The 144,179-nt window shown below is 45.4% G+C and overlaps 1 long non-coding RNA gene across 1 annotated transcript; it reads left to right on the plus strand.

Moving 5' to 3' along the window:
- Nucleotides 1-67,702: 67,702 nt before the first annotated feature.
- Nucleotides 67,703-68,614, plus strand: LOC144785485 (uncharacterized). The gene is made up of 4 exons (XR_013601921.1): nt 67,703-67,784; nt 67,871-67,968; nt 68,232-68,313; nt 68,398-68,614. It is a non-coding gene; the product is annotated as an uncharacterized LOC144785485 (long non-coding RNA).
- The last annotated feature ends 75,565 nt before the right edge of the window (nt 68,615-144,179 follow it).

A 144,179-nucleotide genomic window follows, 5' to 3' on the forward strand; every position in this document is an offset into this window, starting at 1 on the left:
TAGCTCTGCCTACATCTAGGGTAACCTAGCAAACCTATACATTTTTGAAAACTAGACACCCACAGAAATCAAGGATAGGGTGACTTGTCTGTCTCTCACCAGGTTCTGTTACCCAGAATTCCTTGCAAACCTCAAAATTTATAAAAATAAAACCACATTTTCCTCACATTTCTGTGCTGGAAAGTTCTGGAATCTGCATGGATCCACAAAATTCCACCCGCCCCGCATTCCCCAAAGTCTTCCGAGAACAATGGTACCTCACTTGTGTGGGTAGGCCTAGTGCCGGCAACAGGAAATGGCCCAAAACGCAACATGTACACACCACATTTCCACAGTGAAAACGGACCCTTTTTTTGAAAAGTGCCTAGCTGTAGATTTGAACCAGTTCATCAGAGCACTGGCTAGGTAGTTTGGCGGGTTTCTAGGTAAAGGTTCCAAGCAGTGGATGGTCTCTCCACTTGTCAGGCGGTCCAGCTCGAGGGAGGGGAGGGGGTGTAGGGTTGGGGGAGTCAACTCGAGCCAACACGGTCGCTCCCCCACGCCTCCAGACCTCCTAGCATAGCGCCTACTCTCGAAGCGCTTCCCCTGCTTTCAGCCACTGCAAGATCTGAGATCGAGACCAGACGCTTGGTATCGTTACATTCTATCGATTTGATTTATCATTGTGAGCCCCCTCTGCCGGTTTCAACAATTTACTCCGCAATATCACATTTAACTGAGCAGTTTGTCAGCGCGACTTCTGTTTACCATTTAGAAAGCCTGCGCTTGCCGTGATTGTTTATTTTGCATCTCTGTTATCAGCCCAGCCTAAGTTTCGTTTTTGGGTGCCCCGACCACCATCTTGTGTTGTGCTTCCCTGACCCCGCCTACCCGCCCCACTACCGCCTCCCAGCTGACCTCCCACCCACGGATACAGCGCTCACCTCCTCCTGTGCCGCTGTGACCGCCTGGACTCGAGCCAACACGGTCGCTCCCCCACGCCTCCAGACCTCCTAGCATAGCACCTACTCTCGAAGCGCTTCCCCTGCTTTCAGCCACTGCAAGATCTGACATCGAGACCAGACGCTTGGTATCATTACATTCTATCGATTTGATTTATCATTGTGAGCCCCCTCTGCCGGTTTCAACAAATTACTCCGCAATATCACATTTAACTGAGCAGTTTGTCAGCGCGACTTCTGTTTACCATTTAGAAAGCCTGCGCTTGCCGTGATTGTTTATTTTGCATCTCTGTTATCAGCCCAGCCTAAGTTTCGTTTTTGGGTGCCCCGACCACCATCTTGTGTTGTGCTTCCCTGACCCCGCCTACCCGCCCCGCTACCGCCTCCCAGCTGACCTCCCACCCACGGATACAGCGCTCACCTCCTCCTGAACCGCTGTGACCGCCTGGACTCGAGCCAACACGGTCGCTCCCCCACGCCTCCAGACCTCCTAGCATAGCGCCTACTCTCGAAGCGCTTCCCCTGCTTTCAGCCACTGCAAGATCTGAGATCGAGACCAGACGCTTGGTATCGTTACATTCTATCGATTTGATTTATCATTGTGAGCCCCCTCTGCCGGTTTCAACAAATTACTCCGCAATATCACATTTAACTGAGCAGTTTGTCAGCGCGACTTCTGTTTACCATTTAGAAAGCCTGCGCTTGCCGTGATTGTTTATTTTGCATCTCTGTTATCAGCCTAGCCTAAGTTTCGTTTTTGGGTGCCCGACCACCATCTTGTGTTGTGCTTCCCTGACCCCGCCTACCCGCCCCGCTACCGCCTCCCAGCTGACCTCCCACCCACGGATACAGCGCTCACCTCCTCCTGCGCCGCTGTGACCGCCTGGACTCGAGCCAACACGGTCGCTCCCCCACGCCTCCAGACCTCCTAGCATAGCGCCTACTCTCGAAGCGCTTCCCCTGCTTTCAGCCACTGCAAGATCTGAGATCGAGACCAGACGCTTGGTATCGTTACATTCTATCGATTTGATTTATCATTGTGAGCCCCCTCTGCCGGTTTCAACAAATTACTCCGCAATATCACATTTAACTGAGCAGTTTGTCAGCGCGACTTCTGTTTACCATTTAGAAAGCCTGCGCTTGCCGTGATTGTTTATTTTGCATCTCTGTTATCAGCCCAGCCTAAGTTTCGTTTTTGGGTGCCCCGACCACCATCTTGTGTTGTGCTTCCCTGACCCCGCCTACCCGCCCCGCTACCGCCTCCCAGCTGACCTCCCACGCTCCGCCCCCTCCACTCACCATTTATGACAGCTGTCCCAACGTGCAGCGTCCACGCGCTGCGGCCGCGCCGAAGGTGCGCCAAAGGTAAGCCCGTCTACGCCCGTCCGCGCCTGGACCGCGCCCAGCGCCAGACTCCTGGTCCCCGCACCACCCACCCCTCCCGCATTACATACAACGCCTCCACACTCCTAGCACTAAACCCCGGCCGACTCCCCAACTGCGCCCAAGCCGCACCTGGACACACCCATGGACCCTTCACATGCAACTCCTGCAAGTATGACGGCACCAAGACCAACTCCACATCCACAAACACCAAACAGAGATCCAACCCTAACCACCTAAAATGCATCCTGCTCAACACCCGCTCGGTCCACAGACACGCCATCGACCTATGGAATCTACTAGACACCATTTCTCCGGACGTCGCCTTCCTAACAGAAACCTGGATGAACGCCTCTTCAGCTCCGGACATCACCATAGCCATCCCAGAAGGCTACAAGATCATACGAAAGGACCGCACCAACCAAACAGGAGGAGGCATCGCCATCGTCCATAGGAACTCCATCCGCATCTCAACCAGCTCTGACGACAACCTCGCTAGCGCCGAACACCTTCACTTCCAGATCCACACCGACCCCAAGACCACACTCAGAGGCACACTCCTCTACAGGCCACCTGGACCCCGTGCACAATTCAGTGAAGACATCACTGACTTCATCACCCCACACGCCCTCCCCTCCGAGGACAACATTCTACTGAGAGACCTCAATTTTCACCTGGAAAAGAGCAACGACAGCAACACCATCACTCTTCTGGACAATCTCGCCAACCTCGGACTCAAACAACTAGTTAACACCCCCACCCACAACGCAGGACACACACTCGACCCTATCTTCACCTCCAGCAAACACATCTCCTTCAGTCACACTTCAGTTCTCCATTGGACGGACCACAGCTGCGTTCACTTTGTCTACAAAAAGACCACACCCCACAACCATCCTAAACCTACTCTGCAAAGAAACTGGAACAAAATCACCATCGACCAGATCTCCTCATCGCTTCTTCAAAACCCCCCTGCCCACTCATCGAACGCCAACCAAGCAGCCATTAACCTCACTCAATGGCTAACCAACAGCGCCGACAACCTAGCACCTTTGAAAAAACGTCAAATCAAACTAGGCAGCAAAAACGCCCCCTGGTTCAACGATGATCTTAAGAAATCCAAGAAACTCTATCGCTCCCTTGAGAAAGCATGGAAAAAAGACCCAAACACCAGCACCAGAGACGCCTTCAAAAACGCCACCCGCATACACCACCAACTGATCCGAACTGCCAAGAAAGCTGCATTCAAAGACCGACTAGACAACAACGCCCACAACAGCAAGGAACTATTCAACATCGTCAAAGAATTTACCAACCCCACTGCCAACTCCAACGACATCACTCCCTCTCAAACCCTTTGCGACTCCCTAGCTTCGTTCTTCCACGACAAAATCGCAGACATCCACAACAGCTTCGACAACCAACCCGAAGACCAACCCACCCAACCTTCTACCGTACCTACACCCCCCTTGAACATCCTTAATGACTGGAACCCATTCTCCACTGAGGACACCATCCGCCTGATGAACTCCATCCACTCAGGATCCCCCACAGACCCATGTCCTCACCACATCTTCAACAAAGCAGACTCCATCATAGCACCCTATCTCCAAGACGTCATCAATTGCTCCTTCAAATCCGCCACCTTCCCGGAAAGCTGGAAACACGCCGAACTCAGAGCCCTCCTGAAAAAACCCACAGCTGATCCCACCGAACTCAAAAACTACCGCCCCATTTCGCTCCTACCATTCCCGGCCAAAGTCATCGAGAAAGCAGTCAACAACCAACTTGCCGCCTTCCTCGAAGCCAACAAATCCCTCGACTCATCACAGTCCGGCTTCCGAGCCAAACACAGCACTGAGACCGCCCTCATCGCAGCAACAGATGACATTCGAACACTACTGGACAATGGAGACACAGTCGCCCTCATCCTCCTTGACCTCTCCGCAGCCTTCGACACAGTCTGCCACAGCACCCTTTTACAACGCCTCAACAACATCGGAATCCAAGGAAAAGCACTGGACTGGATCACCTCGTTCCTCGCCGGAAGAACTCAGAGAGTCCGCCTTCCACCGTTCAAGTCGGAGGCCACCGAAGTCATCTGCGGCGTGCCACAAGGCTCTTCGCTCAGTCCCACCCTCTTCAACGTATACATGAGCCCCCTCGCGGCCATCGCACGCCAACACAACCTCAACATCATCTCCTACGCTGATGACACTCAGCTGATCCTCTCCCTCACCAAAGACCCAAACACCGCTAAAACCAACCTACATGAAGGAATGAAAGAAGTAGCCGAGTGGATGAAGCACAGCCGTCTTAAACTGAACTCAGACAAAACAGAAGTCCTCATCTTAGGTACTTCCCCTTCCGCCTGGGACGATTCTTGGTGGCCAGCTGCCCTAGGAAAAGCACCCATTCCAACGGACCGCGCACGGAACCTGGGCGTCATCCTGGACTCCTCCCTTTCGATGTCCAGACAAGTCAACGCAGTTCCTTCTTCTTGCTTCAACATCCTCCGCATGCTCAAAAAAACATTTCGCTGGATCCCCACCGAAACTAGAAAAACGGTCACCCACGCACTAGTTCCAAGCCGCCTGGACTACGGAAACACCCTATACGCCGGTGCCACCGCTAAACTTCAGAGAAAACTCCAACGCATCCAAAACGCATCAGCCAGACTCATACTAGACATCCCGCGTAAAGACCACATTTCCGGTCACCTAAAAGACCTCCACTGGCTCCCTGTCAATAAGAGGATAACGTTCCGCCTCCTCACTCATGCACACAAAGCACTCTACGTACTTGGACCAGAATGCCTCAACACGCGATTATTCTTCTACTCCCCCTCCCGCCAGCTACGTTCCTCCAACCAAGCCCTCGCTGCGATTCCACGCATCAACAAATCCACCATGGGGGGACGATCCTTCTCCTACCTAGCGGCTAAAACATGGAACTCCCTTCCCATTCACCTCCGCCTCACTCAAAAGCACCCAGCCTTCAGAAAGCAGCTTAAAACCTGGATTTTCGACAAATAATTCCCCACCCTTCCTCAAGCGCCTTGAGACCCTCTGGGTATGTAGTGCGCTATATAAATTATTTGACTTGACTTGACTTGACTTTATTAAAGCTGCATTTTTCACACTAAAGATGATGTAGTTCTTTGACTAGCGCTGTTTAGCCTGAGTGACCTTCAAGTGACCAGACCAAACCACAGATCTTAATGGTGAAGTTTCACTCATCCATCTTGGAGAACTACCTGTAGGAGGGTGGATACCTGACTATGGTTACCCCAGATTTTTTGCATTATGTTTAGCTGGTTTTCGACTTAGTTGGCCTGGGATCCTGCTAATCAGGAACCCTGGCTATCTGCTCTCTCTTTAAAATGGACTCCATGTATCCTAGGTGCATAACTAATTGGGATTGGATCACCTTATGAGCCCCTGTACAGTGTACTATAGGTACCCAGGGCATAGGTGCATCAAAGGCCTACCAGGGGCTGCAGCATATATTTTGCCACCCCTGGCTGCCCATCCAAACTGACACAACTGGCTGATCACTCAGCTGGGGCAAGGTCGTGTAATCACCCCTTGCTTAGATATAGTATACCTATGTCTAAACCCATATCTGGACACATATACACCTATAAGTCACTCCTATGGCAGGCCTTAACAATCCTGGAGGCAGAGTGCTTGGTTTTATGGGAGATGGTGCTCTTGCATGAGCTAAGCCTGTCTGCAGCTTTCGGAATCATGTCCTTATAGCTGTTCCAGGGTATTGCCATACCATATACTCTTAAGTGCATTATAATCCTCGTGGTTAGATGCTATCTTTGGTTTGGCTTTATCAAAACATGTCGTGTAAGATGTCATACGCTTTGGAATACTACCCCCTTGCCAATTCTGGCGATGGGGGTAGCATTCCACCCTTCTAGAGGGAGAAGACATGTTACTTTCCTTAAACACGGTTAACACTAACCAGAGCCTCCGCATCACAAAAGGGATGCTGCTGCCACAGACACAAGTCTGGCCTCCTGCTGCTGACCAAAACTCCGGCAGGGGAGGCCTGGACAAAAGGTTTCCTGTCACAGGGAGGTGTTACACCACCCCAGACAGGAGATAGTGGATTGAGGCAGGCAGGGCGAGTGAAACTAGACACTGCCTGGGGCACACAAGGTGTCCCATGCATAGCCCAGTTCAAACCTGTGCTGGGGCACTCCAGCCCCAGCTCTGGTGCGAAACTGGATAAAGGGTCCCACAGGAGGGAGCTAGCAGGTAATCCAGCCCCTTGGTTTGGAATAAAGGTAGGAGCTGTGTCCATAGACTTTAGATAATCCTGACTGAAACTTTGAAACGAAACTCTGGACCCTTTGACATCCCACTCGACATGGAAGACTGAAGAATCTCCCTTGTGGTCAAGGAGTGACCACCCTGTGCAAGCAGGCACCATCCAGCGCCCAACAGTTTGCTTTGTTGCAGCTCCCGCCGGAGCTCGAGCAACAGAGATCAACAAGAACCAAATTCTCAGACATCCAACAGCCCGATCCACAGCCACAGCAAAGCTGAGACCCGTGGAGGTGACGTGAGATGTGGGACCGGCCATCTTGGAAAGACTGCGAAGTGCTTCCCGTGCAGCTCCCGAGGAATCCTTGAAGCTGTGCATTGGGGACTGAGAAGCCCCAGCCCCGAGCAGCTTTTGCACTGAAGATCACCCCTCCACACTCACCGAGTGCTGCGTGGGGCCCTTTTGCATTTTCCTGCTTGACACATCTATCCGGTCACTTGCCTGTTGGCTAGTGGCCTCTGTGACGACGAACCTTCAAATTTACTCTGCTGGTCTGGTTGCTTCAGACTGGCCCTCGCTCTCCTGAAAAGGAGCAGCCTCTCAGACCTTGCTGGTCCGAGTGAGAAGCAATCTTCAAATCCTGTGTGGGTTGCATTTGCCAAGGCCTGTTCATGCCAATCCGGAAGCCGACACCGCCGACAGCGAGAGCTTTTGTGGGACAGTCCGTGTTCCACTCCTGGTCATCGTCGATGCCCCCGAGTCCATGTGGCAGCGGAGACAAGCTTCATGACAACCCCCTGATTGCGCCCGACATCGCCTGGTTCCTTCCTGGTTCCATCCTGGTCACTGGCTAGTGACCCAGACTCTGTTGCCTCTGCTTTAAGGTACTCTACATCTTCGATCCACCCTTGGATCCAACCGGACTCTTCTCTCCTGGCCGCCTGCAGCATCTTCATCTCCAGGCTCCATAGAACTCCACGACGAAACCTGACGCACTTTGATACCTATGCACCCGCTTCCTGTGGGTGAGGTAACGAGAGTACTCCGGTCCTCCTGTAGTGGTTTACACCTCTAGTATCCTAGTTTAAAGTGGTTAAGTTCTAGTCCAGTCGGAAGACTTCCAAAACAGTAACTTTGCAACTTTTATGCGCCATTGACTTTGCATTGGTGCATGCGTGTGCTTTAGGCACTGCACCCGTATCCTGTGGGCCTCTCCCGTCCTAACTGCTGTTAGTCCAGTGTAGCCCCAGTGATTCACAAGGCCCTAGGCCTTACCATTGTGCGAGACGTGGTACTTATACCACTATTTTAGTATATGGTTTTAGGGTCCACCGGGCCTATCCATAATTGTGCAACTTTTGTATGTTTAACTGTGCTTTTGTTTAAACGCTTGTGCCTCTGGCCTCATAAAGAGTACAGAGGATTATTCTAGTAATAAATACATATATTTTTATAATATATAACTTGTGTGGTGTCCTTTCATTTGATATTAAAGGATTGCATATGGTAAAACAGCTGGCTTCACATGCCCTCTTGAGTTAAGCCTAAGACTGCTTATGTCCATGCTACCACTAGGATAGCTTGTCTATAAGGTTGACTTTACAACCACCACCATAAGGGTTGTTTGGACTGATACAAGGTGCCCACTAGAATAGTGAACATCATATATCAGGCCAACTTCTCACACTACCATTCAAGAAAGCACGTCCCAATATATGTGCAAAGGTGTGGTCATTACACTTAATTCAGTTAGCTGTTCAAAAGCCAGCATCAGACCAGCGCTGGAAACTTTGCTAGTTCCCAGAACCAGAGATGCTTAAAGTCGGTCAAGATAACCAAAGTGCTGAACAAGCTGAGGAAAGAAAGGCGCTACTCTAATGTGCCAGCTGAATGGATGAAATGCCAGTTCCTAAAATAATTAACACTTCTCTTTAGGCTCTGAAATGATGCTTGCACTAATCTTTTTATTTCAGTTTTCTTTGTTCTGGTATTAGCCAATACCTATGATGTTACCGATATTATTTGTATAATATGTTTATGTATTGGGGCTTTCAGCCATTCCTCTTCATTCATTGATCTGTCACTGTGTCATTCACATGTTGGTTATGCCTATTCAGCACAGAGCATGAGGCAGCTCACGCCAGCAATTGGGTAACTTTGCCGTGAGTGGCTGCATCTTGCCCTTTCACAAGTAGCACACCCAGACACAATGTAGTTTCCTTTAGTGCCAGGGCCTACATTGCTTATTGAGACCAAAAATATATTTGTGCTTTTAGCTAGGGCTTTCTTTAAATTGAGAAGCATGGTCATTTTCTGGAGAACTAAGGTTTTTCAAAAACATGACAACACAAAATAAAACAAGCACTGACACATTTACATTCTAATCTAGGTCTTTCTCCATGTCATTCCTTTCATCATATGTCAAGAGTCTCACTATCAAAGGAAAATGAGATCTAGTGAGGTAGGACATATTGTTTTAACATACTAGTCCTATGTGAGAGTTGGTCAGGCTGAACAGAAACAACTCAACACAAGCAGCGTCATCTAATGTTTACTGTTCAAGACTTAAAGGAGAGAAGGACAAAGAGCAGTATCCTCTGGAGGATCATGACAAAATACTTGGACTTTGCTAGACCAACCACTTGATTTCTCCTGCTAGAAAGGACTTGTCCACGACTGTAATCAGACTGTCCCAGAGGGAAACACAGACATCTAACGCTGTCTGGAACATGATTTTGACTACTGAGAGACTTTTTGCGCCCCTGGAAGCTGCACATGGAGGTGGCTACAAATAGCTACACCTCTGGATGCCCAATTAACTGGCAGTACTAGATTGGGACTATGCCCAGTGGGTACCCTGTTATGTGGCGTGCACTGGTTTAGTGTGGCACACCCTCACGACTTTTACTGAGAGTAGACTGGCTCTACGGGGAACTGTCCAGGAGATTCCTGAAAGAAGAAATGTAAAATAGGTGTGACGTCAGCACCGAGAACCAGTCTGAGTGAAGACCGCTGGTTTAGCCCCAGGGTGATAACCTTTCCGTTGAAAATTCTTGATGAACTGGTGGCCTCTAGTGGCCAATTATGGTAAAATAATTTTGGTACTGACAGTTGGCATTCTTACCATCTCAATAAAGGGTAGGACATTCTTATCACAAAAAAAGCGTTTTAGCTTGGCTTCTGAACAATTTTGCTTAGTAATTAACCAGTTTTAAGCGAGATGAGTTAAAGGATATTTACTATATTGTTTTTCTTTATTTATTTCCACACTCGCTTCTTTTTGTCTACAGTAAGTGCACCCCTAAGGGAGGTCCTTGAAAGAGAGGAAAAGGGCACCCTGCAGCTGGGTGAAGTCACTCACTGCTCCGGCGTGAAGGAGGATCTCTGACTGTCCCCCTTTCAAATGCAGGCCAGGTGTCCCCCTGCACAGTGAGAGGCGGAAAGCAGCTTCATACAGCCAGTCCACATTTTAGTAATGCTCAATTTCTAGTGCAGAAATGGAAGGGAATGGCCAATCTGCAATTATTCTGAGCCAGTCTGCGTCAGGTGCACACACTCTAGAGTGAGCCTAGGTGCCAAGTGGGACAGTGTGCTGTACCTATAGTGCGACCCCAGGTGATGTATGGTTTCGAAAACTGCTGAGAGATTTAAGTATACCAATTGAAGACAATAGTCATCAAACAATTCACAGCAGAGATTGTCCAGAGTGGCTCCCACTACTGATGCTGTGCTGCGTCCTGAACAGCTCTTCACCTGCAGACAGACAGTATAAGATGTTATTCGACTGTAAGTTCTGCAGCTGTTTGTAGACTTATCTCTTCAAAGGATCTCTGGTTAATGTAGCTGAGTGAAGGTGCACATCAAGCTCATAATTATATTTCCTCTAATGGGCAGAAACAGGTTTATTTCTTAAAGAGGGATTTTGTTAGGCTTGTGCATGGCCAGAGAGAATGTAGAGAAATTATTGTCTGATTTATTGAATGGCTACAGTTATATTGTGCACTGTGTCTCTGAAGGATGTCAGTGGCAGCTCATGTGATTCCAACACCTTATGCTTCAAGCAGCCGCTGCGTCAGTTCCCTAAGACTATAGAGGGAGCGATTATCGTGAATAAAGTTTAGTAAGGCATTTCAGTCAAATATTTTGATTATGATTTGGAACTCAGAGGTCCACATAAATACAGAAAAGGTTTTATAAAAGACAATTCATACAGTTTAAATTATACATAAATATAAAATGCAAAGGAAAGCCATTAAGTGTACATCCCTACTCTACTTTAAATAAAAGACCCCACATTCAGAAAAAGTGCAAATGCACAATTGAATCAATTAGACGTTGTAATACAATTCTTAAGGAATGCAAAAAGTATACAAGCTTAATACAAAATAGCAAATAAGTGGTGCAAAGTGCTTTACAGTGCAACACTTAATTCAGTTCTTCAATTTATACAATACATGCAGTCTTACAGAACATTACTGATATAGTACTTCTATTTATACTGTACAACATCTTTTTCGCCTAAAATGCCATATGCCACAAGTACAAAGCAGAATACAGCTAGTAGAGACTTACAACACACAGACATATCTAAATCATCATCATTTCATCTTTATTTCGACAAAGAGGATGTCATAGAAGAATACAGAATAAAATACATCGTATGCCATTACAATTGTTAAAAGGAGAGCAAGTTCCATTAGTGTTAGAATTATTATTAAAAAAATTATCCAACAACAAATCATAAGGCAATCTAAAACAGTTAAGAAATGTTTAAAAAATGTAAATATTCTTTAACAAACTATTTCTGATGGAGGTGCAAAGAGACATTTCCAAGCAATTGCGGTCACAAAGAGTGTAGGAGAGGACAAACAAATATCAAATGATATAAATCTTTGACACATTTTCAACAAAGATCACAAAGCCTCTCCCCCTAGATAATCATTCCCAGAATCCAGTGATAATTTGTAACGGAAGCATGTTCCACCTTAATAACAAAATAGTTCTGTGCACACCAAGGGGAAGGCTCCATAGAACACATGGTTGTGTTTTATTTTACAAAGTCTACTATCCACCACTATTTTATTCCGGGCATGCTGAGCACAAAGTGGGATGTCCCTTTTCTGGCTTACTTCATAGATAGTTTTTTTAATCAGATATTTCAAAATAAGCTTTGGGAGGGGTGCCACCTTGCTCTGACCAATTTCAAACGTATCCTGAGCGTTCATATAATCTGAGAAGACTGCACTTCTTTCCTTGAAACTATAATAGAATTCATATTTTAATGCAGCCCGGATAGAACCCAATTCATTATTCAGTATGTTATTCCCCCTCTTTCGAACAGCTGCCATGGCAAACAAATTCATAGAGAAGAGCCTAATTCAGGCCGGAGGGCCGAAGGTGGAGGGGGAAATTACAGGTTTGGCTCCAAATACGCCCTTCAACCTTCTCAGGAAAGGAGCAATACTGCTCTTCCATTACTTCACAGGCATAGCTCAGTGAAGGTGGAATTTTAATCTTATAAACTGTCAAAACATGGGCAATAAGCCTTTGCCCACAACCCATATAATCTGCAAATAGCTGAAGCTTGAGATAATGCCTTACTTCTACACTGACTAATATGATCCTTATTTAAGCAATTACTGGAAAAGATTCTTCCAAGAAATGGATACAACTTCACCACTTCCAATTTATTCTTCCCCAGGAACCAGTGCAAATCCTTCCTAACTCAGCACCCCGGAAACCTAAAAACCATAACTTTAATCTTAGAGATGGTTATTTTAAAAAAGTTTTTATCAGCATAGTTTCCAAACTTGGAAAGACGCCTCTTCAGTCCTATCTGGGTAAAATCCAGCAAAACAACGGCATCTGCATAGAGTAAACATCCAACACTCATCACTCCTTGTTTAGGTGGGTCCCCTCTAGGCTGTCCAACTCTGTGTGGTACGTCATGGTTGTAAAGGGAGAAAAGGAGGGGTGCAGGTAAGCACCCCTGCTTCAGACCATTATATGTCTCGTTTGCTAGGCAAACCCTGGTTCCCTCCCATGAGAACCTGAGTCCAAGTTGAAGTGTGCAGAGCGCTGAGCAACGTTAGCAGGTGTGCAGGAATATCCAGTGCAACCAACTCCCTCCACAGCATTCAATGGTCAACCCTATTGTATGCTGTGAAGAAATCGATGAAGGTAGAATATAAAGTCATACCCTTAACCACAGTATACTTTTCAATCAGTGTTTAAAGGGCCATGATATTATCTAAGGTTCTTATGAAAGGCAGTCTGCTCAACTGGACCAAAACTGTGACCAAATGCCCAATCCTGCAGGTGAGGAAGAATACCCTTGGCGAACAATTTCCAAATCGCATCCAGTAATGGAATCTGCCTGAAACTTGCACAAGAGGTTTTAGTATATAAAGTCACAAAACCCTTCCTTTTCAGGACACCGGTATAACCCCATTCAGATAACAGTATTGAAACACCAGATACAGAAAAAGAGCCCATGCTGACACTTCTTGTTCGACAAGAGATATTGATAGTTCATCCGGGCTCATCACCCTGGAGTACCTTGCACCCTTAAGAAAACTCTCTATCTCCACACAAGAAGGCGAGCCAATTATATTCAATAAGGGAGACTCATCATTCAACTCCAACAAAATCCTAACAACAGGAATTGGTGACATATAACTGAGAAATATATTGGGTCCACTCTACGTCAGATACAGGAATAGCCTTGGCCTTAATTCTGGAGTCATAGTATTCAGCTATTAAAGACCAATATTTATGAGAGTTACCAGAAAAAGCAACCTCTCTCAACGTAATCAATTTTAGGTCTTCTTCCCTCCTTTGTTCAGACACCTTTAATCAAGTACTCACCCGTTTTCACCGATTGATTTCCCTTTGCCTCAATAACGAAGGCTGACTAAACTGTTTCCTTACTAGGCAATTTAAATCCCGGTTTACCTTATTTACTCCCCAAGAGATAATCACTGAAGGATTAACACTAGTAATTCTATTTTTACTTCCACATGATCGAAACAAGGACAACTGCTTTTCATACCAATAGGGTTCTCTAGTGAAGTGGCAAAAGGGCCTAAACTAGTTGTTTAGACATAAGCGCACAAATTCATCATATTATTATTTGACCAAACACCTTAGGATTCCAGTTTATACTGCTACTGAGTAAGATAGCTATAGCTCCACTGGAATTCAAATCAGAAAATAACCAGGGGCCATATGTAGGTAGCTGAATACCGGTCGCTAACGGCCAAAACTTGGTAAATTAGCCTTTACCGACCGGTATTTAGGCCTTCGAGATGTAGGTGGGTAAAAATAAGGATTTGGTAAATATGAATCGGTAAATACCGATTCATCATTACAGAATTTAAAATTACCGAATCAGTATTTACTGAATTCTTATTTACCGATTCGGTAAATAAGAAACGGTAAAAAAGAGAAAAGTTATGTAGGTAAAATCTGAAATACCGAATTTCATGAAATTCGGTATTTAAGAGTGGTAATTAACACTAACTGAAAGCAGGTGGTAATCAGCCACATGGTATATAAGCAATCCCAAAATGCAACAGTGTGATCACTATGGTGGCTTTCTACGTGATTGAAAGCCGGCTACGGCTACAGGCAGCAGGAGAGAGGATCTGGAGACGGAAGGAGCAAGTCTACAGACAGCGGATCACACTCTTCCAACTTACTGAGACAGAGATCCATGAAAGGTACAGGCTACACCCCCACACCATCCTAGACTTGATAAGGGACCTGCACCCACTCCTCGAGCACCCAACACCAAGGGCGCACGCCATACCACCACATGTGCAGGTGCTCTGTAGCCTACATCTCCTTGCATCTGGCAGTTACCAAGGGGTGATAGTTGCGGTAGGTGGGGTGTCCCAGAGCTGCCTGACCCGTTTCTTTAGAAAGTTCCTGGATGCCATGATGCAGAGAATGCACCACTACATCAGCTTCCCAAACACACAGGCGGAACTGCAGAAAACCAAGACAGACTTTTACCAGATAGCACAGTTCCAGCACGTCATAAGCTGTATTGATGGGACACACATTCCAATTTGCCCTCCTGCAGCCCCTGAGTGCATCTACAGGAATAAAAAGTCCACCCACTCAATAAATGTGCAGGTAATCTGCGACGCTGGCAACATAAATAATGACATTGTGGCCAATTTTCTGGGAGCACCCACGACTCGTACATCTTCCAGAACAGTGGGATCTACACACGCCTAGCTGCTGGAGAATTTGGGGAAGGATACCTGCTAGGTAAATCACTGTGATACACCCTGATAGATACTGCAGCTGAATGTGGTTTTTTGTATGTAACTAATGGCACTCTTTCCCACCTAGGCGATAGCGCTTATGCTGTGCGGTCCTTTATCCTCATTACCTATCTTAACCCATCAACCCGGAGTGAGAGACGTTACAATGTGGCACACAAGTCAACACGCAACGTTGTGGAGCGCACCTTTGGACTATTGAAAAGCAGGTTCCGCTGCCTCCACAAAAGCGGAGGTGCACGTCAGTACACACCCTTCATCTGCTGTAAAATCATTGCAACCTGTGCTATGCTGCACAACCTTGCCACAAAGAAAGGTACAGAAGTTGAAATAACTTATCATGAGGACAATGATGATGGACTTGCAGAGCCAGAGCCCTACGTAGCAGGAGTACCGCCAGAAACAGATGGGAGACTAAGACTGGCAGAGATCACACGCAACTATTTTTAAGTAAGTCTGGAGACACAGCCAGGCGTTGCATGTTCATGATGTAGTTTAATAACTGAGCACTACGACAATTGACAAATGGCACACCATGCCAGTCCAATTGCTGACAACCTTAATAGGTAGTTATGGGTTACTTCACCCTAAATATGTTAATAACGGTGTGGGCAGCATTAATGTCTGCGCCCATGCACAACAGTGCTGGATGCCTGCAGCTGGCTATCCTCACTGGCTGTTGAGCCAGGGCCCGCAGTATGCCGCCTGCTGCTCCTCCAGGTGTCTGGTACAGGGGGAATATTGCTGCTCCTGCTGGTGGTCTCTTCACTCTCCCCCACACCTAGAGCGCCAGCATTGGCTGATTGGGTGGTCAGCAGCACTTCCAGTGGGGATGTCACCTTCCCCATCCCCCTGGAGACATCAGTGCAGCAGTGCACAAGCCCCTCCTGCATTGTCACAGAGCGCCTGCAGTTGCCAGGCGGTTCACTGCCCTGGTGTGCTGCTCCATTTTGTGCTTCTCCCTGCGCCTTTGTGCCCTGTCCTCATCCAGTCTGTCACACAGCACCATCACAGACTGGGATGTGTCCCGCATGCCCTCAGCCATCTCTTTGATGCCCTCCGCCATAGAGCTGATGCCACTATTAATGTTGACCATGTTCTGGTTTAGGTGCCGCATTTGTCTTTGCACTGATTGAATCGCCTTCCCCTGCAGGCGCTGCACCTTAACCATACTGGCCTCCAGCCCTCCGAAGACCCCATCAGCCTGCTGAGTTGTGCTGTGCTCCCGGGCCCTGCGGCGTCTTGCACCTGTGTGCGCACCCTCGGAGGTGGACTGCAGCCCAGCAATTGTTTCATCCAGTGGACCAGTTGTTGTGTCACCCCCCCCCCGCCACCCTTGTGTCCTCAGAGGACCACTCCATGGCATGGAGAGTGGCTACAGCATGCCTCCTGGGCCTTAACGCTACAGGTGATGTTGCTGCTGGTGAGGCTGAGAGTTCTGGTGAGGTTTGCTGTGTTGGTAAGTCAATCAGCAGTGGCGATTCTGGATCTGGTGTTGTGGCTGGCTCTGTTGGTGAAGCTGCCTGGGGTGTTGATGCGGGTGGTGGTGGAGTGCTGGGACCTGCACGTGTGCTGGCATCATCTGTTCTACCCTTTCGGGGTGCCCTTCCCTCCTTCTCCTGCACAGTCCTGCACGATGACTCTCCTGTGGACAGAAATGGACATTAGCTCAGTGGTCCTGCTGCCCTGCATTTCAGAATTAAATTACATTCCTGTCACACTATCTCAATGTCCTCTGCTGCTTCTAACTGATGTGTGTGGCATGCCTTGTTGTTTAGTGTGATGACTGTCATGATAGGTGTTTCACTGACTACATCTCCCATAATGCATTGACGGTGTATACTAAAACCTGTACTGGAGTGTGAGTCACACAGCCACATTGGGGAATGGGGATAGGGAAGGGGGAGGATTGCTGTGCATGCTTCTTACCTTGCTTTGTGGCAGCTCTGGCTGAGCTGTCTGCATCCCCAGTTCCAGACACACTCTCGGGCTCCAGGGTTGACTCAACCAGCTGCTCCAGGTCAGTGAGGGCAGGTGCCCCGCTCCTTCCTCCCCCTGTGAGACTGGCCTGTTTCCTCTGTGCAGCCAGCTTCCTCTTGGTGATGAGCCGAAGGTCATACCACCTTTTCTTGAGGTCATTGATGTACCGTGGGCTCACCCCAATAGCATTAACCTGGCACTGGATTGCCAGCCAGATCTTCCTTTTGACTGCTTCTGCTACCTGCAGGGACTGCTTTCCAAAAAGCTTATTGTGGTGTTTCGCCACCTCCTCCACAAGGACCCGAAGCTCACTTGCACATTTTCCTTTTCCTTGCTGCTCCTTCCCTCTCAGATTCATTGGATGCCATCCTGCAGTTTTCCTCAGCAATGTTCAGCCAGTGACTCAGTTGCTCTCCACTCCACTCCCAGCACTCCAGAAGGTTATGATTGTCTGCACCTGCATGGGTGTGGCCACTTCCTGGTTGTGGGGTGGGGTGGATGCACAGGATTGGTTGATTCCTCAGTTGCCTGGTTGTGGGGTAGGGTGGATGCACAGGATTGATTGATTCCTCAATTGCTTGTTCTTTTAATCTCCGATTCGGTATTTACCGATTCGGTATTTACCGAATTGGTAAATACCGATTCAGTAAATACCGAATCTGTACACATTTTACGAATTTTTCCGATTCGGTAACATTTACCGATTTTTTACCTACATCTCATTTACCGAATCCTAAATACCAAATTGGTAAAATTCGGTATTTAGGAATCTGTAAATATAATTTACCTGCATATGGCCCCAGGTCTCCTGTAAGCAAATTATTAATGGACAAAAACGCATTAACATTTTAACTTAGAATTAGACTGTCCCAAACCCGTCATATTCCAAGAAAGGGTTTTACTGAAGTGACTACCTCTGCAACATTGGAAGTATTATGAAGCATTTAATGCACCTGACCCAACTCTATGGGGAAGACTCATCTATCTTCCTTGATTCCCTGGCCATCTGGTCCTCAAATCCCACTATATTGATCACTCTACTCCCCGTATCTCTACCGATTGATATTGTAATGTCCTTCAGATTTGCAACCCCTCTACTACTACATGAATCCCGAGGGGACTCCTGGGTGCTCAATCTAAGGCTATCAGTCTTGACTAGGGTGTCTTCAAATGGTAACACATCAATACCTTTTTTCTGAAATGGTCCACATTGGCCAGTATTAGCATTATCACATTCATTGAGCGAAATGTGACCCTAGAACTCGGAAGTGAACCAAGGGGATCCAAATACACACGATCATTATCTCTACTTGACACCATGCACAGGGCCCCAAATCCTAATATGAGCTGCAAGATATAACTTCTATTCAGTGGGCCCAATTCACTGTCAAACAAAGAAACAAAATTCAAGGTATTAGAGAGGTGGCCAAAACCAAGTCCTTAAACAGAATTATTATTATGCCTTGGCCCAGCCTCTGTAATAGGGGGCAATACGTAAAAAAGATTCCCCACGTTTGGGAACTGGGGAGGATCTTTTTGAGACCCACTCAGCCTCTTGGGGGACTCCACGACCTTCTTCACCGATGCTCACCAATTTGAAATTAACATCCCCAGCATCATCTTTCGCTATACCCACATTCGTTCCACCCCAATTATTATGGACAATTACTTCCCTATCCATTAGCCCCTTCTCCAGCTGATGGCAGTCAAGGATTGATACTTCTACTGTATTAGGAAAGTGAGGCATACTAAATAAGAGGGGTATTCTCAGTTACAATTACATTTAAACTTTGGCTACAAGACATCATTCTTCAGGTGAATAATTTAAAAAGAAATAACAGGGCATGCTATCAATCTGCTTAGTGACCTCACAATTACCATTGGACTGCCCAAAGGGAGTGCCCCCAAGCCCACCAAGCTAACCCGCCTGAATTCCAATTTCTGCTACCCCATTTTTAGTCACTGTATTAGCCTGAGAGGCCTGAGAATTCATTTCAATGCCCCTGTCTTCCTTCCTTGAGTGTTGCACCCCCATAATAATTGGGGACAACACCTCCAGCACATGATCAGAGTTAGCAATTGATCTATTCAGCAAAGCCACAATCGAGGATAGGACCCTCTGCACACATAATAGAATGTTGGAGCTGGCCCTTCCCCAAACTGCTTCCTCCCCCTCCAGATTAAATAATTGCACAGGTACTTAAGCTCCAAAGGACCCAGATAAATCAAATATCACGGAATTCATTGAGCCCATTAGAGGCACCCTTGAAGATCGGGTACTACTAGACAAAGTCGGTAATGATGGACAGCTAGGTAAACAATCCAGAGGCGGGCTCAAGACCAAAACTGAAGCAATAAGAGATTTTAAGTTGTCCTCCCTAATCCGATTCCTCTATATTAGAGATGCGATGTCCGTCAGGGAACAGTCCTCCAATACATCAGGGTCCCAGTTACACAAATCAACACAGAGTCCACCATGAGACGCTCGGGAAGTCTCCTTAGATAGCAACATTTACGACACAAAGGCATCATCTTGGCCACCCGATGGAGCCACAGTACTCTCAGGACCAGACTCGGACTCTACAACAGTGTTCGTCTTAAGAACAGTCTCTGTGTCCATTTCTTCCACTACTTCCACCGGACAACATGATTTGTTGGCCAGGCTTAGAGGAACAGCCAGAACTATGCTGAGGGCTAATTGAGTGACCTGACGTAAGATGGTGCCCTGGCACAGAGCCGTAACTGGACTTAAATCATCTTCTTTGTTTGCGCCTAAAGTAATCTTCGTATCCTTTCCTGCCCCACTCCACCTCTTTAAGAACAGGGACAGCACGGAGGTGTGAGACTTCAGGAGAGACAAATGGGACAAAGGTTTATTTTTCTTAATAGTTTTATGTTTTTTAAATGTTGTGACGAACTAATGGAAATAGCAGTTGGAACTGAAGTAGAGATTAGGCGACCAGAACACAGACACCTAGAAGACATCTTAAGAAAAATGCCTCAACCTTAGATGCCTGGGATGCCCCAGATGCCTGCTCTTCCACTCCGTTCCTTTCTTTTCCCCAGCAACTCCGCAACTAACATTGGCTCCTTTCTAGTTGTCTAGTTATCCTGGCAATGCCCAAATGTATGTATGCCTTAAAGTGCTTTAAAACACTTTGTGCGTGCTGCATCGCTGATGGTGATTCAGCGCTCGCAATATAATTTTTTTATTTATTTATATATTTATTTAATTAACTCCACCTCACCGCCTTGCAGCACTCCCACGAGGACCCGCCACTGTAGGCGTGACTTGCAGTCAGGCTTAATGTAGAAGACAGGTTTTGTAATATAGTAGGGCATTTTTGTTCTAGGCTGGCTGGCTTCAGTGCTGGTGGCGCCCTGTGAAATGCACTTTTTTGGTTCCCCCTCCTTCTCCACACATTCCCTCACTTCCATCTTCCAGCCGTACCCCTCACCTCTCCATAGTCTCCCTCTCACAAAAGAGCCCTTTTAAGCAATATTAGGGAAATGGAAGACTAGATAAAAATCATTACATTCTAACTTATACCATGCAGTTTACATGCATCTCTTTGATGACAGTTCATAGGTCACTGTGCTACATTATAAACTTCAAATAACAAAAGGATCTCTGTAACAAACGCACTAACCCACTGAGCTATCCCCATTAATACATTTCTGTGATCTGCATGGTCCACGTTCGTTGCAGCAGGCATATTAATCCTCTGTGCTAACTTATGATGAAGCAAAACTGCCAGCCTCTCCCCAGCTGAAATATTAATCACAAGAGCTATCTTGAATTTTTTATTGTTGCCTGAAAATTGAAGAAACTATCTCTCAAGCCAGAAAGTTTTTATGAGGCCTTTTGTTGTATGTCACTAGTCATAATAATTATGTACCCTTTTAATGGACAAGTGATGTATTCGCCAGGCCCTTTAACACCCGATGTGAACCTAATTTACTGCTGGCAACTTTTACTCATGCGTCCCTCATCACCAGCAACAAATTACATCTAGTGTTTTTTGGAACTGTATGCTTTAGAAACTTTTAAAAAGTACCCTTAAAAACTGAGCACCAGAGCCTAAGCATTTTAGAAGGTTCCTTTCCAGTCATCAAGTGAAGGTACTTACTACAAGCCCCTGTAATCAGGGACTTCCAACCGAGTGGCTCTCTTTTGTGGGGCAGAGGACATTCTTAGGACAGATTTGCACATCACTTGGGAAAATTCAGAAAGCTTGAAACTGCGCTGGATAGCTACTGGAAATTAGAGAGATGGGTACTTTTTTTTTTTAGGTCTGGCAGGGGTCAGCATGAGCTATTGTTACCAATTCTTTAAAATATGCATAGAGTGGACGATGGCTCTATCCAGAGGTGCATCTCTCTCACCCAGTGCTATTTATTTGGTGTATTATTACAAATTCCAGGGATTGCTTCGGTTGGGACTATTTATAGTTACCTTCAATTCTTTATCTCCTAAATGCGCTCGATACAGAAGGCAACTTTTTTGTGCTACTTTTTCACCCGCATTGCCAAAGCCAATCTGGCATGCGGTAACGTTTAAAACAATATTCGTGTTTACGCGTGCAGGCACATTAAATACATTAAAACCAGACCGTTTGGTTTTGTCAATGCTTGTTTGTTTCAATCTTCTTGGCTTTACTATTTGAACGGCTTCAGCATCCTCCAGGTGTTTGCGCACTACATCAAACTAATTAGTACGCGAGAGACCATTTCAATGTGTATTTCATCAAACACGGTCTGCACCCCATACTTTCCCATCTTGGGCGGCACCTGCCATGTCTCTGTCAAACTTGCTCGCGCTCTTCATAGTTCAGCTGATCACACAAGCCATCTGCATAACAAAGGCGGAAGCATCTGCTGTACGGCACGTGGTCTCTGGGGCAGATGTTCATATCCCAGCATCCGTGTCACTGGGCCCGGGCACATTATTTGAACAGATGCCCGCCATCTGAAAGGGTCGAGTCCCACAGTGGGGCTCCTCCGAGGAAGGTAAACGTATTTGCACCTGCATTTATGCTAATGATGTCAATGCTGCCGGGGTCTGGCGAAGCGAGATCTGAGAATGAAATAAACATTTACACTATTAACCGAAATTTCAGAGTTGCCTTTCCTCCTAAGGTTTTCGCTGATCTTCAAACGCAAAATGCCTTGTGCCTTGGATATGGGCTAGTGGCTTAGCTGATTGCCTAGTATCACAGAGGCCCTTTAATCGCATCTGCTGCATCCAGGGAACAATCGTGTGATTCCAGGCAAAAACATTATTTCTCTGAGCCTCAAATGAAAAAATATGTGAACTGTAATGAAGACATGAGTGCTGTAAATACTATTGGACAAAGGGATGTTTAGTAATGCTACAATTTTATGACCCCCCAACCCCAATAGCATTGTGTCTGTATTTAGGTCTCAATCAGACCGCCGATTCACAAAGAGTTTGCTACAAGTAGGTGTGACTTTCACACAGATTACTCTGGAAGTACTATTGGTTTACACCTTTAATCCAGGATGTTTGGAATTCCCCCTGCATGGTATACAGTTGTGTATCCTTGCTCTGAGTGCCTGACTGCATGTGAAACTGGCATCCTGTCTTTTTGCTTGGCTCTGGCGTGCCCTCACTATGGGCAGAGGACTATTGTCCATGCCCGGAGTGAGACACATAAAGCTGTGGTGCCAGTGTGCCGAGTCTCTTTAATCTTTCTTGTGATCAGACGATTTCTCTGTGTCAGAGAGTAAGGAGCTGCTGACTCCTTATGTGTAAAGTTCCACTGTCATGTGAACCTCGGTAGCTTGCACTGAGTCTCCATGTGTATGTCTAGTGCATTTGTGTGCAGTGAATCTGTAGCACATGTATGGTAGTAGAACTCTGTGTGTAATAAGTGTAGGAGTACTGGGGGTAGAGAGATTTATTTTGGATGCCCCTGGTTTAGTGCAGCACAAGATAGAGGATGAGGACAGCTTCCCCATACAATGGAAGTTTTTTGCCTTTGCCTACTACATTCATATTACTGGAGTATGAAGAGCCAGACACTGAAATGAAGGATGGTGGAGAAAGGACTTCCCTTAGAAATTGAACGAGGGCCTTGCTTGCAAAAAGATACGGATTAGTTCTTCCAGAGTACTTCCATTTGGTAGATGGCAGGAGTGAGGTGTGGGAACACAATTTCTGTTGTTTAAGGTGAGAAAGGTTTAGACAAGGCCTGCTATTTTACCTGCCACTGTTACTGCTGCAGAAAGACTGATATTCTGCTTGGACCCAGAGTCATTGATCCTTTCTGTGGGAGCTATCACTTCACACAAAGGTTGTGTCTGAGGAAGGGCAAGAAAATGGCATTGATAAGAGAACCTTATCAAACCGGTCCTGAAGCCCCTAGAAAGTGAATCCACATTCCCTTTTCAGTTCCAAGTTCTTTTTGATCATGAATAAAGGTAGTACTCTGTAGGGTAGAAGCCTGCCTGCTGATAGAGGGAAGGAGTCTGCTGAAGAACCCGGTGTGTTCACTGCATGGCAGAGCACCCAGAGAAAGGTGACCACCTCACAAGGGCCGGCTTTAGCGCTGGTGGTGCCCAGTGTGACAATCATTTTTGGCGTCCCCGCTCCCCATGACCACCTCCTCGGATTCTTTCACTTCCACAGGGCAAAAGTGCCCCGCATCTCTCCAATCATAAGCTATTGCTCAACACAGTCCCCCCTGAGGTCAGCGCCCCCTCTGCAGGTCAGCGCCCAGTGCGGCCGCACCAGCTGCACTGCCCTAAAGCCGGCCCTGCCACCACAAAGAGTGAAGCCAGGAGCGAAATATGCTGTTTTGGGGTCCCCCAGTCTCTCTCAGTGATTCCTGTGTTAACTGCACCAAGGCTTTTGAGAGTAAAGGCATCAATGTGTTGCTTGGAAATCTGTAGTTAGCTCAAGAGACTGGTGATGCAACTGTCAATGTCAGGAACAGGAGTCATGTTGCTGGCAAAGGAAATAAAGCCCTAGTTGGCCAGGAGGTTGCAACTGCTAAAGAAACACCATCACGGATGAATCAGCCCAGAGGCTGCAGCTGCCGAAGCTGAGCTTCTGCCTGCACTCAGCACAGGAGGCCTTCAACTCCATGGAGGCCACCCCTGTTGAGCACTGCTTCACATGCCTGCCATGATGATGTCATCCAGAATTCCTGTTGTCAGGCAAGGTCTCTGCTATTGATAAGCTGGCGCTGTAAGGGCAGGTACGCGAGCTGGACCTGCTGCAGCTTTGGAACTGCAATTCTATCCAGCCAGCCCTGGTGCATCCATTGGGGCGTAGGGGCGTAGCCCCACCAGCCCACATGGACCCGCATCGCGGCCGCCGGCAAAATTACTGACTTACAATGTACATAAAAACCAGTACATTAATTCAGGTAATCAGCTGCCGGGAATCCGGGACACACCCGGCGATTTCGGAGAGCGCAGGGGGGTGGCCTGCTGCAGCTTGAGTGACAGACAGTCACACACTCAGGCTGCAGCAGACCGTAGTGCGCAAGTGCGATTTGGTTTCCAACTAGCCAAAGCATGCGCACTGAAGTTCCCTAGCGGGACACAGGGGTACTTGTTCGCCTGCCACTCGCCTGCCACAGCCCGGGTTTACAAAGGGCGACAGGGCGAGCAGCAAATGTGCCCCCCTAGCCAATCCTGGCGCTGCATGCAGCGCCGGGATTGGCTGGTCCACCGCGCAGCATCCATCATTGGATGCTGCGCGTGGGGGTGGCACACACACTGCCTCTGCCACCGTGCCACAACTTAATGGCCAATCACTGCATGGCTTCACAGTGAAGCCATGCAGTGATTGGCCATTTCGCCGGGATGCGTGGGTTCCGTTTACTGCGCTGCTGTGACGTCGTGGTCCCTGGAGCTCAGCTCGTAACGACGCCACACACCTCGTGCGCAGGCAGCAGAGAGGCGACTGTGACTGTGTGTAATGGGTTCTACATGTCATCCAAATGGAAATGGCTACGCTTTCCAGGTGAACTCCCAGCCCCATCCTCCTGTCGTTCTCTTCTGTACATTAAATGAAAGCATTCTGATGCAAGGAGTATGGGGAAACTTTAAATATCTTGTGTGTGCTCTAAATTTTCTGCAAGCAGTCCCTTGGTCTCCATCTTGGTACTACTGCAAGACTAAAGTTTATCAAAGGGCTCAGTGCAGCTGACGGGTATATCCCATATCGAAGCGTGCTGTGGGCTCACGGCTGCACGAGGCACGTTTCAGAACTCACATGTGGCACTGACTCCTTCTGTCTGTTTGGTGCAGTTGTAACTTGGCTGTGCGCTGTATAATTTTGGAAAAACTATGCCACGCTACTTTAAGCGACTGTTGGGTGGTAACCATATGATGGCGAAATATCTGTTTTTAAATATTAATCTCAACCTATAGAGACTTCAAAATATTGACTTGCACTGTATTGTCGAGACAAGTGGAGTTACAGTAGCATCTCGACACTTCTCTATGCCTAACTTGGCGTTCCAGTGCAATTTGATATTGTCACAACCTGTTGGGTCTGGTAATGAACGCAAACACACTCGGCCTCAATGGACCTTTGTGAATGTGGCTGGCTGGGTCCACCCATGAGCTTCTCTTAATTACTTGCAAGGGCTTGTATGTCCTGGTGCATTAACATACTACTGTGCATGTGAGTCTTTTAGCCAAAAACCTAGGGTGCAAGCTGGCAACCAATTTTAGTACTTGCGCACTCTACTTTGCCTGAGTAGCAGTGTAAGACTTGTGCATTGGGTACTGTGTGGCCCTCACTATTAGATGTGCATCGTTCCTGTAGTGATCAGCAGGATGTGCATATGTATTGTATGGTCCTTACCAGAAGAGATGCGCAGCGTAGTTGCAGTGCGGTTATCAAAAAGTGGCCTTTGTGAGATACACTGCCTGCACCGTTAGATGTGCATGACAACTTTGTGCGTTTCTAAAGGCAGACTTATGGATAGTTCTGTATCTGATTGGGTGGCTTGTTGAGGGTTTTTGCTCCACTATAAGTTTAATGTATAGCTACTGTGCGCATGGTTAAGAGACCTGATTAGTTTGTGCATGCACCTATATGAATCCGGCTTGTGCATAGATTGTCTGTGTGCAACATCAGAGGGAGGGAGCTGGGGATGTGGAAATCTACTAGTGGACGGTAAAGAGACCTAAGCACATCTATCTTTTTATTCAGTTGAACATATCTGGGTACCACACACAGCATCACTGAAATGCCTCTAGTCACAGAGAGAAAATAGAGTAAGGAAACCAGGCCACGTAGTGAGGAGCAGCTTTTCCATACAGGTTTGTCTTTAAGGTCCTGCAACTGTATTAGTGTGCTTTGTTTTGAAAGAGGGATGTAGAGCCATTGACACGTTTGAAGGCGAGGCAGGTGGTTTTGAAACCTGTCTTTCAGCGATTATCAATAGACGCTTGTCACCTGGTGAGTGCTGTGTTCTTTATTCGGGTGATGGGCATGATAGACACTTGGCTTTTTTTGAGTCTCTTAAATGGTTAGTATTGGAAGCCAGGGTACAGTGTGTTACAGTTGTCTAGGGAGCCTGCTATGGTGGCGTGGTGAGGTTTGGGTCATGAAACTAGCGTGCTCTACAGCACGTTCAGTTATTAGAAGGCAGATTTAACCACAATTCCAGTTTGTGAGATAAAGCTGGGATCGCTTTCCAGCTGGTGCCCTGAGTTCTAGCACTTTTTTTGATTCTCACTGACACCCTCCTTCCCTCCACGTCATCTTTTGGTATGGTTACCGGATGCACATCATTGTGGACAAAGAGGGTGCACATGGTTAATGCGTGTGCATGGTTACTGTGAGCGCCCGAGACTTCTCTTTGGTTATTTGGTACATTACAAATGAGATGCTGAGGGCCCCTTCTGCCTTGTTCTGAATTTGTGACATCTTTTTCTTTCACTTTAATCCGCATCTACGTTTGTTTTTACACTAGCAATTTAATGATGAACTCCTTCTTTGTTTGAGTAGCAACCTTCTCCAAACATACAGAAAATGAATAGTGCTTAAGCCAGAACTGTTATGAAAGTTCTATAATGTGACCATGAGTATGATGAAAGTTGGATATTTGTATGCACCATTTCATCCAGCAGTTTGTGGTAAGTCACCAGTATATAAAGTCATAGAAGTTAAGCATGGTAAATGGGCATGGACCTCTGCCCTGAGTTAAGTCACTACAAGTCACTCTGGTATCCTAATTTTCGTTTGGTAGAGAAAAAAACAAATTCTTCATGTATGTGAGGCTCAGACACAAAATTGACCATGAGACCCAGAGCCTGTCTCTGAGTCCAAGAGGGGCACCTGCAGAGCGCACTCTAGTTAGCACACAAGCACAGCCTGTATCTCTGGGACATCTACTGTGAGCATTGGTGGCACCATAACCCACTATTCTTTTAATAGGGCTTTTAAACTGTTTTGAGCGCCTGCTTGCATAAAGTTCCTCTAGCATGTCACAGACACTGAAATGATGTCCCAGTCTGCAAGTCCATCTGCGTTGTACATATAGTGCCTGGTAGCATACTAGATGTTTGAGAATGTGTATGCTGTAGCCAGAGGGATCATTTTTTGGATTGCCCAGGTTGTCACGTGACACAAGATTTTGTGGTTCAGCCTCCCTAGACCGTGGTAGTGCACTGCCTAAATTTATGTGCTACAGGGTGTAGCTCGACACTGAAGTGTGGATGAATGGAGACTGCTACGTTTAGAAAATCTGTGACCTATTTAGCAAGGTATTGTGTAGTAGACCTTGCTCACCTTTTCTATTTGGTTGATGGTGGTGGTGTCACTAGCTGTCGTTGGAGGGAGAGAAGTTTCTAAGCAGGACCTGAGCCTTCTGTTATCTTTTGAGTGGCCCTTCTGGTTAAACTGACCGCAAGGTGTGGTGCTTCACACAAGTTGTGCTCATGTGACGGGTACTCCTGCTGGGAGCCAGCATAATCACTCCTGCTGCAAGAGCCGTCATCCTACACAAAATCAGCAGAATGAGAAGCAAGTTATGAAAAAGAAACACTTCAAATTGGTTCCTGAACTGTAGATGGTAGATCAACATTCCTTTTCAAGAAAAGATCTATCCGACTTGGTTCCGGTTCCAGGTTGCTGAGCTGCCCATCAAAAGCAGATCGCCAAGGAATTGTGTCCAGGTCTAATGTGCATGAACCTGAGAGAAGGCTTTCCAGCCCTACCAAAGACCAGATTCGACCATGGTTGACAATTCCAGTAGTCGCTACAGGGGAAGAAAGGGGACCTGTGGAGACTCTACTTGATGAGTCCTCAAGGGCCTCGCTCCAGCATCACGTTGCGGAGGAAATCATCCTCCCACCATGAGTGATGGAACGTCTGTCCAGAGCGACTTGACTGACCCACGGCGGTACTCACAAGCCTATCGCAGAGGGTGAAACTGAGCTGTCCCTACGAGCTCAGATGGCCGTGAGCATGGCTGTTCACCCCATGCAGACAAAAGCCGAACATTTCCGGAGTGTTTCCCACATCAGGTGAACGCTAATGTTTGAGGCATTGACTTAGTTGTTAAAGCAGATGTTGGTAGACTTTTAAAGATGACTGAAACCCACAAACAGGAACTGCAAAGTCAATTGACCCAAGTGTCACATAATACAGGAAAGCTGTTCCACTACACCATTTGAACATGCATCTGTGCTTAATTCTAATGTCTTCACCGTATATCGAACCCCTTAGGATGCATTCCTATAGTTCTTTTCAACATAGGCTGCAATATGTTTTCATGCGATTAAAAGAACTTCTTTTTTGTTTAAAAATGAAAGCACTGGTGTCTGTATTTACTCATTTAACCTATTGCTTGAGTTCTGAGTCTTTCCCCTCCTCGATACCTTCCTAAACAGCCTTGAACTGCTCCCCTTCCATCGCTGCTCTTGCTGTCCGGTGTTTTAAGGATTAACTTGGCCCAATATGCAGCGCTGTACTAGAAGGAATTCCAACTCACCAGAGAATAAGGCCCCATCAACCACATTTGATGTCCACTACCCTCTGCTTGCCCTGTGGCTTCTGGTAGAGTGGGGTGAATGCAGGCCTACAGCTGATGTCCCCTCCGTTGGGTCAGCGGCCATTGAGGGAAGTGGACGGATAGCCTCCTCTTTGCAGAGATGGTCCATGTTTCTGGCGGTGAACCCTCACAGAGCCGCAGTTATACGCGGCAAAAGCACGAATATTCTGGAGTGAGTAGAGGACAAGTGTGCAGCATCCTTCCTCACATTATGACAATAAAAAAGCATACCATATGCACAGGAATCAAATGTTCCAAAAAAGGTTGAAAGCGCACACATACCAAAATGGTAGTTTTAACTTGCGCAAACTTGGTTAGCATGAGTAATGAGACCTTAAGTGTGCTTTCTCTCAGTCCTACTTTGCCTTTTATTTGGCTAATGCGCCGCATGGTGCCATTTGATAGCTTTTTGGAGCATCGCCGTTTCTCTGCATCGAGACTGGTTGATGAGAGCATCTGTTAGTCGCTTTGGCGGTCTGCTATGAAATGTTACGCAAACTCTTTTATGTATTGAAAACAATAGGTCTGCCTTCAGCCAGCTAAAAGCCAAAACTTAAAAAGAAACTCCACAAAAGTAGAGTTGGCAGCAAAACCAACCTGAAACATTAAGTCTTGCTGGAACCATTTTCAATGTAACTAAGAAAATGCAAAATGTAAACCAGTAATCAGAGTCCTCGAGCCTGAAGTAACCTGTCAAGCAATGCAGGACTCAAGGCGTGACCCAGAGCAAATAGGTTTGTGGCTATGCCGGTCTTGGTAGTTACTGTGATGATGGAGCAGCAAGAGACGGCAGAAACAAAATCTCTCAAAAGCCAGTGCTTCTCTCAGACCCAGAGCATTTCTGCTGCAGATACATGGCGGTGAATGCATTAAAACCACATAATCTTAGGGTCTCCCCCAGATTTGTGCACTGGTTCTTCTGGAGAGCCGTCCAACTGTGTTCATGGCTCTGTAGCCAGCCCTTGTAGCTCTTCTACCCTCTCTAGGAGGGAGAGCAGCCTGAAGAATTCCTATCATCCTTCCTAAACAAGAGATTACATCTTGGAATAATGTTTTTACTGCTGGGTTGCTATTACATGCATATCTGATATTTTATTAATGTTACAGGTTTCTTTATCACTCTGTAAATTGTGCTAAGTCATTTTGCTTTTTTGCCCATGTATGTTTCCTATTCCTCCCCTGTTTTTTGTTATTTGACTAGTTCATTCATCCTCTTTTGTATGGTTTAAGGGAGGGGTAGTTCCACTTGTTTTGTTCTGCTTTAGAATATGCTGTAGAACCTTGCATGGTCATTCTGTGGTTATACTGAATAAGCAGCCACCTATGTTATGCCATCTATTAATGGAATAACTGCACTTTCACAATTGCTTTATTAACCTTCCTGCTTTCTCAAATTTGCTTGAAAATGCACGATTTTTCTTCTTTTTTTAAAAACATTTCTTGGGGGGGGGGTAACCCCCCAAACACCCCTTATGGGGTTCGGGCTCGCTCGCGGTGCTCGCTACGGTGCAGTATGCAAATCACTTTGCGCCCCACCACTTTAAAATGTCACCCACCGCCAAAGCAGGGCATATCCTGGAACCAGAACAGGAGCCTAGAATGTGTAGATGAGTCTGCTGCGTGGGTTTATGACTTTTTGCCAAGTAAACACAAGGAATAAGAACACATTGAACTGTCATTCTCGTTTAATCAGTGAGGTAATTGAAGCAGTTCTCATCTGTGCTTAATCAATGCCTATACTGGGGACTGCAGAGAGAATACTGAAAAGGAGGTGCAGCGTCTTACTAAAGATTGTAACTGAGATAATCGCACTGTATTTGCAATCCTATTGAACTGTGTAGTATTTAATTTTGTTGCAAGGTTAACGTGTTTTCTTGTAACTAAAGGAGAAGCACTGAGCTAGACATTATGTTATTGTGGCTCCTAGCTCCTAGCTACCTCTTCCCTTGAAGCATAATATATTTTTAAAGTAGAGAAAAAAAGAGAAAGAAAGAAGTTAATAGTCGCTCAGTGCTGTAGCTTTCCTGCGTTGCCACTTGCCGGTACACATTCAGCCAGCACACACATTCACTATACACGAGCTGCACAACACTATATCTACTGTACGCCTCACAGCTACACATACAGCCAGTGCATGCACTCACCATGAATGCACTGCACAGCACTATATCCTTTATGTACCGTATCCCTTGCAGGTACACATACCCTCATTACATGGACTCACCATGCACGTAATGCACAGCACTGCTCTATCACTGTATTGTACCTTTCCCAAGCACACATACACCCAGTGCAGAGTAACCTCTCCTGTACTGAGCGGCACTTTACATCTAACTGTTGTAGGCCAAAGGGCTAGTTAAGGACACATCAGCAGAACTTTAAATCCTGAGTGAGCCTGTAGGCCTCAGTCCAATGACACAAATTAAAAAGGGCCTGTTCACTCCTATTGATCACTGCATGGTATGCTGCCACCACCGTGCTGCCTAACTCCTGGTGAAGGTAGTAAACTTCCACTACTATGCGGGTAGTGCTTTGGGTGTCCGTCCTGGTCCAACAAGACCACAATCCGTGACACAGGCCAATCTCTTGGCACACACATGTGCTCTATATTTGCTTGTGACAACAAAAATCAGCATTAGGGATCCAGACAACAGTACAGTTAAGCACTCAGGGCAGGGGTACATGTCCATTACCATGCAGAGGACCTTTCCATCCCAACAGTGATAGGCATTTGTTACAAGGTGTAGTGTTACCAAAAACAGACTTTATTACCACAAGTTTTCTACACCGATTAATTACCAGTAATCTTTCTTACTCTAGTCCAACTCATCCTCGACCCAGTCAATTTACATATGAGGAATGTCACCCACTAGCAGGACAGGAAACAAAACAGGAAATTTCTCACCTGCCCCACCCACACTCAGCCTGGCCACTATTATGGAATAGTATTCCCTGGTACTTCCTGTAATCCAAAGCCTCTATCAAAGGCCTGGACCTCAGGAAGGGTGGGTGGAATATAACGACTGGGCCAAACACAGGTAAGGTTAAGAGTATTGATGTCTACTAGTTGGTAATCAGAGCATCACCTCTACGTCACTCCTTCTCGAACCACTGCAATACTCCTTCGCCAAAATTATTTTGACCTCCCCTGGAACCTGCAGTATTTCATTTAGGTGTGTTCCTAAGCACAAGAGACAGCAACTAGTATTGTCGAATGGCTCTGCAATCCAAGATGCTAGAAGAAGATTACAAGTCAAATAAGCAAGTCCAATAATCTCTTTAAACCACTGACTCAAGGTTATCTTGGATGCCTTCTTTCTTCTTCCAGGAAGACCAAAAGTAACAAAGAGTCCGTTTTTCTGAAATCACTGTCTCTGATAAGATAAATGGACAGAGTACTCATAATTAACATCAACAAGTTTAACATGGAGATGGAAAAGGAAGGAAAGCAGGAAGAAAACGTTCTTGAGAGGAAATAAATCTACAACTTATCTATCTTAGGCAGGAAAGCAGGATCCAATTTCAGCACCACCACATCATCCAAGAATGTTAAGTAGGGAGGACGGCAGAGTAAAGCAGGCAGCTCTTCAAACCTTCTAGCAGAGGTGATAGCAACTAAGAGGAAAACTTTAAAAGAGAGAAATTCTAAATCCACCATGTTTAAGGGTTCAAAGGGAGGCTCTTGGCAGGCTGCAGAGGCAAATCCCAAGAGCAACTGAAGAATGAGCAATATCTGGAAACCAAAAAACTCAAACATCAAAGACACCAAAATCTTTGCCTCTGATTATATTATCACTGTCATGAAAAGCTTTGATATCATACCACTGGGATCTCAAGGTAGACTGAGATAGGTTTTCTCAAAGCCATTTAAAAGAAACTGAAGCATAAATGTTATAGAACAGGACATAGGAGAGAGCTGTCATGCAGAACACTATGCATCAAAATCCCCCCAATGTTTAGAGTAAGTAGAAAGAGTAGAAGGTCTTCTAGATTTCAGAACCTGTCAGATTCAAAAGGATACACTGAAGGGGCACCCTCAGGAACAGAAGCTCTTACCCCATATCCCCCCCCGGGCCAACACCAGGGACAACCTAGAATTTGCTGTCCATAGGATTAACCTCACGGGGGAAAGGGGAAGTGGAAGACAAACAAAGAGAGACAGGCTTCGGACACTGGCTCCAACCTGGACTGGTCTGGAACTGCGCTGCAAGGCAAAATACTTATTAATCTCCTGACAAACTATATTATATATTTAATTGCGTTCTCTGTTTTAAACTTAGAGGGGTCTTACCAGTGTCTAACTAGAAGCTAGCTCCTCCCTAAATATGTTTGTCTGGAATGATGCGCAATCTGATTCACTGGAAGAACAAGCTGACACCTTAATGGAAACGGAATGCGGAGAGCATCAACAAGTCTCCTCCAAAGGTCTGCTGGTTCTATCAATATAAGTCTCTGAATTTCCTTGAAACGTTAGCTGACAAGAGGGGAAGTCAAATGGCCAAGTTCGTGAAAACAGGTATTCAATTGTCTCTAGAAGTACCCGTGCACTGTGAAAGCTCAGAAAGTCTCTGTTGAACCAAGGATCACATTTCTCTAAGATAAGCCAGTCTCATGAGGCTCGAGGATCCTCTGTTACTTCTGAACTTGAGTGATCCGAAGATTACATCACCTCAGTCATTGCCTCGAGACTCGAAAACATTGAACAAAATACTCTTACTTGTGAAGGTCGAGGTCTTCTCTTGACTGAAGACTCTCCCAGATACTCTGCTCCACTGCTCCAAACGAACGCTCTCCAAGAGCGACTCCAGAAACACTGCTAACACAAATTCTCTGAGGAGAAAAAATCAACTACTAACAGCTCTTTTAACTTGAGCGGAACATTCATTTCCTACTTCCCATATGAGTTGAGGAAAGAAGGCAGGAACGAAATTCTTCAGGAAAAAACTTCTTTTGTCAAAAATGACAGCGAGCGTTGAAAGCTCCTGTCAGACAAAGAACGCCGGTTGAAGTGCGCAGAGCGAGGGGCGCGCATGCGCATTACCAACAATTCTCGCCACTGCACAATCAACTAGACTGCTACATGCCGCATTGTTCTGTGGGACCGGACACTGCCTTCCCATTATGGCGGAGTACTGCAGTACATTAACAAACGCCGCAATGACGTTTTCCAACATGGGCTTCTTTTTGCGTGTCTCTTCTTGCGAGGCATGCAGGTCCTGACAGTACCTCCCACCAAGAATGCTCCTCCCCGTCTGGGTTTAGAAGGATTGGCCTTGTGAAACTCCTGAAGGAGTTTTGGAGCATGAATGTTTTCATAAGGCTCCCACGATCTCTCCTCCGGGCCAAAGTTCTTCCAGTTAATCAGATAGTACAGTGTGCCTCTCTTCACTTTAGAATCTAAGACTTTATGTACCTCAAACTCTTCATGTGTATCTACCTGAATTGGTTTAGGTGCTAAACGAACTCTCAGCTTTAGTGGGCTCTTTTTTAACAGGGAAACATGAAAGGTTGGATGGACCTTGAGATAAGAAGGCAATTGAAGTTTAACTGTAACAGGATTTAACATCTTCTCTACCTTGAATGGGCCTAAGAATCGGGGTTGAAATTTTCGATTTATCTTTAATTTTAAGTTCTTTGTGGATAGCCACACTCTATCTCCTGACTGAAAGACTGGATTTTCCCTTCTCTTTTTATCTGCGTTTTTTTTGTAAGATTCTTTTGCTTTCCCTAAATTTCTTTTGACTTGAAAAAGGGATTTCTGCATTTCGCTAACCTTTTTTTTCCACTGCCGGGACTGGACTTTCCTCTTTTTCCACAATTAAGGTGGGATGTCTACCACAGTTTACATAAAAGGGAGAATAACCAGTGGAAGAGTGAACTGCATTATTATAAGCAAACTCTGCTGCCCACACCAAATCAGACCAGTCCATCTTCTGATCCAAAAGGTAAAGACGTAGGTACTGCTCAAGCTCCTGGTTGACTCTTTCCGTCAGGCCATCCGTTTCTGGATGGTAACTAGTGGAAAAACGAGTGTCAATTCCTAATTTAGCAGTGAAGGCTTTCCAAAAGTGTGAAACAAACTGCGTGACCCTGTCCGAAACCAATACCTTGGGAATCCCATGAAGGCGCACAATGTGTTGGACAAAAAGCTGAGCTAAAAGGGGAGCATCAGGAGTTTTCTTCAAAGGGATAAAGTGTGCCATCTTCGAAAAGACGTCCACAAACACTAATACTGTGGTAAACCCATGACTTGGGGGTAATTCCACAATCAGATCCATGGACACTGTATGCCAAGGATGGGGCGGGATTGGTAAAGGTCTCAACTTGCCCTGAGGAGGTCTTTTATCTGACTTCCCCCTTAAACACCGTTCACAAGTGGTCACAAACTGTCGCACCTGAGATCTCATGCCTGGCCACCAGAAATTCCTTTCCACCAACTCTGTTGTCTTGCGAATTCCTTTATGTCCTGCTAACAAACTGTCATGACAGGATTCCATGGCCTTTTCTTGAAGCTCCGATGTTGGAAGAAACATACGATGATCCTGATAAGGAATTCCACTCTTAACTTCACGACCCTCCGCCTGTTTGAACCAATCCTTCATCTTGTGTGCAGTCATAGACTTCTGTAACTTGTCCATCATTTCCGAAGAATCAATGGCCAACACGATCTTTTCTTCAGGGATGATGTTCTGAGGCTCTTTTTCAGTGTCTGGAGAACCCGAATCAACCCGAGACAAGGCATCTGCTTTTGCATTACTTTTTCCTGGTCGAAAGGTAATTATGAAATCAAAATCAGCAAAAAATAAGGACCAACGTAACTGCCGAGCTGTCAGAGTTCGAGCAGATTTTAAGAATTGTAAATTTCTGTGGTCAGTAAAAACTGTTATCTTGTGTCTGGCTCCCATTAAATAATGACGCCACTCCTCAAACGCATTTTTAACCGCCAGCAACTCCTTGTCCGCAATAGAATAATTGCACTCTGGAGGACTTAACTTTCTGGAGTAATAAGCCACCGGATGCAGCTGTCCAGAAGTTGGATGCCGTTGTGACAAAATTCCTCCTATTGCTCCATCAGAGGCATCCGCTTCCACAAAAAAGGGGTCCTCCATTCGAGGGTGCAACAGAATAGGTGCTTGTGTAAACAAATCTTTAAGGAACTGAAAGGCGTTCTCTGCTTCAATGTTCCAAACAAATTTGACTCCCTTCTTCAGCAAACGAGTTATTGGAATCACCTTCTGGGAAAAGTCTGAAATGAATCTTCGGTAAAAATTTGAAAATCCCAAGAAACTCTGAACTTCCTTGACTGATTTCGGGGAGGGCCAATCCTGCACTGCCTTAACTTTGGTGGTGTCCATACTCACTCCATCAGGAGATAGCACAAAACCCAAAAATTCTACTCTGGTAACATGAAAAGCGCATTTTTCCAGCTTCACATAGAGGTGATTCTCTAGTAGTTTGGTCAAAATCGCTCTCACATGAGGGATGTGCTCTTCCTCACTATTCGAGAAAATTAGAATGTCATCTATGTAGACAACTGCAACTCTGTCCAGAAATTCTCCTAGCACATCATTTACGAAATGCTGAAAGGCAGCAGGAGCGTTACATAATCCATAGGGCATTACGCAATACTCAAAAAGCCCATTTCGCGTTCTGAACGCCGTTTTCCATTCATCTCCAGAGGCCACCCGAATCAGATGATAAGCCCCTCTGAGATCCAACTTAGTATAGATCTTGGCATCTTTGACTTGATCGAGTAACACAGAAATCAAGGGGAGAAGATACCGGTTCTTAACTGTCACTTGGTTAACAGCTCTATAGTCTATGCAAGCCCGAAGATCCCCATCTCGTTTTGGAATGAAAAACAGAGGAGATGATACTGGAGACTGTGATGGGCGTATGAATCTGTTTGCCAGATGTTTGTCCAGGTACTCTTTTAAATACCGATTTTCTTTTTCGGTGAGGGCATAGATTCTGCTACAGGGTAAGATGGCTCCAGGCTCAATTTCAATTTTACAGTCATATGGGCGATGGGGAGCTAATTGTTCTGCTCCTTTCTTGTCAAAAACCACTGCAATATCTTGATATTGCTCTGGAATTTCCTTAGTTTCCAAAGCACAGATTTGAGTAGAGTGGCCGGAGGCTAAAATCTTTACTGGAGATGACTCTTCCTTCTTATCTTGAATACCAAAACAATTTTCTCTGCAATACGAAGAATCCATTTCTATGGTTCTCTTACTCCAATTTATTCTTGGGTTGTGTTCGGTCAACCAAGGCAGACCAAGGATCAATTGAAACTGGGGCGCATCTATTAAGTTGAATGTTATCCACTCCGAATGTCCTTTCAACCCAGTCAACAACACCCTCTCCGTTTCATGGGTAATTGGACCCGACGACAAATTGGTGCCGTCTACTGCTCGAACTGCCTCCGGCACAAGTTTCTGGACTGGTCGGATTCCATTTTGCTTGGCATATTTGATGTCACAAAAGTTTCCCGTGGCCCCCGAATCAATCATTACAGACACCTCATGTATCTCATGGTCACGGAATTTTACTACAAAAACAGCTATCAAATGAGGAGCCGCAGACTGCAAGGTATTCATAATATGTTGCCTTCCTAGAGTCATCTTTGATAATGCTTCCACCCGTGCGACTCCATCTACGGGCGAAGCCGATCTTTTACTGGCAAGGAGGTCTTTGGTCTTTTTGAACACTCTTTAACAAAATGTCCTGCACCCCCACAATATAAACATAGTTGAGAACTTCTCCTCCTCTCCTTCTCTTCTTTTGTAAGAGGCCCACGCACGGAGCCAATTTGCATGGGTTCTTCTGAGGAAGCTGCTTCTGAACTTTTCGGAGGTTCACTTTTCACCCTGCCAAATCGTGGAGGTATGAAGCGAAAATCTTTCTTCTTTTCATTCCGACGCTCACTGAGCCGATGATCCAACTGCAACACCAAATCTATAAGTTCAGAAATTTCTGTAGGCCTTTGAGGAATTTGGGCTAAGGCATCCTTAAGATCATCTCGAAGGCCTCTGTAAAAGATTGCAGCTCTTTTTGTCTCTGGCCAATTGGTTTCCACCACTAACTTGTTGAAACTTGCTAAGTATCCAACCAAATCTCTATTTCCTTGATTGAGATCCAGCAACTCATTGTCTGTAGCCTGCGATGCTGACCGGCGATCAAATATTCGCTCAAACTCTACCTTAAAGTTGGCGTAGTTGGTTAGAATGGGATCGGTCCTGGTGACCAAGGACATGGACCATGGAGCCGCATCTCCTGTCAAATACGACAAAATGAAGGCCACTTTTGCTTGGTCGTCTGTAAAAATGACCGGACGACACAGGAAATGTAACGAACACTGTGTCAAGAAAATGTGCGCCTTCATAGGGTCCCCACCGTTCCTCTCAGGAGAAGCTAAAGGAATTACGGGGCAAATGGAATGGATCACCTGAGTGGAAATGCCCGTTGAGGACGAAGGTTGAGATGCAGGAATGTTACTTTTAAAAATTGACCCAGACGATTCTAGATCATCTAATCTTTGACGAGTTTGAGTGGACTCCTGCCTTGACCTCCTAACTTCTTCTCTCAAGGCCTTATTTTCTTCTAAGGTGCTATTAAGCTGTTCCTGCATATTATTCAACACATTAGTTAAAGCTTTTAGGTCAAAACTCTCCACCATTTTCTGCTCAGGAGGGGGCCTGAATCCTCAATTAAGAGGTAGGCACTTCAATCTGTCAGATTCAAAAGGATACACTAAAGCGGCCCCCTCAGGAATGGAAGCTCTTACCCCAAATCCCCCCCGGGCCAACACCAGGGTCAACCTAGAATTCGCTGTCCATAGGATTAACCTCGCGGGGGAAAGGGAAAGTGGAAGACAAACAAAGAGAGACAGGCTTCGGACACTGGCTCCAACCTGGACTGGTCTGGAACTGCGCTGCAAGGCAAAATACTTATTAATCTCCTGACAAACTATATTATATATTTAATTGCGTTCTCTGTTTTAAACTTAGAGGGGTCTTACCAGCGTCTAACTAGAAGCTAGCTCCTCCCTAAATATGTTTGTCTGGAATGATGCACAATCTGATTCACTGGAAGAACAAGCTGACACCTTAATGGAAACTGAATGCGGAGAGCATCAGCAAGTCTCCTCCAAAGGTCTGCTGGTTCTATCAATATAAGTCTCTGAATTTCCTTGAAACGTTAGCTGACAAGAGGGGAAGTAAAATGGCCAAGTTCGTGAAAACAGGTATTCAATTGTCTCTAGAAGTACCCGTGCACTGTGAAAGCTCAAAAAGTCTCTGTTGAACCAAGGCTCACATTTCTCTAAGATAAGCCAGTCTCATGAGGCTCGAGGATCCTCTCTTACTTCTGAACTTGAGTGATCCGAAGATTACATCACCTCAGTCATAGCCTCGAGACTCGAAAACATTGAACAAAATACTCATACTTGTGAAGGTCGAGGTCTTCTCTTGACTGAAGACTCTCCCAGATACTCTGCTCCACTGCTCCAAACGAACGCTCTCCAAGAGCGACTCTAGAAACACTGCTAACACGAATTCTCTGAGGAGAAAAAATCAATTACTAACAGCTCTTTTAACTTGAGCGGAACATTCATTTCCTACTTCCCATATGAGTTGAGGAAAGAAGGCAGGAACAAAATTCTTCAGGAAAAAACTTATTTTGTCAAAAATGACAGCGAGCGTTGAAAGCTCCTGTCAGACGAAGAAAGCCGGTTGAAGTGCGCAGAGCGAGGCGCGCGCATGCGCATTACCAACAATTCTCGCCACTGCACAATCAACTAGACTGCTACATGCCGCATTGTTCTGTGGGACCGGACACTGCCTTCCCAATATGGCGGAGTACTGCAGTACATTAACAAACGCCGCAATGACGTTTTCCAACATGGGCTTCTTTTTGCGAGTCTCTTCTTGCGAGGCATGCAGGTCCTGACAGAACCACATCAATTATATGCAGTGGCAAAACTTGCTTCTCAAGATTTAGTATTTCAACCTCCAAACCGAAAAGTTGAGTGAAGAGGAAGAACAGGGTTGCAAGATTTCAGAGGAGAGAGAGGCAGAGGCAGAATCCAAGGAAGTTGAAGGGCCAGCCTCATCAGAAGAAATAACTACGTTCTCCTGGGCCAAAATAGAGTAACCCCTGCTACAAGGGCCCTCCCCTGATGAATCTACCACAGCAACTTCCTTATTAAAGAGAAAGTAGGAAAGGCAAACAGAAATATTTTTGGCAACTTGAAGGTCAGCGCACCCACTCACCAAACTCCTTGCTCCAGAACCCTGGAGGTAGCAAACATTTCTATACATGAGTTCCCAAACCTCCGGCAAATCACTCTGAAGGTGGTCCAAGATAAGCGCAGCTTTTGAGAGAAGGGAAATATTCTACTCAAGAGTTCTGCCCCAGAATTGTCCAGACCTTTGATATGGACTGCTGCTAATGATAGTAGATAATTTTCTGCCCACAGTGACACAGAGCAAGGCATTCAATAGAATATTATAGTATGCAGCCAGCTGGTTCAGGGAGATGTCCCTAGCAGGATAATATGAAAATATCTGAAAAGGGAAACACATGAGGAGGGATGCAACAAGCAGGATAAAAAGAAAGTGGGTGGATCTTGGGAAAAAGCCAATGTATTAAAAATGAGCTAAGCGGTACCCCCCAAGTTCGATTCAAAGACTTGCTGAATGCCATTTATGTTGAACAATTTGAAAATAAACGTTTGATGGAAAGGGGACAGATGCTACACAGTGGGACAGCACCTTCATTTACTTCTACTCCACATCATCTGCCTGCTAATTCTCCTACGGTAGAGGACCCATTTCCTCCTTCTTGCCCGCCAATATGCTTCAAACCATACAATTCCCCCGTTCTGACAGTCCTTTCTCATTGCACTTTTCTGCCCAATAAAATATTACTTTCAGGATTCCTTTCTCAGTGCCTGTCTTGTCCTAAACTAGGGCATGGGTAAAGGACGGTCTCCACATAATACTCACACTCAATTCTTACATTTTCAAACTTTTTAAAAGGGGTTTGAAGTATTATAATTGAAAATTTGGTTGAAGGGGAGAAAACTAGGCATTTATTAGATGAGAAATATGTGAGACTTGGTTTGAGTAGAAAATGGCTGGAAGAAACTGTGAAACTTGATGTTTGCCACTGCTGCATGACTCCTCTAGCAACCTAGCACAGTGCACCTTTAGAAATTATATGTGCAATGCACTGAGCTGGTATCTTGGAGGCCTTTGTGCTCAGAGGCATACCTTGGGTATAATTTTCAAACGGACAACCCTCTTACTGATAAACATAAAACAGGATAATATCCTGAGATTTTTGAGCATTAGACATGCAAATAAATTTCACAGTTTTGCCCAGAAAGTCCAGATGTGACATGACTTTTGAAATCAAGACATCGAGAAAAAGTGACATTCTAGGGAGTTAAATAAGAGAAATATATTTAAATTAATGTTTTAATAATTCACACAAAACGTCACTACGTATGTAAACTATCTAAAGGCTCACAGAACAGATAATGGATGCAGCTGTCCAGAAAACATGTTAAAATATAACCCCATCATAAAAGCTGTCCCTAATGCACCTATGTGCTTTCCTATGAAGAGGAATTCCTTGTATGTCTCCTCTCTATGACTTATCCTTTTTCTTGAAAAGTTTGTGTTAACCTGTCCATGGCTGTTTACTCTCCTCTTGAACTGTTCATCTAGGGCCAGATGTATGAAGCATGTTACCGGTGGCAAATGGCCCATCGGCTGCAAAAAATTCCAATTAGAGACTCGCAAAATCAAATGGTCCTACATCTGGCCCCTAGCTAGTTGACCTACCACACAGTTCTAGACATTGCACTACCTACTTGTATCTTACAATGCCAATTCATCATGCAGAGTAAGACGTTTTCAGCATAAATAAAAAGGTGCTCTAGGCTGTCACTTGCTCACAAAGAGCGGCTTAGACTCTTACTGTCTGACCTCTCCAGAGGTGTGGGATTTCCCTCCAGAAGGCATAGCCATGCCGAATCAAGAGCAAAAATGAATCCACAAGTTAAAGTGACACTGAGCTTTCAGGCTTTGTTCTCTCCATTGCTGGGGTCCCAAAAGCTGTTCTGTATCCTGATGTTGCTTCACCAAGCATGGTGGTGCACTAGCTGCACTGTTGATTCATGAAAATATTCATTTTTGGTATTGCTTTTATACACTCAAATTCCTAAAAATGTTCCCAGCCAACCTAGGCTCAAACCCACACAAGTTCACACGATTATGAGTGACTCTTTTTCCATCCAGAACTGCTGCAGTCAGCCAGCATGACTTCCCAACTGGAAGTGGAGCTGGGATAGAAGTACTCTTAGGTTTTTTGAAGGCACTGTAAGATGAAATGGTTCTGACGTATGAAGTAATAAAGTTACATGCTCTGTGATCGCTGACTGAAAAAGCTTGTTGTAGGATGCTTAATTTCTTGAGGCAGGTACTCCTTTGAGTCAGCACTTCCGTGTGAATGTAAGCCTTATGAGATGAACAATTTACTGAATAGCTTTTTAGGTCGAGCATGAGCCAGCGCGCAAGCGCTGCTCTGTGAAGATCTCTGGTAGTTCAGGACAGAGAGAAGCTTCGCCCACTCCCCCGCCCTTATTATTCATTGGCTTATGTGCTTGTCCTTTGTAAATGCTGTCTTCTGATTCATTATGAGGCTTGTTAGTCCCTCCTTAGTAGGGCCATGTCGTCATTTGAATCCTCCCATGGCTACTGGCCCCTTTACTTGGTTGTTACACAGTACATGTACTTTTTTATTTATTGCGTTTTTCCTACAACGTGCGTTGCTTACATTTAGTGGTCCATGCCCATTTTCACTTTCGAAGCCGCTGGGACAATGCTCTCCCGCACTGCACGCCAAGCTTGATATTCATGGCGGTGAGCATAACCCTCCCCCACTCCCACTTGAACTTTAATAATGGCAGCCATGCCATTTATATAGCGCAGCTCAACCAAATCCTTTTCAAATGTTGTTTTTTATTACGTTTGTTTTTATAAAACCCCGATCAAAAAGCAATCCAACAGACGCACCGACAGAAAGGCCAGCTGGTTCACCACCGACCTCCAGGAATCCAAGCAGGCTTGCCGAAGACTCGAGAAAAGGTGGCGCCAAGAACGGACACCGGAAAAACACGCAGCCCTCAAGAACGGCAGCCGCAAAGCACCACCAACTCATTAGAGCCACCAAAAGGACCTCCTTCAAGGAATGCATTGACAACAACGCACACAACAGCAAAGGGATCTTCAATATCATGAAGGAACTCTCCAACCCCAGCTCCAGATCCAACAACATCCCACCATTTCAAGACCTCAGCAACTCCCTAGCCACCTTCTTCCACCGCTAGATCGCAGACATCCACAACAGCTTCAACACCCAGACCCTCCTGACAGCCACTGCCAGGGCAGACCTACCACCCCCAACCTCACCAACCTCCTGGTCTCCTAGACCCACGTCATCAACGAAGATACCATCAAAACCATGAACACCATCCACTCCGGTTCACATTCCGACCCTTGCCCTCACCACTTCTTCAACAGAGCAAATCGCATCATCTCACCCCAACTCCAGCAGATCATCAACAGCTCCTTCAAGGCCGCCACCTTCCCGGAAAGCTGGAAACACGCCAAGATCAACGCCCTTCTCAAGAAACCCACAGCGGACCCAAAGGACCTCAAGGGCTTCCGGCCCATCTCCCTGCTCCCGTTCCCGGCAAAAGTCATGGAGAAGATCTTCAACAGGCAACTGACCCACCTCGAGGAGAACAACATCCTGGACCCGACCCAATCCAGATTCCGCAGCAACCACAGCACCGAGACTGCCCTCATCGCTGCCACCGATGACATCAGGACCCTATTGGACCACGGCAAAACCACGGCTCTTATCCTCCTGGACCTCTCGGCGGCCTACGACACCGTCTGCCACCACACCCTATGCACACGCCTCCACGACGCAGGGATCCGCGACAAAGCCCTGGACTGGATCACCTCCTTCCTCACCGACAGGACCCAGAGGGTCCAATTCCTCCATTCCGATCTGAAGGGACCAAGATCTCCTACGCCGTGCCCCAAGGATCTTCCCTCAGCCCAACCCTTTTCAACATCTACATGGCACCGCTCGCCAACATCGTCCGCTCACACAACCTCAACATCAACTTCGACGCCGATGACACACAGCTGATCCTCTCACTCACCAAGGACCTCGCCACCACCAAAACCAACTTCCACAAAGGAATGAAGGCCGTTGCCGACTGGATAAAGAACAGTCGCTTTAAACTTAACTCAGACAAGACAGAGATCCTCATCCTCGGCTGTACCTCCTCTGCCTGGGATGACTTTTGGTGGCCGGCCGCTCTGGGAACCGCACCGCAGCCTGCCGACCACGCATGCAACCTGGGGTTCATCTTGGACTCATCGCTCTCAATGACCCAGCAAGTCAACGCCATCTCCTCCTCCGGCTTAAACACCCTCCGCCTGCTTCGCAAGATCTTCAGCTGGATCCCCACTGAAACCAGAAGGACAGTCACTCAGGCCCTCGTCAGCAGCAGACTGGACTACGGCAAGGCCCTCTACGCATTAACCATGGCCAAACTCCAGAAAAGACTACAACACATACAGAACGTGTCCGCATGCCTCATCCTCGACATCTCCCGCCACACTCACATCACAGCCCACCTGAGAAACCTGCACTGGCTCCCAGTCAACAAGAGGATCACTTTCAAGCACCTCACCCACACTCACAAAGCACTCCACAATGCCGGCCCAGCATACCTCAACAAAAGACTCACCTTCTATGAATGAATGAATGAATGAATGAAAGGAAATTTATAACGCGCGAACTAAGCCCAAAGGGCATCAAGGCGCCTCGGACCGCCAGCCTCTCTCTGCTGACCTCGCCCTCGCCACCGTTCCACGCATCCACAGGACAACCACCGGCGGCAGATCTTTTTCCTACCTCGCTGCCAAGACATGGAACACCCACCCCACCCATCTGCCACAGACCCAGGACCTCCTGACCTTCACGAGACTTCTCAAGACCTAGATGTTCAAGCAGTAGCTTCACCCCTCCCCCCCAGCGCCTTGAGACCCTCACGGGTGATTAGTGCGCTCTACAAATGAGTGATTGATTGATTGATTTATTGATTGATTGGTTTTATTATCACACGCACTGCCAAAATCCTTTTCTTTTAAAATGTAAATGTTTTTATACAGTGCAGTACGCCAAGCTTTGTATTCATGGCGGTCGCACACCGATCTCCCGCTTTGGCGTTAGCCACGGCTGTCCCTTCTGCCCCAGCCTTGGCATACACAGAGGCAGGGACAGCGAGATATACAAACTTGCGTATTCAACTGAAAAAAAATAACAATTGCAATGGCCCCCTAGAGACCCTCATTCGCTCCCAGCAACTATGTGAGCATTGTTTACAACATTACTGGGAGCGTTGCCGTCGACATTGGGTGGCAGCATGGCCGGCCGCAGCGGTAAACCGGGCTGCTGTAGGGAGCTGCGATGGAGGGATGGCACACGGGCACAGCGGCAGCCAGGCCAGCTCCTGGATTCCAGTGCTTCGCCTGGCGTCCACACTCTGCCCAGCCAAGCACGCTATACCTCACCGGCTGCTTCCCTCTTGTTTTCTTATGGCCAGTGGTCAACGCCGACAACAGGAGGGAGGGTGGGACAGGCAACAAAGACAGTAGGAGGGTCAAAGGGAGCAGCACGGGTAAAAAAAAAGTGGCACGCCGATGGCTGCGTTATAGGTCTTTCTTTTTATGAAGGGGGTGAGCAACACAGACAGAGGTTGGGGTGAGGGAGGCTAAGAAGCAACATGGACAAAGGTGGAGGGTGGAAGAAAAAGATAGGAATGGTCGAGGGCCCCTATATCGATGGCGCGGTGGGCATTTTTATGTCGTCTTTGTTGTTTTTCCCTTACACCAATGTTGCTTCTTCCGGTTCTTCTTCTCCTCGGCCATGTTTCTCCTCCTCCCCACCTTTCCTGGGTTTCTTCAAGAGATCTATAAGCTAATATGGTCAGTGTTCAATAACGGCAGTGATAAATGACTTCCTGATTAGATGTGTTTTTTATGTTGTTCTCTTCTTTTAGACTGCCGTATCTGATTTATGTATATTGATTTGTATATGGTTTATATATTGTTGTAGGCAAGTCTACTTGATATATTTAATAATTTCTATGTAGATTTAAGTAGTGGTTATTTAGAGTATGATAGAGCATATGGTTTGCTCTTTGAGATTGTATTTATGTATAATTAAATGTCTTGAGAACACAAAGATGGATATTAGTTGCAATCTTTTTTTGCGGTGGAGACTTTTTAGGACAGAAATCTCTTCATTCTCTAAGCTGGACTAGTTAGTGATCTGGAGCACTGATCCCTGCATACAAGGTTTGGATGTATGTTTCCCCATGGTGAGGAGACAGATTTATGCACATGTGAAGGCTAGATTACGCACATGTTCTATGCCTATGTATTGTTTGCCCCAGAATTCTGAGACTGCATCTAATCCCACAACATTTGTCTCCTGTCCTTTCTGTTTTTATTGATGGTTCAGGTGTTGGTTCCCTCTCCTCCTCGCAGGTGAACATGACAGACAATAAAATAACTGTCTCCACTACTATGCTTCAAGTGTGTTCTACCAAAACGCATGCTGGCAAGTAAAATAAGCATCAAACGCATTAACTAAAGAATTACAAAGAGAAACAAACTGAATTGTACGATTTATCTTCCTCTAATGAAACCAACCAATTGGTATTCCCTATTTGGGGAAAGTTAATTGCTATCCTATTATTTTTTTTACTGTGTCTGTGTAGGGAATTAGGGTATCCAAAATTATCCCTGGTGAGAAGAATTTGAACCACGAGTTGACTACGAAAAAGAAATTAAGGTTTCATTTAAATGCCTTGTTTAGATTTCTTCATCTTATATATTCCATCATTTATCCCCCAAATATGTACATGAAAGATCTTTTGATTTCTTCATCATATATATTTCATCATTTATCCTCCAAATTGTACATGAAAGATTATATTCAAATCAGTCTCATAGTTTGTCGTGTTTGTTTTTTACCAAAATGTTTCAAATAGATTACATAAAATCAATGGAAATCATTGAACTTGATAAAAATCAGTTGAATTTTTTTTGGCAATCTGAAAAATTTAACACCCTATAAAGAAACCATAAAGCGACCAAAATGTGCAATACAAATCAAATGCTGTCTTTACTTATCACTTATCTAGCGTTTTTTGAGAGGAGTTGAGAGGAGTTGCACACAAGACCATGATATAAAATCTGTAGATAATGTAATTAAAGTAGTTTCAATGCAGCCTTCTTCAGGGCAATCAGTTTTTTGTGTACATTATTTGGGAGATTTTCTAATTTGTATATGCCCGTCATGGAGGAATACAGCTTCCAATGGGACTCTTCATTGCTATACTATTCAAAGAAATGTGAAGAGTAATAATTCTAAGATGGCTCTGTTGCTGTTCACAATGATTTCACTCAAATTATAATTTTGTTCTATATTATCTGTAAGGGCTATTTTTTTCTATTGCAGTCCAATTGTAGTCCACATTGGTTTCAAAGACATGTGGGTTTGCTCTCTCATATGAACCGAACCTATACCTAGGCCAGTAATTGCATGGCAAATGCCTTCAAAGAGGGTTAAAAGTAAAACACTTCATAGATCTGTTTTCCATCTCCATCATATCTTGTAGCAGGGTGCCATGCACAGTTGTCTTGTAAGATCTCTTCTTCACTGAGGAGGAAAACATGGCGGCCGCCGGCTAGGGCAGGTCGCGTCTCTCCAGCGGAGCTCCCGTACCCCGGTGGGAGTGTAGCGGAAATTCGGCAGAACTTGAATGTCTTACCGCTTTGACTTCCCTGGGTGTCCTTTCGGTCTCTCCTTTCCCGTCCAAAATATCCTTGCCTAGTTTGAGCCTCTTCGGCTATCGAACGCGGCGCACGGTGCTGTGCGGCGGCGCCCGCCCTGAATTGTCTTGCCGCTTATGCCGCCTGGGTTCTTTTTGGCGTTTTTTTATTTTTTATTTTTGGTCCTTTTCGGACGTAGTTCATAGTGTTGTGCGGTGGCATTCGTGGCTGCATCCACAGCGGCACACACTACACACCCCAAACTCAGCCTTGGACTTAGCAGATCAGCAGGTCGGCAGGTCGGGGTGAGGAGTGAACGCCTGCCCGGCGGATGTGCGGCTTCGGGGTCCTACCTCCCACCTCCCTTCTGCGGTGGGCCGTGGCAGCCGTGGAGCTTCGACAGAGCCGTAGGGCGGCGGCTCGTGGAAAACTCGGAGGCAGCGGCAGCCTTCATCTAGCCCAAAAGAGCTTGGATGCGTTGAAGGGAGGCTACCTTGATCCACCGAAGGTAACGCGACCCGGGATTGAGCCCCCTCGCACAGACAAACCAAAATCACGGACACGTCGCCTTAAACTTAAACCAGAGGTAAGGTCTGCAACGGAGGAAGGAACAGCACGTGCAGTGGACATCAGCTGTGATCGAGATTTTGATCAACTTCCAAGTAAGGTGACCGGGCGTGGGGGTCCCAAAGGTATTACTGAGGGCGGGCTTGGCGAGACAAGGGATATAGACACTGCAGACATCGTTATAGACACTGTTATTGATCAAGGGCCAGGTTTTAGTGCAGTCAACGGAGTAGAAGGTATCGCTAAGGAGGGTACTCCAGAGTCTTCTATTTTTGTTTTCACCGGCAAGCACACTCCTATTATTCCCCGGATTCCTGATCCTAAGCTAGGGGCCAAAAAAAAAAATAAACTCAGAAATACTTACAGTAGCGCTGTTCGACTTACCCCCTCGCTTAGGACATTCTTTAAGGTACTGCCACAAGTCCTGGAAGTCACGTGCAGAGTGGGGGAGAATAGCCCTCAAGATAAAGGGATGAGTGGCCTAGATAATACTCAAGGGACCGCATCCCCAATCCTGGCGGTCTCGGAATCTGCGGACAATATTTCAGAGGAGCTAGGGTCTCTGAACGTCAGAGGGAATAACGATGAGCCGGTACCCTCAGATTGTGAAACTCGTGAGGGGATATCTCTGGAGATACTCCTGCATGAGATCAAGAGTGGATTTGCTGAATCTAAACGCAATCAGCACGAGATCAAAGCGGCGTTCGATGCCCTTGACAAGAGAGTAGACCTGCTTGCCGAGAGGACAGATACCCTAGAAAGTACCGTAGGCGAATTAAAAGCTAAATTGGAATTCCCAGAGGAAAAGATACAATGTTTAAGACGTGATGGAGACGCAACAAAGGAAAGAGTGGAGTCTTTGGAAAACTACTCACAGAGGAACAACATTAGACTCCTGAAGGTCCCGGAAGGAAAGGAGGGGGGAGAAATGAAAAAGTTTATTGCTTCCTTGCTCAAAGAGACCCTGAATTTGGAGGAACCTGTTGAAGAGTTGGAGAGGGATATTCAGCGTGCCCACCGAGACCCATTTCGCCTAAACCCGGCGAGATCTAAACCCAGAAAGATTCTAGTGAACTTTCTAACATACTCCACCAAGGAGAAAATACTAAATTTGGCGCTTAAAGCTACATCTTTAAAAGCCCCAGATTTCTCCTTTGTTGTTAGGTCCGATCTGTCTAAAACAACCCTCGACAGACAGTGGGAGCTAAGCCAGAGAATGGAGAAATTCAGGAGTCTGGGGGCCACTGTTCAGATGAGGTTTCCCGCCTTCCTGAGGGTCATGTATAATAATAAAATGCACAACATCCGTTCCCCTCTGGAGGCGGATGAACTCCTAGCCTCTATTAGTGATCATGTGCAGGGAGCCCGATAATGACTAAAAGATTAAGAGACCAAGAGATCAAGAGATTACCTTCACTATAACATCCTCCCTTTACTAGCTTACAGTACTTTATAGTACTTTATGGCTGCTGCTTGTTCGTGTTGTTTGTTTTGGGTTAGCGAACCTAATCTTGATAACTCCATTTGACAACTCTATTTGACAGCTTGTATAATAGGAGCATAACCAATAAAATAAAAAATAAATAAAAAAAAGCACGGGAGGGTGTCTCAAAATAAAAAAAAATAATAATAAAAGAATAAAAAGTAATAAAAATTTAAAAAAGGAAAAGATCAGGGGAAAAAAAGAAGAAAAGAAAAGAGAGGGAAAAGAAGAGAGTAAAGAAAAAAAAAAGCAATGACACAGGTCGGGAATAGGGGGGGGGACTCATAGGTGAAGCTTTAAAATGGGAAGAATGGGAAGAATTCTCCGAGGTTTATTTACTTCTATTTTTACCATTTTTTGCACTCCCTCACACAGGATATTTTTTCCTATGAGATTCCTCCAAAGGTATCTACCTTGGCTCTGTCGGATTACACCTTTCACATTAACAACACGTAATAGGGCCGGGCGGGAGGGGCTCCTCAGAGAGACAATCTGGCATCACCGGCCAGGTTAAGTAAGGGAGGGTTTTCCAGGGGGGGGGGGAGGGGTAGGGGTAAAATCACAAAAAACCTTCATCTGTCAGACATCGTTCTAAATTTACAATCCTCACTAAACGCAATTCAGTCTCGTTCAATTTGCCATGGGAGTAGTGTACTCTTTATTGATTTGATGAGTTGGTTGAGGGGGAATGACACTAGATGCTGGGGATAAGATTTTTGTCCTGGAATGTCAATGGCCTGCGTGTAAGGGGGAGGAGGCATAGAATATTACAGTACTTGAGGGACTCCCCAGCGCAGGTCATTGTCATCCAGGAAACACATCTTCTTCAGCAAGAAGTGAAGGATATGTTGAGGAATGTTAGATGGGTTGATAGTTTTATCTGTACCAACCACAATGCTAATATTCGGGGCATCCTTATCATCTTTAAAAGGCAAGTCAGAGTGCAGATTATAGATCATGAAGAAGATCTCAGTGGTAGGTGGCTATATGCTAAAGTAAGTTTAAAGGGCAGACCGTACAACCTGGTGGGCTATTATGGCCCTAATCAAGACGACCCCTCATACCTGCATAAAATTCAGAGCCATCTTTTAACAACTCACGATCCAATAATTTGGATGGGGGATTTTAATTTAGTACTTAATCCTAAATTGGACAAATCCCCCAACTCTAGGGCATTAACTTATGAGAAATCCAGGCAAACGCTTAGGGTGATCATGTCAACGCTTGGACTAGCAGACCCGTGGAGGGAGAGAGCGGGTAACGCACTTGGTATATCTTATCATAACTTCAAATATAACCATAAGTCTAGAATTGATTATGCCCTATTCAGCTACTCATTAAGAGATCCCCTGGAGGAACTAGTTTACTTGCCCTCACATTTATCAGATCATTCGGCCATCTTTTTTTCCTTAAAATCAGGTCAGCAAACCCCTCACATGTCTTGGTCATTTGACCGCACTATTCTTTTAGAGGAAGAGGAAACTGACCTCCTTATTCAAGAGACTAAGTTTTTTATGGACATTAACATAAACTCAGCTCAGTTGGATATTGTGTGGGAGGCTTATAAAGCAAATTTACGAGGTCACATCACCAACAGTGCCTCTCATCGAGGGAAAGTGTACAGGGCAAAGATCGCCAACATAGAACAGGAAATTGCTCTCTTTGACCAACGTATCGGTTCTGGAACTGTTACTAATGAAGTGCAGAAACAACAGAAGGAATTAAAGGGGAAGTTAGAAAGTATCCTCCAAGAGAGGGTCGCAAAGAGATGGGCAGCAAGCAAACTTTCAAACTTTGAATATGGAGAATCCTCGGGCAAGGTCCTAGCCTGGAAAATCAAATCTGACCAGGCCAAAAAACACATCAAACTTATTAGTGTAGAGGGGGAGACTAATGAAAGAACTTCCACCATAGACATTGGGGAAGCCTTTCTTGACTTCTTTCAACAAATATATAAAGAGGAGATCTCGGACGATCCGGTGACTAGGCTCGGATGGTTAGAGAAGATAACTCTCCCCACTCTCACCCCAGAACAAAGTGACCAGCTTGACAGACCAATCTCGGAGACAGAGGTGAGCGAAGCTATCAAAAAGGTAAAGCGGGGTAAGGCGGCTGGACCCGACGGTCTCCCTGGTGAGCTACTTCGGGTCTTGGCACCCGAAATAGTTTCAGTACTTACTAGACTCTTTAATGACATCTTAGTAAAGGGAGCCAGCCCACCGAAATCATGGGGGGAGGCAACAATCGTCCTGATCCCAAAATCCGGGAAAGATCCGGCCAACTGTGGCTCTTACAGGCCAATTTCACTTTTAAACAGTGATTATAAGCTCTTTGCGGCGGTGTTGGCGACTCGGCTGGGACGCGAAGTTAGCTCAATTATCCACACTGACCAGAAGGGCTTCATTCGAGGTAGACAGCTTTCAGACCTCACTTATGACTTAATCGGGGCAGTGGACATCGCCTCAACTTTTTCCCTTCCTTTGGCCATTATGACCCTCGACGCAACAAAAGCGTTCGATAGAGTAAACTGGTTATATTTAGCTGAAGTCATGAGGAAATTCGCAATTGGGCCTAATTTCTGTAGGGCTATTGGTCTTTTGTATGCTAATCCCAGTGCGAGTATTTTGGTGAACGGTACATGTACTCAGCCCTTTCAGATTAGTAGGGGAACGAGACAGGGTTGTCCCCTTTCCCCCCTGCTTTTTAATATCTATATTGAGCCACTTGCACAATCTCTTAGGGATGATCCAAGAATCTCCTCATTTGAATATGGAGGTTGGGAAAAAAGGGTAGGGCTCTACGCCGACGACATAGTAATTTACACTAGTGACCCAGCAACTGCCTTTCCCATAGTGGTTGAAATGGCCAAAGAATTTGGACATATATCGGGTTATGATATTAACGCTGAGAAGACTGAGCTCATGACGTGGAATATTACTAATCCAAGCGTTGTGGTGACACCCTCAATTCGTTACCTCGGAGTTAAAATCACGCAAGATATAGACACCTAGGCTAAGGCTAATTTAGATCTGGTCTTCCAAGAATGTAGGGCCCTATTGAAATCCTGGGCGGGTCTTCGATTGTCAATTTTTGGGAAAGTCAATATAGTGAAAATGTCTATCCTCCCGAAACTGACTTTTATTTTTAATTCCATCCCTTTGGCTTTTGATTCTAAGCAACTTCATAAATGTCAGCAGGAAATTAATTCCTTCACCTGGGGCAATAAGGCTACAAGGTTGGCCTGGAAAAAATTAAGGAGGAGGAGGGAAAAAGGGGGGCTTGCTCTGCCAGATTTGCAGCACTACGCGTGGGCATTCCAGCTTTCCCACACAAGAATGCTCTTGAAGACACCAGACAATTCTTCAAATGGGAGATTGTTTAAGGCAATGCTGGTGGGGCAAACCTTCCGTTAGACGGGTTTCTATTTAAGTTCGGGGACCGAAAGTTTTTTAAAAAGGTGAGGCTTAAGACTCTTTTAACAATATTGAAGTCCTGGGTGCAAATTAAATTTAGAGTGGGGCTGGCATATTTTTCCAACTATGCTCAGATTTGGGACTCTCCTGGGCTCCCACTGTGTTTGAAAGACTGTCTGGCAGCCCTCCTAATTGAAGCTGGCCTCTCAAGATGGGGTGAACTGGTATCTGGAGGCGTTTTGATAGAGTGGGCGGAACTCAGGGAGAAAGTAGGGCCAACCTTGTCAAGATTTAAGTACATCCAAATCAGCAGTTGGGCCAGAGAATTAACTAGGAAAAATTCTAACATTGGGAGACCCAGCACCCTTGAACAGCATTTAGTCGAAAAACAGACAGGAGGTAAGGAGGTTGCTTTTTGGTATTGGTCCATCTTGGAGGAGATAGATGGAGACTTCAACCTCCCAATGGAGTTATGGGGAAGTGAAATCGTGCCATTGGACGAGGATTTGTGGATAAAATCTTTTTCTCTTTTGTATAGACTTGTCAAACCCGCCTGGCTGAGACGAAACCACTTGTTCACTTTACACAGGGCATACCTCTCCCCTTTACGTCTATCAAAATACCAGGAAGGGAAATGCTGTAACAAATGTCAACTTCCAGCAGCCTCAGATACCCACATGTTTTGGGAATGCCCCCATATAATTGCTTATTGGAAAGAGGTTAAAGTCACCCTGGATTCAATCCTCAAGACCAACATCCCTCTTACCTTATCATTAGTCATTTTTGGCTTCGATCAGAACATCATCGGGGTTGCGCGGTCTTTCTTATTCTATGCCATCCTTCTGGCAAGACGGCAGATATGTATACACTGGGTAGATACCATCCCTCCCGCACACTCCGCCTGGCTAACGTCACTCTATGAAACATCCAAGATAGACTTGGCTAGAACTTGTAGCACCCAGTGCCTCACCTATTGGAAACTCTTGATAGATTGGAAGTGAACCTTCTTTCGGCTCGTTGGGGTTTTGTTTTTTTTCCCCCAAAGGTCGGATGATTATGCCCATCTACTCCATGGCTCAGTCTAGTGGTTTGCCCCGATTCCGATACCTATTTACTGGCCTAACAGGCATGAAGCTGCCTAGAGGAGTGTCAACAAGGTGCACCATATCTCCCGCCAATCCGCAATAATTTCTGCCTAGTTGGTGAAGCGGCTCAATCATCAGGGCCTTGCTCCCGATGGCAGTAAGGTGGTTGGTGTGATTTTTCTTCTGCATCTATGGAACGAGTGTCGGGCAGATGAGGACAAAAAATAAAAAAATAAAAAAGATCTCTTCTTCACTAAGATTTAATGCATAAGGCCATAGAACCCTCTGTAAAAAAGAAATTGGTGTTTGAAACCCATAATGTGCAAAAACAGTTAAGGTTCAAGTCAAAAAGTTGTGGATTCATGTAGAGCAGAACCAAAGACAGTAAGGTTATGGCATACCAGTACATATGCATTACTTTCACACTCCCAGCACCCAAAAAAATTGATGAAGACAATATGATTGTAAAGGTGTTGTTCTGTGTTACTGAAATCTGTCTCTAGCTGCATTGCAGGATAAAGCTGTGCTCAAGGGATATTTTGCAGACATCTACATGCATTTCAGCAAGCCTCCATATATATTAAGAGTAAGATAGCTCAGCTGGTTAATGCATATACCATAGAAATATATATGCCATCTCTGGTAACATGTTTGAATACTCGTAGAGGGATAATGTGCTTGCTTGGCATAGCGGTAGCAGATTTTAATTGCATGTAGGATATCTCAGTGGCTTAATGTATTTGTTTCTAAGATTCTTGGTAAACCACAGGTCACAGTTTATAAACTTGGCAAAACAGCACAGGGAGATATACACCCACTAAAACAGCACTGGGACTTATGCACCTGCTGCCTACTGCTGCAGTTAATCTGCTAGATACTCTACCTTTCCTTATTCTAAGGTTGGTAGTAGACAATTATTAAGAGCTGAAAAAAAATTAGTTTGTACGGTGTGCTATTTAAATACTTATTATTAAAACTATTACACAGACACAGAAAGACATATCTAGCATACCTACAAAACACTTAAATAGTCACATGTTGTCAGAGCTTGAGAAAGCAAAAAAAGTTTCAAATCCTGGGTTATCTCCTGGCGCTTGTGAAGCGGCACAAGCATGTATCCGCTACCTAGGTGGATCACTCAGTCTAGAGATGAGGTGTGAGGGTCCCGCTTCACTCCATTGAACTCCAGACACCGCCTCCCAGTCAAGAGTAGTTTCAACAAAAAGAATAATTAGTGATTGCTCCTGAGGCATTTGCAGCCAGGCAGCGCCAGAAATGAAATAAGCATTGGCAAAGCCAATAGGTTACGTCAATCCGAGAGCAATTTGCGTTGTCAATGTCTTGTAGCCATGCTGAATAGCTACACAGCTGTTGTTCAGCATGGCTGAAAGTCATGTAAAACTTCGTAAGCATATGGCAGCCACTTCAGTTTTTTCCCTGAAGTAATACACGAGTGTGCAAACACACACCAAAACCCCCAGTGCTGCTGTTTCTGAAAGTGATAGAGGCAAGCAGGCAGGCAGAACTTGGTCTGGGCCGGATTTATCTTCTGTTTAGCAGGCACAAAAGAGCAGTAGAAGATGGGGGAGGCATAAAAAGAGAAATGAAAACAATTTCCAACCCCGATACCTAAAAAATGGGGAACTTTTTATTCTGTTGGGAGAGGATGTGGCATAAGAGCTAGAGCAGCTGACTTTAAAGCAGGGGAACTGGGTTCAAGTCTTGGCAGAAGGCTCAACATTCTGTGATTGGAAGAAAATCACTTAATCTATCCGTTCTGAAAAAAGAATGTATTGTCTGTAATGCAACTGGTGCTCATGTAAAGAGCTCCGATAGGTTCGGGTCGAGTTCGCGCCAAATAAACCTGCAAAATATTATTATTATTATTATTATTATTAAAACTTATATAGCGCGCAGCTACCCTGGGGCATCCCGGCGCTCTGAACAATGCATCAACCGTGGGATCAAGGAATAATAATAGCGACTCACAAGGGGAACAGATGTGTTTTCACCCCTCTGCGAAAGCGCAGGGTACAAGTCTCAGCACGGAGTTTTAGGGGGAGGGAGTTCCAGAGCACTGCTGTCTGCACAGAGAATCGTCTCCCGCCCGTGCGTGATCTTTTTACTCTCGGGACCTGAAGGAGATACCTCTGGTCCGACCTCAGTGCTCTATTCGCTTTATAAGGCACTACCAAGCTCCTTAAAAGAGGAGGCCCACCGCCCTGGAGTGTTTTATGGGCGATGGACAGTGCCTTAAACTGTACTCTCTCCCGCACTGGTAACCAGTGCAGTGCTTTGAGAGCGGGTCTAGCGGATTCTGTTCGGGGGATACCCATAAGGAGTCTAGCTGCCGCGTTTTGCACCTGCTGCAGCTTATTAAAAGTCGATTCAGGGGCGCCTAAGAACAGACTGTTGCTGTAATCAAGGCGAGATGTTATCAAACCCTGAATCAGCAACTTCCTTGATGGAAGAGGAAGAAGCGGGAAAATTTTCCGCGCAGCCCGCAGCAGGGCAAAACAAACTCCCGCAGTTCTTTTGGCGTGGGTTCTGAGGGAAAGATCTTGCTCCAGCCAGACTCCCAGGCTCTTAATCTCCTCTTTCATGGTTGGAAAGTCACCCATACAGCTTGGCCAACATGCCGGTGACAATAGCGGCCCTTTGTTTCCAAGCAGCATAATCTCTGTTTTAGAGCCATTCAGCTTCAAAGCCGAACTGCTCATCCAGGTGTGGACGTCCGCCAGACATGAGGACAACAAGTCAGGGTTCTCCACCAGTTGAGGAAGGGCGACCACCAGCTGAGTATCATCAGCATAGCTGATGATTTTGATGTTATACGGGGTCACCACATCCTCCAGGGGGGCCATATAAACATTAAATAATGTGGGGCTCAGGGACGAGCCCTGCGGCACCCCCCACTGGAGAGAAATAGATGGAGACTTGTTGCTTCCTTCCCAGACCTGATAGGAGCGATCTTCCAGAAATGAACTAAGCCATTTCAGGGCGACACCCGCCACACCCACCTTTGATAGCCGTTGGGTCAGCACCTGATGGTCAACGGTGTCGAATGCCGCACTCAGATCCAGGAGGATCACTGCCACTGATCCCCCTGAATCTAAGATACGCCTCGATTCCTCAACGACCGCCAGGAGGGCCGTGTCGGTACCCTGGCCGGGACGGAAGCCGGTCTGCGAGTCTCGGAGCAGACCATTCGACTCAAGAAAGTTGGACAGTCGATGGTTGGCAAGTTTCTCGGCGATTTTGCTGAGACCTGGCAACAGAGAGATGGGCCTAAAATTGGCCAGCTCAGCCGTGTCAAGGTTAGATTTTTTTAGAAGAGCCTTGACCACAGCTTTTTTCCAGGTGGGTGGCACCAAACCACGAGAGAAGGAGGCATTAATCAGGTTCGTGATGGGCCCTACCACAGCGACTGCCGCTTGTTTTAAAATTTTAAAAGGGACAGAGTCCGTGGGAGAACCGCTTTTTATAGAAACTATAGCTTTCAATGTTTCCCTTTCGGAGACTGGGCCAAACGTGTCAAGGGAGAAAGGACACTCTCTTATTCTCGTGGGGAGGGGTTCTTCTTGCATCCCATGAGGAGTAACACTCTGGGGAAGAGAGTCGAGTATTTTTACAATTTTGGTGTGGAAAAAAGTAGCCAACTCCTTACACCTCTCAGGGTCATGGGTGACTGCTGGCTCAGGAACTTTTAGCAGTTCTTGCACCACCTTAAAGGTCTCCCTGGAGGAGTTTGAGGCAAGTTGTATTCGCTCCTCAAAAAATTGTGCTTTTGCCAGGCGGAGGGCCGCTTTATAGGCTCTCATCGCTGTCCAATAGTCCTTACGCCTGGCCGCATCAAATTTCTTCCTCCAGGCCCTTTCCAGTCTCTTGCATCCTTTCTTAAGCTGGCGGAGCTCAGCTGTGAACCAAGGGGCGGAGCCCACTCGTTTCTCCCTCTTCTGTAGGGTTTTCACCGGTATGAAGCCATCAAGCGAGGCAACCAACCATCGGTTGAGGTCAGCATCTCCTTTAATCGGGTCTGCCTCAAATACGGGTTGCGAGTTTGCCAGGGCCTGAGTCCAGTCACCAATCGGTAGTCTGGACCATATGCGGTCCCGCACCACCTCTTGAGATGTCGGTTTTGGGGGCAGATTGATTTGCCATTCCATCGGCACTAAGGAGTGATCTGACCATGGAAGCGGAAGAGCTGGTCTGGCCCTCAACCGAGGGATGTTCGAAAATACCGGATCCAGCAGGTGGCCCTTCACATGGGTGGCTCCTGTGTTGACTAACCGGAGCTCACAAGCAGATAGATCTCCTTTGAGGTCTGCCGCGATCATATCCGCAGTATCCTCAAAGTGCAGGTTCAGGTCCCCTAGCACGATAAAGGAAGATGTGGAGGTTGCCAAGAGTGTTACCGTTTCCATCACCGAGCTTACAAAATTACCGACCTTACCAGGGGGTCGGTAAATCAACAGGCCCGCCAATGTGATCGTTGGTGATACCTGTATGGAAAAGTGGCAACTCTCACAATCTGCCACCAAACCCCTCCAGACCCTACACTTAAGGTTATCACGATAGATAACCGCAAGTCCGCCCCCTCGTCCCTCAGATCTATCCAAATGACCAATAAGGTAACTTGGAGGGAGGGCAAGTACCATGTCTGCATCAGAACTGGGAGTAATCCACGTCTCCGTCAGAAACAAGATGTCCAGTTCATGCTCTTGAATAAGCATGTTAATTTCTACGGCATGGCGTGGAAGTGACCTGCAATTAAGCAGGCCCCATAGTAAGGTACTTGTGTCTAGAGGAGGGTGAAGCACAGCGTCCGATCCTCGTCGAGGAGGCATCCGCACACCCAAGTTGCCGACAGGGTAATTTTCCTGGGAATTAATGCGTAATGCAAGTAGCTCATCTCGTGAATAGATGATACGCGGTGATGGGAAATTTGACAGAGTGCCATGCCCTAAGCCCGTCTGAGCCCGGACGAGCCCAGACGGGCAGGACTCTGGCTGGACTCCGGCGTGAGTCCGGCGACTCCGCTGCGCGTCTCCGCTGCGCTTCGTCATAGCGAGCTTTAAGTAGGGCGTGGAGTCCGGTCTGCGAAGCTAGTGCGCTGGCCGAGTATCACCACGAGGAGCCCCTGCCTCACCCAAGATGGCGGACGCCGTTCTAAAGTGTGTTCCAGAGAGCTAAGTGAGTCCGCTCCCAACAGCGGTGCTTATTATCTTTTATGTGGGGGTAAGCGCTATGTGTCAGGTCCCAAAACAGTATTTACAGCCTAAAAACGAAATACTATTAAAAAGCGCAAAGCGCTGCAAAAAATGAAACCTAAAGTTTTAAAAGCGCGAGGGCGCTGACAAATGTAATGCAAGCGCGTCAAAGTCTTCCTGGAGCGCGGTTCGAGTGCCTTAGTTCAAGGCAGAGCGAACCTAGAAGCTCACCTTAAGTAGGGCGTGGAGTCCGGTCTGCGAAGCTAGTGCGCTGGCCGAGTATCACCACGAGGAGCCCCTGCCTCACCCAAGATGGCGGACGCCGTTCTAAAGTGTGTTCCAGAGAGCTAAGTGAGTCCGCTCCCAACAGCGGTGCTTATTATCTTTTATGTGGGGGTAAGCGCTATGTGTCAGGTCCCAAAACAGTATTTACAGCCTAAAAACGAAATACTATTAAAAAGCGCAAAGCGCTGCAAAAAATGAAACCTAAAGTTTTAAAAGCGCGAGGGCGCTGACAAATGTAATGCAAGCGCGTCAAAGTCTTCCTGGAGCGCGGTTCGAGTGCCTTAGTTCAAGGCAGAGCGAACCTAGAAGCTCACCTTAAGTAGGGCGTGGAGTCCGGTCTGCGAAGCTAGTGCGCTGGCCGAGTATCACCACGAGGAGCCCCTGCCTCACCCAAGATGGCGGACGCCGTTCTAAAGTGTGTTCCAGAGAGCTAAGTGAGTCCGCTCCCAACAGCGGTGCTTATTATCTTTTATGTGGGGGTAAGCGCTATGTGTCAGGTCCCAAAACAGTATTTACAGCCTAAAAACGAAATACTATTAAAAAGCGCAAAGCGCTGCAAAAAATGAAACCTAAAGTTTTAAAAACGCGAGGGCGCTGACAAATGTAATGCAAGCGCGTCAAAGTCTTCCTGGAGCGCGGTTCGAGTGCCTTAGTTCAAGGCAGAGCGAACCTAGAAGCTCACCTTAAGTAGGGCGTGGAGTCCGGTCTGCGAAGCTAGTGCGCTGGCCGAGTATCATAAAAAATGTAACACCAGCTTGCAATTTTGCTTTGCAGTTAGTGCCGTTCAACAGTCTATACATAGTTTGAAATGAAGCCTGGTTGGGAGAAGAGCAAGGAGCTTGTAAAAACACGAACACTTGTGTGGAGTGCTCATACACAAAGTAAGACGTAGCTCCTAAAACGGGAGCAGTGAATAGACACAAGTACTTGGTCCATGTTCTGGGGGAGGGCTAAACACAAGAAGAGGCATGATGCATGCATGTCATGGACAAATAGGGACATCAGGATGTAAGAGAGCGACAATGAAGAGAGCAAATGGTAAGCATATGGGCGGGCTGAATCCCATAGTGTCAACACAACATGTCTCCTCGTGACAGTGCATGCGCTGTTTTGCCGAGACCTAAAAAAAGAGACCTATGCACATCCTATGCAGGGAGTGTGCGTGGGTCTCAATACACGTCATGGTCACACTGCAACACAGGGGGTATGATTCACTGGGACTGGGCCACAACATGGTCCCGGCATATCGATTAATGCATCAATCGCACTGGAAAGCCCTTGTATGGAAAGCCATGAGTGGTACACATTTCTTTAACATAATATAACCCTTCTTTCTGGCAGGCTTCTCTCATTTTGAACCTCTTGAAGGGTCATGTTCTGTTATGTTAAAGGCACATCTTCAAGTCAAAGGCTCCATTGCGGTTGGCAATGGTTTTCTCACATGGAATCGCCATCTAATTGGTGCACAAGGTGAAGGCCTGCCCAGTCCCTTTGTCCCACCCTGGGTGAGCAGGTGGTGGGATTGCTAGGGCATTACACTGTGAGTTTCCTGCTTCTCCTTGATCATCATATCAATTTTGTGGGAATGACCAGTTTAAAGTTCATTTGCTTTGTATACCATGTTATTCTGTTGTAGGCGCTGCACACTGTCGTTTCATGTTGTATGAGGATGGAACACCTGTTTGCTGCGGTGTAAAAGAGGCCTCCTCGTTTATCAAGCAATTACCTTCTACTCCTTTTCTTTGATTTTTTTTAATGTGGTCATTGTAGGGTGTGCCTAACATGTGCCCTTTTTATTTTTTCATTTTGCGTTCCAATATTCTTTTATATGTACTCATCTTTGACTCAAGTTGGAGAGCTCCTGCTCGCTGGCACAAATACTTTAAGGGGCATGCGCGTGAGCCATGGGGCACTCCTGCAACATATGGCAGTGAATGTTAAGACAGATATTTTGGTTGGCTGCTCAATCTGAGGTTGGGGACCTAGCTTCTCACCCTTAAAGATGAAAGGTGGGTAGCATAGTCTTCTCTGCAGCCGTCTCAGTTTGTGCTGAAGCAGGTCACCCTTCATCGTCAGTGTCGTAAGGCCATGCCTTAGCATGGGGACACTCATGCAAAAACTCTGTTTCTGGTAATGAGACTTACCACATTGGCACATGAATAAATTAATTGATTTAAAAACTAAATCAATTAAATAGAAACAACACTGGTGAATGATATCTGTCTTAACGGATGAGCTAACTTGGGTCAGCTCACAGTCTCCCCTATCTCACATAGGAGACTACACCATGTAAAAAGAAATGCGCAGCTGATTTAACTGTCAAGAGATGTCTTACAGAATCACACATCTTATGAAATATTACTTGGTGTTAAGATGTACATGCCTGATCTTCTCCTCTCTGGGGTGGTGGAGTCAAAAAGTGAATCGATCTGTTGCAAACCCTTCAAGAAACAGGTCAGGCTTAGTGCACCCCTTAGGGACACAGAACATGTTATGGACCTTGCCTTATCATGAACAGACCAAGGTCTCAGCGCTTACACTAGATTAGCTTGTTAGCTAGGCCAACAAAAGGTCAGGATACCAGTTTCATATGTATTTAGATCACTCAGGCGCGGACATGCCCATATATAGGGACATTCTTGTCGCAACAGCGTGCAAACCTGCTGCTGCAGTCTCCAATACCACCTTTTCACCATGACTAAGCTGTGTTGGTGAGTGAGTATGTAATTTCTCAATGAGGGGAAATTCATTTGATAGTAGGATGAGTCCTAACACATCCTCAGCTCTAAAATTATTAAAGGAAGGCCTGGCTTCTTTTCTGCAAGAGCACATTTAAAGTGATGGTTCACGCAACTAAAATGGGCCCTATAGAAGTGAAAATTACATTAATTTGCTATGGCACTCTTTAACGAACTGATAGCAGAGGCTTGAACGAAGAAATACCATGGAGTGCACTGTGAACTTATAGCTCCAATATGCACCCCTACTGATATCTCCAACTATAGAACACCACTGTATCATGGCCGCCTGCTTCACACTCCAAATCATGTGACTTTTAATACAGCCAGGCAACCTTAACTGACCATAAGGGAATTACCCCAGCACCGCTATTTTAACTCCCCATCTGTTGCACTGCCCCCAAAACTTGGTACAAATATTCATACTCATTAACACGAACGTGGCCAATCTACACTGAAGGGGACGGGCACGGAATTATTTAATACGATTTTAACCATCTTGTAATTGCATGTAAATCCCTGACTCAATGTTGAGCACAAACTAAACTACAAGGGGCTTCAGCATTTACTTAGATACGACTGAGACACCGCGTAACTAATGATAAGGCTGAGACACCGCGTAACTATTGACAAGGCTCCACTCTAAGATGGCCGCCATGATCCCCGTGGGAAACGAGAGATTGCTCCTTTCCGCTTTATCACACTACCACGTGACCGCGGGTTTGTGTACTTGAGGCAAGCCGTCGGACCGTTCACTACCACCCGGGTGCGGCGGCGAGGGGTAGGTGTTTGATGAGACGACGCATGACTAAGTAAGTGCCAAGAGTCCCAATAGAACCTATGAAGAAGGCTAGGGATCCGTCCTTCTCCACTCCCGCACCTAGCCTCCTCGCTACCGCTAACTGTATATGGGGGGCGTAATATAGGAGGGTGCCCCACCCTGCGGCACTTGTTCAAATATATAGATATAATTTTTAGAGACCGGGCACAAGGGGGCTTACCTCAGGCATAACGCCCCACTGCTAATGGGCATACCGTAAGACGTCTAAGGCTCCAGCCACAGTAACCGACACCCAGGCAACCGCGATTAGCACTTACAATGCTCAGGACTAAATTACCCCAGTGTTTTAGCATTACTCTGACTTCGCATGATCCCGATGCTAATACCATACTTTCTTAAGCCAAAAACCACATTCTGCCACATCACTATGTTGCAAAAAACAACCATGGGCCTTGACTCTCACTCAGCAAGGCTGAGCCAAAATACTATAGAACAACACAAATGCCAGTGCTGAGACTGAATAATAGGACTATTTTTGAAAACGACTTTATGAACATAAATTGCGACAATCCAATTTTATTATACGTTTTTAGTCATCATTCATTTTTTTTAACACGTAATTCCTTGTGCATAACAATACATGAAAAACACACAGAGAAACTAAACAAATATATACAATTCAATAAAAAAATTACACCTGACACACCATCACTTTAAACACACTATTGGCAAAAAAACACTCATTCCACATTCAAACTTCACACAACCATCCTACAAACAAAGGTCCCGGTATCAACAATACCTAAAAATACAAATAAAGCAAATTTTCAATACAAGTTCAGTTTTTTTATATTTTCTTTCACCCTAATTAGGAAAAAATAAATCAGCACCACTATTATTTGCATGAGCCGGGGGAGATCTCCAATTAACTATACACCACAGCACTGAATATTACTGAGTTTAGATAGCAGCAAGGTTACCTATCTGAGAGACACATTGCAAACCATTAATCTGGTGGATAGTATTGAGTTTAATAGCAAGGAACAGAGGTTGGTGACATGCGATATAGTATCACTATATACAAGCATCCCACAACTTGATGCTTTGGAGGTAATGCGTGTAGCCCTGAATAGTCGTATTGCACCTGTGCCAGTGCCAACAGACTTTATTATCCAACTCCTGACAATTGCTATGAGGAGGAATTTCTTCATGTTCCAGGGGAACTTTTACGAACAATCTAAAGGAGTCGCATTGGGGGCTGCCTTTGCGCCGGACCTGGCCATTATATATATGGCGGACTTTGAGCGTAAATTTGTCATGCATCAAGATAATCCATACCAAATGCAAGTAAAAATGTGGCGTCGCTACATAGATGACGTCCTAATGATTTGGACTGGCTCAGAAGAGACTTTGAATACATTCCACCTCTGGCTGAATCAACGATCGGCCGATATTCAATTTACCATGCAATCACATCACGAAAGAGTAGACTTTTTGGATATCACCATCTTCCATGAGAATGGCCATTTATCCACGACGTTGTATCGGAAGCCTGCAGAACGTAACTCGCTACTATTATACGATAGCCATCACCCTAGAAGTTTGAAAGATAACCTGCCTGTGGGCCAATTTTTCCGCATAAGGCGCAACTGTTCTAAGAAAGAGGACTATTTTTTAGAATCAGAAGCTCTCACAGTTAAATTGTTGGAAAGAGGTTATCCAAAGAGACTTGTTAAGAGAGCCCGCAAACGGGCGTGGTACAGCCCCCGGGATGAATTACTTACATCACATATCAAGGCAGATAACAGTAAGGAGCGGATGATCTGTGTCACTACTTTTAACACACAAAGTAGTAACATAAGGAAAATCATTAACAAATATTGGCCACTGGTGGGCGAGGAGATTGGTCAACCACATTTACCAATGCACTCTTTCAAAAAATCAAGGAACATAAAGGATCAAGTGGTGAGTTCATATTTATCAACGCCTGAGCCACCGTCCCTTCGATCCCAGTGGAATCTGCCACCTTTGAATGGTAACCACAGATGTGGACATTGCAAAGCTTGCCCTATGTGTGTGCAAACAAAACAGTTCAAGTACAATCATCACAAGATAGACCTTACATCCTTTACCAATTGTAACACGAGTTGTGTAATTTACTGTATTAAATGCCCATGTGGTTTGGCCTACATAGGCCAGACTCAACAGAAAATCAAGGCCCGCATCCTCCAGCATCAGAGCAGGATTAGATGTGAGGTATTCGGTGCTCCACTAGTAGACCATTACAGGAGATTGGGCCATACAGTGGATGAAATGGAATGGGTGATATTGGAAAAGGTGTGTGTTGGACCACGGGGAGGGAGTGTAACATCCATCCTAAATGTCAGAGAGAGTAAATGGATGAATCGATTGGACACTGTACTCCATGGATTAAATGAACAGGACAATAATTATGCGCAGTTAGCATGCCTATAGCGCTAGTGTTGTATGTAATTTATTCTGCACTTTGGTACAGGTCTTTTCTCCTAGTACAAATGTATCTCATGTCCCTTAATGTTATGTGCAATATATACTTTTGACAACAGTGCGCTAATGTTATGAAGGTATATGTATACGCGAACTGACATATGTTTCCTCCACTGCTGTATCCATTTGTTTGTATGTCCTAATGAATTCACTGATGCAGGCTACTAAAATAATCTGTATTAAGAGGCAGACAGTCATTTCTAATAATTAATTATTTAGAATACATTCTGATTGCCTTGCACCATACCTTTCATTGCCTGTGCTACATTTCAGTAACAACGTTTTTCACTCGATTATGTCTTTAATGTGTGGTGCTCGTTTGCCATTGAAATTCCCTTCAGCTTAATTTGCCCCGGAGTCTTTCTGCCTTTTCCATCACATGCGCCCATTGGCTGCTACAAAGATACCGACAAACAAAGACTGGTTCTGTCGGGGAATCAACAATTTCTTAGATATAAAGTCTATTCTCTAATAACTTTTCTCACTCAGTTACAGAAAATAGAATCAGAAAACCACACACCACACAATTTTTGAAGCGAGAAAAGAATTCTTATTCATCAATCTCGTTACGGCAATTAATTTCAACAGTTAAAAGGACGGTTGTCCGTGCAATAAATGTCAAAACACAAAAATACACAATTGAAATACAAGTGAACAAGTGATTAGGGTGTATCATACAGTGAAACAAATTTTACAACACAAAAATATTAAACGAAGTAACGGTCCAAGAATGTAGTCAGTGTCCACAAACAGTACAATTATTTATATTTTTCTGCTGTGTTTTTAACAAGGACCAGTTGAAGAGGTAACGTCGACGTTTCGACCCTAGGGAGCGGTGCTGTCTTATTAGCGACCAATTCGGGTCTTCATCCATTGATGGATTAACTCGCGGAGAACACAGACGCTTGCTGTTTCAATCCCAGAAGTTTCAATCCTATAAGTGATCGCAGCTGCGGCACCACAGGCTTGATTCTCTAACCTGAAGGTAGCGATTCAGAACTCCAAGATACAACGTCCTCAGAGTCTTGTAAATCTGTACATCGACCTACAGCACCTTCCTCTACTTGTACACCGGCTGGAATTAAGAATTGAGAATCAACGCTAAGAAGCAAGAGTGTAGAGGCAGAAATAGGACGCCTATACCCTCTCTAAAAGACGAAAATCCCAGGTTGTCCCTTCACTTCTATCGTCCTGATGAAGACCCGAATTGGTCGCTAATAAGACAGCACCGCTCCCTAGGGTCGAAACGTCGACGTTACCTCTTCAACTGGTCCTTGTTAAAAACACAGCAGAAAAATATAAATAATTGTACTGTTTGTGGACACTGACTACATTCTTGGACCGTTACTTCGTTTAATATTTTTGTGTTGTAAAATTTGTTTCACTGTATGATACACCCTAATCACTTGTTCACTTGTATTTCAATTGTGTATTTTTGTGTTTTGACATTTATTGCACGGACAACCGTCCTTTTAACTGTTGAAATTAATTGCCGTAACGAGATTGATGAATAAGAATTCTTTTCTCGCTTCAAAAATTGTGTGGTGTGTGGTTTTCTGATTCTATTTTTTGTAACTGAGTGAGAAAAGTTATTAGAGAATAGACTTTATATCTAAGAAATTGTTGATTCCCCGACAGAACCAGTCTTTGTTTGTCATTATTCACCCAGGTTCTGAGGGTCACTGGGTTGCCCCATTATATTAATGGCTACAAAGATACCAGCATTTAGCTGCTGCATGACCTAGATGCTCGTTGCTTCGCGCTGAGACGTCCGCGTGTTAGCACAGACGTGCCGTTTTGTTCGGCCAGCGAAGATTAATCCCGCTTTCTTTGTTCCCACTGCGGTGAGTAAAAGGAGTCTTCGTGCCCTCAAGTCTTTTATAAATAGGGGTGATTTATTGAGGAAATGACTCATTTTTGTACACTGTAGGAAAATCCCTTACAGAACATTAAGCGTGCTACGCTTCCTTTTGGGAGGTCGTAAGAATCGAGTGAAATGGATTGAAAAAGATTTGGCAGCGTGAATAGGTGAGCTTTTTGAGCCTAACGTTATTATTTTGTTTACTCTGGATTGAGGAATGTCCTCGTTGACTTTATGATTATGGCTAGTCCAAGAATTGGCTGGTTTTTCGTGTGCCCTCCTATGTGTGACTTTGTAAATATGTTTTAACCCGGCTGGGTTGGTTATGATGCTTAGTATTGGAAGCACGTTTTTTGGAATAGTAATGTTTTATTGTGGAATGTAGCAATACGCTGTCCACATCCTCATAGCAGCCTAAATTTGTTTTTAGGTAAATCGCTCTCCTGGTATCCGGAGCCCCCGGCCCAACTATACCGTCTGCTGACGGAGCCACGTGAATCTTCGTGCTTCATGTAGGTATTTTGAGGTGGCAGGTGTAGCACCCTTGCTCCCCTTTGTTCATAGGAAGTCATTACTAATTAGTCTCTCCCTCCTAGGTGCCCATCCACCATTCCCCACACCCCACCACTGCCTGTCCTGATGAAGACCCCGCTGTAGGGCAATAGCGTCGCCTGCATAATCTGGGGTCGAAACGTCGACAACCTTTGTCCATCCCTACCTGGTTGCAACAGATTATTTATGACTGTGCACAATTGTAACAAGGATAGGTCTTTTCTAGGATACAAAAGGAATATATATGATAATGTTCATATGTCAAATGTGGACTCAATGTTGCCTATGTATGAGACCGCATAATCTATATTTCTCTATGATTAACTGAATCTGTCACATTACTTCCCCCTCTTCACCCTTCCTTCCTTCCACTTCCCACTACTTTGGGCTTTAATGTTTTGAAATGTTTTGAAATGTTTTGTGAAGAATATGGTAATGAAATTTCAAATGAGGAGATGTGTATTAAATAACATTCCTCTCAGTCATTTCTCATGAAATAATTTCTTTAGTTTTATGAAGTATGATGTTTTGTTATTGATGCAGTATTTACTGGGACCCCTTTTTATATACTACCTGATACTCTGGGCACACAGGAAGGGACTATTGTGGGCCGGCTATATGTCTCTTTAGTCCCTAATACTGGCAAACAACTCAGGCTCCATTTGATACAATGCCATGATTGTTACTTATCCAGTAGCCTATGACCCACACCACCAGCAACAGGCCTTTAAATTATGGTTTCCTCCTGTGACCCGCCAGATACTTGAAGGTTCTACATGCCATATAACCCGCCGGATACTGTTGGGGTCTGTATACTTAACCTATTAGGTGAGTTAGAAGCCATACCACCTTGAAATGTTGACATTTTACATATGTGTCTTGTATTGTTTTATCAATTTTAACCAACAAAGTTTTTATAGGTTGTTTATGATTGCCCACATGAGCATGCCCACGACAATGCTCACTAAGGAATTGCATGAACACCAGTTCATTTCAGTTTAACTCACATGCTAGCAGCACTCGTTCTAGCATGGCATAAGGAATGTGCATTCATCGCCCTCTGGTTTTTATCTGTTCCTGTTGTGATTTGCTCCTTTCCTCCCAATCCAGGTAGATGCAGTCTGACAGAGATAACACACAGGAAACACCTATTTTTCTGTGAGTTATACACACTTGAATGTTTGTCTGAATATAAGACATACACCACACTGACGTAGACAGTTAACACCATAGATACACTTTCTACTGATAGGTCCTGAAGAATCGCTAGCCAACAGCTTTAGAGCGAGAAACATGTCGACCGACCACAGCACACACTAATCCGCGACTCGTAAACAGGAAGCATAATACTCCAACGAGTACCGGATAGTTTTCATTTTAGTTAGAGCAGGGGACCGCCAGAATAAAGTCATTCTTGGTACTCCGAGCTTTATTTTAACTCACACTAACTCGTCTACGCACCTCTGTCCCACACCCGCACTTCATCTAAACGGCAGTTGGATAAAAGATCTCTGTCAAAAAGCCCCTCTTTGAGGTGTTTCCCGTTGGGTATTGCACCGCTGACCCAACGAGGAGCAAGCCCAGATGATGAAGCAATGCACCTGAAAGGGTGTGTGAGGGCATTACATCCAACATAATGGATGCCCAACTGTAGGATCCTCCGGGACCCTACAACATCCTTCACTCCACAGGGACCCGTACATTCCTCTAGCGTAAGGAACAGCCCAGCATCTTTTGGTAATTACTCCTCATTGAGGGCACTACTGAGGCTGGACCTACCACTCACTAGGAGTGGTGAATGCCCTTCTTCAAACAGACTTCTCCCTTGTTTTGAAAAACACTCTTTAATGGAACAACCCTATTAGACCCATTTAATCTCAATCTATGGTTAAAAGCACTTTCAACGAAAGAAGCTGTCTGTAACTTACTGGCTGTCCAACACATAAAGAGCACACCCACTTATCTGTCGGAAGAACCTCCCATTGTCTCGCTTTTCCATGGTATGATTTCTGTGTACCTCACTACACTGGTTGCTTACAGTTCACTTTCATAGCTGATTTTTGTTTATTCACAATAGATATCTTGTACATAAAAGGAACCCCACTGATTACTACATGATGTTCTTGTCCTCCTTAGCAGTTAGCACATCTGCATGTGACTGTCTTTTAAGCCTTTTATTGTGTGATTCTGTTTCAGTGCACACTCCCTGTGGTTTTGTGCACACTCCCTGTGGTTTTGTGCACAGTCCCAGTGATTTTGTGGACAGTCCCTGCGATTCTGTGGACAGTCCCTGTGATTTTGTGCACCGTCCCTGTGATTTTGTAGACAGTCCCTGTGATTTTGTGGACAGTCCCTCTGATTTTGTGCACAGTCCCAGTGATTTTGTGGACAGTCCCTGCGATTCTGTGGACAGCCCCAGTGATTTTGTGCACAGTCCCTGTGATTTTGTGGACAGTCCTTGTGATTTTGTGCACAGTCCCTGTGATTTTGTTGACAGTCCCTGTGATCTTCAGGACAGTCCTTGTGATTTTGCGAAGCTTGGTCTTGTTTGCCAACTAATGAACAATCCTTCCTCCCTCTCCCTTTAGTTGTAGTCTCCCATGGAGAACAGGAGTTGCATCTAGAGACCGAATTTCTCCTGCTGTAGGACGAGCCAAAGTTATGTATGTCATTTGACTCTACAAATACTTGTTAAAGTCTGTGGGGTTTCATTCTTTCCACTTCCTTATGAGGCTTAAGAATTCGCTTTCATGCCAAGCATTACCTTCTCACCAGGGCACTCCGACAAATTAGAAAACATAATTTCACTATTAAAGATTTAAAAGTGCCTTTACCAGCTCAATTGTATTACCTCATGACTGCCAATTCTGCAGCTTAAATGAGCTGCTTGTTCAACACTCAATATTCAACACATTTTGCGAACTTATTAAAAGTGTATCTGTGTAGGACTCTTTGGGGCAATTCCCAAGCACTGTGGGCCAGTGAACCTTCCACCGTTTTACTGTATTACTTCCTGTTGCAATAATTGTTTATGTAATTCTTCTCATCACTCTTCATTATATCCAAGCGAGCAATAATGCTGTGATGTTCTGGCTGACTACCGGGGTCGACATACTTGTAAAAATCTTTCAGAACAATCAGTACAGGTGGGTGCTTGAGAGTGCTCGGGCTCTGCCCTCCAAGAGTATTCTGCCATAAATAAAGTTAGTTACTGAGGCATAGTAAAATGTAGCTCATGACTAACTCCTGAAGGAGGCTGGCTTAGTATATGGTGCACACTTATTTAAGTGAAGCACCTTGCACTAATGTAGGCAATCCTTATGGTGATCCTAGTGATCTTTGATAACCACAGAAAGCTCTCAAAGTGGTAGCTGTGGAGAGCAGCCTTCAGGCTTCTCTTGGAGGAGTGTTAAGCAGCTTGTTTTACCGGTTTACTCATGTAGCGTAGTTTAAATGAAAAAGATTCACACAGTGTATACATAAAAATGCCTATTTTTTACACAACACTCACTAACACATTGGTATACCTTCTACCCGGAGATATCAACACAAATACACAACTATACTTCATTGCAAATAGGTAAGCACAAAATACAGTGGTCTCCAGGGGGAGACCAATTCATATACTACAAAAAAGGAGTGCGAACTGCGACCACAGTCGTGACTTGGACCAGGAGACTCAGAGGAGCTGGGGACACAAGGAACTACCCAAGGTAAGTAACCAGGAACCCCTTGGAGGCTGTGTGCAGAGTGGAAACACAGCAACTTGTCCAACAGAAGTGAAGTAGGAAGTCGCCATTGCAGTTTGCGTTCCATTTTTTGGTATATGGTTTGGTCTCCCACTGGAGACCACTGCATTTTCTGCTTGCTTACCTATTTGAAAATAAAGTATTGGTGTGTATTTGTGTTGCTTTCTCCAGGTAGGAGATATACCAGACAGTAGCTGCACTCACTACACGTCTGAGTGCACGTCTGTAACATAAACAGGGCTCATCCACATACAGCCTTTGTGTTGCCTCGGATCCCGGGTGACGTCGCTTCCCAGTCTCCTCTTCATTCTAGTGGCACAATAAAAATTTGCCTAGGGCGTTTCACTCCTCAGCTCAGGCTGCAGGAGGCTGAATGTCAATCAAGGAAAACACCTCTTCAAGTCTTCCCTTTACTTACCCGTCTCACTGCAGAAGGTATTCACTGGAAGGATCTGTCTTTGACTCCATGGTACATGTCAAATCCTGGTAAGCTCAGTCAACAATTCATCCTGCTGAGGAGGCTAAAATGAGTACTACTGACACTGGGTTTACATGGTATGATTCTATGTACTGGCTTATGCCCACCCCTTTTTGCAATCACCAGCCACCACTGAGAACTATACTGTTTTAGTTTCAGAAGGGGCGTTTGACCTCTTTCAGTGTTGACTGTGTTTTCATACTGTTTGCTCTAGAATTTCTGATGGAAATTGCATGTGCTAATCTACAGGGGTGCTGATTATGGCTCACCCTTGCCCATCCATGGTGAAGATGCATTCTGCCCCTCCTTCTTTGACGGTACAAATTACAGTGCCCTCATCAGTCTCGCCCTCCACGCGCATGGGCACAAACCTATTCTCATCTACTCACTTGCGTCCCTGTTGTTGGTCATCTGCAATTCTTATTGGCCAAAAGGTTTTGTGACTTCACATCTTCTGTTTGCACAGTCTGTGGAATCTGTGCTTCCTGTTGTCTCCTGTTCACCGCTGCTAATGGTACCTCCCACCTTAAAAACGTCTGACTTGGACATTGCAACACTGTCTACAGATCTGACATCCCATTAGGACACACAGGTTTTGTTGAACCTTCAGTGCTGCTTTTGCAACATGCTGTTCTACCTTTTGCACCTTGCTACCTTCCTGGCTGGGTTTTGCTTTTTTGGCCATTTCTTACATTTTACCTAAGTGCAATTTACTATTACATTTACACATATCACATATGGTTCAATAATGTCCTGGGGTGTAGTATACAAGTTATCATTTTCTAGCATGTCAAGCCTGTGTGACCTGTTATATATATTTCTTGTGTTGCATAATACCACATACGTTATTGCAATGCTATGACTATGCATTATTAGCATTTATAAAAGTGCACCTATATTTCATCTGTATGTCACATATTTTAGTAGTACCCACTACTACCTTTTTATTAGGCCCAAGGTAATAGGCAATATATGCAATTATAAACATCATACTTTTTCCTTCTCATGCATCCCAATGGGAACTGATACAAATAGAGCAACATGCACTAATGTTATGTGCAGAGCGGATTGATCAAACCAGGGAGACGGCTTTCCAAGAACACTGGTATACATGGACACATTCTGCGACCGATAATGAGCTATTGCTAGACTACATAGGAAGAAATGCATACAGCAAAATATAATTTGGATTGACTTTTCATATGTTTTGCATTATGTTGTCTATTTCAGGGGCTTGAAGGTAATACACAATTTGTCCAGTCTCTGACAAGGCTTATTGTGTATCTCCAAACAGAAGCTCTATCAGATAGGATATGATGGGGTGGTAATGGGACACTTGCCCATTTCTGCTGCTCCGCACAGCAGGTAAGTATTTATTCACTGCCTTAGGACCAAGGGGGCTCTACCAGGTGTGACCAAAATATTCCGCTTGCAAATCTAACATTGACAGAGCCTTGCCAAATATATTCTCTTGGTGGTTCGACATGTCTTACAAAACATGAAGGCTTAATATACCCATTTTGACCATAATAAAGAGCAAGGCATAAGCCATGCCTACCAGCTAATTCGTCTGTTAAGAGTCTTTCCCTCCTGGTTCCTATTTCCAAACCAATTTTTAACTCTCAAGTCAAGTGGTTATATGTAGCTTGGACTTCTTGGAAGAGATAGGCCAATAATATATGATGTAAGCAGTAGATGGTATCATCATAAGACAGAGTTGCTACTTAGATATTCTTGTGCAAATTTCTCCTGATTGCCTAACAAATCTGGACTCATATCTATTGTTTAAAATATCAGTCTTTTTCTAATTCCAATTTTAGCACATCATAAGGCTTGGTATAATGAGTATAACATGGTGAAAACGCGTGCCTATTATTCACCACACATGACATATTTCAATGTAATAGAATGAATTTCTGTGTGAACTTGTGACAGTTTGGACTATTGGTGTTTAACATTGGCAATCTGAAATGGATTTTAATTGAGTTGCATTATTCCGATTAACAGCCCTGAGGAAGTTCCTTCAATCAGAATGAAACGCCTTGGCTAAAACTTTATTTTGGTGTTGGTTTCAGTTAGAACGATAAGGGAAAAGTTTAATATGGTGCTGGTGCATGCAGTTTGGAAGGAACGTGGAAGTGATTGCGTCAACCTTATTGTGCATTAGTATAGTTGTTGTGGAATAGAGTAGGGATAAACACAAACAGGCATATGAGTGTGTGCCATCTATGTGTGTTGATTGTTGGATGAAGGTTGCAACTGACTGTTTGTATAATGAAATTGGGCTGCACACTACTGGAGGAATAAGTAAGTAAATATCCTGTCATTTCATCCATTGAGTGGATGGGTTGGTACAGCCTTCTACAACACTGAAGACTAGCCAGCAGGATTGTGATCCATGAGGTCAGGAGTGGCATTCCTCAGCTCTACTTGTGCGTCTGTTCCTAGTCGGCCCATCAAATTATTTTACGCAAATTCACAAGTTTGAGAGGTTGAGTCTTATTTTGGGAAAGACCAGGTTTTTGTTTACTACTTTCTGAATCCTAAATGGTTTGCTTGGGAATGAGTTTGATAGTCTGTATGTCTCTACCAGGAACGAGCTATCACCTATCCAGGTTCTTCTGAAAAGTAGGGTGATAAGTAGCAGTGCCATTTTTAACTGAAGTTCTGCCTTGGATTTTAGCATCTGAATTTTGATTGCAGAAAAATAAAACCAGTGCAAGGGATCACTCTGTGTGGGAAGCAGAGGGCTTTAAAGGAAATTACTATTGTACCTGCTAGACAGTCCAAAGCACTAACCCTTCAACTGAAATGAACGTTTTAAATGCAGGGGTGATGTGCTGATGTCTGTTCAGGCGAAGAATTGTCAAGGCGCATTATGGATTAGTTGGAATTTGTTAATTAGATATTTTGAAAGTCTAGTGTATTTTAGCATGATCAAGTCATGAGTGCCCTAAGGCTGCAAAGGTTTGTACACTTTGGGGATACCCCAGGTAGGGAAAGGTCTGTTCTGTGTAGAGTACACATAGTGTTGAAGGTGCATTTTGTCACATTATTATCCTGATTTTTGAATGAGTGTGGAGTCCATTGTTACACACAAGCTCTTTACTCCTGTCGATTAGTGAGGAGAAGATCTATTCTCCTTAAGACCAGTCTGCAGTTGGGCTTTTCTTTTTTGATAGTCCATGTTAGGATCTCTTTTTTAGAGGGATTTAATTTCAGATGGTATTGTAGTGTCCAAATGTTAACTGTCTGCAAACAATCATTAACTGCTGATGCCTCACAAAATAATCTGTGTGTCAATTGCATAGTTGTAACAGGTTAGTTTAAAGAAGTTAACACCTTAGGAGCTAGTAAACAAACCTCCCCAGTGCTGCGCTGTCCATTATCCAGTGCTGAACTGGACGTCCAGCGGTCGCACGCAGCACTGGGGAGGTAGTGCCCGTGACGACCGTTGGCCGACGGCAGCACCTAAAGGGTTAATGAGACATAGAAGTAGGGTCATGTATTTGCTGAAAAGAGATGTTGTTTTTTGAAGTTTGGGAGTACCTACCGTGTGTGACGCTGGTGGTAAAACGAATGGATATAGTAATATAATCTGTGTTCTGTAAGTAAGGCATGACCGAATACGTTTGAGTGCAGTGCCTTTCCTGCGTTGTTTAGAGCTATGGTGTGGTGGTCCACTGTATAAAAAGCTTCTAAAATATACTGTAGGAATAGTATGGTGATTGCAAGAATTTAAGGTGTTCTTGAGGTCATCCTCAATAGCAATCAGTGTTGATTTGGTGGCTCTTCCAGGTTAGAACCCTGTCTGTTAGAAAGGAAGCTGTTTTCATTGAGAAACTCTGAAAACTGAATGACTGCTGACATTTCAATCAGTATAACCAGGAACAGTCTTCTCGAAATAAGTTCATATTTGTTGGGTCCTCCAAGTCCAGTCCTTGCTTCTTCAAATTTTGCTTGATGTTTTTAGTTTGATGGGGTTCTTCAGATTATAGAAATTGATTTTTATTGATATGACTTGTATGGGCACAGTGTTTTTTTTGTTGTTGGTAAATCTTTATATTAAATTTCAAACATTGCAGAAATACAGAGATAACAGCAATCACAAGATTTTGTAATGACAATAGTACAAAAGCAAGTATGCGTTTAGAGTAGGTACTGTGGACAGTATTCTCCTGTTACTAAAAATAGAAATCAAAAAGAGGGAACATGGAACATAAAAGATCGATCACTCAGTGGTTACATGTAGAACTATGTGCAGTTGAAGAGGGAGATCAAACAATTCTGTACCAGGCAGTGGTATATGGGACACATTGGCCAGGTAAAATAACAGGGAATGATAAGGATTGAGCGTTATCGATGGATGCTAAAGCTGCAGCATCTGCAACGTTAGGTCAGTATTTTGCTGTGTCCGCCCGCCCATCTCATCGCAACCTTGTGCTTGGTAAGTAGTAGAAGTAGCAGAGTTATTCCCGCACTTCAGGAGGCACCTCTTTTACACAGCCCAACAGTGCAACTAGGGGAGTGCGCTCAAGGACGTGTCCTGCAATATCCTTAATCATCGCAAATATGTCGGCACTGTAATCTGACATGCCTGGATAATCCCAGGCAAAATGCAGGAAACCATTGTTGGGTACAGAGCAGCACGCACAGCGCGTATCTGCAATCAAGCCCATTCTGAATAGCCGCTCCCGAGTGCAATAAAGACAGTGAATGTATTTGAAATGGACATGTTGAAGTCTCTAGTTGGGGAAGAGTACTATTCATCTGTAAAAGGGGTCGATATGCCTATATTCCATGCACACTTGCTAAATGGGAATCTTATTGGCGCATTCCTGCATATAGTCGCTTTATTAACTTGTGGTGGAGATGGAGTACCAATGAGTCAATTCAGGCACTTGAAACGTAGGCGGGGGATCTAGGAATGTGGCGTGTATCACGCAGGTCGATGAACGTAATTATCATATGTGAATGTGTGTAGTAGGTCAACATTATCACAGATAACAGTGTTTATGCGAAATGAAAGCGGGGTAAATGGATCACATGATTGCGTGGAGCAGTTTGCGCATTCTAGAGTGGGCGCCAGGGTCCGGGGAGGTGGAGAAGGAGGGATGGCCTATAAGTAGCACAGTGGGAGCAAAGAGATGCTCAGTGCGAGCCCCGTGTCTGAGCTCGTTCCACGCCCACACCATGCATGCCAGTGTCGATCTGCGCCTGCAGTCGTTTAGATGCAAGAAACATCACCATTGGTAGAGGACAGGGCGCCACTTGATCGGATTCAGTGGCGATGAGAGCAAGGAATTGCGTAGGAAAAAGCCAATGGTGGGCAAACAATGTCTGGGCACTAAAGTAATATAAGTCCATGTCAGGGGCACCCAACCCACCTTGTTCAAATGGGAGTGTCATAACCCCCCAGGGAATACGCAGCTGTCTTTCTGCCCAAGCCAGAGACGAGACGCGACCTAAACTGCCAGTGAAAGTATAATGGGAGGGGAATTGGCAGATTAATAAAAAGGTAGAGAAATTTTGGATGGATGAACATTTTTGCAATGGCCAGTCGGCCAGTTAACTATAATGGGACTTACTGCCAGCCCTCTATTGGCTCGTCCAGCAATGTGAGCAAATGCCTGTAGTTGGACCGCCATACATCATCATCATCTCTGCTGAGCCAAACCCCAAGATATTTAACAGGGCAATCTACCCGGGCAAGCAGGAATTCCGAGGAGAAGGGTGACGTCTCGTCAGTCAATGGGAAGATAATTGACTTGGCCCAATTAACCTCGAAACCAGACAGTCCCACATATGTAGTAAATTCCCTGATGAGAGGGGGTTTATATGTATGTGCGGGTCTCTTATGTATAGGGTGATGTCGCCTGCATACATCGATACCAAGATTCTGTGAGGAGTGAATGCAAGACCGTGATGGGAATGGTGTTGGCGGAGCCAAGCCGTGAACGATTCTATTGCGATCACAAATAATATGGGATACAGGGGGCATCCCTGACGGGTACAACTCATCACAGAAAATGGAGTGAAGATAATAAATTTAGGGCTCAGTCTGAGAAGCGTCAGTAAGGCAAAGAGGTAAGATCATTTGAGAGTCAAACGTCTTTTTTTTAAATATTTTTTTTTATTGAAGTTCTTGGGGTCATAGAAACAGAGCATACAGGCAAATACTAGAAACATATAGCAAAATTGACGAAATATACAAACAAAAAAGCAAGAAAAGCATACTTTTTGGTCTTCGTGCATTTGTCCATAATTATATGATCTCCAAATTGTATCAAACTTTCTCATCCCTCCTATTTGTTGTGCATACAGTAATTCACTCTTTTTAACTTTCTATATTTTTTGAAGCCTTTCCGGGAACAAAGGAACCTGTGTTGACTGCCAATTCTGTAATATCAAGGACCTTGCCACTGCCGTTACTATATACACCAATTTTACCAAGTGGTCTACAAGTTCGAGATCGGAATCATAACCATACAACATTAATTTAACATTGTAAGTAATCCTAATCTTATAGTGGGTTTGAAGAAAAGTGAAAATCTCATTCCAGAATGGCATAATTTTAGGGCAGTGTACAGTTATATGAGACCAATTGGCTGGGCAAATTGCTGGCATCTGAAACAATTGGCTGAAGTGTTAACATACATTTTGGCAATGGCAGCCGGAGTGCGATATAAAAGCCATTTGCTAAAAAATAGCATTCTACGCCAGTTAGCACCTCTCAATATACTAAAATTGAGTTTATTTATGGTCTTCCAGGTGTTGAGGGATAAGCCATGGTTCTCTTGTTCCTGCCATTTTTTAATTGCTTTTGAGCTCAGATCCTCCTCCCTACTCTGTGCCAGGCACCGTTTCCATTCCCCGTGTTTTCTAGCCCGTGGAGTCAAAAAAAGATCATTCCATAGCTGAGTGGGGGTGCTAATGTACCTTGGGTCCAATTGTTCCAAAATTTTATAAATCAAACTGTAAGAACCTATTAACAAACAATTTCCCTGGATTAAACGTAGCATCTCCCCCTGAGTTATCCACGATCCATCCCTTAAGAAATCTGATAATGTATTAAACCCAGCACGTTGCCAATTTACAACTATTTCTGGTCCAATTTTAATCCCTATATAGAGGAAGACATTCATTAAGGGAGTCATTAAATTAAACTGCGGGAGAGAGTATGTTTTGAGCATGGCATCCCGTCTTTTAAAAAACCAATTCATAATCTTATATCGAACAAGTTTAGGTGATTTAGGCACTTGAAGGGGGGAGGGAATTTGAGCCTCACGACAAATTTGATCAGAAAAAAAAAATAATAAATACATCCAGACCGTGTATTTCAATTTTGAATCTATCCAAATATTGTGCAAAGTATGCATTGTAATAGTCTTTATTATTTGGTAGCGAAAGACCTCCTTGCTCTGTATCTATATAAAGTGTACCTATTGCGATACGAGGAGTTTTGTTTACCCCATATGAAACCTGAAAACAGAGATTCTACTTTTGAAAAAAAAAGTTCCAGGCAAAAAACAGGGAATGGTCGAAAATAAGAAATTAAAAAGCGGAAGTACGGACATTTTAATCAGTGCAACCCGGCCCAAGATGGATAATGGCAGTGGGTTCCATCTGGCAAACATGGAGCGAACTTTCTGAAGAAGAGGATCAAAGTTAAATGTACATAAGTCTAGTACTGAAGCGGAGAACAGGTCCCCCAAATACCTTTTGGGTCTTGAATTAATACAGCTGCTTAAATCTGGATGCAATTCTGGGTCTGAGTCCCCGCAAACCAAAATTTCTGTCTTTTTTTAATTAATGCGATAACCACCTAAGGCTTCAAATTCTTCAAAAATCTGTAAAACATGAGTTTGAGATTTCAGGGCTGGTTTAATTAATAACATAATGTCGTCGGCGTATAGTTTAATTTTAGCCATAGAAATAATCGGGGGAGCAACGTTCACAGAATTCCGAATTGCGACAGCTAGTGGCTCCATAAAAAAAGCAAAAAGAATAGGTGACAAAGGGCAACCTTGCCTAGTGCCTTGTTTAACTAAAACTGACCCCACCATAACAGAATTAATAATTACATTGGCTTTAGCGCCAGTGTACAAATTTTGAATTAAACTAATAATTTGTGGGGGGATTCTAAAGTGCTCTAAAATATTAAAAAGTGTTGCCCAGACCACCAAATCAAAAGCTTTTTCTGCGTCTAGTAATAAAATTAAAGCGGGAACACCCGTTATCTCAAAATAATCAAATGCCTCAATCAAAAAATGTGTATTCGTACTTAGTTGACGACCTGCGATAAAGCCATTTTGATTGGGGTGAATAAGATCGGCAGCAATGGTGTTAAAACGAGTTGATAGTAATTTTGCAGTAATTTTGTAATCTGAATTCAATAATGTAATGGGTCTATATGAATTAGGATCTTTAGATTCTTTCCCCTTCTTCAGAAAGCTCACTACCGTACCTTCACGAAAAGAATCTGGGACTTGCCCACCATCCAGCATAGAATTTAACAATTGCAATAACAGATCAGAAAAAGAATTTTAAAAAATCTTGAAAAATTCGGCAGGAAGTCCATCCGGGCAGCAAGCCTTACCAATCGGTAGGTCTTTAACCACCGATTCCAATTCTGCCTTAGAAAATGGGCGCGTCATTGTCTCCTGATCTACTTGTGGGAGAAAGGGCATCGCATATCTACCCAAAAAGTTGGAAAGCTTTTGATGGTCTATATCTTGATGTTTGCTATAGATCTGTTGATAATGAGAAAGCATTGTGGAGCCAATTGCCGCGGACTGTGATATCTCACTATGTGTAACGGGACATTTTAAAGAGCGGATCTGATTTGCAACGGCTTGCTCTTTAGCCTTTGAGGTTTCTAAGAATACTGCTGCCACATGCAAGGATGAGTCAATGGTGTGGAGGAGCGCAAAAAAGGTGAGCAGGTTGTAAGACGTTGATCTACATGGGATGAAACCAGCCTGGTTAGCCCATACAATGGTCGATAGGAGTGGGAGGAAATGTGAGGTAATGAGTTTGGCATGGATCTTGTTGTCCATATTTATCATAGACAAAGGTAGGTATGAATCGCAGCGGCGCAGGTCCTTATTGGGTTTAAGGATTGTTACTATGAGGGCTTTGTGCAGAGAAAGAAAGAAAGAAAGAAAGAAAGAAAGAAAGAAAGAAAGAAAGAAAGAAAGAAAAAAGAAAGAAAGAAAGGAAGAAAGGAAGAAAGAAAGATGGGCACATGGCTTACTACGCCGTGCACAGAGTACACTCACCTGCTTTGCAATGCACGGCCCTCTAATGACAACCTTGAAGGCCTCCCACAAGGAGGACGGCGATATCTCGGAGTTGTCATTATGGACAAAATGTTCCACTACTGCTGTCTTGATATCTTCCCGAAACACCTGATCCCACAGGGCACCGGCAGGGAGCTTCCAAGTGAATGCATGTGGGGGGCTGTCCAAGATCAGAAATTCCAGCAAGAGCAGAGCCTAATCAGACAGTGTCCTTGGTAAATGAGAGGTCCGCCCTATCCAGGACAGACCATCGTGAGTTGCCAGCCAGTATTTCATACGAGACTATGATGCATGGGCATGGGCCATGGTTATGCACTTGCCTTCCATGTCACCAGCGTGACAGAAGTGCCAGAGATCTGTTAGATCAAAGTCTTCCATAAGCAGATGGATATAGGCAGCTGCACAGGGTGAGAGGGGGTTTGGAATTGCTAGACCTGTCCATCTCAGGGCTAAGTACCACATTATAGTCCCCTCTGTACTTGCCAATTGCCATACCTCAACAAAACACTGGGGGTCTTTGGTATTGGGGCCATACATGGAGAAAAGTTTGACTGGGTGGTCATGTAGGATACCAGAAAGGAGAGCAAATTTACCTTGTATGTCACACACGATGAGGTGTATTCGCCATGGCAGCCCCTTTCTGATGAGGATTGCAACTCCTCGAACGTAGCTGGAATAATGCATGTCGTTTGCCAACCCATCCTGCATGAAGTTGTGCTTGTGTTCCCTCTGTAAGATGTAGCTCCTGCTTGAAGCAAATGTCTATAGAGCAACTTTGCAGATATGCAAAGACTTTTCACTCCCCTTACATCTGTCATTTAGGCCACGGATGCTCCATGTTACACTCTAATTTCCTGCATTAGTGGTTAGGGTGGTGCCAGTTAAGCATCTATTTCCTCCACATTGCTGCATGCAGAGAAAAGTTTCTGGCTGAGTGACACTAGGAAAGGAAAGTGTAAAAACAGTTAGCAACCTAAAGGTTGCAATTAACAACATTAGTGAACATAACCTCCCACCACCCACTTTGGTTCCCCAAATGAACCAAATACCCCACTACCTCTCACCCACAAATCCCCAACAGCATTGTAAAAATATGTTACTGGGACTCATCCTGTGAGGGTGAACTAGAAGTCTGGTTCACTACCCAACCAAAGAAGGCTGAGTGGCTTGAGATACAGTGTGGGAAAGAGCATAGGCCCTCCCGGGCCACATGTTGCCTGCGGTATCAGCAAGCAGTAGGCAACCGTCGCAGGAAGATAAGCAGAAGGAGTGCGGTCCGCGGCAGTTATCTGCCATCCATCTGATTCAGCCCTGCAAAGGGCTACCTCAGGACATCACAGGGTTCAATGTTACAGCATATGGATCATGTAAGAGCAGGTAAGTGCCGAGAATACGATGGCCTTAAATGTCATAAGGTGTCATAAAGACTGAGTGCCTAGGATGGGGTTAATCAATTTCACTGAGATGTGCAGCTTTAGTCTTTCGATCTCGCGAAGGCGATCCTCCTCCTCTAATCGGGAAAGTTTCGACAAATTTGGCAGCCTTTTTAGGATCAGTGAACAGAAGAGTTTCCCCTAGGTGGGTAATCCGCAGCTTGGCAAGATACAGGAGTGGGTACTTGGCTTCAGTACGTTGGGGGGCACGCTTGATCGTTAAAAAGTCTCTACGTCCAGCCTGCACCAACATAGTGAAGTTCAGGAACATGAAAATCTCAATCCCTTTATAGGGAAGTTATTATCGCTCCCACGCCAGCCGTAAACCTGTGTCTCGATCACAATTATTCAATAGTTGAGTGTTGATGAGGTGGCACTCTGGGACAGAGTGATTTGTGAGCCCTCTCGACCACGAGCATGGCAGAGAGGTCAGCTGCATAACATGTCTTCCATGTAGTCTTCCACTTTGCCATTTTCTATTGACTCTAATTATGCGCAGATTTTTCCACCTGGATCTTTCAAATCCTCATTTGTATTTTGAATTATTTCCAGTACTTTCTCCATAATCAGGAGCTTTTCCCTTGCCACAGAGTACTCATCTTCAACGTCAGATGTGCAACATTCCAGTTACGCTGCAGTCATCGTGCTTGTTGACCTTTTCTTTGAATCAATCGAACCTGCCCGCAAGTAGGTCGATTTTGGTGTCAATGGCAGTTGAGCTCTGCTTCAGAACTAAAACCATGGAGCAGCTATTGTGGTTGAGAGTAAGTCTGGGTGGGGAACTCTGCTCCGCTCGCAGAGTTTGCAGAGTTTTCCACACTCCGCGTTATGTGGAGCTTGCGAGTTCCGAAAAAAACTGCTTTGCAGTGCAGTTTTTTTCCTTGCTTGTGTTCATCAACGTCAAGTTGGCACGCGCGAGCGAGGGAAATCCACCTCCTGGTGAGATTTTTCCTTATTCGCAATCGTCAACATCAAGTTGGCAGACTTGAGCGTGGAAAATCAACTTCCCAGCGAGATTTCTCCAAGCGGGCGTTCAGATTTCTCATTGCGAGCGACCGCTCACGTTCAGTTGCTTGGCGTTGCTTCTCCCTATCTTCTGATGTAGGGCTTGGCCGGCGCTGAGAGGGCCACCTAGTAGCCACAGTGGTAATTGGTCAATCACCGCATCTGTGTCAGCAGGGCCATATTTGCTGTTTAAGTGCTCATACAGGAGGTAAGATAGTAACTTACTTGCACTGCGACACTTAGTGGGGTTCAGGCACCAGTAAGGCATTTCTCCAGCTGTCCCAGCTCAGTGCGAGAGTCAAGTACGGAGTTCAGACTCTGCCACTCCTTGAGGTGCTGCAGAGGTCACAAGCAGGCCAGTAGGGGAGCTGGTGCAAAGTGTGAGGGGAATAGCGCAGTTCAGGGTGCCTGTTGTAGTGTGAACATTGGGAAATCAGAGTTGGGTGTGACCTTGTGGTCTTTTGGAGCAGGGTAAACTAGTCGTTTTCAGACACTGCCACACCCCAGATCACTGGGGAGGGGGGGGGTGCATGAGCAGGCCCACTAGTGTTGTGCAGTGGCATGGGCTCAAATCCAGTACTCAGCGGCTACCATGCACTGAACTAGGGAAAACATATAGTGGGGGGGCCGTCCATCATATAAGTCCATTGCTACGAAGTACATGCTCTTGTCTGAGTGTAGGGGCGGGATCAACTTGGTCACTGTAGTTATATGGCGCTATGCAGCATTCCCGGGGTCAGTGCGCCTTATGATGTGCCATTACTACCAAGATTTAGTCCCATGCCCACCCTCCAGCGATCCTCTCCTGCTACCTTCTCAGCCTTCAGGGATGCTCTTCCTCCCTCCCTTCCCAGAGATGGCCCCTTCAGGCAGCCAGATGATACAGCGCTCCTGAGCCAGGGCAGTAGCAACCAAGCTGTGGGCTTCCTCAAATGGCAGTACGGTCTACACTCACTTACCGGGCAGTCCCAAGGATACATTCACCACGTAGATCCCGACGGGGGGACCAAGTTGCCACGCTGTCTAGGAGGCACACTGCAGGGAAGGACCAACCCCAAAGGGCGAGCACATTTGAGGTGCCACCCAGGAGCGGTCATGGGGGAGCAGTCAGTAACTCCGTAACCTGCAATCTGAATAGCCCAGTACACAGCCTGGCAGGCCGCAATCAACCGGAGTCTCAAGCCTAGGCCTCAGCTCGGGCTGCAGCTAGAGGCGGTGCCAATATCATCCGCAGGTGTCAGCATCCACATAAAAAGTCGCTTAAATGATGCAGCCAGTAGTTGGGACTGCAGGGTGAGTCAAGGGGGGGTCTGGATATCCCCAGGAAACTAGGCTAAATGGCGGATACTTATCTCCTGCCAACAGAGCTTCAGACGTGTGCGACCATCTTGCAGCTGGGCTCTCTAACGCCCCCATGGGCACCGAGGTTGATATGAGAATGCCCTTGAATATATATGGCGGGCATTGGGTAACATGAAATCTGGCGAATCTAAGTTATTTATTTATTATATGGATAGTTGGTTAAATGAATATAGTTTTGGGTGTGTGTTGCTTTGGTAGTAGTTTGGCTCATTTGATAGCGAACTGTTTGACTGTTTGGGATGTAGTGACTGTTTTTGTTAGTAGTGTGGGTCTCACAGTTTGGATTTTTAGTCAGCTCTTAAAAAAGATAACTCCCTACGTGGCCGGCCCTTTTTGGGTTGTAGGCTTACCGCTGTGTATACAGTTTCCATGACCGTGTGTTTCTACTCTGTTACCCTACATTGTGTTTGACGCGGCCGGCCAGGACAGGGTTGTAGGTTTACCGCTGAGTACATGTCACTCTTCGGCTTATGCCCTATTGCAGGGGTGGAATAAACAGAATTGAATATAAAATAAGATAACTCTCGTAATACCAAATGGTCTTAATACACAAAGTATCTCGGGCTGGAATGGTGTGTGTCCGCTTGCTGCACCCCCAGGGCACATTGATTATACAGATGGGGTTGAAGATGTTTGGGTTTAAGGACCCAGTCTAAGGAAAAGGCTCCCAATCGATATGATCAGAAATTGCCTTCAGGAAAGAAACATTTCTTTCTTGAGTCCCCTCACTCACCAGGGTTTCCCCACTGTGACATGTTTCATCATTGGGGCCATCCCCGTTCTCTACGAACTGGGGCGTGCTCCGACTTGCGGAAACTACGTAGGAGCACTTGAAGTGGAAGACTATGTGTGGTGTACAGTGTGGTGGAGTGGGTTAAAGTTATTTAAAATACCTTGCTAGTGGGCTAAAATACTTTATTATCGCTCCTAGGTTGGTATATCTAAAAGGGGGTGTTACACGGAAAAACCTACCTATAATATGTAGGAGTTTAGTGTAAGATCAACATGTTTCGAGCCTACCCCTAGCTCTTCATCAGGACCACACAGGGACCAGCCCTGTGTTTGCCACTCCTATTAAACCTAAATGTGGAAATGAAATATTAATTCGCCAAAACGCTGCAACTAATAAAGCATGCGTGGTTATACATACGATCTCTATGTCACGTAGTGTATCTGTAACAGTAAAAAAGAACATGGTTAGAGAAGAACCCTCTCACTTTTGGAGTAGGTGGGTACACATTTTAATGTACTTCCATGCTGGTGAGGTGCTCCTTAATGGGACGTGCAGTTGTCCAGGCTCAGAGCATGGTTGCAACCTAAAAGGTATAAATATGCCCGGCAAACGTGCTGCGTGGTGTATGGTTTATCTTTAAAAACACACAACATATATGAGGTGACTAACACACGACACACATACAGACAGGAAAAAAGTGTAATATCCGACTATGAGCACATACTTACTATTAACCAGCCCAGTACAGGAAGGGCTTATTCAAACCACCAAAGCTGCTGTTAAGCCGCCCATGACTGTTATCAAAAAGGGAAATTTGACCAACACCCCAGCAGCCAACGCACAGGATTATAACTATTTACTCTAGTGCAAGCATTACAAATTTCTGTCAAATCTACTTTGGATTCTCTGTCTTCGAGACTAACCTTAGTAGACAAAACTTATACCGGTTGTCTTGAAATGTTGCAAGCCAATGGCAAGCATAGTATTCTGCCAAATTCAAGTTTATCTACTTTGCCTCTTTCTGTCGCTCCATCTTCTAGTTTAATTGCTCACAGCAACCATCTTCCTTCCTGACACACTTCAGGACTGAGCACTAGTACTCCATCTAATAGCAACTATGCTCAGCAGACCTTGTGTCTTAACACCCAATCTGCGAAACCTAAAGTCACTTAGTTTGATACCATGATAGGGAGACCATCGAGAATTCTGGAACTTCCCCCAGAAACTACGCCCTATGTGGTGAATCTTGGGAATGTACCAACTCTTACCTATCCCAGTCCTGAATCATGGGAGAGCCTGAAAAATAAGTAAATACATTAGGTGGGGAAGAAAAATAGCATAAATAATGTCCTCTTTGAGCATTTAGAAATTGTCAGTAGGATCAATTGGACTGCCAGAGACAAATCTCTACCCAGTGACTGTACATTAAAGTCTTTTACATCTCCTCTTTTGGTATAGTCTATTTTGAACAGACCCAGGGTTAATTCCACACTTCCTTCTCAACAACAAGTGATTACCCTCCCGTTGAGGTATTTTTACCGCCCCCTGAATTTGGAGGTCGGATTCTATCCATCTCAGGGGTCGGATCTTGTCATGCCTCTTGTTTATCATCCTTTTATTGCGCAGAATTGTTTTTCTTTGTTGTCTGAGATGGATGATACTGATTGACTTTTCCCAGGGTCCGGGAAGACTCCCCTCCACGTTGCTCATCTGTGTATGGATCCCGAATGCCCCACGTCAATCGCAGAGATTTCATTGACAGTAGTGTTTAGCCATGCTCCCCTAGTTTCATGCCTGTGACCACGACATCCGAGTTGCCCTGTTTCTATAATTTCCTCTTTCAGAATGTGGTGAATTACGTTCCAAGGTTTCTCTCTCTGCCTGGATGTCCCATCTACACTGGCAGACCTAAGGGGGGTTGTCTATCTATGTTTCGAACTTGTTTCCTCATCCTATGCACAGTCGAATCATCTTCTCCTTAATTTTTGATAATCGTTTGTGACCTTTTGCCTATCAAAAGCTTTATTATTGTGGATCTTTACAACAATGTTCCCCACCTCAAAATCAACAGGGTTCCCTCCCAGCTTGAGCAAGAACTGGAAACAAAGAGTTGCTGTGAAGGGAAGGAAACTTTTATATTGTGGGGAAGTGATTTTAATATTCATTTATGTTCTTTTCCAGCTAAAATGGTTTGTGGTATGGTGAATTCTACTAACAATGCTCAATGTAATTGTTTACATAGTGATTACTGGCTGAAATTGAACGATATAATGTTAAAATGTAACCTTGTTTTGTTTTTTTAAATTGTGTTTCTCCCCTATTCCCTTCAACCGGACATTCTTTGGAGGGGGACATAATTCTGTTATTGATTATATTCCATGTTCAGTCAATTGTGAGTATTTCTTGGATGATTTTATGGCCCATTCCATTTGCATGAGCAACCATTTTCACCAGAGCATCAAGGTTAGACGGGAGTACAGTTGTACAAATATCCATGTTGAACACATCTTTGACAACTCAGTATCAACAACTCGTAATGGCACTTGTTTGCAGTGGTCTCTGGTGAAACTGGCCATTGCCTTGATAAGTTGGTTATCGCCAACTGGGATGCCCTTAACATGTTTGGATATTTCCTCTAGTGGCATTGATATTAAGTTGCATTTAGCCTGATTTCTGGTGGTATGAAAGCCACTCTAACCAAATGTCATGATCAGTTTTTAAATGCCTGCACCTTAACTGAACATCAGTGGGCTACCAGCAAGCCTACACCCCTTGGTACCAGGCACTGAATGGTTATAGTCTGGACCTCAGTGAAAATGCCTATAAATGCATATGACGACAATGCCTGCAGATGCATAATGACAACCGGTACCTATTTGATTGGTGATAATGAGCAGGTAAACTTGGACATCAGTGGTAATGCCTGCAGATGCATACCTTATTACAATGCTCAAAGATCCTGAGTAAGTGCTAGCCAGACCTTGCTGGATAAGGGGTCATTGGGGGACATAATTAGAATGCCTTAGTCTTCTTTCTATGTTTTCTACTCAGTAGTGGTTATTGATTGTGTCCTTTGTCAGTTTCAGTTTTTCCTTGTGTGGACATCACATGCCTAAACCGTGACTATAAAGGGAAGCCACGTCCACATCTGGATGCAGAGTATTGAGGTCCCAAATCTAGGAAGCCAACACGCCGCGGTTTGGTTGTGGACCATCCGAGGTAAACACACCTGTCGGCGTAGTCTCAGAGAACAGTAAGGTGCCTAAGATCTATAGAGAGGAGCAGGTAGAAGTCACCTGTTTGTTTATGTTTATGTTCCGTGCTGCAGAGAACAGACCGATGGGCGTAATCATCCAGTTCTTGCAGCATTTAAGAATGAATGTGAGTTCTTGAACACTATTGAAAGGTGAACTTTGAGACTTGGCCAACGTCTATACACAGAAGATTCCTAACAAACTTTTCACCTTTGGCCATTCACGGTCTTGTGACATTCCTCACAGGGATCGTTGGGATTTCCTGTGTGATAATTATTACACAATGTTTCTTGGAATATTCTGAACAAACTGTGAAATCTCTGTGAAAACCAACTGTCAACATTGTGTATAAGAAGAATATCTAATTGATGACAATATATAGGAAAACCCAAGGTGATCCCTAAAGAAAGAAACCAGTGAAGACTTCCATAGTATTCTAACTTGAGTCATATAAGCAGTTTTTCCTTTCCCTACAAGTAATGGGTCTCCCTCTTTACCTATGTTGTCGAGTCAGTTGCATATGTTAAGACGTACCTAACTAGTTGTCCTAATAGCCTGCTTGTTCTGTTCCAGATCTCCCTCCCCGTGTTACCCTCCCTAATTCCCTTCCCTACATTAAGCCACTCTGAACCTCTGTTTTTATACACACACAGAGTTCGAGCTGCTGGAAGGTGGAGCTCTTGATGGTACTGCTCAGGTGGACACCAGAATACAGCACCAGTTAAATAATAATAGGCCTCGGTAGTTCAAGGTAATTGTTCAAAAGCCCATGAACACCTCAAGATAGCCATTCTAAAGCTGCTCTATTGTCCAACGGAGGTGAGAAGGTGCAAATTAGATTGTAATTTAGCATTGAAAAAAGGAAGGATGAATTAAAAAAATCTTGCCCAAGAACCAATGATTATCCCTAGTGCGTCTAAAGATACCTCTGCTTTTGGAGAGTTATCAATGGCCTTTTTTTAAAGTATGATTGCACCCCCAGTTTGGAGGCAGCAATTAATAAGACTGAGCGAGTTGCCTATGTCTATGGGGCTTAACCCTTTTTCTACTGCAGTTTCGACCTTTGATTTCAGTAATTTACGTTTCTCTTTGGACAAAATCAATATGACAATAGCCAGGAGCAAAGACGGTAAAGCCCCAGGGCCAGGCGGCATTCCCATTGATCTGTTCAAGGCCAATGCCCCCCCTGTGGGGGTCCATTTTTAACTAGGGTATTATGGGCTTGCTGCCACTCTGCCATCATTGAAACCTGGTCAGAGACATTAAAGGTACCAATCTTTAAGAAAGGGGATCGTGCCGATCCCGCTTGTTACCACTCTTCAACTCCTTGGTAAAAGTGACAGGGAGAATTTTGCTTAGTTGTTTAGAAGAGTGAGCTGAAAGCACAACATTCTCTCCGACCTTCAGTACAGTTTCCAAAAAGGCCTGGGTACTATGGAGCAGGGTTTAAATCTTAATTCACTTATTGGCAAATATACCGTAATGAAGAAAGGCCATTTATTCTTAGCTTTCGTCGACTTATCGAGCGTATTTGATTGCATTCTACAGAATACATTATGGTTAATTTTATTAGAGCTCAGGGTGGACCCTCTGCTTATGGCCCTTTTTAGAGATATTGGGCCATATGTTTCAAGCAATATTGAGGTCCTAAATGCTGCGAATCGCTAAAAAACGATGTTTGCGACCGCAACATTGCCTTCTCCAATGTATGTTATTGATATGCATTGCAGAATAGAGATTCACAAAAATAGCGAATTCCAATATTGCAAGGCCACCGTATTGCAAAAAATCAATTGAAAATTCGCAATTACCGTGCTGCAATCTGGGAATACGTTAAATTGATTGTAGCAAATTGGAAATTCGCAAACAAATGTATAAAAAAATTAGCAATTTGTGAATAGCTAGAATTCACAATTTTACACCTGAAAATTACCAGCAACTCAAGCCCGGTGGTAACCAGGTGCAACCTATTTAAACAGGCCCAGAATGCGGATTACAGCAGAACAGAGAAGAAGGAGACAGGAACGGGTCTTCAGAGTGCGCATCACTCGGTTCCAGCAGACAGAGATACATGAGAAGTATAGGCTGGACTCAGCTACCATACTAGACTTGATTGCTGAGCTAAAACCTATGCTTGAACATCCAACCCGCAGGACAAAAACAATTCAACCACATGTGCAGGTCCTCTGTTCACTGCACTTACTGGCATCAGGGAGCTTCCAGGGGGTGATAGCTACAGCGGGCGGGGTGTCCCAGAGTTTCCTGTTATGCTTCTTCTATGCATTCTTGGATGCAATGGTCCAAAGGATACACCATCACATCATATTCCCGAACACACAACATGCATTGCAGCAGACCAAACTGGACTTCTACCAGATTGCCCAGTTTCCCCATGTCCTTGGTTGCATAGATGGGACCCATGTAGCCCTTTCACCCCCTCAGACAATGAGTTTGTATTCCGGAACTGGAAATCATTCCATTCACTAAACATACAGGTCATCTGCAACACTAAACACATCATAACTGATATAGGTGAAAGTATCTTGGCAGTACACACGATTCCTTCATTTTTAGACACAGTGCAATATACACACGTCTCACTGGAGGCAAATTTGGCGAGGGATACCTGCTAGGTAAATGCATGTCAACCACTCTGATATACACTTTAGAGCTTCAGTGATAGGACAGTGAGTAACCATATGTATTTCAACCTGTAGGTGACAGGGTATATGCTGTGTGTGCATTCATCCTCACACCGTACCTCAATTAGGCTAATCCGAGTGAGCGAAGATACAATCGTGCACACAAGTCAACACGCGGTGTAACCAAGCGGACATTTGGTATACTGATGAGCAGGTTCCGCTTCCTGCACAAGAGCGGAGGAGCACTGCAATATGGGCCAGAGACCTACTGCAAGATTGTGGCTACTTGTGCCATGCTGCACAACATTCCGACAAGAAAAGGCATAGCAGTGGAACTCACAGATACAGAATCAGATGAAGATGAGGTACCAGGTCCACATCGCAGACCAGCACATGGTGTAGGGGCAGCTGATGGCCGACACAGACGTGCAGAAATAACACAGAACTATTTCTAGGTGAGTAATGATGACACAAAGCCAATAATGATTTGAGATTGACTGTGTTTTAATGTACCTTAGCATCAGGTAAATTGCATTCACACAGCCCACAAACACACGTTATGTGTGGCACTTGCTGTTGCATCTCACATCTCATGTACACAGGACATGAGTAATGTTATGACAAATGTACATATGCCATGGGTTACTTCACCCATCAGCACGCAGCTGTGGCAACACTGTCTATTTCCTCCGTCCACATCCTGCAGTTGCACACTCAGTGTGCTAACTGACCTCCCGTGCTGAGGCATCTGATGGAGTTCCCTGTCTCACACTACGCCGTCTGGGTTCTGTCATTGGTGGGGTGATGCTGCGGCGGCTGGACACCTGCTCACTGTCGTCTGCCCCAAGAGACCTGTGCCATCTATATTTGCTGTCTGCAGCTGGTCAACTGCATTTGTGACCTGCACCAAACGTTTAACAACATCCTGGCTGCAGTGTGCCATTTCTAACTGCATCTCCACTGTGCGCCTAGACAGTAAAGAGGTGGCATTGCACAATCGGTTGACCGCCTTACTGTAAACATCCAGGCAGGAGTACATACGTTGTTTTTCCCAATGACTTTACTAGTTTATATCGCATGATTTTTAATGATTGTTTACAGCTGACCAGCTGTGGAGTATTCACCTGGTTCAAATTTGTTAAGCAATTTTGCACAAAATTGGGTCATGTTGAATATTTTGATACACTCAATGTTCTGTGCAACATGAGTAGAAGTGATTTAAAAAAATCAATGTCTGTCCTTTCTCCAAGATCAAATATTTTCCTGGTAAATGGCAATTCCAGTATTATCTAAAATCAGATGACATTGGTCACATACGGCATCCAGCCATATCTCATTGCTAGAGAGATTTGTCAGCACAGGTTTGTGTTTACATGTTATAAATTAAATTTTTTCCACTGCGTTGTCACTTTTCCTGTTAGTAACCACTGGTCTCAGTTTCTGACTAATAATGCTTATGACAGTTTTCCAGTCAATGCCCCTTGCACATTATGTCCTTTTGGTCCTTCTTTGCTTTGCCACGTGAACGCTTCATTTGACCTATTCTTTCAACTTTAAACAATGTCAGCCAGCACTATTTTTCGCAATTACAGTGCTGCAATCTGGGAATACGTTAAATTGATTTAGCAAATTGCAAATTCGCAAACAAATGTATCAAACAATCGCAAATTGTGAATAGCTAGAATTGGCAATTTTGCACCTGGAAATTACCAGCAACTCAAACCCGGTGGTAACCAGGTGCAACCTATTTAAACAGGCCCAGAATGCCCCAGGGACCTCAACAATTGCAGCGCTGTATGTCATAGCCAGGAGGATGCGGATTGCAGCAGAACAGAGAAGAAGGTGACAGGAATGGGTGTTCAGAGTGCGCATCACTCTGTTCCAGCAGACAGAGATACATGAGAAGAATAGGCTGGACTTTACTCCCATACTAGACTTGATTGCTGAGCTAAAACCTATGCTTGAACATCCAACCCGCAGGACAAAAACAACTCCACCACATGTGCAGGTCCTCTGTTCACTGCACTTACTGGCATCAGGGAGCTTCCAAGGGGTGATAGCTACAGCAGGCGGGGTGTCCCAGAGTTTCCTGTTATGCCTCTTCCATGCATTCTTGGATGCAATGGTCCAAAGGATACACCATCACATCATATTCCCCAACACACAACAGGCATTGCAGCAGACCAAACTGGACTTCTACCAGATTGCCCAGTTTTCCCGTGTCATTGGTTGCATAGATGGGACCCATGTAGCCCTCTCACCCCCTCAGACAATGAGTTTGTATTCAGGAACGGGAAATCATTCCATTCACTAAACATACAGGTCATCTGCAACACTAAACACATCATAACTGATATAGGTGAAAGTATCTTGGCAGTACACACGATTCCTTCATTTTTAGACACAGTGCAATATACACACGTCTCACTTGGGGCAAATTTGGCGAGGGACACCTGCTAGGTAAATGCATGTCAACCACTCTGATATACACTTTAGAACTGCAGTGATAGGACAGTGAGTAACCATATGTCTTTCAACCTGTAGGTGACAGTGTATATGCTGTGTGTGCATTCATCCTCACACCGTACCTCAATTCGGCTAATCCGAATGAGCGAAGATACAATCCCCCACACAAGTCAACACGCGGTGTAACCAAGCGGACATTTGGTATACTGAAGAGAAGGTTCCACTGCCTGCACAAGAGCGGAGGAGCACTGCAATATGGGCCAGAAACCTGCTGCAAGATTGTGGCTACTTGTGCCATGCTGCACAACATTCAGACAAGAAAAGGCATTCCAGTGGAACTCACAGATACAGAATCAGATGAAGATGAGGTACCAGGTCCACATCGCAGACCAGCACATGGTGTAGGGGCAGCTAATGGCCGACACAGACGTGCAGAAATAACACAGAACTATTTCTAGGTGAGTAATGATGACACAAAGCCAATAATGATTTGAGATTGACTGTGTTTTAATGTACCTTAGCATCAGGTAAATTGCATTCACACAGCCCACAAACACACGTTATGTGTGGTGCTTGCTATTGCATCTCACATCTCATGTACACAGGACATGAGTAATGTTATGACAAATGTACATATGCCATGGGTTACTTCACCCATTAGCACGCAGCTGTGGCAACACTGTCTATTTCCTCCGTCCACATCCTGCAGTTGCACACTCAGTGTGCTAACTAACCTCCCTTGATGAGGCATCTGATGGAGTTCCCTGTCTCACACTACGCCGTCTGGGTTCTGTCATTGGTGGGGCGATGCTGCGGCGGCTGGAGACTTCCTCACTGTTGTCTGCCCCAGGAGAACTGTGCCCTCTATATTTGCTGTCTGCAGCTGCTCAACTGCATTTGTGACCTGCACCAAACCTTTAGCAACATCCTGGCTGCAGTGTGCCATTTCTATCTGCATCTCCACTGTGCGCCTAGACAGTAAAGAGGTGGCATTGCACAATCGGTTGACCGCCTTACTGTAAACATCCAGACAGAAGTACATACGTTGTTTTTCCCTGTGTCTGGATGCATGGTCCCTTTGCATAGTAGCAGAGAGCTCTTTGATTGCTCCAGTCATTTCAATAATTCTGTCTGCACAGGCCTTATTACCCTCTGCAACTGTGTCATTGAGCTCACTAATGCCCTCCTTCATGTCTGTGAGATTATGGTTGACAGACACCAGCTGCCTGTTTATTGATCTCATGCTTTTGGCTTGCAGACACTGGACCTTGACCATTGTGCCTTTCAGGCCTGAGAATACGGAAGGATCATCTACTACCACTATGCTGGTTTGTGCCCTGGGCTTGAGTCTCCTGCATGTGTCATCCCTACGGTACATAGGGGGCTGCTCATGTTCCTGGCGTGCCTGCTCTCCTTGCTCTGGATGTGCCTTATCATGTGTGCCTTCGAGTTCTACCTCCAACTCTGGGAGTAGATGGAGAGTGTTACAGCGTTCTTTTTGCCGTGTTGGCTGTGTGGTCTGATCTTTGTCCTCGCCCCCTTCTTGGTCCTGTGGCTGTTGTGCCTCCTGAGGTTCTGTATTGTCACCCTGTGTTGCAGGTTCACCTGGAAATACAAAAGCACCACTTTTTGTGTGTCCTGCTTTACACTGTTCAATGAATAAACTTGGTAGCAATGTGGGTACCTACGTGCTGTGTTACATTTTTGGTTGTACTATTTAATCTCAACTGCAGAATCATTGCTGTGTGTCATTGCTCAACTGTGTTATGTGTGTGACTACATCTCCCATGATGCATTGCTGGGTGGGCAGGAAAATGTGGAATGGAGATACATCCTAACTTTGAAATTGGGGCTTTCCAGAGTGTGTTCTTAAATGGGTAATGTGTTAGAGCTGATTAAGCATGCATCTTACCTTGACTGGTGTTGGGTGTGGCGGAGCTGTCGATATATGCGACCCCGCTGATGCTTTCAGGCTGTAGGGCGGACTCCACCAACTCCTCAAGGGGTGTGGATTTAGGCTCTGTGGATAGACCCCCACCAGTTTTCTTCGCCTCTGCAAGCCTGATGGCAACCTTGTCCTTAGACCTTGAGCACATGTCATACCATCTCTTGCGTAAGTAAGCGATGGAGTGCTGTGTCACATCTATGGCATTCACCTCAGCCTGTATGTCCAGCCAGACTTTGCGCTTTTCAGACTCTGGAATGTGCAGGGATTTCTTTCCAAAATGCACTTCATGGCTCTTAATCATCTACTCAATGAGGACCTCCTGTTCCTTCTCACTAGATTTCTGTTTTCTCTTCCTCCCAGCTGCCTTCTCCTGTGGGTCCATTATTTTTTAGATGGTACTGCGGTTCAGAGTGGTGTGCTCCTGCTCCCAGCCTCTGACACTGCCTCAGGCAATCCAGAATAGCATGGGCAGTCCCACTTCCTGGTTGTGATGTCATCAATCTGCTCCAGGTTAGCAGATTCGCAAATTGGCAATTTTTTGATTGCAAATTCGCAATTAAGAAATCGCAATTTTGGTAATCGGTAATATCGATTATTACCGAATCGCAAACTTTTTGGGAATATTTATTTACAACGCGTTTGGCGATTCTCAAATAGCAATTCCTTACAAATCACTATTTGAGACTCACAAAATACTTTGTCATATATATGCCCCATATACTCCAGTGGCAAGCCTACAGTACATTTTGGTCTCAGGGGTGAATGTGCTGGCACTTTTGATATCGGGAGAGGGGGTCAGATAGGGCTGTGTACTCACACCTTTTCAATTTCCCCTATATATGAAAAGGCTCGAGTCTGTCCTAAGTACTACTTGCAGGGATACTCCCGAGATTGGTCACAGAACTATATCTTGTCTGCTTTATGGCAACACTGTACTCTGCAGGGACTTCAGCTGCTACTTAATGGCTTAGTCAGATCAATGTCTGATCTCGGCCCGATGGTTGATACAGGGAAAACCTTTGTAGTAAAGTGTGGGAGGCAAATCCAGAAGTGTCGTGATTTTTTTATAAGAATGTTAAGTTCAGTTCACCCACTAGCTTTTGTTACCTGGGTATTTTATTTGACGATTGTGGTCTCCGGACCCTAACCTTTGACATAAGACAGCAGTATTTTAATAATTCTATCTCTGTGTTGCTTCTTTGCTATCAAGTTAGGCAATAGGGTGATTAGAGAAATGTTAACCATCTACAATACAAAATATATATCTGTGGTTCTATATGCGGCGGGAACTTGGGGCATTAATAAAAACACCCATCTCCAGATGTTGAAGAATGCATTACTCAGGAACCTTTTGTCAGTTCCAAATAGTTGTTCCACCTTTGATTGTCAGGCAGAACATGGGGTGAAAACTCCAAGGAGTATAGAGGGAAAACCAAACTACGACGCCCTCCACTCAATACATCAATACACATCCATGTCGTAGTTTTAACGGCGTTTCTCAATTCTTGATCTGTAGACAAAAACTGGATACACTGAAGGTGTTTCCAGGAGAACTCGAACCTTTAGAGATTCATCAAAATTGTCTCAGTCTAACGCCTTTATAAAATGTAGCCCCTCTCTGATCCATCTACATTGACACAGCACATGACCCACACACATTTAACATACATAAAAAATGTGGGGAAAGCAAGATGGCACCTCACGGGCGCACCACCAATGGGACCCCTGGTTGGTACTCACCAGGATGGCCCTGTTCTCATCATTGGTGCCATCAAGCCTTAACGAAAACGTGCCTAAACCCAGGATGGGGAGACAGTGAATGGTGCAATGGACACAACTTATATGTGACAAAACTTACAACATTAGACATATGACATACAACATATAAAATACTGTGCAAAATAGAACCAAAAACCTTTTATTCGTGTTCTAATCTTCGTTGCAACAGTGTACACTTAAATATAAAAAAGAAGAGGAATGTGAATACTACCCATCGATTCACATCCTACTTACAGCCGACATGTTTCATTGCCTTGGTTTTTATCAGGCAATTTCCTCAGGGCAAAACCATTAAATGCCACCGCACAAGCCACTGGCCGTAATGTGCTGTAAATAAACATAAATATACATATAGCTGAGGTTACCTGCTGTCTGCGTCTCAATTATTTAAAAGAGAGTTGTTTAACACTGTCAAACACGCCCATACTGTTGTACAGAATAATTACCCTTTAGTTGGCTGTGACTTTCATACCAACCACGAGGAATATAAAAACAGAGGTGCAGCTCCCATGGGTGAGCATGCTCCAATCTTTGCTGCAATCAAGTACCAGAGAGAACTATATTAGTTATTCAGAAGTATTCCTTATACCTTACTTGATATTTCTGCAGAAAATGCCCCTTATCGATTTACCAGTGGAGAATATCTGTCCGGCGTCTTCTCAACACTCGAACGCCGAATTACTGCGAGGCTACTCTATTTACTTTCTCGTTTGCCGGTTTTCGGGCTCTCCCATTGGCCAGCAAGGTCACATGGCAACCGCGGCCATTTGTAAATGGTCATATTGTCAAATGGTGTATTCGATTACCGGAATCAGCTCTTTCTGGTCATAGCATTCGAAATACACTGCAATTCCCTTCCTCTTATAATTCTTAGCAGGTATTGGCAAGCCCTCGTCCAACTATTCATACGCGCTTGCCTAACGAGATAGCGCTAAGCCGGATATGTTTGCAGGTTCCCGGGTTGGCTGCGGTGTGCACGTGACACCCGAAGCCAATCGGAAACGGTCCCAGCGTGGAGTTCAATATGCATCACGGGACCCTTACCTAGACGTCTTATTCCTGTCTGCCATCTTAAGGCAGTATCTATACTGCTTACCGGTGTCTCTTGACATCATAATTATCGAGTATTTCTAGGTATATCAATAAACTCGCACTATGTGGAATTCAGCATGGAAAAATTAGTTAGAGACATTATCAAAAAAAGGAATCTGCGAAGTAATCCTTTTCAACGTTAGTCGTGTGCATCAATCTCAATTAGAGGCACACACAAATTTATGGGTGAAAAAACTTTTTTGAAAAACCATTTTTACAAAAAGGAGTATTGAAAGAGTTCAAAGAAGGGAGCAGGCAAATAATTTTAGGTTTTATTATCATTTGATCCCCCATCTACATATACTTATATGCGCATCTAGAATAGGTCAAGTCTGGAACGCATCTCCTTTTATATGAACTATCCCTGTTATTCGTGAGATGGGACAATAATTTATATTTTCAGATACAACCACCAAAGATTCGTAGCCACTAAACCAAAGGGTATCTGCAAACATAATTCAGCGCAGCTTGTTCGACTCCAGAAGTTCGTTCAATCCTTTCTGCTCGCTTTGCTCCTGGTATATCCATCGCGCTTCTTTTGTTAACAGGCGTTTCTCCATAGTTTGGACATCTCCCATCAATCTTTCCAGTACCACCCAAGTGAATGTATGCTTATTGCGATGACAATGTTGTACAAGTTTGGTTGTTAATTTTCCACTCCTTATAGTGCTAACATGTTCTTGGATTCGTAGCTTGATCTTCCGTGTGGTAAGTCCTATGTATCCCAACCCACATTCACATTTCAATCTGTATACTACGTTCGTAGTATTACAATTGCTGAAGCGGTTCAATGACCAGTTCCTTCCAGATTGTAAGGTTACTGTGGTGGTTTTTTGGGTAAGTGGGCATACTGAGCAATTTCCACAGGGGAAATGTCCATTGGGACCGTTGTTGTCTCTGTTTCTGAACTAGCATTAACCCTGGTGTGCACTAGTTTGTCTTTTAGGTTTCCTGCTCTGCGGAAGGCAAAGCGTGGTGGTGGCATCTTAAAGTTTGTAGTAGTTAATAGGGACCAATGCTTTCTAATCAGAGTGGGCTAAAGAACGGTGATGGATCAAACCCAGATCTTTTGACTGGGTGTGAGTGTTTGATTGGTTCAGATGCTCCGTCCATCACCACCCCCTTTTGTACCGCTTTGGCCGCCATAAGTGTGGCAGGGTATGCTCAGACGTGAGTCCCTTGCTCACTTTGCCACTGGATTCAAGCAAGCCGGGCTGAAGAAGGCTGCAATGCCAGAAACCGGTCCTCGGAAGCTTGTTTCCGGTCCAGGGAAGGTATGGCTTGGCAGTTCGGCTGGACTGTTCCCATGAGGCACTGGGTCAGACTGATTTGCATATAGCCATGTCTGAACTGGGGTGGCAGAGTGGGCTAAAGAAAGGTGATGGATCAAACCCAGATCTTTTGACTGGGTGTGAGTGTTTGATTGGTTCAGATGCTCCGTCCATCACCACCCCCTTTTGTACCGCTTTGGCCGCCATAAGTGTGGCAGGGCATGCTCAGACGTGAGTCCCTTGCTCAGTTTGCCACTGGAGTCAAGCAAGCCCGGCTGAAGAAGGCTGTAATGCCAGAAACCGGTCCTGGGAAGCTTGATTCCGGTCCAGGGAAGACATGGCTTGGCAGTTCGGGCTGGACTGTTCCCATGAGGCACAGGGTCAGACTGATTTGCATATGGCAATGTCTGAACTGGGGTGGCGGAGTGAGCTAAAGAACGGTGATGGATTAAACCCAGATCAGTTGACTGGGGGTGAGTGTTTGTATTGTCAACTCTCCGTCCATCATCACCTTTGGTTTTTCCTGATTAATATTCAGCCAATTTTATTATGGCACAACGTTTGGACCAATGACTTTACTAGTTTATATTGCATGATTTTTAATGATTGTTTAAAGCTGACCAGCTGTGGAGTATTAACTTGGTTTAAATTCGTTAAACAATTTTGCACAAAATTGGGTCATGTTGAATATTTTGATACACTCAATGTTCTGTGCAACATGAGTAGAAGTGATTTAAAAAAATCAATGTCTGTCCTTCCTCAAAGATCAAATATTTTCCTGGTAAATGGAAAATCCAGTATTATCTAAAATCAGATGACATTGGTCGCATACGGCGTCCAGCCATATCTCATTGCTAGGGAGAGTTGTCAGCACAGGTTTGTTTTTACATGTTATGAATTTGATTTTTTTCACCGTGTTGTCACTTTTCCTGTTAGTAACGGCTGGTCTCAGGTTCTGACTAATTATGCTTGTGACAGTTTTCCAGTCAATGCCCTTTGCACCTTATGTCCTTTTGGTCCTTTTTTGCTTTACCACGTAAACGTTTCATTTGACCTATTCTTCCAACTTTAAAACAATGTCAGCCAGCACTATTGTTAGCAATTACAGTGCTGCAATCTAGGAATACGTTAAATTGATTGTAGCAAATTGCAAATTCGCAAACAAATGTATCAAAAAATCGCAATTTGTGAATAGCTAGAATAAGCAATTTTTCACCTGGAAATTACCAGCAACTCAAGCCTGGTGGTAACCAGGTGCAACCTATTTAAACAGGCCCAGAATGCCCTAGGGACCTCAACAATTGCAGCGCTGTATGTCATAGCCAGGAGGATACGGATTGCAGCAGAACAGAGAAGAAGGTGACAGGAACGGGTCTTCAGAGTGCGCATCACTCTGTTCCAGCAGACAGAGATACATGAGAAGTATAGGCTGGATGTATACAAAAAGGGGGGAGAAGAGGGGATCTATGTAGATCTAGAGGGTCAAATTACCACTTGAAGCAAGTGGAAGGTCCAAGCCACAGCATAGGCCCTCAGATAACTGGTACCAAAGGAGGGAGGAGCTGGGCTGTTCCTGGGTACAAGTGTCAGGTCAGTGGGGAGTGGAACTGTGTAGGAGGTTAAATGATAACCTGCCTGTGGGTATCCATTTTGTTGGATATATTGGCCTCACACACCCTTGCAGGTGTCATGCTTCATCATCGGCAGTTGCTCCTCGTTGGCTGGGCGGTGCAATACCCAACGGGCTACACCTCTAAGAGGGGCTCTTTGGCGGAGATCTTTTATCCAACTGCCCGTAGGTGAAGTGTGGGTGAGGGGCCAAAATAGTAGTAAGCAGAGTGTGGGATTAAAATAACGCCGAGGTACCGGAAGGAATTTTATTCGGGTGGTCCCAAGCGCTAGCTTAAAACAACAGTTAGTCTAGGAGGTCTGGGAAGTAATGTTTTCCGCACTCAAGACTATACTAGTGGGTGAAGGTTATGGTCGACATGTTTCTCGCTCAGGGCTAAGTTACCCGCGATTCATCAGGACCTATAAGAATTGTTAGTTGTCTACAATTTAACCGAGCTGTCTAAGTATCAGTGCTTACTTAAATGGTTAAGTTGAGGTGTACCTGCTTATACATTGTTCCATGCCTGGATTTGGGAAACAAAAAGGAGAAGGTACAAGGTTACAACTCTCAAGCTGGTATAGTGCATTGTATCACTTCTCACATGACCTGGTGCATTCAGTGGCATGCTAGTGTGGTGACTACTAGCACGTGGTGCAAGTGAAACATCTCCAATGGAGCAAAGTTGTGTGGCGTGCTCACATGTGAAGGCGGGGAAACGTTTCTTGTGACATTAAAAACTAGAAGAGCAACAGCATAAAAACACAAAGCAACGTAATGATATATAAATAAAAAACATAGCAAGTGTAGTCTATATGGGTCCGAGCTAGCCCCACTAACCTAAGGGTCAATTGTTACATGTAACAGCAGTGTCTGGCGGGATAGACATCGGTGAGTCAAGCCTCTGTATCTAAGGCTAGAGTGAGAGAGTAATAGGGAGGGAAAGAAAGGAACAACATTTGTTTGCAAACCAACCACATTAAGTGTTATTTGACTTGACTGGCTGCACTCTGCCTTTGTTATGCTAGTATCTGGGTTGGTATAGAGCTATTGCCTTGGTTAGCATTAGGAAGGGATAATATTCGTTTTTTTTAAAAATCAACCAAATACCGTAATGTTTATTATTTGGCATGGCTGGCTGCACTTGGCCTTTGTTGTGCTGGTATCTGCGTTAATATGGAGCTGTTGCCTCGGTTAGTGTTAGGGTAGTGCAAGTAACCTAGCCTTTGCCGGTCTGGATGTGTCTCAGGGAATCGAGTGCACCCATAGCCGGTCTGGCGGTTTTTCAAGGAGTCGAGTGCACCCATAGGTCAGGTATCTCTAAGCAGGACTTAACCATCAAGCGCCCATCCTCCCACACGTATTGGCGAGCGAGTAGTCAAAGCAGGTATATCAATGCCCTCGTTATGTGACTTCGTGATAATAAGTGCTCCGGCAGTCATCCTTGGTGGAGACAGCAAAACGTGTCATTTCCTCTTACTTTAAGCTTACAGCGTGCTGCTTAGGGGATCGTGGAGTCAGCCAACCACAGGGCGCTCCTCACAAACTATTTCACTACCCGGGCGTAAACTTACTTGATGCTCCCGTGCCCTTCTCCTGTATCCTACCCCTCTCCGCCAGGACCGGATAGAACCGGGGGTCCGGCATTCGCTATATTTATTGCAGAGATGGGCGGGACCGGTTTGATGGGCTGTACTGTCTCGGGTGCGTGTCATGTGTTCAGGGCGGTTTTGGTAGCGGCCATTTTGTAGTGGTGTGGCTACGCTCCTATGTATATAGATTGCGCCTTTGAAATCGTGAGATATTAAACCGTCTTGTGTTGGGGAGAAGTGACACATGTCCATACTACGTCGGATAATTGATAATTGTCGCGTAGATTAAAGTGCTCGTAAGTGATGGGCAAGTTATATTTGGGATCGGCTGAGAGCAGGCGATGCCCAAGTAACTCCGGGTCATGTGGTCTGTCTCATTAAATGGGGCGGCCATCTTGGAAAAGTATTGGAAATAGCTATTGCCTTAAAGTGAGCTGTAGGTCATGTGATCTCGTCCAATAGGAGGGGCGGCCATCTTAAGATGGTATGTGGTATCTCAAAAGACTATTGGTAACGTCCTACAGGGGTGACAGGGGTGACAGGTCTCAAAGCCTCTCGTGTTGGGAGGGGTGGCCATCTCTGACTGGTGTATAGCATCTCAAAGGACTATTAATAACGCCTTACAAGGGTGACCAATTTCAAGGCCTCTCGTGTTGGGAGAAGGTATAATCTCGATTCATAAGTGGTGGTGTAAATGTAATAACCGGTTTACAGCAGACCTGATAGATAGGGGCCGAGGGGGTGGTAGGCGATTAAAGGGAACTCCAGGGTATATCCTCATTTAACCCTTTCCTGTCTGTTGCCAGGCGATGGATCCATCTTTGCTCCCTGTAAAACAGATTGTGTTTTGAAAGGCTCGCATTTGCTTCAATTATGAGCCATTTCATAGAGTCTGCTGTGTGATTTGACTCCAAGTAATGCCTGCACATCTTTGTATTATTTTTCTTGCATCGGAAGTTACTCCGATGCTCTGAGATACGTTGTTTGATTGGTCTGGTGGTCATCCCCACATATTGAAGTCCACAGGGGCATGTTAATAAGTATACACAGTTTGGTGTATTGCAATTTGTGTGCCCCCTTAATTCCCACTTGAAGGAGTCAGTGAGCTGGACAGTTTTGTGTATTGCAGTGAAAGGACAAGCGCTGCACGAGCCACAAGGGTAGAGTCCTTTCACTGGCGGGAGTTGCCACAGGGTAGTCTGGCCCGTAGTGGTCTGTTTTTTTGGTCTTCTGTTGATGAGTATGTCCTTCACATTTTTGGACCTCTTGAAGGCAAATCTCGGGGGTTCAAGGGAGAGTTCGCCTGTATTCAGGATTTTCCAGTGGCGCATGATGACCTTTCTCACCGCAGTGGAGGCTGGCGTGAAGGTGGTGACGCATGTCATTGGTTCATCAATTTTAGGGACCCGGTCCCTATGCTCTAGGAGCGCTCCTCTGTGGTTATTTTGGGCTCTTTTCTGTGCTCTTGTTATCTCTCTACTCGGGTAACCCCTATCAGCCAGATTCCTTGAGAGGATGTTAGAGTGAGTTCTGTATTCAGACAGATTGCTACAGTTGCGTCGCACTCTCAGGAATTGCCCAAAAGGTAGGTTTGCTCGCAATGCTTTCGGATGGTGGCTACTATAATGGAGTAGACTATTGCGGTCTGTTGCTTTTCTGTACATACTGGTGCTTAATTGGCCTTCCGTTAGTTTGATAGTCAAGTCGAGGAAGGAAATTTGAGTGGCAGAGGCCGTTATTGTGAAATGAAGATATACATTCAATCTGTTCACCCATTCAAAGAATTCATCGAGCGAATCCCTGGTGCCGGCCCAGAAGATCAGGATATCGTCGATGAACCGCTTCCACAATTTGATGTTATTGTGGTAGGGGTTGGTAGGGGAGTCAATGTACCTTTTTTCAAAATCTGCCATGTAGAGGCATGCCAGTGATGGGGCAAAAGTACTGCCCATCGATGTGCCCTGCGTTTGATGATAATACTTTCCTTTAAACTCAAAGAAGTTTTCTGTTAGAGCTAGATTGGCACATTCCATAACAAAGGCTGGGGGTGTAGGCGAGGACCATATCTCGGTATTGAGTATTTCCTCAATCACCTCTAGCGAGGCCCTCTGTGGGATGTTAGTATAGAGGGCCTCTACATCAAGGGTTACAAGAAGATCAATCTGGAGATTGCCCTGGAAGGTGTTCAGGAGGCGTAGAACATCAGTTGTGTCCTGTATGTAGGAAGGAATTTGTTTTACCAGGGGTTGCTGGAAGTGATCACAAAATTGTGATAGTGGTTCCAGTAAGGAGTCGATGCCTGAGACGATCGGACGTCCAGGTGTGGGGGTGATCTCCTTATGAATTTTCGGGAGAGTATAGAAATACGGAACCCTGGGGTCTTTCTTGATCAGGAATTCCGCCTCCTTTTTGGTAATCCACCCTTCACTAAGAGCCGACTCAACACAACCCGCAATGGTGCGTTTAAGGCGTTCCGTGGGGTTGGAAGGGATTGGTGTATAGTAACGTCCATCCCCCAGTTGTCTGAGGCATTCGGTTTCATAATCAGTGGTGTTCATCAGAACGGTGGCTCCCCCTTTGTCTGCCTGCTTGATAGTTATCGCAGGGTCATTGGCTAAAGAGTTGAGTGTCTGCAACTCAATTTTGTACATGTTTTGATAGTTACTATGTTGGTCAATTGTCGCAATTTCCTTGAGCACTGCTTGTTCGTATGTTAATACCTCGTTCGGGATCATCCCATTATGAGGGGTGAACGTGGAAGGATTGTGAAGCCCAGAGTCTTCAGTTGTCTCACTCTGTCTCCCTTCAAAGAAGGCCTTGAGTCTGATTTTACGAAAAAACTTTTGTATTTCGCAAACCTGTTTGAAGTCGTATATTTTTGGAGTAGGCACGAAGCCAAGTCCCTTCTGTAGGACCTTCTCCTCTTGTTGGGTGAGCTGGTGCGCTGAAAGATTGACCACTAAACTCATTTTCGTGTGGTCTTGCTCCTGGTATCCATCCCTTGGGCCTGGGGGTCTTCCCACTTTACCCTTTTGTCGATTGAGTTTCCTCTTTTGCGCCCGCGCCTCCTGACCCAACCTCTTCCTAAAAAAGGCTGGTTGTTACTTGGTGGGGCGAATTGTGGTGGATATTGGGGGGCGTAAGGCGGTATAGGGTGCGGGAATTGAGGGTATGGCCAAAGTGGAGGACCCTGATAGGGGATTTGAGGGTGGTATTGTTGTCCGCGTCTCCCTCCACGTGCACCTCTTTGTTGTTGTCGGTGTGGTTGCCAGTCGTCTCCACTGGAGTCGCTGCCACTGTTGGATCCTCTCCTTGAGGAAGCGCTGTTGTCTGAAAGGTACCCTGATCCAGGTGGGACATAGTCGTCTTTTAGGTATGGATACACTTTTTCTTTGGAAAACCGTTTAATATCTTTTTGTAACTTTGTGACTTTCTGGTTCATCAAAAATTCCTTGTGCTCTGCCAGCTCTTTGTTAAGTTCGGCTAGCTTAGTTTTGAACCCAGGGTTAGGGACCGAGTTTTTTAGAGCACTCTCCGCGATTTGGATGCGGCTAAGTAGTTCATCCGCTCGGCGTTTCGCTGTGTTCACTATAAGTATGAGTAGGTCATAAATTGTAGACAACTAACACCTCTTATAGGTCCTGATGAATCGCGGGTAACTTAGCCCTGAGCGAGAAACATGTCGACCACAACCATCACCCACTAGTATAGTCTTGAGTGTGGAAAACATTACTTTCCAGACCTCCTAGACTAACTGTTGTTTTTAGCTAGCGCTTGGGACCACCCGAATAAAATTCCTTCCGGTACCTCGGCGTTATTTTAATCCCACACTCTGCTTACTACTATTTTGGCCCCTCACCCACACTTCACCTACGGGCAGTTGGATAAAAGATCTCCGCCAAAGAGCCCCTCTTAGAGGTGTAGCCCGTTGGGTATTGCACCGCCCACCCAACGAGGAGCAACTGCCGATGATGAAGCATGACACCTGCAAGGGTGTGTGAGGCCAATATATCCAACAAAATGGATACCCACAGGCAGGTTATCATTTAACCTCCTACACAGTTCCACTCCCCACTGACCTGACACTTGTACCCAGGAACAGCCCAGCTCCTCCCTCCTTTGCTACCAAGTATAGGCTGGACTCAGCTACCATACTAGACTTGATTGCTAAGATAAAACCTATGCTTGAACATCCAACCCGCAGGACAAAAACAATTCCACCACATGTGCAGGTCCTCTGTTCACTGCACTTACTGGCATCAGGGAGATTCCAGGGGGTGATAGCTACAGCAGGCGGGGTGTCCCAGAGTTTCCTGTCATGCTTCTTCCATGCATTCTTGGATGGAAGGGTCCAAAAGATACACCATCACATCATATTCCTCAACACACAACAGGCATTGCAGCAGACCAAACTGGACTTCTACCAGATTGCCCAGTTTCCCCATGTCATTGGTTGCATAGATGGGACCCATGTAGCCCTCTCACCCCCTCAGACAATGAGTTTGTATTCAGGAACCGGAAATCATTCCATTAACTAAACATACAGGTCATCTGCAACACTAAACACATCATAACTTATATAGGTGCAAAGTATCCTGATAGTACACACAATTCCTTCATTTGTAGACACAGTGCAATATACACACGTCTCGCTGGGGGCAAATTTGGCGAGGGATACCTGCTAGGTAAATGCATGTCAACCACTCTGATATACACTTTAGAGCTGCAGTGATAGGACAGTGAGAAACCATATGTCTTTCAACCTGTATGTGACAGTGTATATGATGTGTGTGCATTCATCCTCACACCGTACCTCAATTTGGCTAATCCGAGTGAGCGAAGATACAATCGGGCACACAAGTCAACACGCGGTGTAACCAAGCGGAGATTTGGTATACTGAAGAGCAGGTTCCGCTGCCTGCACAAGAGCGGAGGAGCACTGCAATATGGGCCAGAGACCTGTTGCAAGATTGTGGCTACTTGTGCCATGCTGCACAACATTCCGACAAGAAAAGGCATACCAGTGGAACTCACAGATACAGAATCAGATGAAGATGAGGTACCAGGTCCACATCGCAGACCAGCACATGGTGTAGGGACAGCTGATGGCCGACACAGACGTGCAGAAATAACGCAGAACTATTTCTAGGTGAGAAATGATGACACAAAGCCAATAATGATTTGAGATTGACTGTGCTTTAATGTACCTTAGCATCAGGTAAATTGCATTCACACAGCCCACACACACACGTTATGTGTGGCACTTGCTGTTGCATCTCACATCTCATGTATACAGGACATGAGAAATGTTATGATAAATGTACATATGCCCTGGGTTACTTCACCCATTAGCACACAGCTGTGGCAACACTGTCTATTTCCTCCGTCCACATTATGCAGTTGCACACTCAGTGTGCTAACTGACCTCCCTTGATGATGCATCTGATGGAGTTCCCTGTCTCACACTACACCGTCTGGGTTCTGTCATTGGTGGGGTGATGCTGCGGCGGCTGGAGACCTCCTCACTGTCGTCTGCCCCAGGAGACCTGTGCCATCTATATTTGCTGTCTGCAGCTGGTCAACTGCATTTGTGACCTGCACCAAACCTTTAACAACATCCTGGCTGCAGTGTGCCATTTCTATCTGCATCTCCACTGTGTGCCTAGACAGTAAAGAGGTAGCATTGCACAATCGGTTGACCGTCTTACTGTAAACATCCAGACAGGTGTACATAAGTTGTTTTTCCCTGTGTCTGGATGCATGGTCCCTTTGCATAGTAGCACATAGCTCTTTGATTGCTCCAGTCATGTCAATAATTCTGTCTGTACATGCCTCATTGCCCTCTGCAACTGTGTCATTGAGCTCACTAATGCCCTCCTTCATGTCAGTGAGATTATGGTTGACAGACACCAGCTGCCTGTTTATCGATCTCATGCTTTTGGCTTGCAGACACTGGACCTTGACCATTGTGCCTTTCAGGCCTGAGAATATGGAAGGATCATCTCCTACCACTATGCTGGTTTGTGCCCTGGGCTTGAGTCTCCTGCATCTGTCATCCCTACGGTACATAGGGGTCTGCTCATGTTCCTGGCATGCCTGCGCACCTTGCTCTGGATGTGCCTTATCATGTGTGCCTTCGAGTTCTACCTCCAACTCCAGGAGTAGATGCACAGTGTGATAGCATTCTTTTTGCAGTGTTGGCTGTGTGGTCTGATCTGTGTCCTCGCCCCCTTCTTGGTCCTGTGGCTGTTGTGCCTCCTCAGGTTCTGTATTGTCACCCTGTGTTGCAGGTTCACCTGGAAATACAAAAGCACTACTTTTTGTGTGTCCTGCTTTACACTGTTCCCTGAATAAACTTAGTAGCAATGTGGGTACCTACGTGCTGTGTTACATTTTTGGTTGTACTATTTAATCTCAACTGCAGAATCATTGCTGTGTGTCATTGCTCAACTGTGTTATGTGTGTGACTACATCTCCCATGATGCATTGCTAGGTTGGCAGGAAAATGTGGAATGGAGTTACATCCTAACTTTGAAATTGGGGCTTTCCTGAGTGTATTCTTAAATGAGTAATGTGTTAGGGCTGATTTAGCAAGCATCTTACCTTGACTGGTGTTGGGCGTGGCGGAGCTGTCTATATCTGCGACCCCGCTGATGCTTTCAGGCTGTAGGGTGGACTCCACCAACTCCTCAAGGGGTGTGGATTTAGGCTCTGTGGATTGACCCCCACCAGTTTTTTTCGCCTCTGCAAGCCTGGTGGCAATCTTGTCCTTAGACCTTGAGCACATGTCATACCATCTCTTGCGTAGGTCACCGATGGAGTGCTGTGTCACATCTATGGCATTCACCTTAGCCTGTATGTCCAGCCAGACTTTGCGCTTTTCAGACACTGCAATGTGCAGGGATTTGTTTCCAAAATGCATTTCATGGCTCTTAATCATCTGCTCAATGAGGACCTCCATGGGCAGTCCCACTTCCTGGTTATGATGTCATCAATCTGCTCCAGGTTAGCAGATTCGCAAATTTTCAATTTTTTAATTGCGAATTCGCAATTAAGAAATCGCAATTTTGGTAATCGGTAACATCGATTATTACCGAATTGCAAACTTTTTGCGAATATTTATTTACAACGCATTTGGCGATTCTCAAATAGCAATTCCTTACAAATCACTATTTGAGACTCGCAAAATACTTTTTTATATATATGCCCCATATTCTCCAGTGGCAAGCCTACAGTACATTTTGGACTCAGGGGTGAATGGCTAGCATTTTTGATATCGGGAAAGGGGGGTCAGATAGGGCTGTGTACTCACACCTTTTCAATTTCTTTTTTTTAAAAATTATTTTTATTGATTTTTATCAATATGAACATAGTACAACCAATCAATAGAACTTAGGCCAGTACACTTCTGCATTCATCATTCATGTGCGTATATTACAACTACATATTATAATTTAGAGTCAATCAAGGTCACAGTACATCAATTGCGATCAACATGGAATAAGGGATACAACCATCGCTACTTACAGCATTACATTCGTGTCATTATCCTGCAGGAAAGCGGTAAGGTACCTCCAAAAGTCTTTTGGACGCGATCTGGCTGGCAGTTCCTCTTCGTACGTTAGCAGTCTGTCCCTGCAACCAGTCATGTCCCTCAACCATTGTTTAGTGCTGGGTGTCTTCGTGCCACACCAACATTGAGATATTTGACGTTTGGCTACTAGGAGTGCAATTACACACAATGTACGTTTCTCTGCTTTCACAGAGGACAGAAGTCCCAATAAACATGTTTTTATAGAACACTCAATCTCTGCTCCAGCCATATCTTTCAGCATGGCAGTGATTTTCTCCCAGTAATCCCGTATTTTTACACAATGCCAAGCTAGGTGAATAAAGTCAGCTTCCTGTATCCCGCACCTTTTCCAGTGTGCATCTTCCCGTAGCCCATGCTTGTGGAGTCTCACTGGAGTGTGATATGTCTGGTGGATATATTTGAAGTGTAGGATTCGTAAATTGCCATTCGGCGTGAGCAGTGTAATTAACACACAAGTGTTGTGCCATTCTTTCTCGGTTAATGGGTCCCTGAGCACCCCGTTCCACCTCGCCATTGCTCTAGCAGTGTTGTATGGGATTTCATTTTGGGCCCCCTTATATAGTCGCGAAACTAAGTGTGTAGTATTGGAGGATGTTAATATCAGTTGTAGCGTATTTAAGCATGCTGGTTCCGCAGGGTAGTTTGGGTATAAGTCCCGAATAGCTCTTTGTAGCCTGTAATATGTGTACCGAAATATCATGGTCTGATTACTTATGTATGATAGTTCTTCCAATTGTTAAAACCGCCCGTCGTGATATAGATCACCGAATGTGACAATTCCTACCTGTGTTAAAAGACCCATGCCTACGTCCCTAGTAACTGACAACTCAGGGTGATAATGTAGAGGCATTGCCGGGGCAAACAGCGGTAACTTTTGTGCCAGTTGTCCTAGTTTTCTCCAAGCATGGGTGGTGGCGTCAATAGTGTTGATGTCTTCAGAGTGTAGGGGCGGTCTTTTATGAGTTAGTATGGCTGTTAACGGAATCGGTAGTTTATCCCCCTCTTCCACTGCAGTGTGCGTTAAGTAAGGTATTTTGTGGAACCAGTATGCGGCATATTGTGCGTTGTACACACAGATAATACAGGAAGAAGTCAGGGACACAGTATCCTCCTCTCTCGTAGGGTAATGTCAACGTTCTGAATTCTATACGTGCTTGTTTACCTGCCCAGATTAGTTTCAGGACTAGGGACTTAATATTTTTAAAAACTACGCTTGGAGGTGGAATGGGGATGTTATTAAACAAGTAAAGGAATTTAGGTAGGATGTTCATTTTCACAATTGCAATACGGTCTGCCAAAGAGAGCGGTAACTGTATCCACCTATTGATCTTCTCCTCTAGCTTGGCTATCACTCTCCCATAATTGGTGCGAATGACCTCTTCCGGTTTCCTGCTATACCATACCCCTAAATATCTTATCGAGTCAGTTTGCCAATCCAGAGGAAATTCCGTGGTATGTGGTGTAGTGATGTTGGTCAGTGGAATAATTGAGGATTTATTCCAATTTATCTGCAAACCAGAGTGTCGCCCGAATTGTATGTACTCCCTTAATAACGGATCTAGATTTTGTTCTGGATTACAGACATACAGAAGCATATCGTCCGCATATAAGGATATGTGTAACGGGCGTCCCGGGAAGTGCAAGGCGGAATGATTGTGCGTTTGTCTGATAATGCAGGCTAACGGCTCCAGAGCTAGCACGAAAAGCAGGGGCGAAAGCGGGCACCCTTGTCGTGTGCCTCGCTCAATAGGGAAGGAGTCCGAAATATATCCATTCACACGCACCCTTGCTACTGGGTTCGTGTATAACAATTTCACCCACTGTATGAACATCGGGGGGAATCCCATTCGCTCCAGGATCGTGAGGAGATAGGTCCATTCTATTGAATCAAAAGCCTTGGCGGCATCCAACATGACCGCCGCAGCCTTAGTGTTTGGCGTTAAATAGTGAGACAGGGCAAAGAGTGTTCTGGTTTTGTGAGATGTGGCCCTCGAAGGTATGAAACCTGCTTGATCCGGTAGGACCAGGTTTGCCATAAGTGGTTGTAACTGGACAGCAAGAAGTTTGTCCAGTATTTTAGAGTCAACGTTGATTAGTGACAGCGGTCTGTACGACTCGCATATTTCAGGGTCTTTATTGGGCTTCAGGAGGGCGATTATCACCGCCTCCCGCAGTGACGGTGGTAGAATAGCCTGATCGAAGGCATTGCCATACATTTCAACTAAATGAGGGTCTAGAACATCAGCATACGTTTTCTAGAATTCGCAAGGAAATACTTCAGGGCCCGGGGCCTTCCCATTAGGTAGTGTTCGAATAATTTCTGTAAATTCCTCCACCGTCACTGGTAGTGACAAGTATTCCCGCTGATTGTCCGATAACCAGGCAATGGCTACATCGTTCACATAGCTAAATATTTCCTCTGGGGGTGCTGTCTGTTTGGATTCATAAAACTCGCCATAGTTATGTACAAAACCGCGTAGGATACCCTCTGTGTGCGTGATCAATGTGCCTCCTTCGTCTCGTATTTGTAAAATGGTTTGAGGGCCTTTCCCTTCGCAAATCTTCGCCGCTAGAACTTTGCCTGGCATGCCCCCTTCCCCAAATTGTCTGGCAGCTGGTCGTTTGGAGACATATTAGAGCTCATCCATTATGCACGTTTGGTTTTCTGTGTGTACCTGCCTAAGTTCCCCCAATAAAGTTGTGTTTTGTGTACGTTCATATTCAGTTTCTAGTTCTTTCATGCGGGTTTCACATCTAGTAATCTGTCCTCTGATATCCCTCAGAATTCCTACTGTGGTACTCATACATACCCCTCTTAATGTTGCTTTAAATGCCTCCCAAAGAGTGCCTGGGTCGTCGACTGTTGCTATATTAATCTGAAAGTAATCTTTTATGGCTGTGGCTATGGTGTCCGCATATATCGAGTCTGTGAGTGCTTCGTAATTAAACATCCAGCTAAAAGGAAGAGGGGCAAATGTAGTATTTGGAGTGCTAACAGGATCAGATTGTGATCTGAGAGGGTTCTAGGTAGTGTTTTCAGTGTCTTTGCCCATAATAAAACATTGTTTGATCCCAACCAATAATCTATACGGGACCAGCTTCCATGCGCCACATTAACGTGCGTCGCCCCTGTTACGTCTGTATTTCTGGCTCTCCAGAGATCCCTAAGCGAAAGCTCCTCCATAATATCCAACATTTTTGCCCTGGCCTTCCTATGCGGTTCCGTGGAAGCTGGCGATCAGTCCAGAAAATCACACAAGGCAACATTAAAATCCCCACCCCATATAATGTTTGTGTCAGTGAAATCATGCATATGATTCCAAAGTTCCTGGAAAAATTCAGGGGAGTCTACATTGGGACCATAGACGTTTGCCAGTGTCACCCGTTGCCCTCTCAGTATCCCTGACACGATAACATATCTTCCATTGGAATCTAGTATCGTTTGATTTATTTTAAAATGTACACCTTTCCTGACTAATGTCATTACCCCTCTGGAATATGAAGAGCAGTTAGCAGCGTGTGTGGATTCCGCCCATCTCGCCCCAATTTTCCTGTGCTTAGTCGGTGCTATGTGATTTTCTTGTAAGAAAGCTATATCTATCTCACATCTATCGAGACATGGATCTACAGAGTACTCTTCAGTAGGCTGTCAGCCCGCGTCACCCATGACTGATGTATTCGGCCATTATACCATATATCTGGAGGCTATCACAGCCGTCCCATTCAGTTAGTGTTCCAGAACCTTACCGTCAATCAGAGTCCTGCTGCTGTTCCGTTCTGTTCGCTTTCTTTCCTTTACCTGCCATTTTTTTAGTGAACTCCAGCGTTGTCTTAGGGGTGGCAAGAATGACCGTTTTACCCTCCCAGGACACCTTTAGATGAGCGGGGTAAAGCATGGCGTAGGGTATTTGCAATTCACGCAACTTGGCTTTGACTGTTGTAAATTCACGTCTTGCCTGCTGTACTGCAATAGTATAATCCGGATAAAATTCTAGTTTATTCCCTTGGTAGTTGATCACTCCTTTTTCACATGCAAATCGGAGTACGTTGTCGCGATCCCGGTAATTCAATACACGAGCAACTATGGGCCTCGGCGTCGCACCTGGTGGAGGTTTCGGTGCAAGAGAGCGATGGTGCCCTCTCGATTATGAAAATTGGTGACAGCGCGTCTTCTCCAAAGATGTCCTTGCATAGCTGCTCAATGTATGTTTCCATACGGCCTGTATTCATTGATTCAGGAAGTCCCGCTATTCGAACATTATTCCGGCGGGAACAGGCCTCCAACTCCTCCGCTTTTGCTTTTATTACCTCAAGTACTTTTTCCATGCCCGTACATTTGGTGGTTGTCATATGTGTTTCATCTTCAACCGCCGAGAAGCGGTGTTCAGCGGTTTCCAAACGCTCTCCTTGTTTATCTATTTTTGCAGCCATGCTGTCCATCCGTCCTGTCAGTTGGTCGAGTTTTCCATTTATATCTTGTAGGTTGGTTTGTATTGCCTTGAGGATACTTTCCATACTGGTCTCCGCCGTGGTTTCCGTCTCTGATTCGTCCTCTACAGGTCCAGCCTGGCTCTTTGGTGCTCTCCTAGATTCAAAAGTAAGCTTGGGTTGCTGCTTGTTGGGTTTACCCATGATGTGTTGTGTTGCAGAGCCTTATGACAAACAGTACAGCAGTAGCCCCTTTCCGCCGAGGTAACCGGAACGTATTATCACTTATAAGCTACTGCAAGCCCAAAGCACAGGTGTGACCTATGGTGTGACGTCGCTGTTGTGACTTATGTCTTGATCTTGCCGTCCACTACGCAGACGCAGTTATATGGCAGCCAATGAACGTTGGTTGCAACACACCAAGTATGCCGATCTCATCTCGTAGCTCTGCGATCTAGGCTTACGTGTAGCCAGGACTACCGAAGTAGGGCGGTTGTAATTTGCGTTTTCACTCTCACATCTGCTTACACCCCACAAGTACAGCTCAAGACTTCCCGTTTCTTGTTGCAGATGGTATCCATATGCTGGCGAAACTCCCCCAACTTTGTTACATCGCCGTCATCTAGACCTCACTTACAAGCGCTGTGCCGAGATCTGTCCGCAGTTCATACTGGGGCCAATCAACATACGCACGTATATCTAGTGTTCCTGTCTGGGTGAGTATGCCTGCAGAGATTCACAAACCTAACACTGGATCTTCCCGCTTTGCTGAATTAGGTTTGAGCGCGTGATCGCAACCGCCTACATCGCGCTCTTTACTCATCCCCTCCGTTGTTCGCTTCAGTTTTCAAAGTCGCCACTGTCCGCCATCTTGCGTATATGCGGCACCAGCAGCCGCGGCATCCAGTCCAGCGGCGTCCCCTAAGTAAGCTGTTCCATAATTTCGCTACTGCCTCCTTACTCTGATCTCCGCTGTACAGGGGACGTGGTGGTTCCGAGTTGGTAGAGTTAGTTCATACAGCAGGGGTCCCCTTGTTCTATACGCGTTGTGTTTCAGCAGCGGGGTCGGGACATGGGCGCCCCCATTTTGTGCATTCCAACCCGCCAGACTCCACGAGCAATATCGGGCGCGCTTTTAACTGCTGCCTCCTTACTTGGATGCTAAAGCCTGTCGAGTGAAGATATTATGTCCAATTTCACTGCTTCAGAGTGGCCATGGGGAACAGGTGCAGCATGCGCCCGGTGCAGCAAGTCTTTCCCCGGAAAGTAGCTCCGGTATCCGACATCTTGCCCATCGCCCGATTCAGGGTGCCGCGACGTTTGTTTCACCAGTAATCACTGCCAACGAGGCAGCCCAAACGCCTCTTTTCATTCCTGGATGCTTCCCATCTCCTATTATGTGCTCAGGGTACAATTTGAACTCAGTTTAATATCTTAATAGATGCCAGGCTGTAGTTTGCCCAGCGGAGCTGTCGGATCAGGCAGCCATCCCGCTGTGTGCCCCCTAGCGCCTCCCCACACCTTTTCAATTTCCCCTGTATAATACAAGGCTAGAGTCTGTCCTAAGTACTACTTGCAGGGATACTCCCGAGATTGGTCACAGAACTATATCTTGTCTGCTTTATGCAACACACTGTACTCCGCAGGGGCTTCAGCTGCTACTTAATGGCTTAGTCAGATATATGTCTGATCTCGTCCTGATGGTTGATACAAGGAAAACCTTTGTAGTAAAGTGTGGGAGACAAATCCAGAAGTGTTGTGATTTTATTATAAGAATGTTAAGCTCAGTTCCCCCACTAGCTTTTGTTACATGGGTATTTTATTTGACGATTGTGGTCTTTCGACCCTAACCTTTGACATAAGACAGCAGTATTTTAATAATTCTGTCTCTGTGTTGCTTCTTTGCTATCAAGTTAGGCAATAAGATGATTAGAGAAATGTTAACCATCTACAATACAAAATGTGTACCTGTGGTTCTATATGCGGCGGGAACTTGGGGCTTTAATAAAAACACCCATCTCCAGATGTTGGAGAATGCGTTCCTCAGGAACCTTTTGTCCATTCCAAATAGTTGTTCCACCTTGGATTGTCAGGCAGAACTTGGGGATATGGTTTTATCTGACCTGATTAATATTCAGCCAATTTTATTATGGCACAAAGTTTGCACCAATGACTTTACTAGTTTATATTGAATGATTTTTAATGATTGTTTAAAGCTGACCAGCTGTGGAGTATTCACCAGGTTCAAATGTGTTAAAGAATTTTGCACAAAATTGGGTCATGTCGAAATATTTTGATACAGTCAATGTTCTGTGCAACATGAGTAGAAGTGATTTAAAAAATCAATGTCTGTCCTTTCTCAAAGATCCAATATTTTCCTGGTAAATGGAAAATCCAGTATTATCTAAAATCAGATGACATTGGTCACACACGGCGTCCAGCCATATCTCATTGCTAGCGAGATTTGTCAGCACAGGTTTGTATTTACATGTTTTAAATTTGATTTTTTTCACTGTGTTGTCACTTTTCCTGTTAGTAACGACTGGTCTCAGGTTCTGACTAGTTATGCTTGTGACAGTTTTCCAGTCAATGCCCTTTGCACCTTATTTCCTTTTGGTTCTTCTTTGCTTTGCCACGTAAACGCTTCATTTGACCTATTCTTCCAACTTTAAACAATGTCAGCCAGCACTATTGTTCGCAATTACCGTGCTGCAATCTGGGAATACGTTAAATTGATTGTAGCACATTGCAAATTCGCAAACCAATGTATCAAAAAATCGCAATTTGTGAATAGCTAGAATTCGCAATTTTGCACCTGGAAATTACTAGCAACTCAAGTCCGGTGGTAACCAGGTGCAACCTATTTAAACAGGCCCAGAATGCCCCAGGGACATCAACAATTGCAGCGCTGTATGTCATAGCCAGGAGGATGCGGATTGCAGCAAAACAGAGAAGAAGGAGACAGGAACAGGTCTTCAGAGTGCGCATCACTCTGTTCCAGCAGACAGAGATGCATGAGAAGTATAGGCTGGATTCAGCTACCATACTAGACTTGATTGCTGAGCTAAAACCTATGCTTGAACATCCAACCCTCAGGACAAAAACAATTCTACCACATGTGCAAGTCCTCTGTTCACTACACTTACTGGCATCAGGGAGCTTCCAGGAGGTGATAGCTACAGAAGGCGGGGTGTCCCAGAGTTTCCTGTCATGCTTCTTCCATGCATTCTTGGATGCAATGGTCCAAAGGATACACCATGGCATCATATTCCCCAACACACAACAGGCATTTCAGCAGACCAAACTGGACTTCTACCAGATTGCCCAGTTTCCCCATGTCATTGGTTGCATAGATGGAACCCATGTAGCCCTTTCACCCCCCTCAGACAATGAGTTTGTATTCAGGAACCGGAAATCATTCCATTCACTAAACATACAGGTCATCTGCAACACTAAACACATCATAACTGATATAGGTGCAAAGTATCCTGGTAGTACACACGATTCCTTCATTTTTAGACACAGTGTAATATACACACGTCTCATTGGGTCGAATTTGGTGACCCAATGCATGTCAACCACTCCGATATACACTTTAGAGCTGCAGTGATAGGACAGTGAGTAACCATATGTCTTTCAACCTGTAGGTGACAGTGTATATGCTGTGTGTGCATTCATCCTTACACCGTACCTCAATTTGGCTAATCCGAGTGAGCGAAGATACAATCGCCCACACAAGTCAACACGCGGTGTAACCAAGCGGACATTTGGTATACTGAAGAGCAGGTTCCGCTGCCTGCACAAGAGCGGAGGAGCACTGCAAAATGGGCCAGAGACCTGCTGCAAGATTGTGGCTACTTGTGCCATGCTGCACAACATTCAGACAAGAAAAGGCATACCAGTGGAACTCACAGATACAGAATCAGATGAAGATGAGGTACCAGGTCCACATTGCAGACCAGCACATGGTGTAGGGGCAGCTGATGGCCGACACAGACGTGCAGAAATAACACAGAACTATTTCTAGGTTAGTAATGATGACAAAAAGCCAATAATGATTTGAGATTGACTGTGTTTTATTGTACCTTAGCATCCGGTAAATTGCATTCACACAGCCCACAAACACACGTTATGTGTGGCACTTGATGTTGCATCTCACATCTCATGTACACAGGACATGAGTAATGTTATGACAAATGTACATTTGCCAAGGGTTACTTCACCCGTTAGCACGCAGCTGTGGCAACACTGTCTATTTCCTCCGTCCACATCCTGCAGTTGCACACTCAGTGTGCTAACTGACCTTCCTTGATGAGGCATCTGATGGAGTTCCCTGTCTCACACTACGCCGTCTGGGTTCTGTCATTGGTGGGGTAATGCTGCGGCGGCTGGAGACCTCCTCACTGTCATCTGCCCCAGGAGACCTGTGCCATCTATATTTGCTATCTTCAGCTGGTCAACTGCATTTGTGACCTGCACCAAACCTTTAACATCATCCTGGCTGCAGTGTGCCACTTCTATCTGCATCTCCACTGTGCGCCTAGACAGTTAAGAGGTGGCATTGCACAATCGGTTGACCGCCTTAGTGTAAACATCCAGACAGGTGTACATACGTTGTTTTCCCTGTGTCTGGATGCATGGCCCCTTTGCATAGTAGCACAGAGCTCTTTGATTGCTCCAGTCGTTTCAATAATTCTGTCTGCACAGGCCTTATTGCCCTCTGCAACTGTGTCATTGAGCTCACTAATGCCCTCCTTCCTGTCTGTGAGATTATGGTTGACAGACACCAGCTGCCTGTTTATTGATCTCATGCTTTTGGCTTGCAGACACTGGACATTGACCATTGTGCCTTTCAGGTCTGAGAATACAGAAGGATCATCTCCTACCACTATGCTGGTTTGTGCCCTGGGCTTGAGTCTCCTGCATCTGTCATCCCTACGGTACATAGGGGGCTGCTCATGTTCCTGGTGTGCCTGCTCTCCTTGCTCTGGATGTGCCTTATCATGTTTGCCTTCGAGTTCTACCTCCAACTCCGGGAGTAGATGCACAGTGTGACAGCGTTCTTTTTGCAGTGTTGGCTGTGTGGTCCGATCTGTGTCCTCGCCCCTTCTTGGTCCTGTGGCTGTTGTGCCTCCTCAGGTTCTGTATTGTCACCCTGTGTTGCAGGTTCACCTGGAAATACAAAAGTACTACTTTTTGTGTGTACTGCTTTACACTGTTTACTGAATAAACAGTGATACAATGCACTATACCAGCTTGAGAGTTGTAACCTTGTACCTTCTCCTTTTTGTTTCCCAAATCCAGGCATGGAACAATGTATAAGCAGGTACACCTCAACTTAACCATTTAAGTAAGCACTGATACTTAGACAGCTCAGTTAAATTGTAGACAACTAACACCTCTTATAGGTCCTGATGAATCGCGGGTAACTTAGCCCTGAGCGAGAAACATGTCGACCACAACCATCACCCACTAGTATAGTCTTGAGTGTGGAAAACATTACTTTCCAGACCTCCTAGACTAACTGTTGTTTTTAGCTAGCGCTTGGGACCACCCGAATAAAATTCCTTCCGGTACCTCGGCGTTATTTTAATCCCACACTCTGCTTACTACTATTTTGGCCCCTCACCCACACTTCACCTACGGGCAGTTGGATAAAAGATCTCCGCCAAAGAGCCCCTCTTAGAGGTGTAGCCCGTTGGGTATTGCACCGCCCACCCAACGAGGAGCAACTGCCGATGATGAAGCATGACACCTGCAAGGGTGTGTGAGGCCAATATATCCAACAAAATGGATACCCACAGGCAGGTTATCATTTAACCTCCTACACAGTTCCACTCCCCACTGACCTGACACTTGTACCCAGGAACAGCCCAGCTCCTCCCTCCTTTGCTACCAAGTATAGGCTGGACTCAGCTACCATACTAGACTTGATTGCTGAGATAAAACCTATGCTTGAACATCCAACCCGCAGGACAAAAACAATTCCACCACATGTGCAGGTCCTCTGTTCACTGCACTTACTGGCATCAGGGAGATTCCAGGGGGTGATAGCTACAGCAGGCGGGGTGTCCCAGAGTTTCCTGTCATGCTTCTTCCATGCATTCTTGGATGGAAGGGTCCAAAAGATACACCATCACATCATATTCCTCAACACACAACAGGCATTGCAGCAGACCAAACTGGACTTCTACCAGATTGCCCAGTTTCCCCATGTCATTGGTTGCATAGATGGGACCCATGTAGCCCTCTCACCCCCTCAGACAATGAGTTTGTATTCAGGAACTGGAAATCATTCCATTAACTAAACATACAGGTCATCTGCAACACTAAACACATCATAACTTATATAGGTGCAAAGTATCCTGATAGTACACACAATTCCTTCATTTGTAGACACAGTGCAATATACACACGTCTCGCTGGGGGCACATTTGGCGAGGGATACCTGCTAGGTAAATGCATGTCAACCACTCTGATATACACTTTAGAGCTGCAGTGATAGGACAGTGAGAAACCATATGTCTTTCAACCTGTATGTGACAGTGTATATGATGTGTGTGCATTCATCCTCACACCGTACCTCAATTTGGCTAATCCGAGTGAGCGAAGATACAATCGGGCACACAAGTCAACACGCGGTGTAACCAAGCGGACATTTGGTATACTGAAGAGCAGGTTCCGCTGCCTGCACAAGAGCGGAGGAGCACTGCAATATGGGCCAGAGACCTGTTGCAAGATTGTGGCTACTTGTGCCATGCTGCACAACATTCCGACAAGAAAAGGCATACCAGTGGAACTCACAGATACAGAATCAGATGAAGATGAGGTACCAGGTCCACATCGCAGACCAGCACATGGTGTAGGGACAGCTGATGGCCGACACAGACGTGCAGAAATAACGCAGAACTATTTCTAGGTGAGAAATGATGACACAAAGCCAACAATGATTTGAGATTGACTGTGCTTTAATGTACCTTAGCATCAGGTAAATTGCATTCACACAGCCCACACACACACGTTATGTGTGGCACTTGCTGTTGCATCTCACATCTCATGTATACAGGACATGAGAAATGTTATGATAAATGTACATATGCCCTGGGTTACTTCACCCATTAGCACACAGCTGTGGCAACACTGTCTATTTCCTCCGTCCACATTATGCAGTTGCACACTCAGTGTGCTAACTGACCTCCCTTGATGATGCATCTGATGGAGTTCCCTGTCTCACACTACACCGTCTGGGTTCTGTCATTGGTGGGGTGATGCTGCGGCGGCTGGAGACCTCCTCACTGTCGTCTGCCCCAGGAGACCTGTGCCATCTATATTTGCTGTCTGCAGCTGGTCAACTGCATTTGTGACCTGCACCAAACCTTTAACAACATCCTGGCTGCAGTGTGCCATTTCTATCTGCATCTCCACTGTGTGCCTAGACAGTAAAGAGGTAGCATTGCACAATCGGTTGACCGTCTTACTGTAAACATCCAGACAGGTGTACATACGTTGTTTTTCCCTGTGTCTGGATGCATGGTCCCTTTGCATAGTAGCACATAGCTCTTTGATTGCTCCAGTCATGTCAATAATTCTGTCTGTACATGCCTCATTGCCCTCTGCAACTGTGTCATTGAGCTCACTAATGCCCTCCTTCATGTCAGTGAGATTATGGTTGACAGACACCAGCTGCCTGTTTATCGATCTCATGCTTTTGGCTTGCAGACACTGGACCTTGACCATTGTGCCTTTCAGGCCTGAGAATATGGAAGGATCATCTCCTACCACTATGCTGGTTTGTGCCCTGGGCTTGAGTCTCCTGCATCTGTCATCCCTACGGTACATAGGGGTCTGCTCATGTTCCTGGCATGCCTGCGCACCTTGCTCTGGATGTGCCTTATCATGTGTGCCTTCGAGTTCTACCTCCAACTCCAGGAGTAGATGCACAGTGTGATAGCATTCTTTTTGCAGTGTTGGCTGTGTGGTCTGATCTGTGTCCTCGCCCCATTCTTGGTCCTGTGGCTGTTGTGCCTCCTCAGGTTCTGTATTGTCACCCTGTGTTGCAGGTTCACCTGGAAATACAAAAGCACTACTTTTTGTGTGTCCTGCTTTACACTGTTCCCTGAATAAACTTAGTAGCAATGTGGGTACCTACGTGCTGTTACATTTTTGGTTGTACTATTTAATCTCAACTGCAGAATCATTGCTGTGTGTCATTGCTCAACTGTGTTATGTGTGTGACTACATCTCCCATGATGCATTGCTAGGTTGGCAGGAAAATGTGGAATGGAGTTACATCCTAACTTTGAAATTGGGGCTTTCCTGAGTGTATTCTTAAATGAGTAATGTGTTAGGGTTGATTTAGCATGCATCTTACCTTGACTGGTGTTGGGCGTGGCGGAGCTGTCGATATCTGCGACCCCACTGATGCTTTTAGGCTGTAGGGTGGACTCCACCAACTCCTCACGGGGTGTGGATTTAGGTTCTGTGGATAGACCCCCACCAGTTTTCTTCACCTCTGCAAGCCTGGTGGCAACCTTGTCCTTAGACCTTGAGCACATGTCATACCATCTCTTGCGTAGGTCACCGATGGAGTGCTGTGTCACATCTATGGCATTCACCTTAGCCTGTATGTCCAGCCAGACTTTGCGCTTTTCAGACACTGCAATGTGCAGGGATTTGTTTCCAAAATGCATTTCATGGCTCTTAATCATCTGCTCAATGAGGACCTCCATGGGCAGTCCCACTTCCTGGTTATGATGTCATCAATCTGCTCCAGGTTAGCAGATTCGCAAATTTTCAATTTTTTAATTGCGAATTCGCAATTAAGAAATCGCAATTTTGGTAATCGGTAACATCGATTATTACCGAATTGCAAACTTTTTGCGAATATTTATTTACAACGCATTTGGCGATTCTCAAATAGCAATTCCTTACAAATCACTATTTGAGACTCGCAAAATACTTTTTTATATATATATGCCCCATATTCTCCAGTGGCAAGCCTACAGTACATTTTGGACTCAGGGGTGAATGGCTAGCACTTTTGATATCGGGAAAGGGGGTCAGATAGGGCTGTGTACTCACACCTTTTCAATTTCTTTTTTTTAAAATTATTTTTATTGATTTTTATCAATATGAACATAGTACAACCAATCAATAGAACTTAGGCCAGTACACTTCTGCATTCATCATTCATGTGCGTATATTACAACTACATATTATAATTTAGAGTCAATCAAGGTCACAGTACATCAATTGCGATCAACATGGAATAAGGGATACAACCATCGCTACTTACAGCATTACATTCATGTCATTATCCTGCAGGAAAGCGGTAAGGTACCTCCAAAAGTCTTTTGGACGCGATCTGGCTGGCAGTTCCTCTTCGTACGTTAGCAGTCTGTCCCTGCAACCAGTCATGTCCCTCAACCATTGTTTAGTGCTGGGTGTCTTCGTGCCACACCAACATTGAGATATTTGACGTTTGGCTACTAGGAGTGCAATTACACAAAATGTACGTTTCTCTGCTTTCACAGTGGACAGAAGTCCCAATAAACATGTTTTTATAGAACACTCAATCTCTGCTCCAGCCATATCTTTCAGCATGGCAGTGATTTTCTCCCAGTAATCCCGTATTTTTACACAATGCCAAGCTAGGTGAATAAAGTCAGCTTCCTGTATCCCGCACCTTTTCCAGTGTGCATCTTCCCGTAGCCCATGCTTGTGGAGTCTCACTGGAGTGTGATATGTCTGGTGGATATATTTGAAGTGTAGGATTCGTAAATTGCCATTCGGCGTGAGCAGTGTAATTAACACACAAGTGTTGTGCCATTCTTTCTCGGTTAATGGGTCCCTGAGCACCCCGTTCCACCTCGCCATTGCTCTAGCAGTGTTGCATGGGATTTCATTTTGGGCCCCCTTATATAGTCGCGAAACTAAGTGTGTAGTATTGGAGGATGTTAATATCAGTTGTAGCGTATTTAAGCATGCTGGTTCCGCAGGGTAGTTTGGGTATAAGTCCCGAATAGCTCTTTGTAGCCTGTAATATGTGTACCGAAATATCATGGTCTGATTACTTATGTATGATAGTTCTTCCAATTGGCAAAACCGCCCGTCGTGATATAGATCACCGAATGTGACAATTCCTACCTGTGTTAAAAGACCCATGCCTACGTCCCTAGTAACTGACAACTCAGGGTGATAATGTAGAGGCATTGCCGGGGCAAACAGCGGTAACTTTTGTGCCAGTTGTCCTAGTTTTCTCCAAGCATGGGTGGTGGCGTCAATAGTGTTGATGTCTTCAGAGTGTAGGGGCGGTCTTTTATGAGTTATAATGGCTGTTAACGGAATCGGTAGTTTATCCCCCTCTTCCACTGCAGTGTGCGTTAAGTAAGGTATTTTGTGGAACCAGTATGCGGCATATTGTGCGTTGTACACACAGATAATACAGGAAGAAGTCAGGGACACAGTATCCTCCTCTCTCGTAGGGTAATGTCAACGTTCTGAATTCTATACGTGCTTGTTTACCTGCCCAGATTAGTTTCAGGACTAGGGACTTAATATTTTTAAAAACTACGCTTGGAGGTGGAATGGGGATGTTATTAAACAAGTAAAGGAATTTAGGTAGGATGTTCATTTTTACAATTGCAATACGGTCTGCCAAAGAGAGCGGTAACTGTATCCACCTATTGATCTTCTCCTCTAGCTTGGCTATCACTCTCCCATAATTGGTGCGAATGACCTCTTCCGGTTTCCTGCTATACCATACCCCTAAATATCTTATCGAGTCAGTTTGCCAATCCAGAGGAAATTCCGTGGTATGTGGTGTAGTGATGTTGGTCAGTGGAATAATTGAGGATTTATTCCAATTTATCTGCAAACCAGAGTGTCGCCCGAATTGTATGTACTCCCTTAATAACGGATCTAGATTTTGTTCTGGATTACAGACATACAGAAGCATATCGTCCGCATATAAGGATATGTGTAACGGGCGTCCCGGGAAGTGCAAGGCGGAATGATTGTGCGTTTGTCTGATAATGCAGGCTAACGGCTCCAGAGCTAGCACGAAAAGCAGGGGTGAAAGCGGGCACCCTTGTCGTGTGCCTCGCTCAATAGGGAAGGAGTCCGAAATATATCCATTCACACGCACCCTTGCTACTGGGTTCGTGTATAACCATTTCACCCACTGTATGAACATCGGGGGGAATCCCATTCGCTCCAGGATCGTGAGGAGATAGGTCCATTCTATTGAATCAAAAGCCTTGGCGGCATCCAACATGACCGCCGCAGCCTTAGTGTTTGGCGTTAAATAGTGAGACAGGGCAAAGAGTGTTCTGGTTTTGTGAGATGTGGCCCTCGAAGGTATGAAACCTGCTTGATCCGGTAGGACCAGGTTTGCCATAAGTGGTTGTAACTGGACAGCAAGAAGTTTGGCCAGTATTTTAGAGTCAACGTTGATTAGTGACAGCGGTCTGTACGACTTGCATATTTCAGGGTCTTTATTGGGCTTCAGGAGGGCTATTATCACCGCCTCCCGCAGTGACGGTGGTAGAATAGCCTGATCAAAGGCATTGCCATACATTTCAACTAAATGAGGGGCTAGAACATCAGCATACGTTTTATAGAATTCGCAAGGAAATACTTCAGGGCCCGAGGCCTTCCCATTAGGTAGTGTTCGAATAATTTCTGTAAATTCCTCCACCGTCACTGGTAGTGACAAGTATTCCCGCTGATTGTCCGATAACCAGGCAATGGCTACATCGTTCACATAGCTAAATATTTCCTCTGGGGGTGCTGTCTGTTTGGATTCATAAAACTCGCCATAGTTATGTACAAAACCGCGTAGGATACCCTCTGTGTGCGTGATCAATATGCCTCCTTCGTCTCGTATTTGTAAAATGGTTTGAGGGCCTTTCCCTTCGCAAATCTTCGCCGCTAGAACTTTGCCTGGCATGCCCCCTTCCCCAAATTGTCTGGCAGCTGGTCGTTTGGAGACATATTAGAGCTCATCCATTATGCACGTTTGGTTTTCTGTGTGTACCTGCCTAAGTTTCCCCAATAAAGTTGTGTTTTGTGTACGTTCATATTCAGTTTCTAGTTCTTTCATGCGGGTTTCACATCTAGTAATCTGTCCTCTGATATCCCTCAGAATTCCTACTGTGGTACTCATACATACCCCTCTTAATGTTGCTTTAAATGCCTCCCAAAGAGTGCCTGGGTCGTCGACTGTTGCTATATTAATCTGAAAGTAATCTTTTATGGTTGTGGCTATGGTGTCCGCATATATCGAGTCTGTGAGTGCTTCGTAATTAAACCTCCAGCTAAAAGGAAGAGGGGCAAATGTGGTATTTGGAGTGCTAACAGGATCGGATTGTGATCTGAGAGGGTTCTAGGTAGTGTTTTCAGTGTCTTTGCCCATAATAAAACATTGTTTGATCCCAACCAATAATCTATACGGGACCAGCTTCCATGCGCCACATTAACGTGCGTCGCCCCTGTTACGTCTGTATTTCTGGCTCTCCAGAGATCCCTAAGCGAAAGCTCCTCCATAATATCCAACATTTTTGCCCTGGCCTTCCTATGCGGTTCCGTGGAAGCTGGCGATCAGTCCAGAAAATCACACAAGGCAACATTAAAATCCCCACCCCATATAATGTTTGTGTCAGTGAAATCATGCATATGATTCCAAAGTTCCTGGAAAAATTCAGGGGAGTCTACATTGGGACCATAGACGTTTGCCAGTGTCACCCGTTGCCCTCTCAGTATCCCTGACACGATAACATATCTTCCATTGGAATCTAGTATCGTTTGATTTATTTTAAAATGTACACCTTTCCTGACTAATGTCATTACCCCTCTGGAATATGAAGAGCAGTTAGCAGCGTGTGTGGATTCCGCCCATCTCGCCCCAATTTTCCTCTGCTTAGTCGGTGCTATGTGATTTTCTTGTAAGAAAGCTATATCTATCTCACATCTATCGAGACATGGATCTACAGAGTACTCTTCAGTAGGCTGTCAGCCCGCGTCACCCATGACTGATGTATTCGGCCATTATACCATATATCTGGAGGCTATCGCAGCCGTCCCATTCAGTTAGTGTTCCAGAACCTTACCGTCAATCAGAGTCCTGCTTCTGTTCCGTTCTGTTCGCTTTCTTTCCTTTACCTGCCATTTTTTTAGTGAACTCCAGCGTTGTCTTAGGGGTGGCAAGAATGACCGTTTTACCCTCCCAGGAGACCTTTAGATGAGCGGGGTAAAGCATGGCGTAGGGTATTTGCAATTCACGCAACTTGGCTTTGACTGTTGTAAATTCACGTCTTGCCTGCTGTACTGCAATAGTATAATCCGGATAAAATTCTAGTTTATTCCCTTGGTAGTTGATCACTCCTTTTTCACATGCAAATCGGAGTATGTTGTCGCGATCCCGGTAATTCAATACACGAGCAACTATGGGCCTCGGCGTCGCACCTGGTGGAGGTTTCGGTGCAAGAGAGCGATGGTGCCCTCTCGATTAATAAAATTGGTGACAGCGCGTCTTCTCCAAAGATGTCCTTGCATAGCTGCTCAATGTATGTTTCCATACGGCCTGTATTCATTGATTCAGGAAGTCCCGCTATTCGAACATTATTCCGGCGGGAACAGGCCTCTAACTCCTCCGCTTTTGCTTTTATTACCTCAAGTACTTTTTCCATGCCCGTACATTTGGTGGTTGTCATATGTGTTTCATCTTCAACCGCCGAGAAGCGGTGTTCAGCGGTTTCCAAACGCTCTCCTTGTTTATCTATTTTTGCAGCCATGCTGTCCATCCGTCCTGTCAGTTGGTCGAGTTTTCCATTTATATCTTGTAGGTTGGTTTGTATTGCCTTGAGGATACTTTCCATACTGGTCTCCGCCGTGGTTTCCGTCTCTGATTCGTCCTCTACAGGTCCAGCCTGGCTCTTTGGTGCTCTCCTAGATTCAAAAGTAAGCTTGGGTTGCTGCTTGTTGGGTTTACCCATGATGTGTTGTGTTGCAGAGCCTTATGACAAACAGTACAGCAGTAGCCCCTTTCCGCCGAGGTAACCGGAACGTATTATCACTTATAAGCTACTGCAAGCCCAAAGCACAGGTGTGACCTATGGTGTGACGTCGCTGTTGTGACTTATGTCTTGATCTTGCCGTCCACTACGCAGACGCAGTTATATGGCAGCCAATGAACGTTGGTTGCAACACACCAAGTATGCCGATCTCATCTCGTAGCTCTGCGATCTAGGCTTACGTGTAGCCAGGACTACCGAAGTAGGGCGGTTGTAATTTGCGTTTTCACTCTCACATCTGCTTACACCCCACAAGTACAGCTCAAGACTTCCCGTTTCTTGTTGCAGATGGTATCCATATGCTGGCGCAACTCCCCCAACTTTGTTACATCGCCGTCATCTAGACCTCACTTACAAGCGCTGTGCCGAGATCTGTCCGCAGTTCATACTGGGGCCAATCAACATACGCACGTATATCTAGTGTTCCTGTCTGGGTGAGTATGCCTGCAGGGATTCACAAACCTAACACTGGATCTTCCCGCTTTGCTGAATTAGGTTTGAGCGCGTGATCGCAACCGCCTACATCGCGCTCTTTACTCATCCCCTCCGTTGTTCGCTTCAGTTTTCAAAGTCGCCACTGTCCGCCATCTTGCGTATATGCGGCACCAGCAGCCGCGGCATCCAGTCCAGCGGCGTCCCCTAAGTAAGCTGTTCCATAATTTCGCTACTGCCTCCTTACTCTGATCTCCGCTGTACAGGGGACGTGGTGGTTCCGAGTTGGTAGAGTTAGTTCATACAGCAGGGGTCCCCTTGTTCTATACGCGTTGTGTTTCAGCAGCGGGGTCGGGACATGGGCGCCCCCATTTTGTGCATTCCAACCCGCCAGACTCCATGAGCAATATCGGGCGCGCTTTTAACTGCTGCCTCCTTACTTGGATGCTAAAGCCTGTCGAGTGAAGATATTATGTCCAATTTCACTGCTTCAGAGTGGCCATGGGGAACAGGTGCAGCATGCGCCCGGTGCAGCAAGTCTTTCCCCGGAAAGTAGCTCCGGTATCCGACATCTTGCCCATCGCCCGATTCAGGGTGCCGCGACGTTTGTTTCACCAGTAATCACTGCCAACGAGGCAGCCCAAACGCCTCTTTTCATTCCTGGATGCTTCCCATCTCCTATTATGTGCTCAGGGTACAATTTGAACTCCGTTTAATATCTTAATAGATGCCAGGCTGTAGTTTGCCCAGCGGAGCTGTCGGATCAGGCAGCCATCCCGCTGTGTGCCCCCTAGCGCCTCCCCACACCTTTTCAATTTCCCCTGTATAATACAAGGCTAGAGTCTGTCCTAAGTACTACTTGCAGGGATACTCTCGAGATTGGTCACAGAACTATATCTTGTCTGCTTTATGCAACACACTGTACTCCGCAGGGGCTTCAGCTGCTACTTAATGGCTTAGTCAGATATATGTCTGATCTCGTCCTGATGGTTGATACAAGGAAAACCTTTGTAGTAAAGTGTGGGAGACAAATCCAGAAGTGTTGTGATTTTATTATAAGAATGTTAAGCTCAGTTCCCCCACTAGCTTTTGTTACATGGGTATTTTATTTGACGATTGTGGTCTTTCGACCCTAACCTTTGACATAAGACAGCAGTATTTTAATAATTCTGTCTCTGTGTTGCTTCTTTGCTATCAAGTTAGGCAATAAGGTGATTAGAGAAATGTTAACCATCTACAATACAAAATGTGTACCTGTGGTTCTATATGCGGCGGGAACTTGGGGCTTTAATAAAAACACCCATCTCCAGATGTTGGAGAATGCGTTCCTCAGGAACCTTTTGTCCATTCCAAATAGTTGTTCCACCTTGGATTGTCAGGCAGAACTTGGGGATATGGTTTTATCTGACCTGATTAATATTCAGCCAATTTTATTATGGCACAAAGTTTGCACCAATGACTTTACTAGTTTATATTGAATGATTTTTAATGATTGTTTAAAGCTGACCAGCTGTGGAGTATTCACCAGGTTCAAATGTGTTAAAGAATTTTGCACAAAATTGGGTCATGTCGAAATATTTTGATACAGTCAATGTTCTGTGCAACATGAGTAGAAGTGATTTAAAAAATCAATGTCTGTCCTTTCTCAAAGATCCAATATTTTCCTGGTAAATGGAAAATCCAGTATTATCTAAAATCAGATGACATTGGTCACACACGGCGTCCAGCCATATCTCATTGCTAGCGAGATTTGTCAGCACAGGTTTGTATTTACATGTTTTAAATTTGATTTTTTTCACTGTGTTGTCACTTTTCCTGTTAGTAACGACTGGTCTCAGGTTCTGACTAGTTATGCTTGTGACAGTTTTCCAGTCAATGCCCTTTGCACCTTATTTCCTTTTGGTTCTTCTTTGCTTTGCCACGTAAACGCTTCATTTGACCTATTCTTCCAACTTTAAACAATGTCAGCCAGCACTATTGTTCGCAATTACCGTGCTGCAATCTGGGAATACGTTAAATTGATTGTAGCACATTGCAAATTCGCAAACCAATGTATCAAAAAATCGCAATTTGTGAATAGCTAGAATTCGCAATTTTGCACCTGGAAATTACTAGCAACTCAAGTCCGGTGGTAACCAGGTGCAACCTATTTAAACAGGCCCAGAATGCCCCAGGGACATCAACAATTGCAGCGCTGTATGTCATAGCCAGGAGGATGCGGATTGCAGCAAAACAGAGAAGAAAGAGACAGGAACAGGTCTTCAGAGTGCGCATCACTCTGTTCCAGCAGACAGAGATGCATGAGAAGTATAGGCTGGATTCAGCTACCATACTAGACTTGATTGCTGAGCTAAAACCTATGCTTGAACATCCAACCCTCAGGACAAAAACAATTCTACCACATGTGCAAGTCCTCTGTTCACTACACTTACTGGCATCAGGGAGCTTCCAGGAGGTGATAGCTACAGAAGGCGGGGTGTCCCAGAGTTTCCTGTCATGCTTCTTCCATGCATTCTTGGATGCAATGGTCCAAAGGATACACCATGGCATCATATTCCCCAACACACAACAGGCATTTCAGCAGACCAAACTGGACTTCTACCAGATTGCCCAGTTTCCCCATGTCATTGGTTGCATAGATGGAACCCATGTAGCCCTTTCACCCCCCTCAGACAATGAGTTTGTATTCAGGAACCGGAAATCATTCCATTCACTAAACATACAGGTCATCTGCAACACTAAACACATCATAACTGATATAGGTGCAAAGTATCCTGGTAGTACACACGATTCCTTCATTTTTAGACACAGTGTAATATACACACGTCTCATTGGGTCGAATTTGGTGACCCAATGCATGTCAACCACTCCGATATACACTTTAGAGCTGCAGTGATAGGACAGTGAGTAACCATATGTCTTTCAACCTGTAGGTGACAGTGTATATGCTGTGTGTGCATTCATCCTTACACCGTACCTCAATTTGGCTAATCCGAGTGAGCGAAGATACAATCGCCCACACAAGTCAACACGCGGTGTAACCAAGCGGACATTTGGTATACTGAAGAGCAGGTTCCGCTGCCTGCACAAGAGCGGAGGAGCACTGCAAAATGGGCCAGAGACCTGCTGCAAGATTGTGGCTACTTGTGCCATGCTGCACAACATTCAGACAAGAAAAGGCATACCAGTGGAACTCACAGATACAGAATCAGATGAAGATGAGGTACCAGGTCCACATTGCAGACCAGCACATGGTGTAGGGGCAGCTGATGGCCGACACAGACGTGCAGAAATAACACAGAACTATTTCTAGGTTAGTAATGATGACAAAAAGCCAATAATGATTTGAGATTGACTGTGTTTTATTGTACCTTAGCATCAGGTAAATTGCATTCACACAGCCCACAAACACACGTTATGTGTGGCACTTGATGTTGCATCTCACATCTCATGTACACAGGACATGAGTAATGTTATGACAAATGTACATTTGCCAAGGGTTACTTCACCCGTTAGCACGCAGCTGTGGCAACACTGTCTATTTCCTCCGTCCACATCCTGCAGTTGCACACTCAGTGTGCTAACTGACCTTCCTTGATGAGGCATCTGATGGAGTTCCCTGTCTCACACTACGCCGTCTGGGTTCTGTCATTGGTGGGGTAATGCTGCGGCGGCTGGAGACCTCCTCACTGTCATCTGCCCCAGGAGACCTGTGCCATCTATATTTGCTATCTTCAGCTGGTCAACTGCATTTGTGACCTGCACCAAACCTTTAACATCATCCTGGCTGCAGTGTGCCACTTCTATCTGCATCTCCACTGTGCGCCTAGACAGTTAAGAGGTGGCATTGCACAATCGGTTGACCGCCTTAGTGTAAACATCCAGACAGGTGTACATACGTTGTTTTCCCTGTGTCTGGATGCATGGCGCCTTTGCATAGTAGCACAGAGCTCTTTGATTGCTCCAGTCGTTTCAATAATTCTGTCTGCACAGGCCTTATTGCCCTCTGCAACTGTGTCATTGAGCTCACTAATGCCCTCCTTCCTGTCTGTGAGATTATGGTTGACAGACACCAGCTGCCTGTTTATTGATCTCATGCTTTTGGCTTGCAGACACTGGACATTGACCATTGTGCCTTTCAGGTCTGAGAATACAGAAGGAGCATCTCCTACCACTATGCTGGTTTGTGCCCTGGGCTTGAGTCTCCTGCATCTGTCATCCCTACGGTACATAGGGGGCTGCTCATGTTCCTGGTGTGCCTGCTCTCCTTGCTCTGGATGTGCCTTATCATGTTTGCCTTCGAGTTCTACCTCCAACTCCGGGAGTAGATGCACAGTGTGACAGCGTTCTTTTTGCAGTGTTGGCTGTGTGGTCCGATCTGTGTCCTCGCCCCTTCTTGGTCCTGTGGCTGTTGTGCCTCCTCAGGTTCTGTATTGTCACCCTGTGTTGCAGGTTCACCTGGAAATACAAAAGTACTACTTTTTGTGTGTACTGCTTTACACTGTTTACTGAATAAACTTGGTAGCAATGTGGGTACCTACGTGCTGTGTTACATTTTTGGTTGTACTATTTAATGTCAACTGCAGAATCATTGCTGTGTGTCATTGCTCAACTGTGTTATGTGTGTAACTACATCTCCCATGATGCATTGCTGGGTGGGCAGGAAAATGTGGAATGGAGTTACATCCTAACTTTGAAATTGGGTCTTTCCTGAGTGTATTCTTAAATGAGTAATGTGTTAGGGTTGATTTAGCATGCATCTTACCTTGACTGGTGTTGGGCGTGGCGGAGCTGTCGATATCTGCGACCCCACTGATGCTTTTAGGCTGTAGGGTGGACTCCACCAACTCCTCACGGGGTGTGGATTTAGGTTCTGTGGATAGACCCCCACCAGTTTTCTTCACCTCTGCAAGCCTGGTGGCAACCTTGTCCTTAGACCTTGAGCACATGTCATACCATCTCTTGCGTAGGTCACCGATGGAGTGCTGTGTCACATCTACGGCATTCACCTTAGCCTGTATGTCCAGACAGACTTTGCGCTTTTCAGACTCTGCAATGTGCAGGGATTTCTTTCCAAAATGCACTTCATGGCTCTTAATCATCTCCTCAATGAGGACCTCCTGTTCCTTCTCACTAGATTTCTGTTTTCTCTTCCTCCCAGCTGCCTTCTCCTGTGGGTCCATTGTTTTTTGGATGGTATTGCAGTTCAGAGTGGTGTGCTTCTGCTCCCAGCCTCTGACACTGCCTCAGGCAATCCAGAACAGCATGGGCAGTCCCACTTCCTGGTTATGATGTCATCAATCTGCTCCAGGTTAGCAGATTTGCAAATTTGCAATTTTTTTATTGCGATTTCGCAATTAAGAAATCGCAATTTTGGTAATCGGTAATAGCGATTATTACCGAATCGCAAACTTTTTGCGAATATTTATTTACAACGCGTTTGGCGATTCTCAAATAGCAATTCCTTACAAATCACTATTTGAGACTCGCAAAATACTTTTTTATACATATGCCCCATATACTCCAGTGACAAGCCTACAGTACATTTTGGTCTCAGGGGTGAATGCGCTAGCACTTTTGATATCGGGAGAGGGGGTCAGATAGGGCTGTGTACTCACACCTTTTCAATTTCCCCTGTATATTAAAAGGCTAGAGTCTGTCCTAAGTACTGCTTGCAGGGATACTCCAGAGATTGGTCACAGAACTATATCTTGTCTGCTTTATGCAAAACACTGTACTCCGCAGGGGCTTCAGCTGCTACTTATTGGCTTAATCAGATATATGTGTGATCTCGGCTTGATGGTTGATACAGGGAAAACTTTTGTAGTAAAGTGTGGGAGGCAAATCCAGAAGTGACTTGATTTTATTATAAGAATGTTAAGCTCAGTTCCCCCACTAGCTTTTGTTACCTGGGTATTTTATTTGACGATTGTGGTCTCTCGACCCTAACCTTTGATATAAGACAGCAGTATTTTAATAATTCTGTCTCTGTGTTGCTTTTTTGCTATCAAGTTAGGCAATAAGGTGATTAGAGAAATGTTAACCATCTACAATACAAAATGTGTATCTGTGGTTCTATATGCGGCGGGAACTTGGGGCATTAATAAAAACACCCATCTCCAGATGTTGGAGAATGCGTTCCTCAGGAACCTTTTGTTCGTTCCAAATAGTTGTTCCACCTTTGATTGTCAGGCAGAATTTGGGGACATGGTTTTATCTGACCTGATTAATATTCAGCCAATTTTATTATGGACCAAAGTTTGGACCAATGACTTTACTAGTTTATATCGCATGATTTTTAACTCCTTCGATGCTGATGACGGAACCGCTCCGTCATCAGCTGCGGTGGCGCTGTGCTGATGACGGAGCGGGTCCGTCATGGCCCGCTCGCTGCGCCTGCGCGGCGCGGATTCCGCACCTGCGCGGGGCGTTCCATTGAGCGGGCGGGGCCATGACGAAACCGCTCCGTCATGAGCACAACTCAACCGATGCTGGTGACGGAGCGGTTCCGGCACCAGCATGGGCGCGCCGCTCGGCCGCTCCACCCCCTTAGCTCTGCGGCGGAATAGCCGCCGCAGCGAAGGTGTTAAGGATTGTTTAAAGCTGACCAGCTGTGGAGTATTCACCTTGTTCAAATTTGTTAAACAATTTTACACAAAATTGGGTCATGTCGAATATTTTGATATACTCAATGTTCTGTGCAACATGAGTAGAAGTGATTTAAAAAAATCAATGTCTGTCCTTGCTCAAAGATCAAATATTTTCCTGGAAAATGGAAAATCCAGTATTATCTAAAATCAGATGACATTGGTCACATACGGCGTCCAGCCATATCTCATTGCTAGGGAGATTTGTCAGCACAGGTTTGTTTTTACCTGTTTTAAATTTGATTTTTTTTCACAGTGTTGTCACTTTTCTTGTTAGTAACAACTGGTCTCAGGTTCTGACTAATTATGCTTGTGACAGTTTTCCAGTCAATGCCCTTTGCACCTTATTTCCTTTTGGTTCTTCTTTGCTTTGCCACGTAAACGCTTTATTTGACCTATTCTTCCAACTTTAAACGATGTCAGCCAACACTATTGTTTCTACAACTGAATTCTTTAGTGATTTGTTGCAAGATGTCTAGTTTTTTTATGGTCTGTGATATTGTTAAGGAAAAATATAATTGTGCAGTAATTATGACTATCAGTCTTTTTTTGTTTACTGTTTTATGACTACAAAATGCAGATTTATTCTGTATGTTTTGCTTTTATAGTATCTTTTAAGATAATCGAATAAAGCTGACTATGACTATGAGTCTCCGCTCTCCACACTATGTCCTGAGAAGCCTTGGAGTACTTGCTGTTGAGCGGCAAACTCTGGAGTGTTTAGGTTACAGTGCTATAGAAGGTCAGACATTGGGGCAACAGAAAAAGGTGTCAACCCCCACAATTGTGACCCAGTAACTACTTTTTGCACATTGGACCCGTAACAAATTCTAATACCATTCCACTCATGCCTCAGCTAAACATCTGGGCCAGCTCATGTAACATTCTTCACTCTCCCCTCAATCTGCCGGCTCACTGCCAATGGCTGTCTGAGCTCTTCTACCATGTGCCCACTCTCTGCTACTTCTTCCCACATCCTGTTGGTTCTCCTCCCAGTTAACCTGCTCTCTTCCTACTCACTCCCAGGCTTGTCTGACCTCCCCTCATCCTACCTGCTGCTCTATAGCCTGCTCACTTTATCCTCAGCCAGCCCACACTTAAACTGTTGAAAGAATGTGCCCACTTTTTGCAGTCGGATAGCTCTTCCCTCAGCCAGAACACTCCCTGTCAGCCTACCGAATCCCCCAATCTACCCGCTCTCCCCTCAGCCTGCCTGCTATCCTCCTGAGTCTGTCTATTCCAACACTCTCACCCTCTTGGTCTCATCAGTCTGCCCTTTTACCTTCTCTGTGCTCCTGTTTGCCTCCTCAGCTAGCTGTTCAAGCCGGTCTGCGCAATCTCCCAGCTCTTCTAACACTGTGCAAACTCTATCCAACTAATGCTTCTTCCCTCGGTGTGTCTGCTTTCATCCCACTATGCCCACTGTTGTCAGAATATGCCAGCTCTTCTACCATTCTGCTCTCTCTTACAAGCCAGCCTGCTGCCGTCCAGCCAACCTTCTCTTCCCCTCAGTCTGTCTGCTTCCCCCTCACTCTGCCTGTTCACCCCTAAGCCTGCCCATTTGCCCCCTGGGCGAGCCTTCCTCCTCAACATGCCTGCTCCATCTCAATCTGCCCTTCCAGTCAAGTCAAGTCAAATTAGTCTTTATTCGAATTCAAATAAATCAATTTCATGATTCACGAATTTACAGAGTTCAGATGTCCCTTAAAAGTTCCAAACTTGCCAAGTCCATAAATACTATGAATAAATTAATTAGTAAATTATCGTAAAATCCAGGTTTAAAATATCGTCCATGCACCCTCTTTTAAGAAAACAGGTTCGTTAAAACAGATGAGTATGTTCCTGTCTCATTATGCATCATGCAGTCAAACCCTGTGCTCGAAGGAACCACATGCCGTGTAGAAATTTTGATATAGCAATTATACAGAAATGGTTCCCATCTGTTCTTAAAATCCTAAGAGCTTCTGTACCAGAAGTAATACCCAACAAATGGCATGTCGGCTTAATCCATTTATGTCTCAGGTTCTTGTATGTTGGGCAAATGAAAATAACATGGGCAATGGATTCCACTTGTTCAGGACAAAACGGGCAATCCTTGCTTGTCCCAGTGCCCCATTTGCTAGTAAACGATTTGATTGGAAGGGTACCTATCCTATATTGATGATACCATTTCCTATCACTTGGGACTGTAATAAGATTCCAATATTTTGTAACATGTTTGGTCTCTAAAAAGGCCTTAGACAGTGATTACTTGTCAAAGACGAGAATCTTTTAATCATCACCATGTTCCAGTACAATCCCTTAAGTTCTTTGCGTGATGGAAATGAGGAACTGGTTGGATTAAGCCACAGCTGGTTTAGTCCCATATCACTCAGGACTAACCTGACCTGATTCAGCAAAAGGATTTTTCCTGCTCCAAATGTATCCCTGACCTCCAGAAGGGCATGGGCATACTCCGATAGTTCCTCTGTGACCCAAAGCCTCCTCCAATATGCCACTGGTCTGAAACGGGCTATATCCTCCCTGAATTGGCTGCCCAGATCATATTAGAGCGATATAAGAGGAGTAGATTGTGGTAAACCCGTTATTGACCGCATAAATTTGTTCTGGGAGGTCGAGAGAGCGGAGATATTGATGAAGCCCCATAATTCTGCCCCGTATAAGACTGATGCTGAAATGTTGGCGTTGTATATTTTCAATAAAGGGGCTATGGGCTTTGAATAAGATTGTCTAGACTCCTTGAGCAGTGCCCCTGCCAGTTGGGCATGCCTAAGTAACAGCATATCCACGTGCGGGGTCCATTTTAGTTTGGAACTTAGTGTGATGCCCAAATATGTAAATACATTTGCCTGCTCAAGTGGAACATTATTCATAGTAGCCTTCCCTATTACTTTTTTTGATTATGGAGAACCATGAACTTAGTTTTAGCTACGTTAATTATAAGGCCGGAGTCTTTTGCAGAAAATCTCAAACCGATGTATGGCCACCTGAAGACCCATTTGGGTTTTTGACAGCAGCAGGGTGTCATCGGCAAACATTAACAGGGGTATTTTTCTACCATTTAAAGTTGGAGCATCGGTAGGATGGTTCTCAAAGTAATTTATAACCCTGTTAATGTATAATGAAAATAAGATTGGTGCCAATACGCACCCCTGTCTAACCTCTTTTTCTATATTAAATCTGTCAGTCACTTGGCCAAACTGACCCCAACGGACTTGGGCAAAATTACCTTCATGTAACTTGATCAAAAATGCCAGCAAGTCCCTTGGCATCCCCTGATCGGCCAAGACTTCCCACAACCTAGATCTAGGCACCAAGTCAAATGCCGTTTTGAGGTCAACAAAGGCGGCATAAATTCTCCCACCGTTAAGAAGGACTACATGCCAATAAATTAAAACAAATCTAAAAACCTGGTCTATAGGGGGGCGTGGCTTAGCGGGCTCGCATGTCGGACGCTGCCTGAGAGAGCTCCATCCTGCCCGTAATTAATCCGGCCAATTATCCTTTCCCCCCAGCCCTTGCCGCTGCCTGAAACGGCAGTTCTGGGTGCTGTTTGGCCAAGGGACCCTCCGGTGACTTTCTCCGGGCGCTGGGGCTTCCCGGCGGCGGGCAGCGGCGGAGATCGTGCTGCGGCCTAGCTGGGTGCCGACAAGCCGGGGCCTCGATTTTGGTTCTCCCCGGGCCGGAGATGCCGCGGGCGTCTACAGACATCGCGATTGGGCCCAGGGGTGCGGGGGTGCCCCAAACTTTCCTGGCGGCCCACATGGAGTCTCCCACCCTCAAAAGCTGGTGGTAATCGTTGGTGGGGCGCCTGGATCCCCTACATCACGGCTGGGCTGCAGGGGCCTCAGAGAGGCCGGGCTTGGCTGCACGTGTGGAGCCTAGGACTAAATTTTGGAGGCACCATGGAGAGACCCAGGAGGCGGCTGCTCCGGTCTGGCACTTCAAGACAGTGGGTCCTCGGTGGGGATGCTGGATGGTGCCTGGTGGAAGATGACTGGCGACAGCCCTTGTAGGGGGCACAGGACTATATTACCCCGCTGGCTGGCTGCTGCTGGGGAAAGGGCCCGGAGCGTGGAGTCGTGGCGAAGGAGCTTGGAGGAGATTTCATTAGGGCTGGTGATTTGTGGCTTGACTCCGATCCCAGATGGCCTAGTAGTGCCGGACTTTGCTGTGGGAGGGCCGGGCGGTCCAGAGTGCGGCCTGAGCGGAAGGAGGGTGCCACCTTCGAAGACGCTACCCATACCCTGTCATCGGGAAGACGAGGTCGGGACTCAGGTCGGACTCCGAGTGAGGCAGCTGTAGAGCTCACATCGGGTGTGGTGGACGCTGCGCATCCCTGGGCCAGAAGGATCTTAGTGGTTCACGCAGGGACTTACCCGGGGCGCTGAACGGGGCTCCCCGTGGAGGTTGCAGGGGGCCCCTCAGAGAAGGAAGCGGAGAGGTGACACTGCGTACGCCCCTGAGACAGCAGCCCATCTGCCCCTGATTGATCCTGGAGACGCTGCCCGGCAAATAGAGCACCAGTCGTGGTGTTGGCAGTGCTGGTGAAGGTATTCCGGAGTCCGGGCAGTGCATCCCAAGACCAGTGCCCCAGCCACGGTCCACGATGACTAGAGGTGGGAGTGGAGGTGGGACCTCGAAGCAGGGTCCCATAGACAAATTCACGGGACCGAGTGGTGGCGTCGGGGCCACCGAGGCCAACGGGGCTCGGGCCGGACAATGCAGCACTTATGGCGGCGATAACCCAATCCCGGGATATGTTAGATGCGAAGATTGACGCCGTGGGAGCGGATGTTACACTACTACGCCAGGACCTGTGGAATGAGGTTGCCCGCATCACAGAGGCGGAGGCACGGATCTCGGGAGTGGAGGACGATGTGGTAATCCTGAAGCGGAAGGTGGCCGCCATGGAGGGGATCCAGAAAGCAGGCGCGGTGCGTCCATTGGGGCGTAGGGGCGTAGCCCCACTAAGCCCCATGGACCCACCGCGCCGTCACGTCGTCACTGAAATAAAAATAAAAATATAGCATGATCGCGCTACCCGCCGGCCGGGAATCCGGGAGACACCCGACTTTTCCGGAGTGCGCAAGGGGGGTGGGTTGGGGGGGGGGCTGGGCCTGCTGCAGCTTGAGTGACAGTCCACTCAGCTGCAGCAGTACTGCGCAAGTGAATGTTTGGGCAGAAACTAGCCCGAGCATGCGCAAATAGTTGCCCTGCTGAAGTCCCCCTTAGAGAGAGGACCAGGGGGCGGGCCGCAGCCCCCGGGGTTCTAAAGGGCTACTGGGCGAGCAGTCATGGTGCCCCCCTAGCCAATCCTGGCGCATTGGCTGGTCCAGTGGTCCATGTGCATGCCAATCATTGTGTGACTTTGCGCCATCCGCTACCGTAACATACATTAAGTACATATGTCACACTGTGACACAGTGTGGATCTTGAAATAATTTCCGTAGCGGCAAGTGCCCCTTTGCACAAAAGATATGAAGACATACGTCAGCAGTACTTTCTCCTATCTCGGCATGAATTCGCGCAGAAATCTTTTTTGAAAATTTACTCTTTAAGACCAATTCCTAAAATCCAGTCCAAGGGAAGGTTCCCTACATGGCTCTGCAAGTGTGCACCTCCTACTCTGAATAACCCAAAATGTGAGCCTCTGGTATTTTTGACCCGTTTTTGGCCTTGACGCGCACAGCAACCATGATCATGTTTAGGGCTGCTATTGTGATGCATTGCAATCCAGAACGGTCAGGTCCAGAGTAGCACACCATGTGCACTTTCCATTTCAAGCGTGACCACTGTCTGCTCACTGGATGTCCATAAGTTAACAATTGCTGCAGTGCTGAATTGTAAGCTGGAGGGCAAGCCTTTTTTCTGCTACTGGTTGGGGGCAAGTGGTTCATGCCTGTGTCTGTTACGTCTTTGACAACGAGGTACTTGGTTGCTTCGAGTGTGCCTGGGTACCACATCTGCTTACGGGGCAGCATGTGCATAGCAGGATGTATTGAGATTGTGTGTGTGTGTGTGTGTGTGGGGAGGGGGAGGGGGGTTCGCTTCTGCCTCCCAAGCAGCATCAGACGCTGCCCTCTTTAGTGACTATCAGCGCATTACACAATGAGCTTGCATGGGAGAAAGCGGGGATTCCCATTTTGGTGTGTAGTTGTAGAAATGTATACATGACTTTGGTGTGAATATGTACCATCAAAACTGCAGGGCCACACCAAAGGGGAGAGGATGTGGTCTGACGGTTAGCCAGGCCGACTTTGGTGCTGTGAAACCTCGAGCCTCTTATCGAGCCATAAAAATGTATACATGACTTTGGTGTTAAATAGATGTTTTAAAAAACAAATAAAAATGATGTTCCGACTAAGGTGTGAAATTGGTGTCGAATAAATACATGTTTTAAAAACAATTAATATTAATCATGTATCATTGGTGCTGAAGTACAAGGTTCGAGACTGGTATTGAACACTGACAAGCTGTGTGCAAGTTATATGGTCATAAAAATACATGAATGATGGATGGTGGGTGCATTAATGATTGTTGGATGGATGGATGGGTGGATGCATGAATGAATGATGGATGCAGGATGGGTGGATGGATGGATGGTGGATGCATGAATGAATGATGTATGGATGCAGGATGGGTGGGTGGGTGGATGGATGGATGGGTGGATGCATGAATGATGTATGGATGGATGCAAGGTGGTTCGGGCTCACTCGCTGCGGTGCAATATGCAAATTAGTTTACGGCCCACCACTTTCAAATGTCACCAGCCGCCCCTGCCAGAAAGGCCTGGCACTCCGGGCGGAGGATGCAGAAGGGCGGGCCCGGCGGAACGACCTGCGATTTGTGGGTTTCCCGGAGGGTTGTGAGAAGGGCAACATGGAGAGTTTCTTGACCCAGTGGCTGGAGGATTGGCTCCCACCAGACTCCCTCTC

Source organism: Lissotriton helveticus, chromosome 10 (genome assembly GCF_964261635.1).
Source record: "Lissotriton helveticus chromosome 10, aLisHel1.1, whole genome shotgun sequence".
NCBI lineage: Eukaryota > Metazoa > Chordata > Amphibia > Caudata > Salamandridae > Lissotriton > Lissotriton helveticus.